The following is a 144,179-nucleotide window of genomic DNA, read 5'->3' as shown; positions in this document are numbered from 1 at the left end:
TGATCCAAAGTAACCACTTAGAGAATCAATAAACTAAGTCCCGACTGCAGCAACATGTCATGGTAAAAAAATAGAGTATCTAAATAGCTTGACATGTGTAATGAAATAGCACGAAACCCAAGACATTCCAAATCATAGTCCAAATGCCAATCGAAATGTATTTGAATACTAACAATATACAAACTTGATACAAGTTGTATGAATAAATGATTTATGAATAATGAGATAAATCTATAAGGTCCTCACTACAATACACTAAAAAACACACAAAAAGTCTAAAACTACTCATCACTCTCTCACCCACAATAGGAACACACCCCATATATAGAGAGAGAAAAGAGAGAAAGAGATAGAGTAAAGAGAGGAGAAAGTCCTCTGTAGCCATTAAATCTAGTTGGGTTTAGTTCCCAACACAAATCTAGCTGTTGGGCTGAGTTCCCAACTAGTGTAAAGCCAACTTTAGTTGACTTTACAATGAATATATAAATATATATACATATATACGTATATATGTACATATATATATAATATATATTATATACATACAAAAAAGATAGAGTATTCTTAACAGGATGCTGTGGAAATAAAACACTGTATGCGGTCCAAATTTGGCTTTTGCATGTGTGTGTAGTAATAATTGACATACTAGATAATACACTACCATCTAGTAAAGACTCTTTAGATATAAATGTTTTATTCAACAATTAAACCCATAGGTATGATTATCATGGTTTTAGTTGAGTGAGTCCAGATCCATCAAGATCGATTAAGGTTAATTGGTGTCCAAGCTAGGAATAAGTTGCTTTGTGTCCGAATTAGGGATTATGTGTCCAAATTCTTTACTTTAAAAAGAATTACCTGAAGTGCTTCAACAGAATTTGAGTAATTTTTATCAATAATTTTCAGTAAAAAATTAAAAATATTCCTCAAAACAATACCATTTAAGTCCCAAAGTTTCCTTCTCCTCTAGCCTTTTGCAAGTGGTTTGATATAGAGCACGAGAATGGAGTCTAAAACCTCTCAAAAAGAAAAAAGAAAATATCCATGCCAAGAAGAAGAAGCTCATTAATGATCCATGCAGAAAAGGCACCATAAGTCTGCAAAAAGACACTCCATCCATGATAACTAGAGATGGAATTGATGGAAACATCTTTAGATTAGTTTATCTCTGCTTTTCTCAATAAATTTCTATAAACCAGTGTCAGGCCAATATATTTCATGTGCTATTTAGAAATTTCAACACCTGCCGATGATATTCTGCACAGCCCTTTTTTCAACAAGAAACCTTCTATGCTTATTGTCCTCATCACAGCTGAAGCACCCCCCATCCAATGGCCAATCTATAGCATTCCATTATCTTTTCTCCAACAAGCAACCTTTTACACTTATTGTTCTCATCACAACTGAAGCAGCCTCTGTTTAATGCCTAATTTATAGCATTCCATTAGTTTCTATGTGAGAAAGGCTATCATCCTTGTTTGCATAGCAATGCTCTTGCTTACACCTAATGCACGCTTGCTCATTTTTATTTATTTATGAAAATAACTTGCCTTGATTTTAAAATGCATATTTTACTGTCTACAGTGCCAAACAAGAGGGAAAATGATTTCATGAAACTCCAATTTCCAGACTTCCTCATCAAAAAATCCATATCTGCACAATCACCATTATTTACCTTATAAATACTAGAATTCAACCCTTATAGTCCAACATCAGCAAATACAGGTGACAATGGCAACCATCAATGATCTTCCAGTTGCACACAATTAAACGCATTGTCGGAACCTATATCAAGCAAATCAAATTCCCCTCCTCCACACCCCCCACCCCCACCCCCACCCCCAGCACGCACACTCACACAAAAGAACAAAGAACTCTGAGAAACTTCTTTCACTAAGCCATTTTTATTCTATATTTTCCCTTTCTCCTTTCTCTCCCTCAGCGTGCAAAAACACCGCCCAACTATGTAACACAGACTCTTCTAATAGGGAAATGCACCGGCGTCGCACCTGCGCCGATGCGGGTGCGGCACTTGGACACGGCTGTTGGAACGTGAGATATGGTCCTGTTGGGTCTGTGATCCAGATCCAATCCAGGGTGCAAATTTATGATTAATTCATTTTCCTTTATTGCCCTTTTTATTGTATATGACTTGTATTTTATTAAGGGCATTTTTGTAACATTTCTGGTTGTATCTGTTTTTTGTTATATAGAGTACTCACGAGTTTCCTGATTTTGGGAATCGTGAGATTGCAGACCCTACTTGAGCCTAAGTTATGCAAAATAATATGGTATCAGAGCCTCGAGGGATAGTCATGTGCTCGTCGAGATTGGCTTGAAAGGTCAGCCTCTCCCATCCCTTTCTTCTTCCAGATCTAACCCTCATATCTCTTATCTCTTCTTCCTTCCTTTTTCTGTTTTGATCCCTAACCAAACCAGATCTGACCACACCAGACCTGATCTGTTTCTTTTAATCCCTTGTTTTCTCCTTAATCAAATACCTCAAATCAGATCGCGTCAGATCTGATTTGGGTTCCTGATCCTTTTCTTGGCTTAATCAATTCAGATCTGATTAATCTTGTTTTCTTCCTGTTGCCTTCTTAGTTTCCTCATTCAGATCATGTTTGATCTGATCTTTCGGCTATTTTATTTATACTGTCTCCACCCTTAATCCATTTAGATGCCTCTGTATTTGGGTCTGGTGTCCGTTAGTTTGCACAGATAATTTTGATACAAGTTATCTGGATCCAAAGTTTGCTGTAGTAGTCATTGTTATTCATTAATCATTATCAGCCCTAAAAAAAAGCGGTTGAATATTATAAAACTATTTGCAGTGCATATTGCCCCTTTAAAATATGGATGCAAACTCTTATCAATCCATTTTGTCTTTGAATTTTCTTAACCAGCTTGTGTACGAAAAATTGACCAACTCCAATTTTCTGACATGAAAACGTCAAATTGTTCCTTTTATTCGAAGTCATGATCTCTCAGGCTATCTCGATGGGTTTATTTCAATTCCTCCAAAATACCTTATGCAGAACCAGCAAGATGAGAATGGAGTTGTACCATGGTTTTAAAACCCGGTGACTCGTCACTCGGCTCGTCCTTGAGTGACTCGTCACTCGGCCGGGTCAACTTGGTGACTCGGTCGAGTCATGTTAACTTTATATTTTACATAAAATATATAAATATATATATACTATCTATATTTTATAGTATTTTATCAATATATTATATATAATATACATTACACGTGTATATATATATATATATATATATATATATATATATATATATATATGCGTGACTCGCTCATGACTCGGCCGAGTCAGCCCATCGGCCGAGTTTTGTAAAAAATGAGTTACACATGTTTTTTGACCTAGTGACTAGGCGATCCGAGCCGAGTCAACCGAGTCAACCTAAGTTTTTAAACTAAGGGTTGTACTATCCACCGCCACAGTCAAAAAATCCAGAGTATGTTTCTTGGATGAGAAAGAATCAAGCCCTAGTTGCATACATTACATCTACACTATCTCAGAAGGTTCTTCTTGCTATACTTGACGATTATATTGCTGGGCAATTATGGTCATATTTAGGGCACACCTACTCGCAGATTTCAGAGTCCAGAGTTATGTTGCTAAAAAGAAGTTTCAGTCTCAAGAAAGGGACCATGAGTATTATGGAATATCTGAACAAAGTAAAGTCCGTTACAGATCAACTTACTCTAGTTGGTTTAAAAATTGAGGAGATTATGCAGTAAATTCTTCTCGGGTTGGGACCTAAATATCATGTGTTGTCCACTACTTTACAAAATCTTCCCGCATTTCTTTCTCTCGATGATACAAGGGCAAAACTTTTAAATTATGAGAATACTCTTAAAACTTGGCAGAGGAAACAAATGCAGGAGACTCACATGAGGTATTCTCTACTGGTATGAGTCATGGTAAGGAGAGGCGAAGCCAAAGAGGTGGAAGAGGACGTGGTCGTAGAAGAAATCAGGGTGGTTGAGGATCATTGCCCTTGCCAAATACTCATCCAATCAACCAAGGTAGAGGTACTCTCAATTGCTACATCTGTAAGAAACCTAGATACATTAAAGTAAATTGTTGGTTTAAGAATGATACAAAGTATAATTTACAAGTGTCCTCTCAGAACAAAAATCAAAATAAGACTCATACTTTCGGACAGATTGGTGAAGAACAAACTTCAAGAGGGCAAGGCACAGTGGACAAACAATTATTATCGGCAGCCCTCTCAGGCCTCAATCTCAAGCAAAATGATCAAGGGGTGTGGTACATAGATTCAGGTGTTGCTAGCCACATAATTGGAGATGAAGGTATGCTCCTAAAATTGATTCTTTATTCTGGTAATTCAAATGTTATAACCAGTGATGGAACTCGCCATCCCATTTCACTCACATATTGGAAGTGCTTCAATTCCTTTGTCAAATTATGTTCCTCTTAATCTCTCTAATGTGTTTTTAGTCCCAAATATTAAGAAGAATTTAGTCTTTGTTTCCAAATTAGTCGATTACTCAAATTCATGTGTTGTATTTACACCTTCACCTGTTTATATCAAGGGCCTTCACATGAAGAAGACATTCAGAGAGAGAGAATGTGTGGGAAACATGTACGGTTTAATAGAAGACCCATCCCAGAAGCTAGTCACTCGTGTTTTGAAGCCCGAGTTAGAGTCCTAGATGTCTTGTCTTTTGAACGTGTCCGATGAAAATAAGCCAGTTGTAGGGCATAGTCGTTTGGGTCATTGTAGGCATTCCTTTGTTGAAAGGCTGGTATTTAATGGTTTAATTCCTAAGTCTGGTTTGAATTATGAAACAAGGGTCATTTATCCTAGTTGTCAATTATCGAAAAGTCATGTACTTCCTTTTAATGTTTTGAATAAGAAGGCTTCAAAACTTTTTGAGATTATCTATTCTGATGTTGGGGTCCTGCACCCATTGCTTCATCCTCTGTCGATATTATGTTTCATTTATTGATGGTTTTTCTCGCTTCACATGGATATACTTTATGAAGCATAAAAGTGAAGTTTTTTTAATCTTTCAAAAATTTCATGTCTTAGTCAAAAATCAATTATCTATGTTTATTATAAACTTCTAATGTGATGGTGGTGGAGAGAATTCCTCATTGAATTCATTAAATGTCTTGAGAATAATGGAATCAATTGAACGGTATCTTGTCCTTACACTCCATAGCAGAATGGGATTGCTGAAAGGAAGCACTACCATATAGTTGAGAGTGCCTCAACAATGATGCATGAAGGAAAAGTTTTCATTTATTTATGGACTGAAGTTTCTCATTCAGCCGTGTATGTCATAAACAAACTTCCAATGAAAATTTTGGATCACAAGTCCCCTTACTATGTATTGTTTGGTAAGCATCCAGATTATACTCGTTTGCATGCATATGACTGCTTTTGTTATGTCATGTGGATGATACATTGAGAAATAAGTTTGAACCCAAAGCTCACGCGTGCAAGTTCATTGGTTAATCTGATAATCATAAAGGTTTCATGTGTTATGACGTCAAGAAAGAGCGAATCAAAATATCTAGAAATGTTGTTTTCGATGAAGTTTCATTTCAGCAGGATGAATTATCAAATTTACATGCTCAAGATCCAGCTAGAAAAAAATATTATTCACCTTGGCTAAGTGATGAGTTATACTCCTTATCAAATAATAATGCAAATACTCAAGAGGAGTTGGCTGAAACTCAAGGACAACATGCTGATATGCCAAACGAAGACCAGCAGATTCAGCAAATAGTGGGAAATCGTGTTCAAGTTATGGATGGCAGGTTTAAAGATGGGTGCATATACCAAAGGAGAAGCAAGTTGGCAATCCAATTGATTCTCAATTAGAGGGAAATAGAAATTCTCAAATTAAAGAGAGTCAGATGACCTCCAATCAGCCTAAAGTTAGAAGGTCCAGAAATGGGTTAGTTACCAATGTTTTAGCGTTGAGCACCAAGCGTTTCTTGCAGGAATTAAAAAGCAAGTTGAGCCTTGTTCCTACACACAAGCAGTCCATAGAAGGTGAGTTGAAGCCATGAACAAAGAGATGAATGCCTTGCATTAATGTAAAACTTGGGAGATTGTAAAACGACCTCCAGATAACAATATAATTGGATCAAAATGGGTTTATAAAATCAAATATAAACCTAAAGAAAGTATAGAAAGATACAAGGCCTGACTTGTTGCCAAAGGTTTTACACAGGAGCATGATTTTGACTATGATGAGACCCTTAGTCCCGTAGTCAAAATGAGGACAATTCGAGTTATTTTGTCTCGTGTAATTGATCATGATTGATATTTGAGTTAGTTAGATGTTAAAAATGCATTTTTACATGGAGAATTAAAAGAAAAGGTATATATGGAGCAACCACCGGGGTAGAATGAGAATGACCCAAAAGATTATGTATGCAAACTTGGGGTAGAATGAGAATGACCCAAAAGATTATGTATGCAAACTAAGAAGGTCAATTTATGGCCTCAAATATGCTTCTCGGTCATGATTTGAAAGTTTTTCATTAGAAATTCGAAAACATGGGTTTTATAGATCTCATCCGGACCATTCATTGTTTATTTACAAAGGTAAAGATTGCATGATTGTTCTACTTATATATGTTGATGATATAATTGTCAAAGGAAGCTCCGAGAAACATATTAAAGAAATCAAAAGCATGCTAAGGGAAAGATTTAAGATGAAAGACCTTGGTAAGCTGAAATATTTTCTTGGTGTATGAAATGACTTTAATACAACAAAAATATATCATTGATCTTTTGAAGAAAAGAGGAATGGTTGATTGCAAACCTCTCTTAACTCCTACTCCAATTCACCAAAAGCTGAGAATGGAAGACGGTGAATTATATGAAAATTCGATAGAATATCAGAGCAATGTAGGGATGTTACAATATTTAACCTTCACTAGACCAGATATAGTTTATGCAGTTAATCAAGTATCTCAGTTTATGCATCAACCAAGAATCACTCGCATGGAAGTTGTGAAGAGAATCCTAAAATATCTCAAAGGTACATTGGGAGATTGCTTATATTATAAGAGGCGAAGATATGCTTACGGTTATGGCATTTTCAAATGCAAATTGGGCAAGAAATCCAGATAAGAGGAGATCAAATTCAGGGTATTGTGTTTTTTATTGGTGAAAATTTAGTATCTTGGTCCAATAGAAAACAAAAGGCAGTAGTGAGGTCAAACACTGAAGCAGAATATAGAGCCATGACTGCAGCATCTTCGAAAATGGCATGAATTAGATTTTTGTTGTGACTTAAGTGAAAGAAATCCAAAATCAGTATTGATTTGCGACAAGCAAAGTGCTATTAGAATATCCTTTAATGCTATCTATCATAGAATGACGAAGCACATAGAGATAGATCAGCATTTCATTAGAAGCAAGATTGAAAATAGGGATTTAGAAGCCAGGTTTATTGGGACAGAAAATCAAATTGTTGATTTGTTTACGAAAGAGTTGACAAAGCGAAGCTATGTCACATGGGTGCTGGTGAGGGTGAGGGTGTGGGGATTCGGCACTTCCAAAAAACCCGGGTGCAGGGTGCGGCAGGGGCAAAAATGTAAAAATATATATATAAGGGGGGTCCGGGGGTTCCTCCCGGTGCGGGTCCCGGTTGACCGCACCTGGTGCGGTCAACACACCCAGGGTCGGGTTGACCGCACCCGGTGCCGCACCCGCGTCGACGCGGGTGCGGCACCCTGCTAGCCGAATCCCTGTTACATAGAAGCGAAGGTTTTGGTATCTTAAATCGAAGTTGTCTATGGTTATCACCACATATAACTTGAGGGAGGTTGTTGAAACGTGAGATATGGTCCTGTTGGGTTTGTGATCCAAATCCAATCCAGTGTGCAAATTTATGATTAATTCATTTTCCTTTAGTGCCCTTTTTATTGTATATGATTGTTGCATTTTATTAAGAGCATTTTTGTAACATTGCTGGTTGTAACTGTTTTTTGTTATATAGAGGACTCACGAGACGAGATTCCTAATTTTGGGAATTGTGAGATTGCAGTCCCTACTTGTCCCTAAGTTCTGCAAAATAATAATGGCTTCCTTGGTGTCAGATGAAGTTAACAACACTGATGTTCATTTCTATCTAAAAGTAGATTTAGTCAACCCTAACCAAGTTCAATTATATCTATATCACACACACACACACACACACACACACACACACATATATATATATATATATATATATATATATATATATACGCACCACCGCAGCCAAGTTTTCTAAAATTTTCATGTCACGCCCTCTTCACCCGCACCTGTATCCACATCCTCACCTATGTCACAGGGATTCGGCTAGCAGGGTGCCGCACCCGCGTCGACGCGGGTGCGGCACCGGGTGCGGTCAACCCGACCCTGGGTGCGTTGACCGCACCCAGGGTCATTTTGGTCCATTTTTTGGATTTTTTTTTTTAAAATTGCCCTATGAAATGGGCTGCGGAATTTAAAAAAAAATCTTGGGGGGGTGCCCCCCTTGGACCGCTGACAGCGCAGCAGGACCCACGCCGGGGGGGAACCCCCGCCCCCCTTATATATATATATATATATATATATATATATATATATATATATATATATATATATATATATATATATATATATATATATATATATATATATATATATATATATATATATTACATTTTTGCCCCTGCCGCACCCCCACACCCGGGTTTTTTGGAAGTGCTGAATCCCCGCACCCGCACCCATGTGACATAGCCGCTCAACCACCCCAATCCCCACCCCCCACACAACCCCAAAAAAAAATCCCAAAGGAAAAGTGAACTTGTGGAACTCCAATTATTGCTAGCTTCCTCAACTGTAATCCACTATTGTCTGTCAAGTTAATCTAAGTATTCACTATTAGAATGTAGCCCATTATCCTCCAACATCAGCAAATCCAATAGAGAGCATAACAAGTCCAAAGTGAGTGATAATGGTAACCATTAATAATCTTCCAGTTGCAGCACAATGAAATGCGTTGTTAGTCTGGACACACATGCACACACGTCCAAAGAAAAGAAAAAAGAGAGCAAGGGAGCAAAAGAGTGAGGCATTCTTTTTTTTCTCATTATTTCTGTTATTCTTTGTGAGACTTATTGAAATTTATCTGGTTGGCTACTCAAGCCAAGGCTTATGAGCCATAGACTAACTACCAGGCCATACTTGGTCCATAATTCAAATGATCTTTCCACAGTATACCATTACCAGCTTTCAGGCAGTAGCTGGACCACAATCAGCAGTGTACAACACGGGAACCTATGCACATATATGTTCCCTCTTTGAGATATCATGCTAAAGTAAATATCCTTCAGCATCTTTTGCCATTGTTTCCTATACCAAAAACAAATTCTTAAACTCGCTCCCACTCTTTGCAAATGACCCCAACAATAAAAAATCAATTCTATCATCATATTAATGCCCTCCTTCCTGAGCCCTTTCTTGAACATAGTTTCTGATGATCAGTTTAATTAATAAGCAATTATTACCACAAATTTTTTTCCAAAAAGAAAAAAAAATATCACCATGAATTTGCATTTGATGTACATCTGTAAAGTATGTTTTGAGTAATCCTTCCTCTTAATCATCTTGTTACATGAAGTACATAAAGCAGGATTCCTCTCTTCTAGACCCTTCAAATAAACTTCTTGAAGGCAAATCCTTTGACTTGCTATGGGCAAAATGACTTTCTTATAGCTCTGAAAAGCTCACTACCTACTCAACCAAAATGTCCATAACTACCCTCCTAAAAAGAGAGGAAAAGGACACAAGAAAACTAGCACTTGATAACAGATCAGAAATCATGCTAAAACAATCTAAATAAAGATAATAGGAAAACTACTAAACAATGACTCAATACAAAAAAAGTAAAGAATATTTCCGAGGATAGCCCATGAGAGCTCTGCTCATCTGGCAGGGACGACTTGTGAATGTCACCAAGTTAGCAGCACTATCATGAGATTGAAATCCACAAGCATGCACCCTTTGCCGTGAGGCCAAAGCTAGGTGAAACCCCCTGGTGGGCAAGGGGGACCTAGGGTTCTATGCCAAATTGCCAATGAATTCAATGAACGAGTGGTTTTTCCACGGTTATCTAAAAAAGAAAACTTATGAGGATAGACAAAGATATTTGGAATTTTCCACTTCAATCTAAATTTATTGCAACTAAAGGTTTTAAGCACTTTCCTGTTTAAGAGACAGAAAAACTCCTCCCCACACTTGTGCCCCAATGCCACCCTGCCACACCCTTTTCCCCGCCCCTTTTTTTTGCTTATTTCCATTCCTTATTAGTAGTACAAAATAATACAGGTAGTGCCTTGGGCTTGCAGCAAACATAGGTTTCAAGGTTAAACACCTTTCTCTCAAATCTTGTTCAAGTGGCAATATTTTAGTAACGAACTCATTTTTTATTGTTGTAAGCAATGATTGGAGGGACTCTTTATGGATTTTGTCCAGGCACATTCATGTCACTTCTCATGCATACAGTCTTGACTTAGGCAATGTTGGCATAGTAAATGCATAAGCTCACTTTGACTACATATTGTATGCACATATAGATCTAGACATACTCCTACTAGGTGCCTTTTATCAACTTTGCCGAGCATAATTGGCCAAGCAATTGCCAAAAACCTCCAGATGGGATCAACTTCCAATAGAGACTTTTTTTTTCTGAATTCACTAAAGAACCGTCCTTCCTTTAAATCTTAAACCACACGAACCAACCTCAAAAGCATGTGCATGTTAGCATAGAACATATAACCCACATATCAAACCACAATCATGTTCAAAAAAAGTCTGTGCTAACGCTAAGCACCTCAACTGGATAAATCAAAATATCTTAAACATCAACACAAAGAACAAAAAAATCGACAAACAGAGAAATAAGGTTCATCAACATTGGTAACACATAAACACATATACATGGAAAGAGCCACAGGTTTATCCCTCCAACGGATGAATCAGCTGAAGGTGAGCGATCATGAGCATATTCCTGCCAAGATCTAGAAAAAGTCACTCAATTCTGGACAAATCCAGTTTCTATGCAATCTGGATCAATGCAAAATCCAATTTTGAGAGAATCAATAGATTTCTTTTGGGGAGCGATTCATCATTCATCCTTCCCAAACAAAGCATCAACCCTCTATTATGTACTGCACTCATAAGAATGAATACTATGATTTGTATTTGTCTCCTTTTTACATTTATCAGATTTTGATTTTGATACTACTAGCAGTAACATACAAGCAATACAATTATCCAAAAGTATTTCAGAAAGAAAACCATTAAGCAAAAAATAAATTTGAAATTGAGTCGAGCAGTACCTTCAAAAAAGAGCAACATCACTTTGAACACAGTAGACTCCGCAGCCCCATTCTTCAACTTGTCCAGAAGATCCTCACACTTCCAGAACAGCTTTCGTCCCTTGGGGTCTTCGCTCCCCCTGAAGATACGGCTCACTGCATCAAGTTCCTTCATCAGCGCTTCGTGATCCCACCGTGGTGCACAATGCTGGAACACATCCTTCACCCACCCCAACAACTCTGACGTCCTGTTACAAGCTTGGCACCTGAACAACATCTCCGAGGACCCCGCCTTCCTGCACGGCCCCATGCTGATCTGCCCCACTCGGATGGCGCAATCAGTATGTGTCCAGTGCGAGCACGAATCACACCCAATCCACCTGCAGGTGTTCACGTCGAAATCGAACTTGCTACAGATCACACACATACAGACATTGCAGAAGCCCTTCCTGGTGGCGCAGATCTCGCAGGTGCAGTCATCGCCCGGAAGCGTGTTCTGGCACGCGATGTTGCGACACCGCTTGTAGGCGAAGATCTCAATCAGGAACGACTGTGAGATGCTGATGTTTGGGTGGAGGAACGCCTGGATTCCGGTGTTGATCGCGACGAGGATCTCCAATTGTGCCCTGTGCGCCCGAACCAGCGACTTCGGCGTGAGGTCTAGCCGCCCCTGGACGAGATTCTGCAGGAGGAGGAACTCCTCCCGGTGCTGCGGCCCGCCGGAGCCCTCGAGTATTGAGCGGAGCTCGCCCTTGAGCTCCTCCAGGAGCTCCTCGGGCATCGCCTGCATCCTCTCCGCCACCACCTCCACCCGCTCCCGTGCAACGTCCCTGAGCGAAATCTTATCCGAGTTAGCCACCCGCCGGATGACCGCCTGGTCCGCAGCCCGGTAGTTGCTCCCCTCCTCGCCGCCCTCTTTCTCCTTCTCCGGCGCCCGCTTCCCACCGGAGGAGAGCTCCATACCGCCGCCGGCAGCGGCATCCCCCTGGCTGTTGTGCGCGGACAAGGTCTCCCGCGAGCTCGCGCTCTCCGTCGGAGAGTCCTGGCCGGGATCCGAGTTCGACGCCGGCGCCAGCAGATCGGCCGAGACGGCTTCAGAGGAGACGAGCGAGAGCGAGGTCTGAAGGCCCCCCGGCCGCCGCGGGGCCGGCATCTGAGGCTGGAAGCTCGCGCCGGATGACGTTCCCATTGCCACGAGAAATCCTCCTCACCTCCTTCTCATCCAATTCTCTCCCTGTAACAAGAAACAACCCTAACCGCACAGAATGAGCCCAAGAACTCCAAAATTAAAGAAAAACATGATCAAAACAGGATAAAATCCACATTGCATAGAGAGATCACAAAAACCTAGCTATACAAACGAGATCTCAACATAAAAAATCCAATCTTTGACTACAAAAACACACCCCAACCCTAGAACAAACCAGAAAAAAGAAAATTTCTACTCACCAGAGAGAATCAGAAGCTTCCTTCCAGAGAGAGAGAGAGTTTCACCGAAGAATTTCTCTCCGGCGACGTCATGGACGACGGAGGATTTCTCGCTTTTTATTGTTTTAATTTTGTTTTCTGGATTTTTTTTAAAAAATCCGGATATTTTGAGAGTCTTTCTTTTGCTTCCGACCTTCCGTGTGGAGTCGTCCGTCGTCTTACTTTGTGGGGGAGGAGAAGAGTTTGGTGGTGACCGGCTAAATCGGTCGCCGTATGGGCCCCACCCTCACCTCCCGCGTTCTCATTGCGCTCTGACGTGGTAGGTCGCCGTCACGGACGCGGCTCGCTGACGTTAACGGCGTTAGTCAGAGCGGTGTGGACTCCAGTACTTGGACGAGAAATTACGAAAATGAATTATGTTAGCGCTGGAAGATAGATACATAGGGTATTCCGTACCGGGTTAGATGAGCGTACAACCAAATCCCAACCTATTTATGAGGGGCACTCTTGTCATTTGTGGAGAAGACGGTGGTTTCGTAAATATCACTCCAAAATAGGGCAGTTTAGTCATCTGGAAATTTCGGGTTTCGGCGCCAGCGCGGGCCAATTAGAGTGAAGACTTCGACGCGTGGAACCTGTCGAGGTTCGTTTCGGGTGCCACCACTGAAAAATCAGAAATTTTCTTGAAATTAGTTACTCCGCTTTTCTAGAATTCTAGATTTCTGGATAAATAACATGCATCCAAATATTCAATCCAGTATTGACGCATAGCGCGCGAGGCACTCCACCAAAAACCGAGGCAAGGCGTAAAGCTTAAGCTTCAAATATTTTTTTTGAAAATTTAAAAAAATATAAATAAAATATAAATAAATAAAGAAATAGTTTATTGATAAAATAACAACTAATAAAAATAGAAAATCTTAAATATATATTAAAAAATATGAAATTAACATATAAAAGTAACTAAAAACTGATTACATAACTCAAAAATATATGAGATTAACCAAAAAAAGTTAAAATATATTAAAAAAAAGATTACATAACTGACTAGAAAATATATGAGATTAACCTACAAAGGTTAAAATATATGAGATTATTCTTAAAAAAATATAAGATTAACATATAAAAGTAACTAAAAAAATGATTACATAACTGAAAAATATATGAAATTAACCAGCAAAAGATAAAATATACTAAGAAACCGATTACATAACTGAAAAATATATAAGATTACATCTAAAAGTAACTAAAAAACTGATTACATAACTCAAAAATATATGAGATTAACCAACAAAAGTTAAAATATACTAAGAAACTGATTACATAACTGAAAAATATATAAGATTAACCAACAAAAGTTAAAATATACTAAGAATCTGATTACATAACTGAAATAATTGAAAAATATATGAGATTAACCTACAAAAGTTAAAATATATGAGATTATTCTAAAAAATATAAGGTTAACATATAAAAGTAACTAAAAAAATGATTACATAACTGAAAATATATATGAGATTAACCAACAAAAGATAAAATATACTAATAAACTGATTATATAACTGGAAAATATATGAGATTAACCACCAAAAATTAAAATATATGAGATTATTCTAAAAAATATGAGATTAACATATAACAGTAACTAAAAAACAGATTAAATAACTGAAAAATGTATGAGATTAACCAACAAAAGTTAAAATATAATAAGAAACTGATTGCATAACTGAAATAACTAAAAAATATATGAGATTAACCAACAAAAGTTAAAATATAATAATATACTAAGAAACTGATTACATAACTGAAAAATACATGAGATTAACCTATATAAATCTTGTTGATCATGTCTCAAAAATCTTGTTGTAAAAAAAAATTGTGCCTTGAGGCACAAAGGGTCGCGCCTCAAGGTGAGGTGCACATTTTGCGCCTCAAGGCGCATTTTTGATAACACTGATCCAATCAAAGGTTTATGGTCTTCTTGTTGACGGCATCAAATCCAGGAAGTTCTTAGATCTTGTTGTATTCCTTTGGAGTAGGAAATCTTAAAATCTAGTGAATTCTGGATTTGGGATGGGATCCAAAGTCCAGGCATATATAAATATTAGAAGAAGAAGGGCCTAGCCTAAAATGGTTCTGGGCTTGGTCATGTCACAAAGGTCAACTCTCAAAATGTTAGAATTGCGTATGTGCTTTTCTTGCTGAATCCAGTCTCGGGTAGGAATTGTCCTTTAACCATATATGAATATGAACCTGGATGGATCTAGGGCCATATCCGGATTGAACGACTGGACCAACTTGTTACGTCCAAGAGATGGGCTTGCATTAGTTGAATCATGATCGGGTAGTGACCTGGATCTAGACAACAACCTGAGTTATCAGTGTAGTAAACAGGTGGCATTTGTCCAAAGCATTGAACGTAGGGTTGGGAAACAAGCCAAGCTTATATTTTAGATATATTTTATATGTATTTTTTTATAATCCTATTTCTTCAAGCTCTAAAACAATGTATTTTTTCTATAGACAACTCAGCTCGAACTCGGCTCATTTAACTTGGATTGATTGGCTCACCACAAGAATGAGCCAAGCTTGAATACTTCAAACTGGTCGGTTAGTTTACCAACCCTAGATTCAAACGGGCCGTAAGGTGGTATTTGACTCACTAGACAAATGTCGCCCAGAGATACGGGGCGGTGTTTGTCCAGGACACATAGGTCACACCCTACCCCATGGGGTGAAACTTGCACATCCCTTGAAAATTGCCAAGCAAGGAAAATTGTCCCACTTTTCAAACACAGACGATCCTTTACAAGGCCGCAGTTTCTCAATTGCGAGAGATTGTCCCAGTATCAAACACATCCCAAGGGTCCATTTTTTGCAAGGTGAGGGAATGGAAAGGTGTTGGCGTATGAAGACGGCAGGAACTCTAAAACACGGTTTGCACAAGTCACAAAGAAGAAATAGCGAAAAAGGGAAAAAGAGAAGAGGCGATGTCGAATTGGCTTTGAGGTTTGCTTCAAGAGAGATCTTTTCTTAATATATATTTTGTATGGCGAGCTATGCCATTTTATAGGATTGTTACTCTCTTGGATTTTCTTAATCTCGGCGAGCAGTTGCGCCAAATGGGAGAGAATCTCGATAGACCAAAAGTTTTAGATAAAGATAGACTTTAGATTTAAAAACCAATTTTGTAAAATGGTCCATATACATCCATGAATGGGCCCTGATCATGGATGAAGCTAAACTATGAGGTTTATGGCCACATAGTCCAACAACTCCCACTTGGCCATAAAACTATTGGGCTTGCTCCCACTTTTGTGGGTTTCCCTCTAAAGATTATGTTTTTCCTTTTAATTATTTTTATCGTAATCATAAATATCTTAAACCTATATGAGCAACATGCATTGTAAATAGATCCTCAGGAATTCCTTTTATAAGAGGATCAACTATCATGTCTGATGTCGGTAGATAATCAACAATTATCTTATTTTGCTCAATCATGTCATGTATGTAACGGTATTTTACCATTATATGCTTACTCTTTGAGCTATCAGCTTCACTTTTTATTAAGGAAATGACAGCTTGATTATCACATAATAATTGTACAGGTTCAACTTCTAGATTTAACTTTAAATCACTTATGAACTTATTGATCCATACTACAAAAGTTGTAGCTGCATTACATGCAATATACTCAGCTTTCTGAGTATGTAAGGCCACACAACATTGATTTTTACATGATCAGGCTATTGCACATCCTCCAAATAAGAAAATATAGCCAGAGGTGGGCTTGCTATCATCTTTGCAACCAGCAAAGTCTGTATCAGAATATTCGATCAAATCAAGTCTATCAGACTGAAAACTCAACTGTAATCCCTTTGAGCCTTTCAAATATTGAAATATTCTCTTTACTGCTTGCCAGTGAGGCCAACCAGGATTACTTTGGTATCAATTTACAAGACCAACAACAAATCTTATATCAGGTCTTGTACACAACGTAAGATACATTAAGTTTCCAACAGCTTGCGCATATGGCATGTCCAATCTCTGTTGGCCTTCTACTGGGCAGTCACTTTTACTCAGATTCACTCATTCGACGACAGGAGTATCAATGGGTTTTGAGTCATGCATTCTATATTTCTTTAAGATATAGTCAATATTTCTTGACTCAAGCTGAGAATTCTTGATTCTCTGTCTCGGATAATTTTAATGCCTAAAATATATGAGGCTTCACCCATATCTTTCATTTTAAAGTTAGTATACAACCAATTTTTTGAGTTGACTATCATTTCATTATCATTCTCGATCAACAATATATCACCTACGTATAATGATAGAATGCAGAAGTGACTCCCGCTATTCCAAACATACACAGAGTGATCTAACTAATTGGTTATATATCCAATATTGGTTATTGTTTTATGAAAAGCCAAATACCATTGTCTTGGTGACTGTTTAAGTCCATACAAGCATGTTTTCAACTTATATACTTTGTCACTATCTGTGACATATCCCTCTGGCTGAACCATATAAATGGTTTCTTTTAAGTCACCATTCAAGAAGGCAGTTTTTATATCCATCTGCTATACATCAATATCGAAGAAAGCCACTATAGACAAAATTATCCTTATGAATGCAAACTCAGCTACTGGTGAATAGGTTTCAGTGTAATCGATTCCTTCTTTTTGGGAGAAACCTTTAGCCACCAGTCTAGCCTTAAATTTTTTCATGGTTCCATCAGATTTATATTTTTTATTTAGAACCCACTTGCATCCAACATGTTTTCTTCCTTCAGAAAGATCGGTCAATTTCCAAACCTTATTATATTTTAATAGATTTGATTTCTTCATCCATGACTTTCTTCTATTATGATGCTTCATGTGATTTTATAACATCAGAATATGTCAAGTTATCGGTCATTTCATCTAGGTCTACAGAGTAGCATAGCTCCTCAGACAAATATACATAATAATCATCCAAATAGGATGGATGAGTTCTGGACCTTTTATGACCACTCAATCTTTTAGAAGTAGAGGGATCGAAATCAGTTGGTTCATTGCCTAACTGTTCTACAGTTGGTTCATTGTCTAACTGCTCATCATCATCCAGTAAATCAAGCAAGTCATCAACTGGATTATTGGGTTCATTATTGAGTTCTTCAAGGAACTCTACATATCTACTATCAATCAGTCCCAATCTTTGATAATATAACCTATAGCCTTTTGATCCTTTAGGATAGCCAGTAAAAATGCACATAGCAGATCTATTATCCCATTTATTCATAGTAGGATCTAGAATCTTAGCATGTGCTACATATCCCCACATTTTGAGATGGGCTAACTCTGGTTTCATACTAGTACATCTTTCACAGATTGTGGTTGGGACAACTTTGCAGGGCACACGGTTCATTGTATACATAGTCGTACTCACAACTTCTCCCCAAAATACTTTGGGTAGCTATGCACCTGCCAACATGGATCTGACCATGTTCAAGAGTATTATGTTATATATTTCTGCAACACCATTTTGTTGAGGTGTTATCAGCATGGTTCTTTGCCTGTCAATGCCAAGATCTTTACAGAACTCACATAATTTATTAGAGGTGTATTCACTACCTCTATCTGATCTTATTTTCTTTATGCTTCTTCCAAGTTGTCTTTCAACTTCACTTTTATATATTTTAAATTTCTTGAGAGCTTCAGATTTTTGTTTGATAAGATATAAGTATCCATACCTCGAGAAATCATCAATGAATGTTATATAGTATAACATACCACTGTGAATTTGGATCCTAAATGGTCCACAAATGTCTGTATGTATTATTTGTAATAGTTCATTAGCTCGCACATCATTAGACGAAAAGGGTTTACTTGCTATCTTTCCATATATACAAGACTCACATTTTTCAAAGTGAGACTCATAAAAAACAAGAATAATACCTTGTTGGGCCATTTTTTCATCTTTTTAATACTTATGTGACATAGTCTTATATGTCATATATTTATATCAACACTAAAGGCACAATCAATATAGACAGAAAAAGTTTCTTTATTGTCACATAATTTGAACATGCTGTGTTCTTTTACATACTTGCCCTCAAACAAAACTCTACCATGTTTACCCAGAGTAACTTTGCCAGGAACAAACCTGACCTCAAACCCTTTCCCAGTGAGAGTTGGTACAGACACTAGATTCTTTTTCATTGAAGGTACATACAGAACATCATTAAACAAGACACTTGTTCCACCAATGTTCAATCTATAGGATCCAACTCCTAGCACATTGCGATAGGAGTTATTTCCCATATAGACTTTATGTTCACCAGGTTTCAACTCTTTCAGATCCACATCTCTATTAGTGGTCTTGGCTATGTGACGTGTGGCTTCTGAGTCTACCCACAACCCTGAAAGCTCCTCATTCGCAAAGTGGCACTCCAAAACAACACAAACAACATATTTGCTATCATTTTTCTTATAGTTGTTGTTGTTATATCTATTATTGTTCCCATAATTCTTGTTGTTTGATAACTTGGTCCTGCAATTCCTCTGGATGTGACCTAATTTGCCACACTTGAAGCACTTGACTTGGAAGCCGTTGTTCCTCTGTGATTTGCGAAAACATGAGCCTTGTCCTTTGTTGAACTTGTCATTACCTTTTTTTCTTAAAGTTGTTGGTTTTAAAAGGTACTCGGCTACTGGTGGGTGTATCTTGAGCAATCAACAACTCAGATTTTTTCTCTTTGGTCATATGTTCTTATTTTATGGCTAACTGCAAAAGCAACTCGGTTAGGTTAAGATTTTTAGAGTTTAACCTGAGGGTTGTAGTCACCATCTTTCAAGAGGGTGGTAGGTTGTTCAGGATAGTGGATACTTGCATACGGTCTGGAATGATGTTTCCGGCTATGGCTAGGTCTTTAGACATGACTAACATCCTATTAACATTGTCCACTACACTTTCACTTTTTTTCATTCTATATGAGTTATATTGCTCTAACAATAACTGGATGTGGACTTCGAATGTTGTATCATATTTTTGTAGCAATTGCCTCCATCATCTCTTTTGCTAATGTGATGTCTTAAAAAACCTTAATTAGGTCGTCATCCATGTAGGTAAGCATGATTGTCCTAGCCATTAAATCATCCTTAAAAAAATTTTTATATTTATCTTTTTCATCTTTCGTTGGTAGTTCTTTAGGCTTAGAAATAGGGGCATTTAGGACGTACTCTAGTCCTTCTAAGATAAGGACTAAGGGGATACACCTTTTCCAAATAGCGAAGTTTGTTTCATTCAACTTGTCAATTTTGGCTAGTTCAGATGCACATACTCGACTGTTCATTTTCTTAAAACTATTAATTTCTAAACAAGTTCAACAATTAGACAAAAAAAAACAAAGGAGAAAGAATGAGTTAATCCACAAACTCATAACATCAAAAAACTGGAACAAAAAATGCACTCCTTTTAGAGATTTAGAAGAAAATCAAATGTTTTTAAGAAACAAACCTCTTTCTATAATTTTCAGAAAGACCTGGGTACCTTGAAGCAAATTTTGTAAAAAATAAAATTGTTAATAAAATTTCAAATTACGCAAGCCACTTTTAGAAATTTTGAAAAAGAAAAAGGTGGTGTGTTAAAAGTTTTTAAAACTTAACCGGTTTTTTGAAAATACTCGAAAGGTTCAGGAGTAAACCTTTTACTAGGTCTGGGTATAAATACCCTTCTCAAGGATTTCAGTCTTATTTTTCTTCTCTTTCTCTCTCTCCTCTCTCAATTTTCTTCAGGACGACAAAGCTGCCAGAGTTTTTTTCGGTCATTTTCGGTGACACCCGACCTGCAGATGGTTTGGGTTTGCAGTTCTTGTCGCAGGCTACACTTAGAAGAAACCCAACTTCAGACACCTTCGAAAAAACCCGTTTTCCGTCTGTTTGAGATTTTCTGGGTTTCTAGGGTTTGGCGTTATGTTTTTTCAACGAGTTTTCCTATTCTTTTTTATTTTCCAGGTTAAAGCTCAGTCGATGATGTGTATGTCGGTGGTTGTCTTCCAGTCGGTCTCAGATGTTGGTCTTGTAAGGGAGGTACAGAGAAGAGGCACCTGGTTTAAGGTGACGCTGGAAAAATCAGCGTCCGCCTGAGCATCCTCTGGCGATAGTATAATGATCTTTTTTATAAATATAAATATAAATATATTTGTATTTTCCTTTTGTTTATTGTGATACTTTCGTAACTTAACTCAGATTGCAGGTAGAAAAATAAACGCATACTAACATGCTTATTTCTGTTTTTTTTTTCAAATGAAGTAAACATATTTTATTTGCAGGTTAGAACAGATTGATGACCTCAGTATATCGAGGTCTTCACAGAACAATGTGCAGGGGTAAATAAAGCATAGGTGTGTCGATTCACACACACACATTTAAAGTTTTTTTCTTTTACCCCCCCTAAAAAAAACAAAAAACAAACAAACAAACAAAAAAGGACTCACCTGTATTCTCTAATCCAAGATACAGGTATTCAGTCATTGAAGTGCAGAAACCGACGGTGGGTTCGTCTGCTTCAGGCCGGATCTTATGCTGACTGTGGTTGAGGACCTGAACCTGGCGCTCTAATACCACTGTTGGAGTCTGATGACGCAAGGAACTCTAAAACAGAGTCTGCACAAGTCACAAAGAAGAAATAGTAAAAAAGGGAAAAAGAGAAGAGGCGATGTTGAATTGGCTTTGAGGTTTGCTTCAAGAGAGATCTTTTCTGAATGTATATTCTATATGCCGAGCTATGCCATTTTATAGAATTGTTACTCTCTTGGATTTCCTCAATCTCGATGAGCAATTGCGCCAAATGGGAGAGAATCTCGATGGACAAAAGTTTTAGATAAAGATGGGCTTTAGATTTAAAAACCGGTTTTGTAAAACGGTCCATATACATCCACGAACGGGCCCTGTTTGTGGATGAAGCTGAACTATGCGGTTTATGGCCACATAGTCCAACAAAAGGCCCTTTCTTATGAAAGGTCTCCACTTTCTAAAAGAGCCAGACATGCTAGCTTTCACAAGAAACACTTTCCCCATGAAGGGAGGTGTGAATGCCATTCAATGAGAACTGAGGGAAAAGCTAGAGCCTACACCTACCAACGTGGACTTTTTCTTTCCTTGGGTTTGGGTTTTTGTTTCACCCCATGGTGGGAAAAGCCAACGCCTTCCTGTCATCACTTTTCGCATGGAAAAGGAAGAAATAGATTGGCCTTAAAGGGTGTGTTTGTATAGTGTCTGAGGCTCAATCTATACTCTGTTCAAACTATAGTTATGGAAAGCTTATGAAATCCTCTGAGGCTATCTTCTAAAAAAACTCACTTTGAAATCATGAAACTAGGTGTTTCTTTTGCGTTTTCAAGCTCTTTTCAAACAACAAAATGCATGTTTTTTTTTAAATATAAATTGAACTCTGATGGCCCCAAAGGGGTTTGGCATAGTGGGATAGGACCTAAGCCGGTAGGCAGGTGGTCTAGGTTCAAATTCTATGAGCATCACCTCTTACACTGGCAACTCTCTGGGGGCAAGGGTAAGCCCACGGAGTTTTAATTATGTTGTCAGGACAACAACCGTAAGTACGGCTAGGTCTCTGATCCTGGGAGTTGGTTTCTCCGTGTAAATATCAAAAAATAAATTGAAATCTGATAATGTTAGAGATACACTTGACTTAAGAAGAATTGTAGTATTCTGAATGAGGTCATTTTTCATGCGGTGACTGAGCATGCAGCTCCACTACTGCTGGCCATCCATCTTAACATTTCTCAAGACGGACGCCGCACTCTTCTTCGGAAAGGCCAAGATGGATGGCTGTCAGGCAGGTCACTGCATGCCCACCATGCAGCGATGCTGCATATAATGTAAAATGGTTTTAAATTATGTTTATTATAAAACTTATGAATACAATGGATATTTTTGGGTAAAAAGGTTAAAAGAATAATTTCAAATTAAGACTTCACATTATATGCAGAGTCATGGTGGCCATGCAATGACCTGCCTGATAACCATCATCTGGAAAAATGTTGAGATGGATGGTCAGGAATGGAGCTATCACTGCATAAAAATGGCCTCTCAAACAAAAGCATAAAGTTTGCTGATTTTTTACAACTGAGTTTTCTTTAGTTGTTGCTTCTTATTCGATTGCCCTTATACTTGAACACTTCAAACTTCATAAATTCTTGAACACTAGTTTATTGTTTTGCTTGCTTATATTGTTGTCAAGATGGCTGGTAAACGAGCCAAACAAACCGAAAAGAGGGTAGTAATCTTGGCTTATTTCTTGTCTTGAGCCAAGCAAGCTTGAGCTGTCGAGTCGAGCAAGCTTTAGCTCATGAATAGCCCAAGGTAAACGTACTGAATATAAGCCATCGCATTTACAAAAACACACCCAATTTGAATATAGCCCAAGGCAAGCTTTAGCTCATGAATGGCGCTCTTGTATGCTTGATGTGTATGGTTTTTAACGAGGATGTAGATGTTGACATCATGTAGCTACATGGCGGATCCAGGATTTTGCTTAAAGGGTGACACAAAATTTTAATAATAAAATAAAATAAAATAAAATATTCCAAAATGAGGTTATTTATGAGCCTCATCCCGAAGAAAGAAGATCACAATATTACCTAGCATGCACAAAATCAAGATATAGTCGTTATACTATACAAAATTACAAAAAATATGTTAATATGCATTAAAGCTAATGAAGTCCTCTAAAGACCCGATCATATTCATTTGTTAATGTTCTTAGTTATGCAACTAAGTTGACCTCGATGGTTCTTCATATTTTGAAATCGTTGCATGATTGCTTTATTATCAATTTTCTTGAATATGTCCTTTATGTATGTGACCAAGTTATCATTTCACTAATCTTCCATTCGATTTCGCAATCGATATTTCACAATTTTCATTGCAAAAAGTACTCTTAGTAGTGGCTGTCAAAACTGGTAGAATCAATGCCAACGTGAACAACAAGTAAACCAATAGATATAATATATCTTTTCTCGTTTCAACCATCTTTTCAGCAAGTTAAACAATCCCTCATATTTCTGAAAATAAAATGTCAGGCCACAAATCAATGATATATGTCTCAAGCCGATTCTCTAACATCATCACTTGTACCGATTCTCTAAAATCATTTAAATAAATTTGTAATGTCTCACAAAATCTAACCTTTTAAAACTTTTCTCAAAACCCAAAATTTTGAGAAAATTAATTTTTTGTTTCATATAAAATGAAACATGACTTCCAAAAGGGTAATTAGTTAACGAGATCATCTAGGACTATGTTTCAACTGTTCTAAATATTAGATGACCCACATAAGTGCAAGCACAGATGTATATTAGCCTCTCAGTATTAGATACAATGCGAAACCACGCATAGACAATACTGATTGAGTTTATTACGCTAAAGGAATTATATACTAAATGCGAAAGACATTGGGCAATCACATAACAAAATTGAGATTTAAAGGATTTGAAGGGGTGAGCTTAATAGCTTCACCTTTGGAATTAAAAGTAAATCGTACATAAAGTAAAAAAACTACATTTCATTCCAAAATAACACTATAATGTTTAATACATCAAGTATATTCAAAATTCAAAAACTAATGTTTGATATCCCAGAGATCGATAGAATGTTAACAACAAGGCCTCGCAACTACGACTCGTCCTCCCACCTCAATCCTCCTGGATGATATATGTAATTTGTAGGACATTAATGCAATATGCCCGTTAGATACCCAAAACTAAACTTGAAGAATTGAAACGAGTTTGTATTGATACAACCATAGTGTGATTTTCATCATTTATAAAATGATTGTCAAGGGAATCCACATTTATACATTTTCATTTAGTTATTCCTTTATTTAATCACATTCATTTACATTGCAATTAGCATAATGAATAAGCAATCAATCACATCATATATAATTGCATAAGAAAAATAGGTAAAGTTTCATTGACTATTCTAGCGTGAAAAAACATGCACATGTTTTTCAATCAATTCAAGACATACGAGTCCATCACAACCCTGGCGACCATGAACCCGGACTGAGTTCCTTCTTTGTAATTTTATCCATATCCTGATAATAAACTGGTAGGGGTCTGCCTAACTCCAACTTTCTATGTCGAAAAAAAGATCTTTTTACTAGTAGAAGCATTTGCTAAGGAGACACATGAACTTATGGACATCGGCGTAAGACCTTGGGTGTCCCTTACTCAATAGGAAGTGCACCTAGCTTCTGCCCTGGGGCAAAGAAAGCACACCCATGTGTTTCGAACTTGTGACATTTAGTAAACTTGGTGTCCTGCCAAAAATTCAGAGTCCGAATGGGCAATCATCCAATATTTTTACTCAACACCAGTTGCATAGAAGTTTATGAAGTTTTAACCTTCATATCACAATTTCAATACAATTTGATTAACAACCTGCTTGATTTGTACAAGAACTAAATTAAACCAATCATTTTGTAGACCCAAACTGGTTATATCACACTGGGGTTTTGAACCTGCAACGTCCCACCACAGGGAGACCTGATGACCCATGTGAGTCTGAAATAAATCACACTTATAACCAAACACAAACGTGTTCAAATATCAAGTGTGTTTGGGGCTCATATTAGTATTTTATTCGAAATTCAGTCTAATGAATTATGAAACCAACCGGGGCTTATCCACCTGCACCATATGTCACAAATAATAATAATAAAAAAAACACAATTTTGCTGATAAAAAAAACAAAATTCAGTTTAATGAATTATAAAACCAACCGGGGGCTTATCCACTTACACCCTATGTATCTTGCTTATATTGTACATATATTGAAAATAAGGTATCACGTTTTAGTGCAATTTTAACATGTTATTATCATGATAAATTTGTTTTTTACAGTTTTTTTTATATTAACTATATATTTATTATATTTCTATCTATATTTTACATATAACTTATGGCTTTTATATATCTTGGTAATTTTTGCTGATTTTCCTAAAGAAGCATAGAATTTTTAAAATATAACGATATTTTCCTTGGCCAAAATCTTTCTTGCAACTAGTGGTGTCAATGGGTCAGGTTTGACCCAGACCCGACCCATGCCAAACCTTATAAAGTTAGGGTTTGGTGATAAATAAGAAGGTTCGATTACAATTATGGTCGAACCCGAAAGATCAGATTAATATATGGAGCCAGGTATGGCTTGTGAAATTTCATACCAGACTCAGGCCCAACCCAAGTTTCGACTAAGATCCGTAATTTTTCAATGTAAAAAAGGATAAAAAATATTATTTTACTGGGTATAGTCCGGTTCTGGTTCATGTAATTCTTATAAGATTCAGGAATGGTTTTTCTTATGATAGATCCGGTTGAACCTGAATCTAAACCCAGTACTTATCTTAATCAGGTCTGGGTCTGGTTTCACTTGTGTCTGAACCAAACCCGACCCGTTAACACCCCTATTTGTAACCAGATTTAAGAGCAAATATAATCGTATAAACTTACGTGCCCTAGTTTCCTCGAAAGGGAAAAGGAAAAATAAAAAGAGAAAACTTATCTCACGGCGGTAGTTGAATACCGCAATGTCATCCGTGGATCCTCTTTATCTTACGGCTGATGTTAAAGCGTACGAGAACCACACGATGAAGATCCCACGGCGGAAGGACGCTGAAAATGGCTATATAAGCCCACCACCGGGCATCCTTGAAGCGGCGACCTGGTTAGGGTTCATATTCGTTAGGGTTTTGTACTTCCCTCACCGTTCCTATGGAAGGTGCTGATTAGGATTTAGGGTTTTGATGTTCTCTGTCGGTTGTTTAGGGTTTAGGGCTTTTCGTGGTCATAGAATTTAGGGTTTCTTTGACTGGGAATGGCCTCCGTGGTGTTAATTTCTGTTTAACCTACTGTAGGGGTCTCTCCTTGTTGGTGGGATGGCTTTGGTGGGCTCGTTCCCGGCAGCGTTTGTATCTTTTTCGCTGATGGAGGAGAGTTTGCCGGAGAACTTTGATGGTCTTCAACCTTTCCCTCCATCTTCCTTCGGTTTCTCTCTACGATGGTGGAAGTTGTTTCACAGTTTGATTTCGTATTTTGATCCATTAAGTCTCGATTCCACGGGCACTTGAGCGGTAGTATACTGCTCCTTTTCGGTCTCTGACGAGACTGCATCTGGTGGGCTTAAGCCTTTCCTTTATTTGAAGTTGGCACAGGCGGTGGAGGTGAACCCCGTGATAAAGTTGGGGCTTCACCTCTTTCGAAGCCTGGGCCGAGGAAAGATCTTCTCCGTGAATCGGACGGGCAGATTAAGTTGGTTAAGGAAAACGGTTGCTGTGGAATCAAGTTTTCAGATAGAATAAGGTAATTCGCGGTGTTGGGCCATTGACTGTTACTTTTCTTATGAATTAGTACTTGTTCTGGTGAATCAGGTTTATTTTGCTTATGCTTTGAGTAGTTGAATGTTCTTGGATGCCTTCGTCTTTTCAATATGTGACGGGGGTGATTTTCTTGGCAGAAGATCTCCTTAACAATATAGGAGCAAACCACTTATGTTTGTAGATTCCATTGTTAACGTCACAGATAAAACTTATGAATTTCTATGGTAGATTCTCAGAGAAATCTGTTGGTGATGCTTGTTCGTAAGTAGTCTCATATTCCATCGCCTTGAGTAGCGGTGTCACCGCCATTACTTCCTGGGATTGGCCATGAGACACACATTTTATTCAGTTGTCCCTTGTTAAATGCAGTTTTAGATGAAGTGGTAGCTATATGATTTCTTTAGGTTACATTGATCCATGTTTTTGGGGTTCGTTCCACCGCCAATATGCTGTTTCGGGATTAGTTTTGTGTTTTTCCTTATGGATTTTGATTATGGTTATGTTTTTCCTATATCTGATATGGATGTATGCATGTGTTGTGGGTGATCCTTCTGTCAAAAGTTCTCCTTGACTAAATAGCAGCAATCCTGTGAATATTTCAGCTTCCTTGGTTATTGCTGTAAATAAATCTTTTGAATCCGCGCTGCTGCTTGACCAATGAATCTGATTGTGCAGCCTGGTGCTTTGGGTTCACAAGTGATCTCATATTGCATCACCTTTGGTAGCGGTGCCACCACTATTGTTTATGGGATTGGCTACCAGATATTGTTTACATATGATATGAAATATGGTGATGCATTCTCATTTGTTGGAGATTTGTCGGTCTACATGTAGTAGTTGTGTTGAGTGGGTATGCTTATTTTGAATTATTGGTGTTCAGTCTGTGTGTGACGGGGGTGATTCTTCTGGCAGAAGAACTCCCTAACAGAAGAGGGGCAATCATATAATGTTTGTATATTCCTTTGTTAACGTCACAAACAAAACTGATAGACATTTTTCACAGCCGGAATCTGTTTGGTTCTCTGTGTGTTAATTAGTGGTCTCATATTCCATCGCCTTGAGTAGCAGTATTACTGCCATTACTTCTTGGGATTGGCCATGAGGCATACATTTCCAACTCCAGCTATGGTCGTTTATGCATCCTTTGTTTCATCTCATGCACTGACACATCACAATGTTGATTTTGGTCTTTTGTTGTTTCTTCTGTTTTGTGAATATTTTTTCAGCAACAATTTTCAAAAGTCCTGTGATTTGCTCATCTGCAACTTCTTTAAGTTCCTTTATTCTGTCAGGCAGGCAAATTGTTTGCCTACCTGCAAGGTGTTTTCAATTTTTTGGGCAATGACAAATACATGGACTTGCCTATTGAGAATTCTAGATTTGTGTGAGTGGTGCGTGTTATGTTTTGAGACGCCAACAAATTTTTTTGGTTATTTATATCATGTTAAAAACTCTTGACAGATAATTGTGTCAATGAATTTTTCAATTTCGTGATATTAATTTGGCCTGGGATGAAGAAACATGAATGTAAACCATCTTTCGGGACTGAATGGCTTTAATGCCTTTGATGTCATTCTGCAATTCTGAGGCCATCTCAAGACCCTTTTTTTTCTTTTTTCTGCAAAAGGATGCATTTCTGTGATTTGCTCATCTGCAACTTCTTTAAGTTCCTTTATTCTGTCAGACAGGCAAATTTTGCGTTTGCAAGGTGTTTTCAATTTTTTATGCTATGACAAATACCTGGCCTTGCCTCTTGAGAATTCTAGTTTTGTGTGAGTGGTGTGTGTTATGTGTTTAGACGCCAATATGAAATTTTGGTTAATTATGTGTCAATGAATTTGTCAATTTCGTGATTAATTTGGCCTGGGACTGAATGGCTTGAATGCCTTTGAAAACCTGACGTACCAATTGGACTCGTCCTTAAATTTTTAAGATCATCCAGATGTTGACATATGCAAGCTCTTCCATGAAGGTGAAAGAGACCCTTAATGGAGCGTGTACCTATTAGTGCACAAGATTAACAGTCATCCTTTTAGGTAAAAACCCAAAAGTCATCCTCAACCGGCGAAGTTAAAAAGTACTTAGTGTAGTGGAAAGGTCTATCAGAATGTTAAGGTACATTGGAGAAAGTTATTTACATCTTTCAACATTGTTAATTTGTTGAGGACTATAATGAACAATTGGCATTGAAGACAACACCAACTTAAGCGGAGAGCGTGTTCTAGACTGTCATGTTTTTTACCGGCACTTTTGATTGTTCCAAAAAAAAGGCCTTATGACTTAAGCCCCTCATTTATCGGGCTCCTCTCTTCCACGTAAAAAATACATTATCTAAGTATATTGACAAACTTGATTTTTAGATATTCAAGACAATAGAAGCATCACAACCACTTCTCTTTAACAAGTTATTTAACATGCTTTCGATATTGAAAATAAATTGAATAGGGAAAAGCAAAAACTTTTGGAAACTCCTAAGTTTACCTAAACTCAAGTAGATAAAACTGAATTGAGACCCAATTTAGACATCTCTCCTTTAGTGCCCCATCAAAGACTTTTCTTAATACCCAAATCCAATTTAAGAGATTTAGATCTAAACTTATGTCTTGTAATACCCAAATCCAATTTAAGAAGACTTAGATCTAAACTTATGTCTTGAATCCAAATCTTCTATATTGGGCTCTCCTTTATCTTCTTCCTTGAAAATCATAAAATAAACATAAACTCAATTTTGTTAAATCCAATCTCAATCCCTGTCCATGTTTAATTTCTTAACCAAATTCAAATCCTTTCTAAACCCATATTTTCCAACTCAAATGTGCTTTGTACCCTATCAAGTTTCTTCAAAATGGATCTACATTTTATCTCAATAAACCGATCGAGTTTGCTTTTATTATGCATGTTGGGTTAGATCCTGTTTTGTTCATTCAGTTTATGGAGTTGCCTCAAGATAAAACAAGATTAAAAAAAGATCCGGTTTCGTATTGTGGACCCATAACCTACAAGGTAAAACAAGATTAAGAAAAGAAAGATTCCTTCTAGCAGCTCATTACCCAAAGTTTTTACCTTGAGAGTAAGGCAAGTTTAACAGAGGTGGTTTATTAGTTGATTCTGTTAAGTCCTAACATCCGATCTAGAAGTGATTCTAACCTCGAATCTTAATTTAGGCTAGAATTGTGGAAGAGTCCAGTTAGGTTGATACTGTGGAGGACTCTTTTGTCATCTTGTAAATAGATGTACCGAAGTTAAATATTTTTAATTAAATTTATTTAGAGATTTCTTTAAGCATTATTTTTTATTCTTATTCTTGTTATATGAAAGAACATATTATTTGATTGCCTCTCTTTCACGCCTATCATGGACGTGAAGACAACACCTTTTCTTCTTTCCTTGTCAATGACTTCACATCCACCTCATGATTCCTTGTGTAGACGATTAGGAGAGACAGCTTTCTCTCTCCATCTTTCAAAGCTGCCCTTCTCTTTACTTTAGCCATTTGTAATTTAAATGGACCCTTTTGTTTTCTTAAAGCCTTTTGTTGAATCCGTTCCTCCCTAGGGCTTGGTTCAAACATTAATGTGCCCATGTAATTAACAGTTTTGCAAGCAGCCTCAAGCAAGATGCCTTCTCAATTTTTCGAGACTCTTTCTCAAGATCTTACAAACATGTGAATGTTTCTTGTTAATTGGATTTATACATGAGAAAATAAGAACCCATCTCCTTGAAATGTGTTTTGCTTTCCTTAGAGAATGATTACAACGTTTTAACTATTGTGTCAGCCGGACGTGCACGTGCTGGAACCGACCTGGGTAACATTGTTGGGTTCATAAATTAGCTTATTGGTTATTCCATAAGGTAACCAGTGTCTGAGGACCTCTACATTTTAGTTGTTCGGTAAGAAAGTAATTAGTATTTGTGGTTCACCTTAATAAAAACTGCTAAATTCAAAGTGCATATTTATGTTAATACTTTGAGATATGAAAGTAGATCTCTAGCTGTGCTTTCTGCTCTTTATTGTTACTCCAACACAGCATATCTGCCATCCAGTTGTGCAAGTTTATCATTCTTGACGTCCCAAATCTGCTTCTTATCAATAGCAGACCATTCAGTGTCAGAGGGTGAAAGCTCCTGCTGAATCCAGAAAAGTCAAAAAACTGTATAACTGAATAAAAGTAGTGACACTTCATTTCCGTTTTTTTTGGTGAATGAATGAAATTCAGATGGTTCAAACTCAAATTTATAAAAGTCAAAGATTTCTCCAGCAATGTCGATATCCCATGCTTGTTAAAATTGCATACTTAGAGTTGGTCTTCTATCAGCATTGCTTTTATTTATTTATTTTCCTTTAGAAGGGATCAACAATACATGTGAAGAGAGTTGGAAGATGAGACATCATCTTTTCTGTCGGTTTTAACAAAAATATCATCCATTACGTCGTTCAACCCTATGGCCTTCATCAGTGGCGGATTCAGGATTCTGCTTAAAGGGGGCAAAAATTTTTATTAAGAAAATAAAATAAAATAGTCCAAAATTTTATTTTATTGTGTTACCAGGAAACAAAACAGATATGAGAAGCAATGCGTTAAGCAGCGAAGAAAAGAAACGAGTGTTAAAAAGTAGTATGAGGCTGGATATGCAAGTGCATGAAAATTGAAAAGAAAACACAGAGAACAATATGAATCTGGAATTCCCAACAAAGGGTGGCACTATAAAAAAATTTGTTAAATTTTTTAGCTTAAGCTCGGGCACCTCGCTTCAGCTTGATTGACCAGGCCTTTGGGTCTGAGCTTTTTTGTTGACCGAGTCATAGGGGTCCTCCCCCTCTGACCCCACCTACTTGGTAGAGCATCTCAAGCAAAAGCTAATAAGAAATGACCTATAATGATATAAAACCAACATGTAAGCTTGTTAAAAGATAATTTAATTTTCTAACATTAAAAATATAGAAAGTGAGTCGAAAGCAACAATAAGCAAGAGGAAAAATGCTAAGTAAGCACAAGATAATCTATTTGTGAAACAAAAAGGAAGTGAGTTTTTCATTCAATGGAATCGAGTTTATCAATGCTTTCCCTCATTTTTAGGAAACAAAGTGTTTGTGGCTTTTGAAGCGAGCCCATGTAGCAAGAAGCTTTCGGTAACTATGCTAAGTCCCATGGCCTTCATCATTGCCACTAACATTCATTGTACAAACAGTGAGGCACATCGAAAGTGCTGATGTCATGCTTAGACAAAGATCAAGATCATGGACGGTAGTGATTTTTTAAAATACAAAATTTGTGTTTTGACATATCTGATCTGACCTTCCCACTTTGTCCAGCTGCACTATGCATATTTTTTATTGGCACCTTTCACAAAAATCGTTTAATATATATTTTTTAGTTTTCCAAAAAACATTTTTAAGAAAATCACTATTCATATTTGGTATCGCTTTAAACTGTATTTAGAATGATTTGATAAAAAAAAGATCTGAATCAACAATCCTTCATATCCTTGATCTAAAAAGCTCAACTGGAAAATAATCTCTTCATCTTCTTATTTTATTTTTTTATTTTTTCATTTGTTTTTTAGCCACACGACTTTCGAACACGAAAACTCAGTTATGATATTGTGATTGTACTTGTCAACTATCTTATTTGATGCTTATGGGTATGTTCCATGGTGCGGGGCCATCAAACATTGGATAGGGTGGACCTCACGAACGTGACTTTCACATCCATTTTCCACCATTATTTTCATTCAACCCCCCCCCCCCCCCCCCCCTTATGAAAGGAATAACGATGAGGTGAACGTAATAAAAAAAAACAAGAGGGCATCCCGCGATGACCTCTAATTTTGCAGCCTCCCTCTCTGTCCCATCCCTGATACTCTCTCTCTCTCTCCTCCTCGGTGGCCACCAGACAAAAAGAGTTCGATGGCGGAAACTGGCGGCCAACGGTGAAAGACCCTCTCTCTCTCTCTCTCGAGCCTGATGGTGAAAACCAGTGACACAGTGAAAGGTCTTTCTCTTTTTTTCTTTCTTTATCGTTCCTTTCTCTTTCTTTCTTCTTCTTTTCTTTCTTTCTCTTTCTCTCTCTCTTTTCTTCTTTCTTCCACTTCTTCATCGTTTCTTGCTCTCTCTGATTAAGGTTTTGGTTGAATTACTTTTGGCTTTGATTACGGTTTTGAATCAAATATTTTCTTTGACTAGGTTTTGAATCAAATTTTTTTAATTAAGGCATCTCATAGGTCATTTCATTAGGGATTTTCTTGTATTTGATTAAGGTTGTTTTTCTTTGAATTTCTTTAATTAGGTTTTGAATTAGTATTTTTTATGTTTAATTTTATGATTTGTTTTTCTTGTAGTTTAGTTTTTTTGGTTTATTTTTTTTTAGTTTTAGGGTTTTTTTGTTTATTTATGATTTATTTTTCTTGTAGTTTAGGTTTTTTTGTTTATTTTTCTTATAGATTAGGGTTTTTGGGTTCATTTATGAATTATTTTCTTATATTTTAGGGTTTTATGATGTATTTATGTTTTTTGTATTATATTTTTATTGTAGTTAATTTGATTAAGATTTTTATTTGATTTCCTTTGATTAAGGCTTTGAATCAATTTTTGAAAACTATAATTTTTTCAGTTAATTTGATTAGAATTTTTTTTCTTTGATTTGTTATGATTAGGGGCTTTGAATCAATATTTTTTAATTAAGGTTTTTATACTTAATTTCATCAGGGATTTTCTTGTATATGATTAGAGATTTTTTTTGCTTTTGTTAGGATTTGGTTTGTCTCGTATATGCTTCCTTTTGATACATGTCTTTTGCCATACAGTTTCTGGTTTTGTGATTTTAGATGACTCGAGTACTATCCAATAAATTGTCTTTTTCACGTTAGTGTATATGGATTTGGATTCGGCCTTAAGAATGGATGCGCCTGCTGGCCTGACAGATCAAAGCACTGCTGAAAAAAAAATATTTTTGAAAAGTGTGAGCGCTCAAATAGACTTAGCATGTTGGTTTTGCAATCTAAGGTGGCTAAGAATATTCGTAGTGCTATCTCGCAATGCAGGACAGTGAATGAATTCTTGAGTGCCATTGAAGCACAATTTGTCAGTTTGAATAAAGTCAGGGCCAGTACCCTAATGTCAAAACTCACATATATGAAGTATTCTGGAGGGGGTAATATTCGCCAGCACATTTTGAAAATGAGGAGCATAGCGTCTCAGCTGAATGACATGAAGTTCACTATTTCTGACTTATTCCTAGTGAATTTAATTTTGGCATTCCTACCTATGGGATATGGTCTTTTTAAGATCTCTTACAACACACATAATGATGAATAAACGTTCAATGAACTTATGTCAGTTTTTTGGTTTATTTATGATTTATTTGATTGTATTTTAAGATTTCATGATTTAATAGGGCTTGATAATTTGATTTTAGGGTTTGATATTTTTATGATAAATTTTCATAATTAGATGTGATATGACATTGATTAAATCATTTATATAGAAAAAATATCAATTCTTAATATTTTTCAAATTAATTAAATTGTAAACATTTTTTAGTTTTTAGATCCAATCCGAGATTTATATCCAAGGCTAAATCCATAATAAACATGTTAAAACACTCATATGGGCGGGTGGATCGAGTCTTGCGATCCAAAACAAAGTTATCTAGCCCATTATCCGTGTGTGTTCATGCTGTCTACATACAGCGTAAAACAACGTTGAACACAAGGAGCACAACCTCTTGTACAATCGAAACAAACGCTGATCTTGGTACAGTTGTGTCTGTTTTGTTTGTTCATTTCGTCCAATAGTAAACAAACAAACAAGCCAACAAAAGCCTACCTGTAAGCCGTGTATTGTTAAAAATGTAGTCACGCTAATTATTCACATTGGGTCGAATAAGAGATCCTTCATAGTTCTTTTTTACAAGGGATCGTATCATAATCTGTATCACCGAAATTCATCATATTGAACATGCACTGCTATCGGCTTCCTATGTCATGGGTACTCACGTTCATGCTGCGAGTGGTTAGGTGATCAGGCCACACAAAACACAAAAAGATCGCTACTGCGTGCAACGATCTTTCATGTAGCACTGGATCTGCTCTGGACTCCATCAAGTGGGTGTCAATATCACCAATTTTAAGTGATATTGTATATAACATGGATCCTCTCGTGCTTTCTTGTTGCATGTAAGGCGCTGTTTGAGGGCCTCCAATATTGAGATGGAAACACCATTTCCATGTGTTGCTAAAAAATGGTTTTGCCAAAAATGTAATGTCGAAGATGAAGTTGCCAAAAATATCCTCTTGGTAATGTTGTTGAAATGTGGTGTTGGAGCTAGCCAGCAACTCCATTCTCAATACAGTGCTTTCATGATACCACATTTTCTCCCAAACAAGTCTAAAGCACAACCAAATCATGATATATTATGTTCCCAGTGGTAGCACAAATGCATGTTCTAGACGTTGCATCCAACATATCGTGGGATTCGGGCAGGGTCACATTTATTGGAATGTTTGGATAAATCAGCATGACCCATAAAACAATGTTGTTAGAATCGGTTTCTGAACTGAATCCATTTTCAAAAGGATTCAGAAAATTGGCTGATTCAGGCCCGAATCAAATCAGACTCAATAGGCCAGACAGTTTTACTTTTCCATATTCAAAAAATAAAAATTACAAAAAAAAAGGGTCGATTCAACCCTGATTCAGAAGGGCTGGTTCAACCCTGAATCAAACCTATTAGGGGGCCGATTCAATTTGATTTTAATAACATTGGTCTGATATGGGTTAGTGTAATTGAACCAATACACAGTTCAATCTCTTAAGCATCTACATCCTCTGCCTATTTTTGGAAGCCGAAAGAAGGCCATAATTAATCAACATGGCACCTCAGGTGCAATCACTATTTTTGGAAGCCGAAAGAAGGCCATAATTAATCAACATGGCACCTCAGGTGCAATCACATTGAACACTTTTGTGTGCCGCTGCACCTGATAAGCCCTCCATCTTCTGTTGGGATGCTTGAATGATAATGATGGGCTCCCCTCAAAAATAAAAATTAAAAAGAAAAAAAAGAAAAAGGTGGCATGTTTCAATCTTCTTGCCACGGAAAAAGTGAGCCATTGGTTCAACTCAAAGTGTGTATTTATGATTTTTTTTTTTAAAGGCAAGACCCCTGTCAGTTATACAACTATACCATTGGGGTCCCAACACAAAGTGACCTACCAGATAAGCAGAGCCCCCGTTGGTATTTATTTATGATAATTATTTGACATAAAAGTAGAGTTATGCCTTAACAAGCACGTAGCGAACTCACAACCCTCACATAGGAAGGCTAATGGCAACAGCTATCATAAGTCATAACCACACGGGAAGGTGACTAAAACAGAATGGACTCCAACGATTGCAGGTAGGGATGCACACGTGGCATATTCAAGCTCGGCTCACTCACTTAACATGGTGCTCAGGCTTGGCCCGAGCCTGAATCACTGGTGTTCAAGCTTGGCTCGTGTTGAACTCGGTTCAGTTCGTTAAGCTTCGTTTGGGCGCCTTACCAAAATAAATCCTTGATCTACCAAAAGGTGGCTCTCTTAACAGCACTTTCAAGCTCCCAAGCTTAGCCTTCGATCTTGTTTCCTCCCAATTCTCACTAGGCCTTTGAGAAGTACCGCATAAACCAACAACAAAAACATTTTCAATTTCACCTAGCTGAACATTCTAATGCATTGGGGTTTTCTATGCCCTAGGTTTTTCAGAGAGAGAGAGAGAGAGAGAGAGAGAGAGAGACCTGGTAGGGACGAGACCCGAGGGAGAATGATGGGGCTCGAGAGAGAGGGACATAGTGTATTTTAATTTTTAAATATTTAATATATATATATATATGATATTTTATATTATATAAAATAAAATACGAACCAAGCTTTATCGAGCTCGGTAAGCCGATCAAGCTCGACTCCTTTGCTTGGTCGAGCCTAGGAGCTTAGTTTAAGCTCATTTACAGGATAAGCCAAGCTTGAGCCAAGCTTTACTGAGCCGAGTCCGAGTGTAACATCTCAATTTTTTTCGATATTTTTAAGTTTAAAAATATAAATTTCAATTATATAATTATATATCAAAAAAACTAAAAATGATAAAATATAAGTTGACGTTAATATGGGTATGGACATGGTCTAGGGCCCATTGAAGAGATCCATATATGATATATAACACTTGAGAATTTTATTTATTTTTAACTTTTAAATTTGAGCAAAATTTAAGTTAAATTTAAGCAAAATTTAAATTAAATTTAAGCAAAATTCAAGAGTTTAAATGGAACTAGGACCCTAGTTAGATCAATTATGAACCGTAGATCTTGTAGGAGATCTGATTTAGCGATTTTGAATATGATTTGGTTCAGAAAATGTAGTTTTTAAAATTAGAGAGGTCTCTATTTTGGGTCTTTTCACTTGGATCGGATTATATATATATATATATATATATATATATATATATATATAAAAGTTGATGTCAATATGGATCTAGACTTTTATTTAGGATCCATATTGATTAGTGCCCATGAATAGGCTAAAATCCAAATGGATATAGATATGGATTTAGATAATGGGTTCAACCTAGACCTATAATCCATCCATAACTTATTTAAAACAAAAGAAAATTTAAAACTTTAAAAAACCTATATATATATATATATATATAATAGTTATGATAGGGACCCCAAATAACATATTCTAGAAGAAGTTAGGATAAGGTAGAGTTATACAAACAACTATTCTAGAGAGGCGGGAGGGGGCTTTTCTTCTATAGAGATAGACGCTCTCTCCAAAAATGTCATCTAGAGAGAGAAAGAGATGGAGGAAAAAAAATAAACAACACCTTCTTCTATTCTTTTTACATATTTCAGCAAAGCAAGGTACGAGTTCTTATCTTTTTTTAATAGAACGAGAGTTTAACATATCTTAAATCATATAGGTTTAAGGGCTCATCATATCTAAAAATTTCTACATGATATGTTATATATTTTTTATGATATTGATGCTTAAAATTAATTTTCTGTATCTTTGAATATGACAACAAATGTTTGCATGCATATACTATGTATTTTTTATGTTCTTGATGCTTAAAATTAATTTTATGCACATGAATATGTTTGCAAAATTCTGCATGCATATGTTATATATTTTTGATGTTCTTGATGTTTAAAATTGATTTTCTGCATCCTTGAACATGACAACAAATTTCTGCACGCATATACTATGTATTTTTTATGTTCTTGATGCTTAAAATTGATTTTATGCATCCATGAATGCGTCTGCAAATTTTTGTATACATATACTATGCATTTTTTGTGTTCTTGATGCCTAGAACTGAATTTTTGCATCTATGAACATGTCTGAAAATTCCAGCTGCATATCATATATATTTTTGAAGTTTTTGATGCTTAAATCAAAGTTTATACATCCTTAATCATGTCTGAAAATTTCAACATGCATATCATGTATATTTTTTATGTTCTTGATGCTTAAATCCAAGTTTATGCATTTTTGAACATGTTGGAAAAATTTCAGCATGCATATCACGTATATTTTTTATGTTCTTAATGCTTAAATCCAAGTTTATGCATCCTTGATCATGTCTGAAAATTTCAACATGCATATCAAGTATATTTTTTATGTTTTTAATGCTTAAATCCAAGTTTATGCATCCTTGATCATGTCTGAAAATTTCAACATGCATATCACATATATTTTTACTGTTCTTAATGTTTAAATCCAAGTTTATGCATCTCTAAACATGTTTAAAAATTTCAGCATGCATATCACATATTTTTTTACCATTCTTGATCCTTAAATCCAAGATTATGCATCTCTAATCATATCTGTAATTTTTTAGCATAAATACCGTTTACATTTTTTATGTTCTTGATGCTTAAATCTAAGTTTATGAATCTCTAATCATGTTTGGGAATTTCTGCATGCATATCATATATATTTTTATTGTTCTTAATGCTTAAATTCAATTTTCTGCATCCCTGAATATGTTTGCAAATTCTTGCATGTATATTTCATGTATTTCTGCGTTCTTGATTAGATTTACAACATATGTAGTGTACACACATGTTCTGGCTGCGTTCTTGATAAGATTCACAACATATTTGTGTACACATCTGTTGGTTGCGTTCGTAATAAGATTCACAACATAGTTGTGTACACATGTGTTGGCTGCGTTCTTGATAAGATTAATAATAGCATATTTGCGTACACATGCTGGTTGTGTTCGTAATAAAATTTGCAACATATTTGCGTACACATGTGCTGATTGCATTCTTGATAAGATTCACAACATATTTGCATACACATATGCTAGTAGTGTTATTGATGAGATTTGCAACAATATATATATATATATATATATATATATATATATATATATATATATATATATATATATATATATATATATATATATATATATATATATATATATATATATATATATGATGTCTGTGTTCTCGACAGGTTCGCAGTAACATATATATGTGCTCTTCGCATTATAGATAGATTCACAACAACATATACATATGTATATATGTTGTCATATATTGTTTACACCTGCTGCCTATGCTTGTACTGTTTGCACATGCTGCCCACATATGTCGTATGTATATGTTGTCCACGCATGTGCTGTTTGCACATACTATTTGCATGTACTGTTTGTACATGTTGTCTACATTATGTTGTTTGCATTACACTAATTACGCTATGTTGTGTTCATTATGTTGTCTGCGTTTTTTGAACAGATTTACATCGTAACATACACACACACACAACATAAAATATATATAAATGTTGTTTGCTTTTTGAACAATTTCGCAACAATATGTGTGTTTATATGTAAATATGTTGGTTGCATTTGAACATAAAATTTTGGTTATTGTGTGTGTTTCATATTCATTGAAAAATCTTGCAATGATAATTTATCGTGGCAATGTTTGATCCACTGACATGCCATCAAGGGTTGTGAGCATGTGTTGCATACGGAATATTAAATTGTGATCTTTGCATTGCAAAATGATTTTCTTGAATTAATTACATTATTGAATTTAATAGGACAATGACTTGAATTTGTTATTGCATGTGGATTTACATAATTATTCTTCTTTAAAGAACTCTTAATTGATTAATATGGTAAAAGAGATCAAACAATGTAATAATTTTCTTTTATAGTGTCTCTCTGAAAGGGTGAGAACCTTGGATGACGGTTGTAGGGGACCGTGAGGATACTAAACAACATGTGTATTTGTTGTTCTCAAGAACTCGATGTGTGGTTCGTGTTCCCGACCACAGTTGTAGAAAACTTCCAGTCACTTTGCTTGGGCGTAGTGTTGTTGACTCAACTTTAGTTATTGGTACACCAAGAAAGTGATATCAATGGTTATGGATTTTTATTGACGTCCTGATGTCCTTCTGAAAAGGTGAGAACCTTAGATGGCGGTCGTGGAAGACCGTGAGGATACTAAACACCATGTGCATTTGTTGTCCTCAAGAACTCGATGTGTGGTTTGTGTTTTCGGCCACAGTTGTAGAAAACTTTTAGCTACTTTGTTTGAGGGTGTTGTTGACTCAGCTGTAGTTATTAGTATACCAAGAAAGTGATGTCAATTATTGTGATTTTTCATTGATGTCTCGACATTAGGTAATGATTCATAATGTTTAGATAGATAGTGAGGATTCCTAATATTGGTCGGAGAATAAGTATGAAACCTAGTAATTTAAAATATAAATTATGTGTTAAGCTAAGACTCAGAACTACCTCAAGTCTAAAAAACTTTGCCTGTTTTGAGTATCTGCGAGTTTGTAAGAAAGTGAAAATTAAATTTATTTGCATTAAATAAGGACATGCATGCAAAAACAATTCTGATAAATTAAATTTAAAAAGTTATTTATGCATATTGCATTGATTCATGCATCTTTAAATGTTTGATTTAATATAAAATTATTGATTGCTTGCTTGAACTGCTTAGATGGTAAGTTACTTCTGATGATATGTTACTTGTGATTCCTCTTAAACTTGTGCTTGATTTACTTTATGCTAAATTTTCTAAAAATATTTTTCAGGCACTGAGGCTCCATGATGATGAGACTGACTAGCTGAAGGACTCGAGGGTTATGGATATGGTGGCTCGGGTTCTGATAAATAGGGATGTTTTTCCTTTTTGTTTTGGGAACCGTGTGAAACTTCATCAAGACTTTTCAATTAAGTTTAATTCAATTTTAGTTCATAGTTTAAATTTATTCTATTTCTAAAATAGTTGTTGGATTATGAATATTAAATTTGTAATGTGCCCCTGGTCCTTGAAAGGTTTTCCATAATTATTTTAAAAAATATTTATATTTTTTGAGGGTTAGTTTGAGGTCGTTACACCAAGCCGGCTCGGTTTGTTGTGCATCCCTAATTGCAGGTCATGTTGTTTGCCTTGGTATTCCACCACACTCTAGCCGTGTATAACTTGATTAGCGAGACATTAGTAGATGCGTCAATCACCAAGTGGTAGTACACATCACCTTCCACCAACTGCAGACCTTCTATCCCCTCCACGAACAATAGTTGTGTATGCTTCCACACATTGTACTTCGATACCGCCAGTTTGTCAAAGATTTTCACATGGGTATCACTCTTTACCTTGGGGATCTACAACCATGAAAGCCCTTTGGAAGGCTTCAAAGAAGCCATGAAACAGAGAACTTGTTGGACATTTTGGATTGGGTCCAACCAGATGTGACCCAGTTTGACACAGAGCACACCAAAAGAGAAATAATGAGAATGGGGAGGGTGGTCATGTGAATGTGAAAAGTTTGCATTCAATATGAGAATGTGAGAGGTTCATATGCATGAATGCCATGCATGTAACTACCACTCTTCTCTCCTATATGAAGAGATGTGTGGTTGCTTGACTAGAACAATCAAGATGATTTCTCTCTCTCATTCAGTTCAAGGGTCCAGCTCACCTTTCGACTTGACGGACTGGGTTCATCGAGGGTGTCAATAGGCTGAGGAGAATGCCGACCACCCACATCTACGCAAGCTTCGATCTGACTGAGGATGATGGCTTTCAATAAATTGTGTTCTCTATTATGATTTATGCCAACAATGGGTTATTGACCCACGCCTCGTAGCCGCTATGTGTGTATATGCGCAGACATCCATGTGACGCTCACCAAATTATTGTCGACGAGTAGGGACACCGCATCCTGATTTTAGTCAGGGTTTGCTTGTTCCCCGTTAGGAGCCCTCTATCGCTGCCAGGACTCAACAGGCGCATGCAGGCTGGTTTGTGCCCTGCCGCAACATGCAGTAACTGACCGCTTAAGGCCGATCGTAGTCGGCAGCTGCTGGAGGCAGCCAGTGGTAGCAACAGGCGTTCTTATTGGTGATTGTGCCTATAAACTGCCACAGTCAATCATAGTTGGCTGCCTGGCCATCTACCTGTTAGGAAAACCACAAGCAAGAAACAACCGAAGGAAACAAAAAACAAGAATGATCACACCATACACAACAAAGACACAGAGATTTACGTGAAAAAACCTCCCCTCAAATCCGAGAGCGAGTAAAAAACCATGGTCGCCCAGAGAAAAACTTTATTGCTCTTTCGACTACTACAAGAGAGAAAGAAAAGAAAGAATTTATAAGACAAGGGCGACAACCCGACCAGCACCGGAGGGAGCCCCCAGACTCCCTTCTTGAAAGGGCAAAAACATTGAATCAGGCTCCACAACTCATCATCGGAACGAGGCCGTGGATGTCAGCGGCTGGCCGCTGCCATCGGTTGCGACTGCAGGCAACACTGGCCAGATACAACCACTCTCCCTTTCCCGTTATGGTTCTTCCAGCTTTCGCCACTGCAGTTGCCCGCTCGTGGCGAAGAACACTGGAAGAGGGAGGGAGCGATACCCTAAAAAAATTGAGAATTTCAGTTTTTAGGGCCACCAAACCATAACCTTCTTCCCAATGTTGGAGGACGGCCACGGTCGATGGTGGACGACCGCCTGAGGCCGGTCATCACCGACGTTGCTTATGGTCAGCCCCGGTGGTGACGAGTATGGGTTGAAGGAACATGGATTGCTCCTTGTTCCCTAACGACAACTCTTCACCGCTACAGTCGGCGATGGCAACAGAGGCCCACCATCGATGGTGGTGGCAGGCGATAGAAGTCGGTTGGATGGTGGAGGGCAAAACCCTAAAAAAAGAACACGTTTGAGGGTTCATTGTTCGAGATTCCACCATAGCAATTAGAGTGGATCCCGACCTCGAAGGGGAGCCTGATTCGATCCTGGGTTCCGGGTGGATTAGATCTATGCCCGTCCTGAGGGGGCCCGATCCGAACCCGAATCCATTGTTTGGACTGAGTAGATCGGGTCTGCATCCAACCTGGTCGGCAGACCCAATCCATACTTAGACCCGTTAGGGGTTCTGGGTCTGTGTTAGGAGCCGAACTGGTAGGATTTCGGTCGAGGGTCTAGACCCAACTCAGGGTTCCAGATGGATCGAGTCCGTGTTTGACTTATTTTGGCCCGATCTAGAACCCAGGATCCGATTTGGATCGAGTCTAGATCTGAATCGTGTCTAGGTTGTAAGATCCAACCTGGGATCCAGTTTAGACCAAGTTTGGATCTAGATTGGGCCAAGATTATGGGATCCGACCTAGGACCCATTAAGTTTGGATTTGGATCTAAATCGAGTCGGATCAGATCTAAAATCAGATTCATGCACTATTTACCCCTTTTAAGGAGTAGAACCAGTTCTGTGATTGATACAATGCATTCTGGGATAGGTTTAGAGCCCTTTCTAACCGATTCTAAGCAGTTTTTCACTGGTTCTTGCATGAGGAGATCATGTTTTCTTGTATCTGAGAAAGAACAAAGGTTTTCACATTATGTTTTAGGGGATTAAAGGCTTTAGTACATGTTTTAGATCGATTAAACAGTTCTGGGACCAATTCAAGGTCTTTCTTGACCGGTTCAAGGCTATTTCAGACCGATTTAGAGTACTTTTTAGCCGGTTTCAACACTAGGACCACAATTATTACCTGCATCATTATGCCTTAGTCATTTTCTCATGCTTTATGAATATTTTTATCATAGATGCATGACTTTGGAATGACTCTTGCATGCATTTTTATGTTGTTTTTTAATTATCGATGATATTTAAGAATAAAATTATGACTAAATTCATTACATATGTGATGTGTTTTATCATTTTTTTTACATATATGACAAAGCATGAATTTGTGTTTTTGATGTCATAATATATAGTTTGTCATGAATATACATGCATTATCATATTTTTGATCAAACATGTCAGGACACTTACAATACCTCTCTCAAGGTATGTGTGACATTCTCAGAATAAATTATTTTTTGAGAACCTTGAAACTCTACTTCATTTCTCAAAGCCTAGCATTTCTTTTTTCATTTTTGACAACATATTACGTGTATCCAACCATTATTCTCATTCCCATAACAAGTACAAACATGATACAACTCATATCACCTGTTAATATTTACATAACATGATTGAGTACTAAAAATAAACATATAATATGTATCACAATCTTCATGCATCTTATTAAAAGCATAAAAAATAAAGATTCTCAAGCATGCAGTTCAGACGATCTATTCATATACATGAAATAATCAACATATTTATAAAACACATAGAATCACTTAATAAGATGCATTTAAAAACAAGCTTGTATCTTATTTATTTAGAGAGTTATTTACAAATGTTGACTTACCTCGAATCTCTCAAATCTCAAACTAAGGATCAACCTTAGTCTTTCTGCAAATCTTAATATAAAATGAGCCAAAAATCCCAACAATCAATATCATTAAAATCCCTACTTGTGTAAAATTATGAAGACACTCCTAGGACTCTTTGCCAAACTCTAATCCTAAATTCTCAGAGTTTGCTATCTTGCCTTATGCCAATGGATTCCTTTCGAGAAGAAAAATTCAGGGATCAAAAAATCACCCGAATCTGATACCAAGATGAAGAGTTATGCCTGATTTACTAATTAGGCATAATAAGGGCAAAATAGTTTTTTCACCTCTTCAACGGGTCTAAATTTAAATATCAGGATTCATGAGAGATCAAGCAAACCCTCTTGATCTGATTCTCGAATTTCAGATCTGAATCTTATATATCCAACCCAAAGCAAGTATATATATAATTTGTTTATTGTCTTTGTCCAACTAGACTAGGTTGGCCTATTGGTAAGGGGTAGTTTCTTTCTTATGAGAGGTTGGGGTTCAAATCTTAACCCTCTCCCCTCTCTTACTCGCTTTCATTTTTTTGATAATTCTGGATTTCATTGAGCCTAACTCAAAAGCCAGACAAAGATCCAGTCCTTGTTTTCATATACTGGATCCAAATCCAATCTTTTCTAGTTTAAATCCCTTACTGGACATAGATTCAGTCTATGTTTCATACTCTAGATCCAGATCTGGTATGAACCTAACCCAGACTCAACCTTATCTGGGCTCAGTCCCAAACTGAACCTAACCCAGAATTAGCATGATCTAGGTTTAATCCACTTGACAAAGATCCAATGTAACGACCCCAACTCATACCCTTTGAAAATGCATAATTTTTTTTTAAGAGTTGCGAAAAACTTTCCAGAGACCCGGGGTCCTCACAGTTCCAATTCCAACTGGATAGCCCAAATACCACAAATGAACTTGCAACCATCATCCATAAGAACCAAAAAATTTATTTATTTATGAATAAGAGTAAATTTCAGAGACAATGTTTTATTCGATTGAAAATAAAACAACTGAAAAAGCAAGAAGAACTGAAACCAAAGAAAAAGCCATTTTGTCCCCTGCTTCATTTGTCAAGCCCAAGTATGACTCTCATTCATTCCCAGTAGTCAGTCCAACCTCACTGCACACCATTTTCTGTGAAAAACCAACAAAGTAGGGTGTCAGAACCGAAATTCTAAGCACAACTACTTCTAAAGAACCCAGGTGAGACAAAGAGCATGAATAAGATTTCATATAATAATTTGAGTGAGTGAAGATATAACAATTTGCAGAATTTAAATAACCATACATGCAACCAGTTACATATGCTAAGCATGAAGAAACAGTAACGCATGAGCGTATACAAGAACTAAGTAACAAAATCTTTCAGCATGTTTTTTAGGAAGTAAATAACATACACCTACCATTCTATCATAATTTAGAGAACAATTCAATTATGCATGATCTAGTGCATAGCAGCAAAATGCATGATTATGTGCAATGCATGATTCCTTTTGTTAATTTTCATTTAAGTTTCATTTTTTCATATGCATGCCCTATCAAATGCACACAACTTTAAGTTTCTCTTCTTAATTACCGTTGCCCGCAGATACACCAAACAGATACAATCCCCGATGTTAAGTAGGTTCTTAAGGTAGCTTAGCACACAATTTGTATTTTATTACTGTGGTTCAACTTAGCCCTCGACTGAATCTCCTTCGGAACATTAGACCTCCACATCTAATGTCGGGGACACAAGGGACACCCCACGCCCACATGTGTCACTTCCTTGGTACCAAAACAATCACAGCTGTGACCAACACACCACCCTCAGGTAAAGTGACAGACTCTCCCTAAAACCATAGCCAGGAGAAAGAATCTCAATATCAGGTTCATGAGACAAAATTTCAGCACACAGAGTTTTTGTATCCTCACAGTCGCTCCAAGACTGTATCTCTAAGATCTTCATTCTCCAGATGGAAGATCCCAGAACATATATTACATTGTTCTTTATTATATTTTTAATTTACCTTAATTATTTAAGTTTGCAACACCATATGCAAAAGTAAAGTGAAAACCCGCATCCTCCCTAACGGGAACCCTTACAGAACTCCAGTCTCTGAGGCCAACTAGAATAGTGTAGTAGTGTGCCATACCAACTTATGTGATTTAAGTGATGCAGTAAAAAACATATGTGAAAGGAAAACAAACCCACGGCTCTCTAGGCCATCATTGCATCACATAATAAAACCAAGTAGTGTTTGTTCATAATACTAGGCCAATAGTGCCAAAAGCATGTGCACTCATGCAAACATAACACAACTATAAGCATGTCATTTCTCAATCATATGCATCCTCACTATGTGTGTTACCTCCATCACATACATGTATCTACCCATGCATATCTCCTTTGAATGTGTATATGTACACATAAATTAAACATTTTCATCAAGTGTACATGCTTACATAAATTGCCGAATATCAATAACTTGACAATTATATGACAACACATGCTCACGTTAATGACTACATAATCAGGACAATTAACTATTGCTTAACAAGGTCAATCACATATACATATGGCTGGGCAGAACTTATGAGCACATATATTAACCTATCATGGAATGAACCGTATTATGAGCAACATTAGCCATGACAAGCATAGGTATGCTATTGAGCATGTTCCAACACGCATTGGGCTGCTGCTATGCCTGTTACAACATCGGTCCAGCCAACACCCCCATAGTTTCATAACAGAAAGTTTATTTTCTATTTGGCGCCACAACAACCCACATATATGCAGTTTTATGACAGGAATATCATTTTCTGTTCAACACTGAAACAACCCACACATATGCAGTTTTAAAACAGGAATATGCAAGACCATAAAACTAAAAATCAAGAGATCCATATTATGCATACAAGTGAAAAACATAACTCATTTAATACCAATGATTGCATGATTCAACCTTAAACTCAACATCAAATAAAAGGAAAGGAAACCAAAGTCATGTCCTTTAACAAGAGCATACATGCTTATGTGTACGTTCAACAAAGGTGTGTGTGGTCAGTTATCACAACCAGAACATCTTACTAATTCACCAAATCTTTTTTTTTTCAATACTGAATATGCTCCAACACATGAACATTCAAACATCTCATTACACAGGATCTGGGTTTTTGTTTCAAAGGACCTATTGTGATGTCTAATCTTTTGACTAGATTTAACATCCTCATAAAGCTTTTATGGTAAGACAGTTTTAACTAATAATTAAATTCCTTCTTGCATAAAAAAAAAGAATGAAATTTATAATTAAACATTCTAAAATTTAATCAAACAACCCAAGAACAGTCAAAGACCACAATTGTATGCTCAAACTGAAAAGAATCTACACTGCATTTTGTACTTAGTTCAATAAACAGGTAAAATTGACAAGTTGTTTACCCCATAATACTACGAGAATTGTGAAGCCTATATTATGTTAGGTCCAATGGTCACCAAGGCAGAAGAGGAGGTCTGATGATGTTCTAAAATCATGAAATCAGGTAAATGATCATAGACCGACAAAAGTGGGCAAATTGTGGACTGAGACTTTGTCTTTAATATGTGAATCTTATAGGGAACCGGTACAACGTACAATCATAACAGAGGCAATAGCATGAGCATCTTGATCATATATGAAAACATAAACTGAATATGCTACACGCGAATAACATGTAACCAAGGCTAAATACAATTATTAATTGGTAATCGGACTTGCAGACAGTCTATGAAACCACATGTAAACTGATTTTTATAATAACCACCAGATAGTATAAGCGCTGATTTGGCATCAGGCTAACTATAATCCCTATAGCCACATCGGCAGACATTATCATGATATAAACTAGTAACAGACAGATAGTACTAAAAGATTTAATTTCATACAATTTAACCCTCAAGTCGAATAAAACTCCCCTTATAATAGACATCACCCTTTTAGCAAAAAAATCGAAATTGCATATCCCCTTCACAATGGAAATCCGAAACCCCCAAATCATATATTTGGGCTTTCAGATTAGGGTTGGTGGAAACCCCCAATTCGTCTAACCCTACATTGGAGATTCTGAATTTCCCGAATCAGTCAATTCGGGGTTTCCATTGCCGTAAGCCCTTACCCTCCCCTTGTTACGTAGGGATTTGTGGTTGACCCCATCAAACTTCTACGTTCAAATTTCCAAAATCCCCAAATTCTAATGTTTGGGGATTCTCGTCTCGAATCCATACAGGGAATCGAACCCATCTTTGATTCCTCACCCAGATTCTAAAGAAGAACCGTACTTGTTCTCGGTGATCTTTCCAGCGATCGGAACCTGCCGTGGCGGGAGAAGGTTAGCTGATGACGCTTTTCTCCGTTGTCGAGCCTCATCAGCGCTGCCGTGAAGGGGCGATCGGCAGGAGGAACAAAAAGGAAGAGGTGGTGGCCATCGATGGCAGCAGGCTGTCGAGAGGTTACGGTTGAGAGGCGAGGATTTGTCTATATTATGGCTTCCACTGTCGCAATACCAATCGAGAGGGGGCAGAAGAGATAAGAGACGAGAGGAAAATTTGGGAAAACATCGAGGAAAAGGGGAAAAAAAGAGGCAAATGAGGTGGGGGAGAAGTTACCGGCCTTTTCATGAAGAAGGAGGGTGCCTTCCAAAAATAGCGGAGGCCGTTACCCTTTCGCCGGCGGCCCCTCCAACCCCCCCCTCTCTTCCTTGCGATCAGGCTTAGGGTTCTCTCTGAACCCTAACGCCTGTTAAAAAAAATCGGGCAACCCTTATCGAGTTGCCTTATTAAAACCCACCCCCTCCTTTTTATCGTTTTAACGAGAGGGCCGGGTCTGGGACCTGCGACTCGGGATCCAAACCCGGTCGCGATTTTGGACCCGCACCTCCCACTCGGTATGGATCGACGGATCAGATCCGAATGGATCCAATCATGGATCCCCTAAAAATACTTGTATAATATATATATATATATAATCATTTATATGTATATATATGGTATATCCATAAGGATCCTATCTGGGTCTTGAATCCGGAATGTGGATCCCAAGCCCATTTATGCATTATATACATAGCTATCACTTGAATAATTTGATTAATTAAAAATTTTGCACTTATATATATATATACATATAAGTTTATACGAGATAAATATATACGTAAAGATCCCTTTATGGGTCTCGGATCCGAGACTTGGGATCCCAGGCCCAAATCAAAATGTTACAAAGTTTGTATTATAATATATCTAAATAAATGCTTAGAAAATTGCGGTTATTACATCCAATCTATGTTTTCATATACTGGATCCAAATCTAATATTTTCTAGTTTGGATCCTTACTGGATAGATATCCAATCTATGTTTCATACTTTGTATCCATATCTGGTATGACTGAACCGAACCTGGTTCATTTTGGGTTTCGTACAAAATAGAATCAGACCGATCCAGTTTGTGTTTGGGTTGGAACTGGGCCCAAACCTGACCCATTCCGGTTTGGTCCTGATAATTGAATCCAAACCTAGTAACGGAAACCAAAACCTTATCCGATTCTGGTTTGGATCCAAGCATCATGCAGTTCATAGTAAGAAACCGAGACAATCACTGTCTCAGTTTTCTATATATATATATACATATATCAATATATCTATATATATATAATATTTTATTTTTCATACCCTTGACCCGGTCTGGGTTCCGTCTGAGGTGCATTCAGTTCGGTTCAACTGACTCGGGCCGATGATTTTTTTTATAAATTGACCTGGTCTGGTCTGGGTACAGACCGAGACGACCCGTCCTGGTTCACAACCAGACCGATTCGCCGGTCTCTAAGAAACCTGAGACAGAGGCCATGGTCTCAGCTCGTGGCCTCCCTCTCTCCCTCAGGTTTGATTGCCACCGATAACCTCCTGGTTGCCGGTGGTTGAGGCAGGGGTGCCCCCTGCCTCGTTCCTTTCCTAACGGCGCCACCGCCGAAGGTAGAGGGAACCATCTCCCTTTGCACCCCTTCCAGGAGGGTGGCAGGGACAGGGGTGACCCCTAACCCCTGCCCCTCTCTCTCTCTTCCTTGCTGGGGGCAGCAGGGATAGAGGCGAACCTCTGTCCCTCCGCTCCCTCTCCCTTTGCCATGGTGGCGGCAGGGGTAGAGTCACCCTCTGCCCCTCCCCTCATTCTGAGGCTGCCGGTCGCCTCCTTCTTACTCTTCTGAACATAAAAAAAAATGATGGGGGAGAGGGTACCTTACGCCGGCAGAGCATCGACCTCCCTCACGCCTTCTCCTTCCTTCCTCCCTGATCTCTCTCTTTCTCTTTTCCACAGGATTGAGCCACTTCTGCCGTAGACACCTTGCTATGTGATTGTGATTACTCTGTTAGTAATTTAGCCTTGTCTGTGTTCGCTACCTGCTTGTTAAGATTGAACTCTACTGTGATATATCACACACATTGTTTCCAGCCTCTAGGAATTAGGATACAGTGGTAAATTGTCATTTTTTTTTTGTGTTAAGAGAAAATGAGTAATAACTATCACTAAGGGAGAATTTAGAGAGTCGTGAAATTCAAAAAAAAAAAAATCGTGAAAACTAAAAATATTAGTAAATGCTTTCATTGAGATTTGAACTCAAGACCTCCCGCTTACTAAACGGGTGCTCTAACCAACTGAGCTATGAAAGCTTCACAGAAATGGATTGGATACATTTATTTTTTTACTCCTAAAAAACGCCGTAGTCAAGCCTGGCCTTACCTAGCCTAATCGACCTTACCCTGGGTTCAGGTGCTGGCATAAAATCTAGCTCAAGCCTGACCTAACTCGTTTATAAACTGCAAAACCTAATAGAATTGACAACAAACCAACATATTTGCATGGATCAAAGACATAGCCAACACCAGATGATAGGGTTGCAAATGGGTCAAATATGTCTCCAGCCATGCTTGACCTGCCGGATATTGAATCACTTTTAACAATCTGGATCCAAACCCCAATTGTACCCTGACATAGATCGAGCTTTGAAACAATAAGTAACAGGCGAGCTCGAACTCAGTTAGTTTCTCTTGAACTCGGTTTAACTAGCCACAAAAACGAGCTAAGCTTGAACACATCATCATGTTTGGTTCGGTCGACTCGTTTACCAGTCCTCATGACCTCAACCACTTTTCCCCTTGGTTCCACTAAGTGTCAAGAACATGATTGAGCCATCGCAACGACTATAGGTATGACAGGCTGAGCCATCCCGACCGAGTCGGGATCGGGTGCAATATGATTGCACAAAAATTGTACATTAAGCACCCGATCGCCCTCCATCAAGTCTTGAGCCCACACGCCGTCCCCCGTCCCCAATATGAAGGGTGATCAGGTGCTTAATGCACAAATATTTGTGCAATCATATTGCACCTGAACTTTTCACATCCCGACCAGATCTTAGATCCCAAACGCAGTTTCTCCGAGTAATAAATCAAACAAAAAAAAAAAAGTGTCAAAAATCCAAATCCACCATCTCAAAGATGAGATCCGGATCCGGATCCAGAGACAAGTGCCCTCTCCGGTTCAGAGTTGAACCGGTTCGGTGCCGGTGGCACAAAATTCACTGCATCGCCGTGTCTTCTGCAACTCACCCCCCTTAACCTCTTATCTATAACCTGAGACGACGATGACAGCTACCCTCTTGCCCAACCCTCCTCTCTGCACTCTGAGACCCTCCACAAGGACCACAACCCCCAAACTCTTCTTCAAACGCACAAAACCATGCTCCCCACAAGAGCCATTCCTACGCATCTTCAATTCCCAAGCAATCACCCAAGAAAATGGAGCCCCACAACCCAAGAAAATCCTCAAAGAGAAGATCCCAATCTCCCACTATCTCAATGCAGATTTCTTCATGCAGAAGGTTTCCGGAGTGACCCCTCTAGAGGTCTGCAAATGATCGGGCTTTCTCTCTCTAGCCACTGCTGGTGTGAAGATCATTGTGGGACGTTTGATGGACCCTTTCTTCTGGATGTACTTCAGCTGGACATTGTTGTTCTGGACCTGGATGGTTGCTGTTTCTTTGGGTGCTCTTGGGTTGTATTTTGCTTACAAGCACTCAAAGGGTGAAGCTTCGGTTTTGGGGCAGTTGGTGGTGGTCACATCTGCCTTCACTTGGCTGACTGTAGTCCCCCCTGCTGTTGCCAACGGCTTTCTGGAGGGCTGGCCCATTGCTTTCTTCTTCATCTATCACTATTTCTTCTTTTTCAATGTTAGTGTGAGGAAGAGGTTGTATGGGGACTATTACCTCAGGTCCCATGATGAGAAGTGGGATGTGAGTCTGCCTCTGCATTATAGACTGGCTTTTGCTATTGCCGTCTTGGTGGGTCATTTCTTAGCTGCGTTTGAAGCGCCCCCTCTTCACCTGGTCCCTGGGGGTTGGCAGAACGTGCCCATATGGTTGTTGGTGATGGTGGTTTTGCTTATGCAGTATTACAGTGTCCTTCATCTGTCTAATTACTCGGAGAAGGTCGTCGTGCCGACGAGCGTGGTGCAGTTTGGCCCGAATCGCTGGGTTCGCCACCCGATTTATGCGTCTACCATATTCCTGTTTGCACTTTATTTTGCTGCGCTTCGCGCGCCCTTTAGCGTGTTGTTTGTCCTGTGTGTTGGAGTGCTGTATCATGATCAGAAAGCTAAATTGGAAGAGGATTTGATGGTAAGCATCTTTGGGGATAGTTATGAAGCATACAGGAGTAAGGTTAGGTACAAGTTCATACCTCTTGTATACTGATTGTGTTTGTTGAGAACGGAAACAAGTTTTGTTTTCCCACTCTGTCAAGGTTAATAGAATGTGATGCTTTCTTTATTCACATTTGTTTCCCAGAAGATTATTTTTTCAGTCTCTTTTAAAGGAATCAGTTCACACCTTATGTGCTTCAATAACCACTTTTTTGTGGAGAATATTACAATACATCTGCGACCGTGTGTCCATTACCATCCTTAATGTTCATAAACAGAGGTAATCAACAAAATCAAAATTTTGTACTATTCTGCCATATCGATCAAATGTCAAATATGTTTTATAACATGACAAAAATGCAAACACTATGATCTGCATACAATGCTTTTTAACTTAAGAAAATGAATGAATCATCTCTATTGGGCTTTTACATATGTTGAACGTTGGCGTTACTGATTTAAATGATTGTCTATCCTTGGTGCGAGAAAAAAATTCATGATTTCTTTTCCATGTTCAGTTGCTTCACATTGAAAAGAGCGACATGTATTATCTTCTGCAAGACGGCTCTACTGGCAGAAGTTGCCTCCATTTTGTTGCTTCTGCAAGACTATTCTGCAGCAAATGTTCCTTCCATTTTGAGGGTCACAGAGTTGCCAATTAAACTGTTCATGGTGCTCTCGTGAAGAAATTTTTTCCCTGTGCAGCTTTTGAATATGCAGCCATCATGTTGAATTATATTTATTATGGCCAGCATCAATAAGGAAGCTGTGATTCCATTAGATTTGGTTAAGTTGCTATAAATTGCTATATTCTACCTTTTCTAAGGTAACATGTTATTTCCCATACTCTATTTATAGGTTTGTGTCATTTGCCTTGTGTTTTGTTGAATATAGTAACTTGTGAATGCATAAAGCATATTTTTCATTACTCAACTGATGTGAAAATAACTTCGACCGAAACATTCTTAGGCATGTCTTCTGCATTCTGGTTGAAGGTCTTATTGCTTTGTAGCATGATCATACATGAAAAAAAGGGGTTGTGGCCTCGGTTCTCCTTGCTCATTGTCAATGTTGCCATGATGCTTTACAGAATTACACTCATCAACTATGAAACTTGATGTACTTGTAATAATTTGTGGATGACGTTGGTGTCCCTTTAATTTTTAAGAGGGTCATGAGTTTTCTTCTTGAAATACAAGATATTTGTATGTTCCTGAATTATTCTTGTCAAAATGTTGTTGTTTTGTGTCCTTCTCTTGGTTTGGCTGTTCGGAAACAGTTTCCTAATGATATTTTTCAAATCAGTCACATCCACATGAAAATGAAAGATGAAATAAATTAGAAAAAATAACTGACCTCTAGTAATTTAACAAAGTTATATATTCAATGAATAAAATTTATGAATATTGCATTAATTTTAGAGCATTTGGGTGATTTCAGACATATTAAGGTTTCTGGTAAGATTTAATGTTTGTTTGAAGGACAGGTTGTTTAATTGATTCAGCATGATACATGCATGATTTTCAGTTGCTGAGCCATTATAACTCAACTTTTTTTAATGTAATTTCCAACTACATTTTGTTAAATGCAGTCATGTATGCATACGAGAATGAGCTACCAAAATTGACTGTCTGAAAACCCCAAAATTTGCCAAGTTTGCAGCTATTTTGTGCTTCAAAAAATGTGAACATTCCACTCTCGTTGAGTTTCACCCTGTGTGTCTTATTTTTCTAATGAATATTTAAAAATCCTCAAATAGATAGAATTTATGGAATAAGTAAAATTTAGAATTTATAGAATGAGTAAATTTCTCAAATAGTCTTTCATGGTTGAGTATGAGTTTGATAGACTAGCTCTAATCTGCCCTTGGTATATAACCAGTTATGACCAATTTGGATGCCACAAGTCTCTATGATGTTGCTGTTTTTGCATTGGTTAGACTTTTGTTTGTACAGGATGGGGTCATCAGTATATGTCACCTGTGTATTGGTGCATGGACACACACCAACAGAAAGGGATCTACAGAGCTGTTTGTTCAACTCAGATGAAAGTATGGTTTTCAGTGTTGATCTCTTCTTTCAATCTCATGGTAAAGTTAGGGTGCAGTTTGTACTTGCACTTGTTATGTTGTGATTCCGTTAGAAAGCATATATATATATATATACATACGATCCTGTGTATCATCAGACACACAAAGTGTCTGATGATAGTCGGATATAACATGCGCTGTTGATCGCAGCGCCATCAATGGTGCACATTTTTTCCACTCCTGGAGCGGAAAAAAAATCCATTGGGCATGCCAAGCGCAGCTGATGGATTTCGGATGAGAAGGGGGACCGACGATACCCCCTTCTCTCTCTCTCTCTATATATATATATATATAAATTGCTTACATCTGGTTGCAAGCTGAATCTGTTGCTTATTGAACTGCTCTGGGCCCATTATGGGTTTCAGCAAGATTGGATGAAATGGCTCGGCAGGGTTATAGATAATGCTTTATAGTGGGTTCTGTTTTTAGATTATTTCAAGTCTATGCTCCCTGTTTTAAAAAAGAATCATTTTTTCTGCTTTGGTTATGCCAAAATTTGACAATTCCAAGTTGTGTTTTCATTTTTTTACATGTAGATGAACAAGGATGCAGTAGATAAATTTTTTCTTCTCCTAGCTATAAACATTCTTTCTGGATACAGAAGGGAATGAAGGGTTCAGATGAGCTGATTTCATCAGTTATTTCTCAAAGAGACTGGAATCCATTAATGGGGATGCTTTCAGTTAGTTCTGCTGTGCTAAAGCATTTGGGTGTCTCATCAAGAAATTATGTGACGTCAAGATTGTCTGCAGCTTCTTGGATGACTGAAAAGGATTCAAGAATTAGTTGGGATGTGAGATGTGTAAGTTGGGTTCTGGAAGGGGTTCCGCTGGACTGATTTTTGGAATTTGTCTTTGTCATGCAAAACTTAGAGTAGTGCATCCTGAAGCTGTCAGGGTGAAGAGCAGTGAGACTGTTGAACAAGATTTTACAGTTAACTCATCACATCAGCGTACACGGAGTTATGGACTACGTAATCAGTATGTTGTGTATATGAGTTATGTCTTATTTCTATTGTCAAATTCAGTAACTTGTTACAATTTGTTGATAGTGATAAAAAGAATGGCAGAAAAGGTAACAGTCATGACTTGCATACCATGGCCCTCCAGTTGACTCCTAAGAAGGGTTACTATGCTTCTCCTGGCAAGTTCTCAGCTCCTTTGGTCCTTTTCTTTCTTTTATTTATGTTAAGAAACGACAAAATATTCTGGCCTGTATTAAGTATTAGTGTTGTATATTGAATTCTGAAAAATTCAGGATGCCAATGGACAGCTGACAAATGTATAGTCTATGGCTTTTGGAAACCAATGAATAAGTTTTGGGAATAATTCCTGCTGATTTAGCACTTTCATGGCAGCAAAAGCATTGGAGGTTTAACTTAGGGTGCAAGTAGTGATTTCCAACTTTATGATATAGATGTATTTGGCAAATTCAAGGGTATGGAAGGAGATTCAATATTGAGTTGGCGAAAGATATAAAGTGTTTGTCGAGTTTGTATGAAGCTTCATACCTTGAACTGTTGGGAAAAGATGTACTTGGTGAAACCAAAGCATTTGCTATCACACACCTTGAGGCATCAATGGCATCTCTTGAACCCTCTCAAACAAGGCAGGCAGAACATGTGATGAAGCATCCCTTGTGTAAGACCTTGTCTAGAATTGAGCATAGAGATTTTATTGAGAGCTTCCATGATGGCTATGTAAAACATCAAGATATGATAAACCAGCAAGCTTGCACTTCAATCACGTGCAATCCATGCACCAAAGAGAGCTTCAAGAATTTTCAAGGTACTTACTAGAAAAAGGATTTGTTTGATTTCTCTTTTCACTTTTCTTTTCTACCTACCGTTCATGTTCTAATATCTTGCTTGCATTGCCCAGATGGTGGGAAGAACTGAGGATAATGAAAAAATGGGATTGCTAACCAATGGTATGGTTCATGATGTCTAGTTTAGTGTTGCCAGATCCACAGTTCAAGTGCAGGATCAAACTTGCGAAAGTCAAAACGCTGGCCCTTGTCATTGATGTTGTGTTTGATATTTATCGAACATTGGATGATCTAATTCTCTTTACTGAGCTATCAATAGGTAAAAATAGTCTTATGGTTATTTGTAAAAACTGTAGTTACCATTCTATAGGGATGTGGATGGGTCAATTTCGGTCTGGACATATCTTGTCATACATGACTCATTTTTTCTACCATAGATGTTGCCATTTCCAATGTTTCTTTTTTCCTCCCCCTCCATCTCCCTCCTGAATGGACAGATAAGTGTGCTTCTGGGATTCAGGTACCAACTTCAACCTTAGTAGTAAATTCTGCAATTAGGTGACTCTTTTTTGCTTTTACACTGATTTTGGTTGAGCCTTTATTAGACTTGGGCCTTGCATGATTGTGAATTTGTTACTTGTTGGGTTTTGAAGAAAACCCATTAAAGAGGGAGAAGAGGATGATTAAGGGCCTGCATCAGAGGGGTTCTTACATAGAGATTTTCCTGTGTTGATTTTCTGGGCACTCTTACCACCTCCGGAGTTGCCCATTTTTAAGCCCATTCATAATGAACCATCACATAGAAAGCCATGAACTGATGCAACAGTTCATGTGGCTATCCATATGAGATTCTGTGTCACTATAGCGGTTCATTTAGTCTCTAATGGGAGCCCTTATGGCCACACTTGGATCTATATTACTGGATCCAAATCAAGATCCAACAACTAAGTTTTCACTACTTATGTTTGATATGAGACCTTTTTGTTGGATCTATTTTGCTGAATTTAGCTGAATATTTAGATACTGACGATCTGCATTTTGAGATTGAGACACTTTTTGAGTCTCTTGGGTGCCAGTCAGGATTCTACCTCTCCCAACTCTTGTCTGCAACTAGAACTAGCTCATCATCTTCACCCTCCAACTTAAATTCGAGCTCATAGCTGGGAACCCAACCTAACCTGGATTCTGCAACTTGGTTCTTGCAACAGTTTGTAGTTGGGAAGAACTTGAATTCATGGTCGAATTCAAGCACAAGTGCAGGCACCACCATGGATGATCCGAAGGCAATCACCAAAGGTTAGAACAGCAACAACGCCGAGACTATAAGTGCGGTGTACTTCAGCATCAGGCGGTGGGCTATAAGGGTCCACAGGCTGGAACATTCCTAGATTAAGCAAACATACTAGCATTTCCACGAGCCAAGTGTGTGTGTGTGTGTGTGTTAATGTTCTTGTTTCTTGATTGAAATGGAGGTGAGGTGTGTATATAGGAAGGAAAAAGAAAGCTTGGTTCATTCTCCTTTCTTTTTCATTGTGAGATTTGTTATTGAATGAGTTGTGTCATCATTTTAGGGGTGTCAACCGGTGGGTTCTGTTTCAAACCCAGGTGAGTCCAAACTTGAATCTGACTTTGAGGTGCTGGCACCAGGTTTTGACCCAGGTCCGTTTGAGTCCCTCATAAGACAAAACCATACCTGGTTCTTATGAGGCTTACATTAACCAGGCTCAGTTCATATCCAGTAAAATGATATTTTTTTAGCTTTTTTATATTGAAAAAAGCATGGGTCTTAATCGAAACTAGAGTCTTACCCAGGTCTGGGATGAAATTTCATAAACCACACACACATTGTTTCAGGCCTCTAGGAATTAGGATACAGTGGTTAACTGTCATTTTTATTTTGTGTTAAGAGAAAATGAGTAATAACTATCACGAAGAAAGACTTAAGAGAGTCGTGAAATTCCTTAAAAAAAAAGACAGACGTGAAAAGGAACAAGGAAACTATAAAAAATAAATACAAATTGCTTTCATTGAGATTCGAACTCAAGACCTCCCGCTTACTAAATGGGTGCTCTAACCAACTGAGCTATGAAAGCTTGTTGAATATTTATTTAATTAATTATTTTTTTTCTTCAAAACTTGAATCTGACAAAAAAAGTAAACCCTAAACTGAAGCCCAACCGAGTAATGGTCGAGCGCCGTAGTCAAGCCCGGCCTTACCTAGCCTAATCGACCTTACCCTGGGTTCAGGTGCTGGCATAAAATCTAGATCAACCCTGACCTAGCTCCTTTATAAACTGCAAAATCTAATAGAAGTGACAACCAGTTGCATGGATAAAAGACCAAGCCAACACCAGATGATAAGGTTGCAAACGGCTCAAATGTCTCTCGAGCCATGCCTGGCCCCATATTGTACACTGACATAGATCCAGCTTTAAAACAATAAATAACAGGCGACCCATAGGGTTTGATACAGGTTGGGTCTGGTTCAAACCTGACCCGTTGACACTCGTAGCCATCATCTGTGGCTGCTGAATCTTAAGGACTGAGCCTAGGTTTGATTGGGTCAGATCCATTAAGCCTGACTAATAAATTGGTTGGGCCAGGAGCGGGTCGGGCTCCATTGAAATTTTATTTTGGCTCTACCTGTCCCCAGTCCATTTGCCAGTCTGGTTGGGGTTGGGCTTGAACCCGTTCCAACTTGGGTTGCCCGATGGCCACGCTTAGTCTCACATTCGAATCCCACAGGGTTGTCTGCCTCCCAGCTTGCATATCAAAAAAAGAAAAAAAAATAAATTAAAACAAAGGCTTCATTCATGTGCGGTTTTTGTGAAATCAACATCTAGGGAAGAAAAAGGGTTGGGTCCTGCTTGACTTAGCGGTTGTTTGGTAAGAATGAGTCTAGATTCAGATCCAGATTTGACTTGGGTCTTTGAATCCTTTTAAGATTTGTGTTGGATTATGGGTAAAACTTAGGCTCTGTTTGGGAGCTGTTGTTGGGAGGCGCGACCGGCGAAATTGGCGGATTTTGCAATGCCACTCCCATCTCTGGTTTCACTCTTAAATCTGACATTCCAATCAATGGAGGCAACATGGATTCTGTGAATTCCCGGCCGCCATTCCCAACAACTGCTCCCAAACATAGCCTTATTGCCCTTTTGTGGAAAAAACAAATCAACACCCTTTGACAGGGGTCCATTTTTGTATAAAAATCACAAGTATTGGATCAATGAACAGTTAGGGGTCTGCCTAACCCTAGCTTGACTATCAAAAAAAAAAAAGCAAATCAGTTTGGTTTGACTTGATTTGGACCCAGATTTGAATATATTTGCTTAAGATTTTGACTGGGATCTGAACAGACCCGACCATATTTACTCTGCACCAGACCTAGACTCATTTAAATACAAACCAGACAATATGGTTATGGCTCCAAACAGATCAGATCCTGCCTGGTCTGAATTTGAATTTTTGTGCAGTGAATTTGAATTTGAACTTGAAGATGATCCAATGATGTAAGTTTGAATCCCTATCTGAATATATGTGGTGATACTGGATCCAGTAAAAAGATGACTAAAAAGTTGCAAGTAAAATATTGAAACGAATCAGATTAGATCCGACTGGAAACATAGATTTGATAAAAAATAGAAAAAAAATACTAATCTGAACCTGATCCAAATCTGAGAATGATCAGAATGCGTGAATCCAAATCCGATCTCCATAATCCTTTCAGATCTTACTCTAGTGATCCGTATCCATAAATAAATTGTTGGATTCAGACCAGAGGTCCAACTAAACCCAATCCGTTTGCACCCCTTAAATATATGGTCTAATGTGGATCAGACCCGGTAATGGATCCGACCCATTTTCATCTCTATCCGAAACCGAGCCATTTACAGAGGGTGGGGGTGTCGGAGACGGGCTCTACCGCTCTTCAGTCTTCACCTCAGAAATATTAAAAAGTCTATTTTACCCTTGTCATTCTCATCAACGAACGGAGGTGTTTGCGTGTCACGGAAAATGGGCATTTTTTTTGCGAAAATGCATGTGTGTGCGTTTTCACGGTGCCCAAAATTTCAAAACAAACAGAGGAGCGTCGAATCCCCGTGCCAAAATGCACGCTGATCCCTTTTTCCGCGGAAACGGTTTCCGGGGGGTTCCCATTCCATTTTCGCAGCAGTGCATGTCACGGAATGGGTCCCTAGGGCTCCAGAGACTTCCATAAACCCTGCTAAAACCCTGACGACTCTGCGGAAGAGAGAGAGAGATGTATAGGGTTTCAAGGCGTTCCATCTCGGCCGCCCTGCGCTCGAACGCGCAACTACGAAGCTCGATTGTTCCCTTCGCCAATGAAGCCGATCGTAACTCCGTAAGCCCCCAAAAGCCCTTTATTTTCTCAAATTTGTCCTTTGTAATTCAATTTCATGTTCCCGCGGTCGAAATCGAGATTTTGTAACCTTCATTCCCGTTTTCGTCGACTCTTATCGTGACCCCTGCTTCATTCTTCTCAAATTGTGATGAAATTCATCCATCTATACTCTTTTTCATGGAACCAAGTTTCTTCCCGCTCTTGTGCGGGGTAGAATTCAGGAAGTAAAATTAGTAGGTTGGTGAAGTGATCGATATGTTTGGGTACTTAGAGAATTGCTTACAACTTTTTTCTGGATGATTTCAAATTTAAGTGGTGGAATGTATTATTTATTATACTTCTTAAATGTGCACGAGAAGATTGTCGAATTCAGTACTGTTCTTGCTTATGTGTATACAATTTTGAGCCAGTAAAGTGTTTTTCTGATGAATTTTGTTCTAAAGTTGTTCTTTAGATTTTTCCGTCGCAGCCGAGATGGTGGTAAACGCTGAATTTCAGTGTTGCTTGTCCTGCCGTGTTTCGAATATGAAATACAAGCCATTAGCTAAATTTACTTCAAAATCTGTTTTTTCTTTTAGTTTTGTCCGAATACCGACTGACTGCTGCTAGTTAATTGCTTCAGTTCTTGGTTCGTCTAGATAATGGTTTCATGGGTCTTGTCTTCTCATCAACGTGCGAATGCTTTCGGTCATCTCTGCTTAGTAATTTGTTGGTGTTTGGTGTTCCTTATGTAGGTATTGGAGCATGACGATAAGCACTCTCAGTTCACGTCGAGATGGTATTCTGCATTGACTGGGATTAAAGGAGATGGAGCTAACCACCTACACAGAAGTGCATTTGGGATGCCCGTTTCTACCTCTGTGAATAATTTTAGTGCGAGAAATGGCTCTCTTGGTAGCACCCGACGCGAGTCAACTGTGGCAACGTCTGATCCTTCGGAACCACCAGTTGAGAGATTTGAATATCAAGCTGAGGTGTGTTTCTTAACCAAACCAGTGTTTTGTAATTAGGAGCAACGATAAGGCCTATGCTTGGGAGCGTTGAATCGGAGGTTGTGTTGTGGCTTCCGCCGTGCTCTCATACTCTCTTGCTGTTTGGGAGCAGTGGCGTTGCTTAAACAATGCGTTGGGACTGATGTTGGCTGGCCCAACACCACATTTCAACACCCTTCACGAGAGGGTGTTTTTGGCAACTCCATCTCTCAACACCACACATTCGCAAAATGATATTTTGGCAACACACTGAAACCGTGTTTCCATCCCATTGCAAGGCTCCCAAACATAGCCTAAGTTTTGAAGGATAAATAGTTATGGAACCTGTAATCTGCTTCTGTTGGCATACACTGTTGCCTCTGTCCATATTCTTTCTATTTTATGCTGTTTAATTTGTCATCTTTTAATGTGACAGGTCAGTCGCCTTATGGACCTGATAGTTCATAGCTTGTACAGCAACAAGGAAGTTTTTCTTCGGGAGCTAATTAGGCGAGTTTCTCTTCCAGTCCATCTTGTCGTGCTTTCATGTTATAATTTGCTTCTTTGCAGTCATTTTGTTGCAACAAAGGCAGATGCATTGATATTGCATTTGGCAACAGATTAGATCTAATTAGTAGTAATTGTCTTTACTCTTTGTTTGTTGTTCATTTATGACTATATGCGAAAAAGGAGGATAGCAAATTGTTTAGATGTTTGATGCTTTTCAATTAATGGGAATGCATGTTTGTGGTTATTGAATATATTGGGATGTTGAAATTGGCATGGTCTGCCACAGAAATCAGCACCAGTTCTTGATTCAACTGGTTCTTTTATTCTTTTGGTGTAGTTACAGTATGATATTGCTATCCTAGTATGCTTTACTTGCTGGCTTTTGGAGTGAGAGCCCCTCTACTGTTTTCATTTCTTAAGAAAGCTCTTATGCCTATTGTCTGATGTGAGTCATTATCATGGATTTCTTACAGCAATGCTAGTGATGCACTGGATAAGCTGCGTTTTCTGAGTGTCACCCAGCCCGAACTTCTCCAACCTGCTGTTGAATTAGACATACATATCCAGTCAGACAAGGATAATGGAATAATTACTATCACGTAAGCCCAATAAATCATTTTGTAATTTGTAACCATCTTTTCAATGGTTTGACTCAATCTTGGTAAGCTCTTCACATGTTTTTGCTGTCCATATAGGGATACTGGAATTGGAATGACCAGGGAAGAGTTGGTAGAATGTCTTGGAACTATTGCACAAAGTGGAACAGCCAAGTTCTTGAAGGCACTAAAGGTATTTGTTAGCTGTGAAATGCCTCTGCATCTCGTTCCTCTTTCCTCCTGCCTTTTCATTTATTGTTACTTTTGTGTATTTAATTTTAATCGGGCTTCTTCATTTTTCAGGATAGTAAAGAAGCTGGTGCTGACAACAACTTAATTGGTCAGTTTGGTGTTGGATTCTATTCATCATTCCTTGTCTCAGATAAGGTATGCCCCACGTCCTTTTCCTTCATTCATCTCAGATCACTACATTTCAACTTACTACATCATGCTGGTTTGGGAATTCTTAATATAAATAATGATAAGTATGGAGTATAGGCACAGTATGGAAGAAATGAAGTGTTAGAACCTTTTAGCTATAGAGAAGCAAAAATAATATTATGGAGAAAATATACCGAATTGTGGTGTGAAGTAAATGAATTTCTTATGCCACGTTGCTACCAAGGAGGTTGATACCACAATTAACATTGCCTTAACTCATTTGCAAGAATCAATTCTCCACTAAATCTTACAAATTTAAGACTTTCCCCTTAAACTGATATCAGGTGATCCGTTTCTTGGCATTATAATCTATAATTGTGAAACATTTTGTTTGCAGGTGGTTGTCTCAACAAAGAGCCCTAAATCTGACAAGCAGTATGTCTGGGAAGGACAGGCTAATAAAAGTTCCTTCACCATCCGGGAGGAGACAGATCCAGAGAAACTTATCCCTAGAGGCACTTGTCTTACACTTTATTTGAAGGTATCTTATACAATTTCTATTTTGGCAATTGGCATGTTACACATATCCTGCTCTTATAGGCTGATCTATGATACTGTCTGCCTATCCCCTTACAGCGAGATGATAAGGACTTTGCCCACCCTGAAAGGGTTCAGAGGCTTGTTAAGAACTATTCACAATTCGTCTCTTTTCCGATATACACCTGGCAGGAGAAGGGCTATACAAAAGAGGTATGCTGAGTGCTCCATATTCTGGTTATAGGTTATGTGATTCCAATATTTGTGCAGTTCTCAGGTGACAAGTTGATGCAATTTTGCATAAGTTCATCTTTGAAACTGTTTTCTTAGATATGTAAATCAAAATTAAAGCCAATGAGAAGTGGGCAGAACATTAAACAAAAGAGGTTTGATTCATGCTTCAAGACAGATCATCCAAGTTAGCAGCATTTTTGAGATTGCTGTTTATACATAATGTATTCCAAATTATGGTAATGCTGATGATTTTTTTTTATTCAAATCATTTGTTGTTAAAATCTGACAAACTGTTAGGCAGGTCGAAGTTGATGAAGATCCAACAGAAGCTAAAAAGGATGGGGAAGATGACAAGACTGAGGTGACTTGTTGAGCTGCTTTATTTGTACAGCATGGATCTCTCTTTGATGTTAGAATCTCCATTTTATGTTTCCTTTTATGTGTGTTATTGCTCACAGAAAAAGAAGAAGACCAAGACTGTGGTTGAGAGGTATTGGGACTGGGAACTTACTAATGAGACTAAGCCTATATGGGTAAGATGTTTCTTATTTTGTAGATCTGTTGATCCATTCTACTTTCACCATGTGGGCTATGATTTTGCATGGAAATTAGCTTCTAAAGTTCACCTTTAATCACAATTAGTGTCATTTCTCATCTATGGAAGGGCTCACCACCTTTGTGTATGATTTGCAGCTACGGAATTCAAAAGAGGTGACAACAGAGGAGTACAATGAGTTCTACAAGAAAACCTTTAATGAATATTTGGATCCATTAGCATCGTCACACTTTACAACAGAGGTAGGAACTTGCATATGTTATAAAGATCTGTTTTTGTTTTTATGTTTCCTTTTATAATTTTATTTTGCATTTCTTGTTTGCAGGGTGAAGTGGAATTTAGGTCCATACTTTTTGTGCCTGCTATAGCTCCCTCAGGCCGAGAAGATATAGTGAACCCAAAGACAAAGAATATTAGGCTCTATGTTAAACGTGTTTTTATATCTGATGACTTTGATGGGGAACTGGTACGTGATTGATAATGACATTGAACCTATGTGTTATAGGGATAATTTGAGAAATTACCATGTAATAACTTCTAAGAGGTTCTCATATTTTGACTGGTAGTTCCCAAGATATCTGAGTTTTGTGAAAGGTGTTGTGGACTCGAATGATCTTCCTCTCAATGTCTCCCGAGAAATTCTTCAGGAGAGTCGTATCGTAAGTTATTTTCACCTGCTGCTTCTTGTTTTTGCTTACTGTGGTCTGACCACATTTGCAGTATCTGAAAATCATATTGAATTCACACGTTCTCATCTTCTGCTCAGGTGCGTATAATGCGTAAGAGGCTAGTTAGGAAGGCTTTTGATATGATATTGGGCATATCTCAGAGCGAGAACCGAGATGTATGTCCTATCTTTTCTCAAAAGTTCTTTTCTATTTTCACCCTTGTAGAACCAGGAAGTTTTTTTGTTGTTTGGCACACACATCAGTTCATTATTGGCAAGGCAAAGTTGCAGTATATTTGTTAGAAAATGATAATGTGCGTGAGGTGTAACAAAGTGTGACAATTTTCTCTTTAAATATTTGTTTTGATTTTGTTCATCTTTCTTATATTTTCTGATTTGCTGCAGGACTATGACAAGTTCTGGGAGAATTTTGGTAAGAATCTAAAATTAGGCTGCATTGAGGATCATCCAAATCACAAACGTATTGCACCACTTCTTCGATTCTTCTCATCACAAAGCGTGGAGGAACTGATCAGCTTGGATGAGTATGTCGAGAACATGAAGGCAGATCAGAAGGATATCTACTATATTGCTGCCGACAGTGTCACAAGTGCAAGGAACACACCATTCCTGGAAAAGCTTCTTGAGAAAGATTTTGAGGTAGACCCTATTTTATCATCTCAAGGAGGAATAACTTTTAGAACTGGTTGACTATGATTTGTGAGGAGTGGCATAACCAGTATGTTTTTTTATCATGGTCCACCTCTTATGCTGAACATGCTTTGGTTCACGATATCTTCATCTAGGTGTTAGAGGTAGTTGGGTGAAATCATTGGAATCTTGCAGCCTTCTTTTAGATATACAATGATGAATCATGATCTAGATCATTCCTGTTTACTGTCATCAGTTTTGTGCATGTTCTCCTCTCACCTTTAGTTCTAGTTATCATAGTTTCTTATGAACTTGCAATTTCATATATTGCTGTTACGGGAAAGCCTCTTTTGTAGCGAGCAGGACCTATAAGTTCTGTATTTATTTTCTTCTCAGATTTTCTATTCTTCACGACAATATGTTCTTTATGTTTTCATTCCTTGCATATAATAACTTATGTGGTATGAATTATCTGATTGTCTAGCAAATTTCCAGGTGCTGTTCTTGATTGATCCCATCGACGAGGTTGCCATCCAAAACCTCAAAAGCTACAAGGAAAAGAATTTTGTGGATATAAGCAAAGAGGACCTTGATTTGGGTTTGTTATTTTTCCTCATCTAATTTGTCTTGTTAATCTCCCACTGTGGTTTTAATCTCACCCTAATGTATTTTGGCAGGTGATAAGAATGAGGAAAAAGAGAAAGAGATCAAGCAGGAGTTTGGTCAAACATGCGATTGGATTAAAAAGAGGCTGGGTGATAAGGTAGCAAGTGTTCAAATCTCCCAACGCCTAAGCACCTCACCCTGTGTCCTTGTTTCTGGTAAATTTGGCTGGTCTGCCAACATGGAGAGGTGATTCTTCTGCTTTCTTCTTGTACATATTGAATTTCGAATTTCTTTCTGCTACTCCCATGCGACTGACAGTTGTATAAAGACTAGAGCCTGTCTGTGTTAAATCTGTGCCAAAAGATCTATCCACGAATTCTTTGCGTAGTCACAAGTGGTGGACCAACCATTATAGCCTGTCCGGTGGTGGTCTTGAAAAGATCTATCCGTGAATTCTTTGCGTAGTCACAAGTGGTGGACCAACCATTATAGCCTGTCTGGTGGTGGTCTTGAAAAAGAGTGATTTTGTTGCTGTTTTTTTCCAAAAGCTAAGATCCCAAAACTTGCTGACGTTTTCAAATTATTGCCTATTTTTAAAATTTAATGATTTTATTGTTTTGTGCTTTATAAGTTGGCTTCATGTCTTATATTATATATTTTTTATTTTCAAATTCAACGTATGGTGATGTTTTGTCAAGATTTTTCTGGAAAAAATCGAGAGGTTTTCCTTGTGAAATCTTTATACTGATGTTTCACATTGCTTATGAGATGCATTTGCAAATAATGACAAATATTTCTGTGTGCATGAGTATGCGATGCTGCATGAGTTGTTGGGTTGTCAGGTGCCGCATGATCTTCTACCTGTGTGTGTGTTATTAATTCTCTGTGGAGCATCACTGACATCATCTAAACCAGTGGATTATATTTAATGCTATAGTTAAAATTTAAAGTCTCATAAATGATTATCTACTTATATATTTATTAAGTATTTCATGCATGATTATTAATTGATAACTGTCATGAGGTATCATTTCATGATATTCATGAGATCATGAAGTTAAAAAACATAAACCGTTGAAGTGAGTCTAAACCTGTGGTTCAGACGATGTCAGAGATGCTTCACAATAGAGTTGGTTGCATGGATATATATATATATATATATATATATATATATATATATATATATATATATATATATATATATATATATATATATATATATATATATTCACTAGAATATGAGGACTGAAAATATGAAAACTAATGTGTGAACCATGATTTTCATGGATTTTTTGTTCTTTTCTCTTGAATCTATTCATACGAATGTGATCTACATGCTTGGTTTTATAAGAACCCTCTCTTGAATCATCGGATTTTGATGCATAAACGAGATTTTTTAAGGCTTTAGAATCAATGGCTCATAATCTTCATAAATATTCAAGCATTCAAAAACCACATTTTTTTCATCGAAAATACACGATCCAATGGTTGATTCCTAGCAAATTCACCATGCCAAGCACATTCACATGATTGGATTTGCAAAAGAATTGTTGAAAATGCCCATATTTCTAGTTCTCATATTTCAGTTCTCATATTCTAATGATTATATATATATATATATATATATATATATGTGTGTGTGTGTGTCGGGGGGGGGGAATATATGGTGGTTCTGTACCATGATACCATATGGTGGTACACACTCTTGTTTGTATGAATCTAGCCACCAAATGGTACATCTAACCACACAGACATGTGTTTAGCATAGTTTATTTACTTTGGTAGAAGGTTGTATCATGTCTAATACATCATAAGATCTTAATTTTTAGACAGTTAAAAACAACTGCTCACAATTCATGAAAATTAGGGTGGTCTAAAAATGGTATAAAACATTACATTTCAGTCATCTTTAAACACATGGAAATACTAAATAGTGTTAGATTTTCACTGTTCAAGTTCTTCCACGCGTGAGAGCTGAGAAACAGAGAGAGAGAAAGGGAGAGAGAAATTGCAGAGAAAACCGATACCCCCCCCAATACACTGGGTCAACTGCTGTATCTGCTACTTTATGTATTAACATTAGGGTACTAAAGTACCCTTATTACAATAAGATAATTTACAGAAACTGTCATTAATGAGTGTGTTAATGTAATGATCACGGGTCTGGATCTCCAGACACGTGACCCGTAACAACAACACACTTCTTTTCACCCTCCCTCAAGTTGTGCATGGTCTTGAACCATGAACAACTTGCCTTTTAACATCCAAAATCTGTCTTTTGTCAATCCTTTTGTAAATATATCCGCTACTTGATCTGTAGTTCGAACAAATTCAGGCTCAATCTCTTTCTCTTCTACCTTTTGTCTGATAAAATGTTGATCTATTTCAATATGTTTGGCACGACTGTGATGGATTGGATTAAAAGATATACTAATGGCACTCTGGTTGTCACACAAAAGAAGTGATCGAGAGATCGATTCTCCTACTTCTGTCAGTAAGTGTCTAATCCAAGTAGCCTCAGCAGTGGCGGCTGCCATTGACCTGTATTCAGCCTTTGTACTGGATCTGGCAACAACCTTTTGTTTCTTACTACTCCAAGAAACCATATTCATCCCAACAAACACACAATAACCGGATACTGATCTGCGTTCATCTGGGTCTCCTGCCCAGTCCGCATCAGAATAAACAGTGATCTCATGTGCATTTTGCCCATTTGTCTTTCGCTTATATGTGAGGCCATCCCCAACCGTTCCCTTCAGATATCGAAGTATCCGTTTAACTGCTTCCATATGCCCTTCACATGGGGCATGCATAAACTGAGAAACTTGATTCACCGAGTAGACTATATCAGGGCGAGTAAAAGTGAGGTATTGTAACATACCCACTATGCTACGGTACTGTGTGGGATTATCAAGTGGATCTCCATCTTGAGAGCTAAGCTTTTGATGAAGAACACTAGGAGTGCTCAAGGGCCTGCAGTCTTTCATACCCGCCTTATTGAGAACATCAATGGTATACTTATGTTGAGTGAGAGTCATCTTTTCAGAAGTACTGTCGACTTCAACTCCGAGAAAGTATCGTAGTTTGCCAAGGTCCTTCATTTTGAACCTCTGATTCAAGAGATGTTTGACTTCTTCAATATGCTCATTGGAATTACCAGTGAGGATGATATCATCTACATATATCAACAACAGAGTAATTGTGTCTTGGTTCTTGAATATAAATAAGGAGTGGTCAAGGAGAGATCTCTTAAAACCATATTTTTGGATTTCAAGAGAAAAGTTGTCGAACCAAGATCGAGATGCCTGCTTCAATCCATATATCGCCCTTTTTAGTCTGCAAACATATTTTGTAGGATGGCCTTCTGAGTAACAAGTGGGTTGTTCCATGTATACTTTTTCTCTCAAATCTCCATGAAGATAAGCATTCTTCACATCAAGTTGGCTAATAGTCCATTGATGTTCAATAGCTAGAGAAAGTATGACTCTGATTGTCCTCATCCTCACCACTGGACTAAAGGTTTCATCATAATCCTGTCCTTGCTCCTGTGTAAAACCTTTGGCTACAAGTCTCGCCTTGTATCGCTCTATAGTCCCATCTGGTTTATACTTTATTTTGTACACCCATTTCGAACCAACAACGTTTCTGTCAGGTGGTCTTGATACGACATCCCACGTACCACATTCATGTAGAGCTTCCATCTCTTCATTCATTGCTTCAATCCATCTTCTGGAATTTGATGCTTGAGAGAACGTTGTGGGTTCATCTTCTTTATTCAAGGCTGTTAGAAAGAGTTGAAAATCTAATGAGAAATTTTCATAACTGACTCACCTTTCAATTGGATGCCGAGAACGTGTGGATCTTCTAGTATCAACGATGCTGGATGTAGAAGACATGTCCATGTCTGAATTAACTATGGTGGGCGGCTCTCTTTCTCGTCGAGTGTAGACAAGGCCTTTATACCTTTCTGGATTCAAAGATGGGTCTGTATTTTTATGAGCAATCATTTCATCGGTAGACACATGTCTCTTATCCTTTTGAGTGCAATTTGAGCAAGTATCACTAGCTCCTGAGAGAAGTTCATAATTCAACCAAGGATAATAAGCCTCAACTTTAGGTTTTGATTCTGAAGAACTAGTACAGCGACAATCAAAATTCAATTCATCGAAGATGACATTTCTTGATATTTTGATGCGCTTGCTCACAAGATCATAACACCTGTACCCTTTATAGTCATCAGCATAACCCACAAACTTGCATTTCAGGGCCTTGTCCTGAAACTTATGTCTCATTGAACTGTCAATATGAACATAGCATAAACAACCAAACACATGCAAATCATAGTAGTTGGGATGTACACCAAAAAGAGACAAGGAGACTTGTTTTCCAGAATAGTCATGGGCAGTTGATTTATCACATGAACCGCAGAATGAAAAGCCTCTGTCCATAAAGTGATCGGAAGGCTACTGTCATGCATCATGCTCATCGCACTCTCAACAATATGGCGATGCTTTCTTTCAGCAATCCCATTCTGCTGAGGTGTGTGTGGGCAAAACACCTTTTTTCTTATCCCGTTACTTTGAAGAAAGTTAGTAAAGTCAATGGAAGAGAATTCACCTCCTCCGTCACATTGGAAACTTAGGATGTTTTCAGAAAATTGGTTTTTGACATAGGAATGGAAGTTTCGGAACAGCTTGAAAGTCTCAGATTTGTGTTTCATGAAAAATATCCAAGAATAGCGTGAATAACTGTCAACAAATAAAAGATAATATCTAGTTCCAGATATGAAAGCAACTGGAGCAGGTCCCCAAACATCAGAACATATAGTCTCAAAAGGTCTTGAAGCTCTTTTATTGATAAAATGAAATGGTAAGACATGACTCTTACATAAGAAACAACTAGAACATTTGTTGTCATTGACATTTATTCCTAAACTTGACTTGGGAATGAGGTTATTTGAAACAAGCTTTTCAATAAAACTACTACTGCAGTGACCTAGACGATCATGCCAAAGATTTGGCTTATTGATTTCAGAGACACTGAAAACACAGGCAGGATGTTCAGAAGACAACGATGATTGGAGCTTCAAGTTTGGGTCTGCAAAGCGAATATGTGCTGAAGGATCTTCTTGAAAGACATACATATTGCCTTGCCGTTTTCCTCTAGCGAACGTCTCCTTCGTGCAGAGATCCTTGACAAGAACAGAAGAGGGAGTAAATTCAACTGAAGCTTTGATATCATCAACAAGTTTAGAAACTAAAACGATGTTTTTCTTGATATTAGGAGCATAAAAAACTTTTGAAAGGTTGATGGAAGATTCAGGCAAGGGTATAATGGAGTTTCCAATATGAGAGACAGAGTGGTGTGATCCATCTCCAGTAACTATACTACTCCTACCAATGTAAGGAACAAGTTTTAGGAGCTTACCTGCATCACCAGTAACGTGAGTCGCTGCGCCAGAGTCCACATACCAAGTGCCTTGCTCATTTTGTTTCAGATTCAATTCTGCTAAAGCTGACAGCAATAACTCCTTCACTTCTCCGTTGGTTCTTGTACTGTCTGTGCCTCTTTTTGCTTCAGTTTGTGTTGATTTTCCTTTATTTAGGGGATTGAACCAACAATTAGCTTTGATGTGCTCCTTTTTATTACACAGAAAGCAGGTAGGAATTGTCCTCTGTCTTTGTGGATTGGTATATGTGTTAGGTGTAGGCAATAATCCACGACTTTCTTGACCACTTCTCCCTTGTGCTCCTTTTCCCTTGATATCATAGCTTCCTCGTCCTCGTGTATAAGCAACCCCTGTAGCAAGAACTTCTTGTGCCCCAGTATGTATAGATGACTCTTCAGAAAATCCTTTTAAGGTCATCTCATATCGTAACAATTTTGCACACAGATCTTCAAAGTTGGGCAGCTCAGGTAAACATAATAGGGAAGTAACAATCATATGATAGTCATGTCCCAATCCACTGAGGGTTTGCTGTACCAAATCTTTATCAGTTACTGTACTTCCAACAACTGCTAACTGATCTGTGATAACCTTCATTTTGTTCAAGTATTCCATGATGGTCATGGAATCCTTTCTTAACATTTGAAATTCTCTTTTAAAACATAATCCTGGCCTGAGAAACCTGTGAGTATGTCTGAATAAGTCTGTTCCAAAGTTGCATGGCAGTGCAGTCATCTAGAATGGCTACAAGTACCTCTTGTGATAGTGTAGATGTAATATAAGCAACTAGCGCTTGGTCTCTTTTCATCCAAGCCACAAATTCAGGACTTCTAACATATACTGTAGTAGATTCCCCTTTGTTGTCCCTTTCTTCTCGTGATATGAACACAGGAGGAACTGGAATAGATCCATCCAGATGTCCAGAGAGATCCTGACTCCTAATGAAAGGTATGATTTGCCTCTTCCAAGTCAAGAAGTTACCATTGTTTAATTTTTCAGACACGAGTTGACTCAGGAAAGAAGAAGAAAGAACCGACTGGCTAGGAATTGAATCCATATTTCACAATATTAAGAGAGTGTTCAGCACAATCTGTTTTTGTAAACCCCCATCTTTTTTTGGGGGGGGGGGGGGGGGAACTAATTCAGATCAGTGGCTATCAGATTTCTGATTTGAAACAGAGATTCAGATTTCTGATTTATATAAGAAATTGAATATTGGATATGAAAATCCCAAAAAAAAATATCGTGAATATGAATACCCACTCGGTATCGACGCAATGCTTTCAAGCTAGAGAAGATAAAATGATAGTAATGAGGATAGCTGGATCAAAAGTAGGGCCCCTATTGCGTGATTAGATCACGCTATGAAGAAAAAAAATATTAAACGAGGTATATTCAACAAAGGGTTTGGGTCGAAAATCTGGGCTGCGTCACTCAGTCCTCTCTGAGTTAACTCAGATTAGGTAGGGATTAACGTCCACGCTGTGGTTTGATCAGATCTGATTAACGTCAGATCTGATCGACTTCGATACTCCAGTTTCAGACAGAAAAGAGTAATATCGAGAAAAGAAATCTCGAGAGATATCGAGAGAGGAAAAGAAAGGTATGAGATTGAAAAAAAAAACAGGGAAAGAGAGAAGAAAAAGGAACAGACGAGATTGGGGAGACAGAAAATGTTTTTCTTGACTTAGAAGAGAAAAATCAAGAGGAGATAGGTCTTTCAGACGTACCTTGGAGATCGATTTCAGCTGAAGCGTGGCTCTGATACCATGTTAGATTTGCACTGTTCAAGTTCTTCCACGCGTGAGAGCTGAGAAACAGAGAGAGAGAAAGGGAGAGAGAAATTGCAGAGAAAACCGATACCCCCAATACATCGGGTCGGCTGCTGTATATGCTACTTTATGTATTAACATTAGGGTACTAAAGTACCCTTATTACAATAAGATAATTTACAGAAACTGCCAGTAATGAGTGTGTTAATGTAATGATCATGGGTCTGGATCTCCAGACCCGTGACCCGTAACAACAACACACTTCTTTTCAAATAGAACATGTTAAACATGATCTAAATGTTAGATTTTGCATTTAGAGCTTAGATTTATGTAAATCAAATGTATACCACCCATAATGACCAATATCAGTATTGGCTATATATCCACAAAGGCTATTTCTTGTGATATTATAGGTTTGGTGATAAATATTGGGTAAATCTCGGGTCTTAAAAAATAAAAAAATAAGAAACTATTGTGCCCCAAAGGAGTTTGGTGCAGTGGGATGTGACTTAGGCCACTAGGCATGTGGTCTAGGTTCAAATCTCATGGGCGTCACTCCTTGCGCAAGCCGAAGCATGGCGACTCCCTGGGGGCACCCATGGAGGAGTTTTATGCTGCCAGGACAGCGACCGTAAGTACGGCAGGCAAAGCTAGCATGGCTAGGTCTCTGAACCTGGGAGTGGTTTCTTCGTGTAAATATAAAAAGAAGAAAATATCACCTTTAGACAAAAAATGCATATATAATAAAATAAATAAGTAAAAAATGTAAAAGAAAGAAGAAAAACATATTTAAAATGTAAAAAATAAATAAAAACAGTAAAATTAATTGATAATATTGTGATAATACAATGGTATTATCAAATTTGGCGATATTTTGAAAATATTGCAGATATCTGTGACTATGATACCATCATAAGTTATGGTGGTACAGTACCACCATAGAAGTACCATATATATATATATATATATATATATATATATATATATATATATATAGTAAGATTTAATATTCATTTAGTTTGCATTGCTGGACTAGCGTATTGATTTGGAACTCTTGCAGATTGATGAAGGCACAAACTTTCGGGGATACGTCTAGCCTGGAGTTTATGCGTAGCAGGAGAGTTTTCGAGATAAATCCTGAACATCCGATCATCAAAGATCTGAATGTAAGCTGAGGAAACTCTGTTTTAAGTTCCTGTTTGTGATATAGCTTATTAGCTTGATGTGTGAAGCATTTTCTTTTTTTGGGAACTGGTGATGTAGGTTGCTTGTAGGAGCTCTCCTGATAATCCTGAGGCACTAAGAGCAATTGATCTTTTGTATGATACTGCTTTGATTTCTAGTGGATTCACGGTGAGTCATTCTGTTGGAGTTGTTGTATATGTGGGAAGAGATGCGATCGATTCATGAACTTTTGATCAGTAAGTAATTGCCATAATTTTTGCAATTTTTGACTGGTGGTTTTTGGTTTTTGCTTGAATTTGCAGTCGGAGAACCCAGCAGAGTTAGGCTCAAAGATATATGACATGATGGGTATGGCACTTGCTGGGAAGTGGAACGTCTCAACTGACGAGGTTCAGCAGCCACTGGATCGGTCTCAAAGATTAGAAAGCCTGGAGACTGTCGAGGCTGAGGTCGTGGAGCCAACAAGGGCTGGTGGCGAGAGATAGAGGAATGAATAAGGTAGTCTCGTTTTTGAAAGATATGAATAAGGGATATAGGTTAAATAATTATGTTGTTACTCCACCAACGGGGGGCTCCACTTGTTTGGTAGGAGCTGCTAGTGCACGTTACCTTGTGTTGAGACGTTGTAGGTTCAAAACCTAATGGTATAGTTGTATATTTGGTAGGGGTCTGCCTAAACCCAGCTTGCCTTCCAAAAAAAAATTATGTTATTACTTCAAAAGAAAGAGGAAACGTTTAGATGTTGAAGTGTTTTACCATGATTACTTTTTTTGGATAGTTGTTTTACAATGAATACTTGCTGAAATCTTTTCAATCGGATCCGGTTTTCTTGGTTGATAGCATATTTAGTTGTTGTTAACTAGATTACTCCACATTGCACCGTCTAGCTTAGAGAACACATTAGATGTTATATTTTTGATGAACCACTCAGCTTACTCGGTCGTGTCACAAGTTGACTCGCCAATTATGCCAACTATGGCCTTTGGATACCAGAAAACTTATAGTGGAGTATGAGTGTGAGTGTGTGTTTAAAATGTTGAGTGGTGTCATGTTGTTTATGGTCTGGTGTCAATGTGTCTCGGGCCGATCTTTCAGAATAGGGCATGTGCAGTGTGGAGCTCTATCAAGTGAAAAATGCATCGAGTGTAGGAATGCGCAGTATGAGTTCGCTTGATCGGTAATGTGAGGTGATAGCACAACATGCGATAGACATCGGTATCGTCGTTAATGCATCGCTGTATGGCAGAACAGACGTAGAGTGTTGTTTGGTTAAGCAGTGCCAGCGGATCAAAGATGTTGCCTTTGGGGATTTGGTTAAAGACCTCTCGGCTTGCATGAGTTCCCACACATAGTGGTTGGATGCACGAAAGTGCATGTGGGTTAGGGCTAATTCTTTCAGGAATCACTTTAGGTGGTTCCAACCGAGTATGGTGATTCAAGACTAGGCGAGTGAATGCCTAGGCGCCAGCGAATGAGTCTGAGTGGTGCTCTTCGCTATGATGTTCAATCATTAATTGGTCTTCGGACTGGGGGCCGCAAGGTCTTGTTCTTTCGGTAGCAAAGTTTTGTTGTGTCATGCGCATTGGAGTCGCAATACGCTTTATGGCACACAAGATTAAGACAAAGTTTGTGTCTCTTTTAAAAGTGATAGCTAGTATGTGACGGCTATGCACTAAGTGACACAAACTACATAGAATATGCATTTGAAAATGCGCTTGATAGCTTTTGCTAGGCAGTTGCGCACGGAGTTGTGCGTAGGGCCAATGAAGGTGATTCAGCACATGAAAATGTGTTGGTATGCAGCCTTTGGCCGTTAGGCTGTTCAACTTGGCACATCGTGGGTTTACGAAGCATTCTATGCCCGTGACAGAGCGATAGAAAGGCTTGTGGCGGTAAGGAAGGACTACCGCGCCGTATTGGCTTATTGAAAAAAGTAAGCCTGTGATAAATTGACATCAGCAAAGAATGATTCACAAAGACCTTATTTTTTACTGTGTGCGACACTGAAGAGGACAACAATGATTTATCTTGATTACATAATTTTGCGCAGCTGAAGTGTGGTTGATCGAGCACAGAAGTAAGATGTTGGTATGAGATATCTTGTCGATGATAAGCAGAAGTATAAGGTTGCTATTCAATTGGTTAAGGGAACATAGATAAGCCAAAGATTCCTACCAGTTGTGCGTTAAGCTCACACGTGGAGCGTGACGTTGGACTTGTGCATACATAGAATACACATTGGATTTGGCTGAATGGATTTGCACCTTTGGGTATGGAAGACTTAAACAAACTTCTAGATTCTCTTCTAAGATTGTTGGTTAGCGGAGTGCCCACGTTGAGCAGAAGACTCATTATTTTAGTCTCTTGAGTTGACAGATCCTCAATGGATTGTGTGTGTAGAAAAAGTTATTGTTTGTGGCACGTTGGTTTATGTGGGAACGTCTTGCTGACTCTGGGAGAGAGTTATAGCATGCTGGTTTCATGATGAGAGTTGCAACATTGGGACAAAGTGCCCTTGTGAGGACGAGTGTCCAGGAAGACACTTTGAAGGACCACTTTGGGGTGATACGCAAGAAGGTGTCCCCCGCTTGAGAACTAGTTTTGATCATTAAAAAACCGCAAGTGGTGCTTAAGGGAGTTGATATTCTCGTGGCACGCATTGGTGGTCATTTTTCTCTGCGAGAACAACGAAGGGCTTGGAATTGTCCTTACTGGGGTTGGAAGGCACCCCAGCCATGAGCATAAAGACGACAAGTTTGTCATGTCGGCGATGATGACCTACTTGTCTATGAGACTACACTGGGGTCTTACGAGCAGAAAATGCTTGATGTTGATAAAATAGAAGATCATTGCTTAAGTGATCGGAGATGCTTTAAAGGTATGAGACTTGGCGTGTTAAAGGTTGCAATGATGATGGATGCAAACCAAAATAAGTTGAGTAGGCTGAAGAAAAAGAGTAAACAAAAGATAAGTACAAAGGAAGACTGACATATCAGTGAAGACTGTGTTCTTACCTGCACCAGCATTGTCGATGACGATAATGGTTTTGGATAGGAGAGAATGTCTCGGGCCGATCTTTCAGAATAGGATGAAAAATGCATCGAGTGTAGGAACGCGTGATATGCGTTCGCTTGATCGGTGATGTGCGGTGGTAGCATAACATGTGATATGTATTTGTATCGTTGGTAGTGCATCGCTGTATCGCGACACAGACGTGGAGTGTTGTTTGGTTAAGCAGTGCCAGCGGATCAGAGAATGTTTTCTTTGGAGATTTGGTTAAGGACCTCTTGGCTTGCATGAGTTCCCACATGTAGCGGTTGAACGCACGGAGGTGCGTGTGGGTTAGGATTAATTCTCTCAAGAATCACTTTAGGTGGTTCCAATCGAGTATGGTGACTCGGGGCTAGGCGTCGGTGAATGAGTCTGGGTAGTGTTCTTCGCTATGATGTTCAATCATCAACTGGTCTTCGGACTGGGGGCCACAAGGTCTTGTTCCTTCGATGGTGAGGTTTTGCTGTGTCGTGCGCATGAAGTCACAATACGTTTCATGGCACACAAGGCTAAGGTAAAGTTTGTGACTCTTTCGAAAGTGATAGCTGGTATGAGACAACTATGCACTAAGCAACACAGACTACACATTTTAAAATGCGCTTGACCAGCTTTCGCTAGGCAGTTGCGCACAGAGTAGTGCGCTGGGCCAATGAAAGTGATTCAACACATGGAAATGTATTAGTACGCAACCTTTGGCCGTTAGGCTGTTCAGCTTGGCGCATCGCGGGTTTGCGAAAGATTCTATGTCTGTGACAGAGCGATAAAAAGACTTGCGGCAGTAAGGAAGGACCGTTGCACCGCACTGGCTTATTGAAAAAAGTAAGCTTGTGTGTGCAGTGTAAAACTTTACGACTAGTCCTTGCCCACCAAGGATGTGCATTATAGGCATCAAACTCTCCACCTCGTTCAACTTCAAAGCCTTACATCGACCCACCTAGCCAGATGTAAGGAGCCTTTGTGGGCATATATTCACTTTAGCATGGTTTTACATGCCCTTGGGAAAGAGGAACCCAATGGGTGGGTGGTCTACAAGGTTTGGTGGCAGTCCATGACACTACTTTGACAAACCTGTCTCACGTCCGGGCCGAGTAAACTCTTGACAAGGGATCAGAGCACAACTGAAACTGAACCCAGTCATTGAGAAGCAACAGCATGGGTTGTTAAAAGCGGAATATTTTTGTCATCCTAAATTATACTGTGAACTTGGTTGTTAAAAGCAGTACGCTAGAAAGATGCTAAAATTGCTTTCTTAAATGTTTGATATTTATCGTAATATTGGTGTTGCTCAAGATAAGATTCTCTCATCTAATTCTGCCTTTGATTTCATACTGGGGTGGACATGAGGATTCACACCGGTCTATAATGGTTGGTGCTTCTAATCAATGTCACATATCCTGGTGTGAAGAAAATATTGTTATATAAATGAGCAGATTTTTGCTTTCTTGGGAAGCACGTTGCATATTTAAAAATTAAAATATGTAAAAAATACAAATCATAAACAAATAATGTGTTAGTGTTGCAATAAAATTGCTTGTTGGGTTTTGAACATATTGCAGTAAATGATAGGTTTTCTTGAAATAGTGCTGATATTTTTTCTCGATGGGCGCGTGGCAGCACTAGGCAGGCTGAATACTTTGCAAAGTACTCGGCCCCATTACTGGATAAGGCGTCCCATCACCCACTATGTATTTGTTCTGCGAAGAACAAACAGTGGTGGTGAAATGATAAACCTCCTAATTGGATTGTAACTCATGATGTACACGTAGATCTTTAAACAACTAGGGGCTTTAACCTGCAACTGGTCATCACATAATGGAAAAAAGGACAGTTTTGGGTCGGTAATGGTCATCTAGAATGTTATTTTGGAATATATTAGCAACCCACATGATGATTGGGGTCGTTATCAACAAAGTTAGTTGTGGCATTTGAAGATTAACACCCAACTTAAAAAACTAAAAAGTATCAAGCAACTATGCCGGCCACTATGGTATCTATCATGATTTGTTTCTCTTATTCTTCTCTGCTCATGGAAACCATGTAATTTTAATCAATATGGAGCCATCATCATTTCTCAAGGGAGAGATTGTTATTCCATCAACAAAGAAAATACTAAGCTATAATTAGTTTCATGCTTCAGGGCTCAAAATCTTGGTAAGATCCAGGTATATTATCAAATTTCACTATTTTTTTTTAGACCCGCTTAGGCCCGCCCTGGGCACATAATGTTAGGTGTAAGAAGGGAGGGGAGAGAGAATTCATAAGAAGAAACGTAAAAAGTTTGGTTTTGATGATGTGGAATAGTCTCATATTGACAGTGTATGAGTTAGTTGTAGGCTTTATAACTTACATATAAACTCTTACACTTGTTCATGAGAACAAGAGGTTGGGATGACTACCACACACGCGCACCCGCCCGCCGTGCCAAGTCGAGTAATTGGCCCTTTAGGGCCATATCAAATCAAGATCAAAGTACTTTTTTGCCCAAAGTTTCTGTGGTTATTTGGATGCTTTAATGGATTATGAGGAATGATAACAGATCAAGACTCTCCTCGTAGTACGCATCCGTTAAAGATCTTGGCTCTTCGAAGTACGTAACGGATCTCGACTCTTCAAAGTACGTAACGGATCTTGGCGCCTCAGATTCCGTAACGGGCTCCATCCACGTTTTTGTAACCGTTCGTGGGTTATAAAAGCGTGGTTAGGGGCTGGGGTTACGAAGATCCTAGACAGACAGAACTCTGAAGAAAGGCTCTGCGTTTTCTCATTCCCTGTTGCTCTCTCTCTCTCTCTCTCTCCTGAGTTGTCCCGAAAGAGGTTTTTCTGCAACATCGGTTCGTAGAAGTTGTTTTCGAAGGACGATCCGTCCGAGTGCACCGTTTTGATCGTCGAGGCTATTGTATCCTGGGGGAAGGACGCTGGACCCTGTTTGCATTGTATATGGGGGCGAATCTTCTCTAAGGGCAGTACTTTCGTATGCCTTAGTCTTTTACACAGTATTAACATACTTTTCTTGTTTTTATTGTGTTCTGTGCATCTGTTTGTGCATATGTTGTTGTCTGAATTTTGGTTTTATGCGGAAAACATCATGCTTGCTCCCTGTTCTTGTTTCGATCGACTGTCAATCATGATTTCAATACTGCTGTATTTCCTGCTTTGTGTCATGATGTTGATTGTGAAACGATGTGATCTGAAAATCGATCCAACACATATGATTTTATATACTTAAGGCCTGTTTGGATGACAGGGGTCCAAACCTAGTTTAGATCCTCTGTTTCCGGATAGAACATATCTTGAAGTTATAGATTTGAAATATAGTGTTTGAATTACTTGGATTTATAATGACATAATTAGCTTAGGGTGCATTTGTTTCACGCTGGCAATAACTCGAAACCAAAGTCACACCAAACAAACACGCTCCTTGCTGAGGTGGGGAGGTGTGATGCAGGTTTCCCTTGAAACCCGTTGTTTTGTGACAGGCAGCACTTGTTTTTTCTGGGCTAGGGTTCTTTTCAACCCTGGCGGAAAAAGTGTTGCTTTCTTGTGAAAGAGACTTTTGGCATGAAAGTGGGTGTGAAACAATCGTGTCCTTAGGGGTTGCTTGATCCCCCATCCCGCACAATTTTGGACGGAAATCATGCTGAGAATATAGGGATGTAACAAACCATGGACGCGACATATGGCATCTTTATTTTGCTCCACTCTCCTATACAGTTAGAATGGGGATGCAAAGGACATTATTTAAAAAAAAAATTGGGATAGAGGGTCCCTCGACTCTCTCTCTCCACCCATTCTTCGTTCTTCATTTTTTCTTTTTTGTTTTTCAATCTTCTTCTTTTTTTTGAGGGTTTGATTAGTTTTTTTCATTAATTAACATTTTTTTCTTTGATTTTCATTGAATAAGGGGTTTTTCTTTGATTTTCATTGATTAGAGATTTGAATCAAATTTCTTAAATTAGGGCTTTTTTAGTTAATTTGATTAGGGTTTTTTAATTTGATTTTCTATGATTAGAGCTTTGAATCAAAAATTTTAAATTAAGGATTTTTATAGTTAATTTGATTATAGTATTATTTGATTTGATTAGAGTTTTTTTTTCTATGATTAGGGCTTTAAATCATTTTTTTAATTAAGACTTTTTATTGTTAATTTGATTAGAGCTTTTCTTGAATTTGATTAGGGCCATTTTTTTCTTTGATTAGGGTTTAAATAAGGAGTTTTTATTTAATTTTATGATTTATTTTTCTTATAGTTTAGGTTTTTTTAGTTTATTTATGATTTATTTTATTGCATTTTAAGGTTTTATGATTTAATAGGGTTTGATAACTTGATTTTTATAGTTAATTTGATTTTAGGGTTTGATATTTTTATGATAAACTTTCATAATTAGATGTGATATCACATTGATTAGAGCATTTAATTATCAAAAAATTATCAATTCTTATTTTTTCTCAAAGTACTCAAATTTTAAATATTTTTTAGATTTTAGATCCAATCCGAGTTTCATATCTGAGGTTAAAATCCATAATAAACATGCTAAAACATTCGTAAGGCTAGACAGATTGAGTTGTACGATCCAAAACGAAGTTATTCGACCCATTATCCTTATGTGTTCATGGTCTGCATACATCGTAAAACAAACGTTGGACACAAGAAGCACAAACAAACGTTGGCCTTAGTACAGTTACAAAACAGACAGAACATGTGTTCTTTCCGTCTAATCTTGAACGAGGCATCAAACAAGCCCTTAAAGCGCGCTTAGTTGCCTTGGATCTCAGATTCAAGGTGATCTTAGATTATAGGATCTCAAGTCCTAGGATCTGAAATCCTAATGAGTGTCCGATCCAGGTGCTCTGAGAGAGAGAGAGAGAGAGAGAGAGAGAGGAGAGGAGAGAGAGAGAGAGAGAGACGTTGACCACAGATGTATCCGTGGCTCCTCCAGATTCAAATGCACCTTATTTTTTATAATCTGGAAATCTGGCCCATGGCTCCTAATTCAGCCATGGACTTGGCTAAGATTCTGATTAGTTCATTTTTTTTAATGCCAGCTGATTAGCAAAAACCGCCTCACTCAGCTGCAAACTCATTGGTGTAAAAACCTCAGGTTCCCCTTACGGTCTTGCCCACCAAACATTATTCCCCTAATCCATGGATATTCCGAGTAAAATTCTTTTCAAACTTGGATTATCAGATTATGCTGAATCCTGTCATAGATCTTACTAAGGAAACCATATATACCCAACTAGGGATAGGGGTGGCAATTGTGTCGGGTTGGCGGGTAGACCCGACTGGTTGGTGGGTCAGCATACCTCAACCTGAACCCGACCCGTTTATTAAACGGGTCGGCTGTGGCAAACACGAATCCGACCCGTTTAATAAACGGGTAACCCGACACGACCCGCCAACCCATTTAATAAATGGGTTGGGTCGGGTAAACGGGTTCTCAGGTTGGCGGGTCGACCCACCCGCCTAACCCGTTTATTAAAGGGGTCAGCTGGGTTGGCATACCCCCAACCCGAACCCGACCTGTTTAATAAATGGGTTACGCGGGTCGACCCGTTTATTAAACGGGTTGGCTTAAGCCCAACCCGAACCCGCCTAAGAGGTGGGTTGGCGGGTCGTGTCAGGTTTTGCCACCCTTAACTAGGGATGCAAACGGGTCAGGTTTTGGATCTCAAAATACATTGGGGGGTCGGGTTTCGGATCCCAAAATACATTTGAGAGTCGGGTCAGTTTGGATCCAGGACAGCCAAATTTTGCAAATTCCTCTTCTTGGATCCGACCCATTTACAACCCTAGACCCAACTTGTCGCAAAAAAGCATGTCCACAAGCACCCCATAGAAGAAATTGTAGAAAATTTTCACTGCCAACCCAAACAAACAGTAGCATAATTCATGGAAAATCCAAGTTGTCTTTCCTTGGTTATGAACCATAGTGAACAATGAACGCTCATTTGATTAGACCCAAATCCTTCTCGAAACTTTTTTTGTTTTTTAAAACTAACATTGACATTGACGGACCAACTTAGTAAATTATTTATTGATTTTTTAATTAGTTAAGTTGGGTGTTCCTGACTTCACGATACTGGTCTCCAATATGACATTGACAAACAGTCTTCAGCAATGTTGTCAGAATCGGACCCTGAATTGATTTTCAAGGCGATTTAGGGAATCTGTCGATTTTGATTTGATTCAATTTTTAGCAAATAAGGCCAAAAATATTAAAATAATATTTAAACTAATTTTCAAACATATTTAAAAATTAGTAATGATAGGGTGCTCCCTGAGCACCTACTCTCACCTAATAAAAGCTTAAAAATTTCAAAATTTTTGAGCACTTTTTTGTTGATCATACCCTAGAGATATGATCTACAATCATTATTTATTGGAAAACAAGTTTTGAATCATGTGATTATGATATACATGTAGGTTTTTATGATCTTCAAAAATCACCGGCTCACAATGTACCAAAGTTTTATAACATAAAAAAATCTTATTTTTATGTCAAAAAACATGATTCCTATCAAATAAACTATGTTAAGTATATCTATAAGGTCTGATTGAGAAGATGCATACTGTGATTTGGCCACGGCTTTGGTGCCACGCACCATGGTTCATTTACAGAAAACCAGTCCTTCGATCGTGTTTTTTGATCTTGTAATGTTTGAAATCTAAAAAATTGCGTCAGTGACTTTATTTAAACTTGAAAAAAAGACCTGCTCTTATGTCAGAACAGGTTGGACTAAAAGCTGATATGTCCACTAAATCGATCTTGCATAGCATCTATATGGTCAGATCATTGTTGTAAGAATCATTGCAAATCACCCTGAGTCAGCTCAAAATCTATTTTTTAAAGGGCCAAATTGGTTTAACGTTTTTTAATTTTTTAATATTTTAAAGTGATTTAAATAATTTTTAATATTTTATAGTTTTTATTTTTTAATAACACATGACCTATGATGGTTAAAAATTGATTGGTTTCTATCGATTCAGTTCAATTCTGAGTTGGCGGATTCTCTGAATTGTTTTCAAAATCAATTTAAACCCGATCCAATGTGTAGATATTGTAGAAAAGAAAAACATGTGTAGATATTGTAAAGTATTCATGTAAAACATATTTCTTATTAAAAACATTATAAAGAGCAACTCTATAATTAGTTCCGATCCAATGTTATCAGTATCGGTGTATCAGCAGAAAATCAATACGCTGCAAGCATGTATCGGCTGAGAAAAATGCAAAAAAATAAATTCTAATATTATATTAATGGTTTTAACAAGTCACATTATGATTGACATGTAATAATTTTTGGACCTATACAGAACGATTCACTCGAGTATTGGTATCAGCCGATAAAGCCGAATCAGTGGCCAAAACGATTCAAGGCCGATACCCAGACAACATTGGTCTCTCTCTCTGTATTTATATATAGAAATGGGTAGGTGCAAATTTGATGTGTGTTAAATGGGTTTTTCTGCCTTTTCGGTGTGTTTTTTTTGCAGTTCCGACCCCATAACTGTGTTGGGCCACATTGAAGTCATGTGTTTTTAATGAAAAAAATGAGACTTGAAGCCTAAAAAATTTACAAAGATTTTGGACCATTGATTTTTTTTGAACCTTATAAAAAACCCACTCATATATCAGAATCAAACACTTCAAGAGATGATTCCTATAAAATCAAGAAAATAGATCACATCTGTCCGGTCAAAATTTAAAAATAAAACGAAAACCCCCGGAAAAACTCATTTAACACTATCATTTAGCACCTACCCATTAGTCTATATATAAAAATATAAGAGAAAATGGTTTTTATTAAAATGCACACACATCGAAGTCAGCTATCAAATAAGTATAATAAAATGCACATACATCGAAGTCAGCTATCAAATAAGTTTTTTTATATCCTCAACTGGAAAATCTGAGATATCAAGAAGCAAGCTGTGTTCGAATATGAACAAATAATAACGGAAGTCAAACATGTTCACGGCCCTGGTCATTTTCATTTACTGACGGTGGATTTCAAATTTAATAGCCACTTATCTGGAAAAAAGTGGGATAAACAGGCACACTGAGATGTGCTCTCCACACGTACTTCCAAGATAAACTTGGATAAAACACCACTTGGGAGAGCATGAAGATAATCCTATAGTGCATTACCATCTTAGCAATTGCTGAGAGTTTCACAGCAGCAAAAAATCTGAGATTGTTTGTTGGTAGCACGTTCAGTGGTCTTAAAACAGCGGTTTTGATGCTCATCTTGGATGTCGTGATAATATATCGTGAATTAAAGGAAGTTATCAAGATATATGTCAGGATAATCATAAATGAGATATTCATGATCATATGATCATATGACGTAGCACTACTGAGAGTAACATGATTAATATGATCAATTCACATGCACTCATTTAATTTGTCCGTTACTGTTTATGTTTCCTTACAATCAAACTCAGAAAAAGGCGTCAATGCCCTTGGAGTACGAAACTTAACAGAACTGGGAAAACCCGGTTCGATCAGCGACAACTTGCTCACTCTTTAGTGTTGTTTTGACTCGATCAAATTGATCAAGTCAGGTCAAAGCAAGTTGAGCCCACTCTCTTCATAGGGAGCTCAAATTTAGCCTTACATAGTTGAGTCATGTGTTTAAACTTTAGCAGAACCTCAAGTCAACGCCTTCGACTCAGTGGGTCAAACCGGCCATCTTTCACAAACACTTTGGCCCTTGACCCGACCCCAACCCGAGTCTCGTAACAACCGATACGGGTAGAATCGAAAAGGAACGAGAAAGTCATTAAAGGAAATATATAGGGGTAAATTGGTCACAATGCCTCTGAATAAAGAAAAGGGAATTTTTTCACATAGAGAGAGAGAGAGAGAGAGAGGAACAGAGAGTTTTCTGTTATGGAATGGTGAGGCGGTCGTCTCGATCCCTCCAATGGACGCCAAGTCAAACCCCGATCCTTCCGAAAATAGGCCTGGCGCTGACTGCCCCTTCCCCTCGTCCCCTCCCCTCTTCGTCCCGCCCGCCCCCGGCGGTGGCCGGTCCTCCGAGCCGGCGCCGACGGACGGCAGATCGGAGGTGGCCGGTGGGCCGCCGGAGGGCGGAGGAGCAGCGGCCACCGGATCCACCACGGCGAGGTACAAGACGATGTCTCCGGCTAGCCTGCCGATCTCGCGCTCGCCCTGCCTCACGATCCCGCCCGGCCTGAGCCCGACGACGTTACTTGAGTCGCCCGTCGTCCTCCTCTCCAACATTCCGGTAGGGTTCGCGCCTCCACTCCGTCCATCTCTCTCTCTCTCTCTCTCTCGTGAAGGTTTGATGAAGTTATCTGAGGATGAAATCCCTAGAAGGAACGCATTCTGTAGGACTTTTCTCTTTAGTTAGGCAAGATCTAACTTTTTTTTCCATAAGGAACTAGTCCTTTGACTTTCATTTCTTGTACGGATTTCTCTATTTTTGTTTCTATTTTGGACTTTTATGGTGCGATTTTAATCAACCGAAGATGGAAGGTGTAAAGTGGGAGAGTATACAATTAAATGAAAGATGAGTTCTTCGTTTAGTTTAATCATTTCTTCTTTGGCGATTTTATTTTTAGTTTTTGGTAAGAGTTACAATAGGGATCGTAGTAGGATAGATAGAAATTGAAAAGGAAAATGAACCCTTTTCTATTAATTTGTTAATAGATAGGTGCGTTTTCTGCTTCTTCGGAAGAATGATTGAAGTTGGAGCGTGGCGAACTAGCTTAAATGTTACTATTAGTGAGACAAAAATGTGCATACTTATGGTCCTCCGATTTTGGCAGAATTAGTCTAATTTTCCAGGAAAAAATCTGGTTCCCCCCCCCCCCCCCCGTTTCATCTGCTGAATACTGTTTGTTATTTCATTTTTATTTTTTATTAGCTATTATTGCCATTTTGAGATGAATGAAGTTCAGACAAAAAAGGGAACCTGTGTTTAAGTGAGATGAATGATGGATGACCTGATTCTGGAAATAAAAACGGTTTCTGTGTTCAATGATTATGGTCATGTTTGATTTTGATGTTCTAGTTGCTTAGATTCTGTTGATAGCTTTATGCTATTTGGTTTCGATCTTCTTTATGCTGGGATTCTTTTTGTCGTATCAGTTTTGCAGTGCCATCTTTTTTTCCTAACTTTATGTTGAGGGAATCTATCTTTGTCTTAGATATACTTTCTCAGAATGAGGATCTGAAATTTCCCTTTCCTTTCTGATATTGTGTGCTTCCCATGGATCGATTATGTCATCTTCTTCTGATCCTCTTTTCTCTTTCTTTTTCTTACGATGGATAGGGGTTCTGTTAAATTCTGAAACAGATAAAAAAAGTCCGAAGAAATAGGCAGACCATGAAACTGTGAGGCCACCTTTTTTAGAGTCGCTTTTGTATGAGGATGATTAATTTTAGAGCTCTTGCAGAATTGGGTGAAAAAAATTCCCTTTGTTGTGGATTGGCACCAAGAAGCATATTACGAGTTTGTAGAGATTTAGGCTGCAAGAAGCTGTTAGCAATGGATAAAAAGGTTTTGGAACAGAATTAAAGAATGAATATATGACAGATGGATTTGGTTACTGAATGCAAATTGTTTGCTTTAGATTTTTCTGATTGTCATGGAGCAACACTTAAGATGGGGGCAGTTGTTGACTTCCTAAAATTGCCTCCCTCTTCGATGACCTTTCATCATGAGCAATTCGAAGGTATGCTGTGTTATTTCACTACTCTAATTGTAATCATGGCTTCTGGATATCTACCAACTTTTTATTGATAATCATATTCCATGGGTAACCATACATATGAAGAACTTGACCTTTCTAAGTCATATCTTGTGATTCAGATCTTCTTAGTTTGATAAGTGGCAGATGTTAGGCTAATCACTTAATGACTTGGAAGTGGACAGTTAAATTTTTATTAGAAGGATGAATGGTGCTTATTGACACCTGTTTTATATTTTTGTATTGCCGGTCTGAGGTGCTAACTTTATCAGAACCAGTCCTTTTTACTTTTCCCATAGAATTAAACAAATCAAAAAAGTGATGGACCTTTATGGCTATGGGCATGTTGATAAAAATTTATGTGGTGCTTATAAATATTTGTTATTATTTTGTGCTGATTCCATCCTTTGTCCTAAATTAGCATCTGGTGCCAGGAGCAGCTGTCATGTTTATTTGTTTATAACTTATAAATATTTGTTATTATTTTGTGCTGATTCCATCCTTTGTCCTAAATTAGCATCTGGTGCCAGGAGCAGCTGTCATGTTTATTTTTTTATTTGTAACATCTGTGATACTTCCAATGCTCATTTTTATAGTGAAACTCCAGTATTCTTATACTATTGCATATCACAAGATATTTCAATATCTGTCACATCTAAGTGGGTTGATGCTGATGGTTTGATGTAGGATTAGTACACCATTGTTTAGTTTCTGCTGCAAATTTCCACTTATTTTGGATAAAGCTTATTCTTTACGATGTTAATTGGAATAAACATGTTGAGAACACCATATCCTTTTTTGTGATGTAGCTTGCAGAGCCGTCTCCAACTACTGGAACCTTTTCATTTCGTCCATACATGAACGGTGGTGTCAATTCTGCTTTCATATCTGATGTGTTTTCATCTTCAAGGAATATTTCTGATAAGCTATCGTGTGATGATGGAAGCCCTAGAAGTTTTGTGTTTAAACCGCACACGGAATCACGTTCCAGTTCAGGCATTCTGGTAGGTTTCTATTTACTTGTTTTCTGACAACCATTTTCTGGAAGATGACTACTTGGTTGCCTCTTTCCTATTTGTTGGAAACTTCATCTTGTTGTGAACATAACATGCATCATGAACTGATGCCCTGTTAATTAATTGTTGAGATGGTATTGGAAATTTTGAGTTTTCCAAGTGTTTGTTGGGTACTATAAAATAGTAGCCATTATAATAAAAAACCTCTATGAGTTCTCAGTATGATGCACCAGCTTGTTCTTGTGTGTTATCTGTATGCTGTGTAACTATTGGACAAAAGATTGAAACAAACCGAAATTTTAACTGTTGTGGAAATTCTTGTACTGTAGCAATGTTTTGCAATCACATCAGCTTATTTCTTTGATGTTATGTGTAGATTTAACCTCAATTCCAATTAATGGATGAGATTGCAATCCCTTTGCAACACATCGACATTTCTTTGCCTGTTGTCTAATTGAGACATTTTAACCCTGATTTATTGCATACTTGGGAGTGCTGCGTGAACTTTATGATGCTTATAACTGAGACATCATAAACTCCTGATTCATTCCTGATTTGGGAGTGCTACATGAACTTTATATTGCTTTTTGTATTTTCAATGCCTTTGGATATGGCCAGGAAAAAAAAAGATTTAGCATGCAGGATATTGCAATTTTGAGATTTGTTGACTGTATCTGCTCATTGTTAGGTGCCTTCAAATTGTATTTGTGCTATATTTAAGTTAAGTCTGGTTCTGCTACAATTTGCTTATTTTTCACTTTAGCATCACATTGCTATAGCATGCAATTGTGGCATGACTATGATTTAAGCAATGTGTTATAACCAATCTTACAATGAACACCCATTTCCATTGTCTTGTTCATCTTGATAGGCATGATTTGAGCACTGCAAGCATATTTATTGTTTGAACTGAGGGTTTATCCGTCTTACTAGTTTTTTTCTGGCACTCTAGTTTGTATCTTTGGCATTTCATACAAGTCATCTTGGTGGTTGTAATTTCTTATAAAAAGTGTAAAGAAAGTAGCAGTGATCATAATCATCCAAGTTTTGATTTTGGGAACACAATTGTCATTTGTACAGTTTGATTGAGGTCTGAGTACCAAACAACTAGATATAAATTTAATATGGTATCTGGGAGTGTACACGGAAGGGGAGCATTGTGAGCTCTGAAATTGGTGATTTTTCAAATGGGAAATGCTTATACAATATGGAGAGTTGATGCATTGTTTAGGCAATTGTTGACTCGCGATGTAAGTTAATCCTATTGAGAACTCTTGTATGATGAAGTTATTTTCATGAAAAAACTATGAGTCACTTGGATGAATTTGGTAATGGCTTCTGTGAACAATTCCAACCAAACATATTAGTTCACCAGAAATTTGACTGTTTATTCAGAGTCAATCAACTTGTTCAAGTCTCTGAGTTTTTATAGTAGTGTGCAATTTTGTTTATCTCATCAGTTCTGTGCTGTAGTTTTTGACATTAATTTGCTCAACTTGGATGTTTGAACTTTCAGCTTTCACCATGGTGTTGAATCCAAGCTGTTGAACTTTAAAATTTTAGGACCAGGTTACACTGATTGTTCCAGAGCTGTGTCAAGTTCAATATCTTTGAGCCCTTTGCTATTTTTTTGGATTTCCCTGTTCATGTCTGAGTTGATTGTTCAAGAGCTGTGTCAAGTTCAATATCTTTGAGCCCTTTTCTATTGTCTTTTTTGGATTTCCCTGTTCATGTCTGAGTTGTTTGTCATCGTCTTCATCATTATGACCAATGTCATGATCATTACCATGATTTTTAATTTTGTTGTTAGCAACAACAATGATGACGATGATGATGACACCATATTATTAATGTTGTTATTTATCATTATTATTGTCGTATTGCTGTTGTTGGTTTGATTAAGACTTCAGCAAGTCTTGCCTTTTGGATTGTGTGAAACATGAGCTACAGCTTGTACAAGATGTCACATAGGTAAAAGCTTGACATAGGTATAGCTGGTATGACATGGTTGCTTTTCGAAAGAAGGGTCTGAAGGTGAAGCTGGGTTGTTTATGTTCTACATGCATGCAATGAAGATATATATTTTGCTGCAAACAGAGAACTCTGCTAAAAGATATACTTGAGAAATGCTCAGTGCATCTGTATGTTATATAATATGTCTACGTATAGCAGCATCCACAAGCACCCAATACCAAAATTGTCACACTATGTGGGGTATTTTGAAGTACCCATCCTAAATATTGTATGAGTTGGTGGATACTTTTTCATGATGTCAAGCCCTTGTGCTATGACATGATTATCATCAAAATGACATGAATCCCGATGCACTCCAAAATGGATACCAAGAACCAAAAATACAATGTATTTGAATACACACTCACCATAGAAGTAACAATATAATACAAGAATTATAAAATGAATAATTTCATTAAGTATGAAATTCAAATAATACAAAAAGGAAATGAAAAATTACAAACAACCTCACTACAAATACTCAAACACACAAAAGTCTATAATCTACCCATCACTCTTTCACCTTACAAAGACACCCACCCACCCACCCGCCCACCCATATATATCGACACAAAAAAGAGAGAAGAGAGAGAGATTAAAGGAGAGAAGAGGGAAAAGGGGATTCCCTTCTAGCCGTTGGACACCCTCTCCAACAACTAGAAGAGGTCAACCTAGGTTGACATCAAGGTTTTAAAACCCAGTGACTCGGGACTTGACTCATTCTTTATTGACTCGTGACTCGGCGGGTCAACTCAGTGACTCAGACCGGGTTTTGTTATAAAGTATAAAGCATAAGGCCCGTGACCATATAACACAATTACAAAGTTCATACGTATAAAGTTAATAATCATAACATAATAACAAATGATGAGTTGTGGAGCCTGATTCAGAGTTTTTGCCCTTTCTGAAGGGGGGGTCCGGGGGCTCCCCCCCGGCATGGGTCCCGCTGTGTTTGGTTTGATCATCCTTGTTTATTGTTTCCTTCGGTTGTTTTTTGCTAGCGATTTTCATAACAAACAGAGTCTATCACCAAATTGATACCTAAAAAATCAAATTTCAAACATCCACAATTCATCCACTTTTGCAAAATATGATGTCTCAAGTCAAGAGTCAAATCTCAAATAAAGGCGAAGTGCTATTATTTGAAACTTCATTTGAATCAATTCTTGAGTTGAAAGTAGAAATTAATGGCTGAATTGGAGTACTAGTAGTTGCATTTTTCATTGCATCTTCATCTTCAACTCCATCACCACCTTCATCATCAATAAGATTAGCTTCTTCAATGTTTTCAACTTCCATCTCCAAGTCCCTTAAGAAATCCTTCATTCAATAAAATATGACATATTCTTAAGCATGCAATGGAGAAAGACAAAAATTTAAATTGAAAGAATTTTAATCAATGTCCGCACTTGTGGAGGGGTAACAACAAATTTTCCTATAACGGTTGGGTTACATCAAGGATCTGCTTTAAGCCCTTTCCTATTTGCTATAGTGATGGATGAGCTTACGAGATCAATTCAAGAAAATGTGCCGTGGTGTATGTTGTTTGCTGATGATATTGTTTTGATTGATGAGTCTAGAGCTGGGGTTAATGCTAAGTTAGAATTATGGAGACAGACTTTGGAAGCAAGAGGTTTTAAGTTGAGTAAGAGTAAGACAGAATACATGAAATGTCGGTTTAGTAAGCAACGAAGTAGTGATGGGAGTGTAGTGAAGCTTGGTGAGCAAGAAATACCGGTGGATGATTGTTTCAAATATTTGGGATCTATCATTCAAAAGTATGGAGAAATTGATGGAGATGTAAATCATAGGATAAAGGTTGGGTGGATGAAATGGAAAAGTGCAACTGGAGTGTTGTGCGATCGTAGAATGCCATTGCGGTTGAAGGGAAAGTTTGATAGGACGACTATTAGGCCCGCTCTACTATATGGTACGGAATGTTGGGCTGCCAAGAGACATCATATTCAAAAAATGAGTGTAGCTGAGATGCGTATGCTGAGATGGATGTGTGGAAATACAATAAAAGATAAGATTCGGAACGAGGAGATACGTAAGAAGGTAGGCGTTGCACCCATTGAAAATAAGATGAGAGAGAATCGTTTACGGTGGTTTGGACATATTCGGCGAAGGCCTAATGATGCTCCAGTTAGAAGGATGGAGAAATGGGAAAATATATTAGTTAAAAGAGGTCGGGGTAGGCCTAGGAAGACATGGATGGAGGTGATAGGAAAGGATATGAATGCTTTGAACCTCACCGAGGACATGGCATTGGTTAGAAATGATTGGAGGAGAAGGATTCATGTGGAAGACCCAAAATGATTTTCTTTTTTGGTTCATATCACCGACCCCAATTGTTTTGGGATGAAGGCGTAGTTGTTGTTGTTTGTTGTAAAGAATTTTAATCAAGTGCCCAGAACTCGCTCGAGTCCAGTATGACTCGTGACTAGACCGAGTCAATGCCGACTCTTCGCAAACCGAGTGTACCTTGTCGGATTGACTTGCCGAGCCGAGCCGAGTCATTGAGCTGACTCAACGAGTTTTAAAACCTTGGTTGACATATACTTAGTCAACCTAGGTTGACTAAGATATATATTATATATAAATAGAAATATATATATATATATATATATATATATATATATATATATATATATATATATATATATATATATATATATATAACTCCGCCTGTGTATAACTGTTTAACACCCCCCTCAAACTTATAGTGACTCACTGTAAGTTTAAAATTACAAAAGAAGAAACCCATTACATAAAATGTCTTCATAGACTTCATCAAGTTCTTTCATTTGATGCTTTTTTAAGAGGTGCTCAATCATATGCTCCATTACACAGAGAATCTTCAATATCATCAATTGTTGAAAACTTGTAAATAAAGCTAACAAAACATCCCAATTATATATATATATATATATATTATAAGAAAATTTCAAAGGATAACTATATTAGTTATATATTATGGAGAGAGGATGACCAAGCACATAAACATACAATATATAAAAATATTTAATAAGTCAATTTAACATTTTTCAAAATCATTTAAAGTAAGAATTAATTTTGAAAATCATTAATTTCAAACACGATAGTCATTAATCACTTTAATCATTCATGAAAATTATGCTCACATATATCTATCATAAAAGGCACATTAATGCATAACATGCATGGATTTTCAACATTATCAATACCATGAAGAAATAACTCACAAAGAAATATAAATAACAAATCATTTTTACACAGCGGAATATAAGAAATGATTTCAATCACTCAATAAAATATTTAAGAAAAGTCAAATACACATAGATCAATTTCATTTTAGAAGCAATATTAGTCATACAATTAAAAAATGTCACTTATGGAACAATTTTAAGAGATAACAAACAACTTTCAAGAACACATGCTTAGAAAACTAACTAATGAAACTAGCAATATTTCAAAAAAATGCCACAAAGGCTACAATGAGATATCGATACGATGGACCAAGGGAAAATACACAAACAACTCACAAGGTAAAAGTAATATATTCTTTATTAACAAATGCTTAGAAATCATTGATTAAACTTATGGAAAACACACAAGACAATTAATCATGGAACTAATCATGCAACTAAAGCATATTAAATGCAAAATGCATGAAAATATTTCAATAATCATTTTTCATACAAGAGCAAATGAGTTTAGAAAAGTTACGAAGAGATTTAAAAATCTCATATAATACAATAAATGAAATTAACGAATCTTAACACTAGTTTGACCACCACAAGCAATCACCTCACTAGACCTCCAATCCTAAAAAATCAAGTGTATCAGTGACTAGAACAAGAGCATAATCACAATACCACTAAAGGGCTAAAAAACACAAAAAAAGTATGAATAACCAACATCTTTTGTCTACATAAAATGACACATAAAACAAGTGTATCGATGACTAGAACAAGAGCATAACCAATGGGTGCATATAACTCACCACATTGAAAATATCATCTCTTGTCTATATATAATGACACTCAAAATAAGTGTATCAACTACTAAAACAAGAGTATAATCTCAATTTCACTTCTGGGCAAAACAAACACACAAAAATTGTGAATAAACATCTTTTTTCTATATATAAAGACACTCAAAATAAGTGTTTCAGCTACTAGAATAAGAGTATAATCTCAATGCTACTTATGGGCAAAACAAAACACAAAAAAATGTGAATAAACATCTCTTGTCTACATATAATGACACTCAAAATAAGTGTATCAACTACTAGAATAAGAGTATAATCTCAATGCCACTTATAGGCAAAACAAATACACAAAAGTATGAACAAACATCCCTTGTCTACATATAATGATGTAATGAAATATTGCGGAAATATAAAGAGTGCTTATAAGCACTTACAACAATGAATAAAAAAGACAATATCACAAGTCCACTAAGGGACAATACAAACACAAGCCTTTAAGAAGGCAACAATATAAAAAGCCTCTTATTTAAAAGAGAGAGAGCTCTCAAGAAATGCCTACATACAAGGGGTTCACCCCTATTTATACAAGATGGAGTGGAAGGAAAAGGAAGGCCAAGGGCCTCAAAAGAAGAGCCCAAAAGGGGGCTCCCATGGAGTCGTTGGGAGCCCCCAACGGTCACATTTGTGACCGTTGGGGGCTCCAACAACTCTATGGTTGGAGCCCCTTCTGGTTCCTAAAAAATGCAAAAAAATAAAAATAAAAAAATAAAAAAGAAATTACATTTTAACAAAAAATAAAAATACTTGTTTTCTAAAACATATATGTGAAATTACAAAAATACCCCTATTGGGTATTGATGTTATATATATATATATATATATATATGGAGTACATTTTAACACTACCCCTCAAACTTTACGGGGAAATGACGGAAAGTTTGCCAAGGAAAAACATGAAGCGGGGAGCCGGAAGGGCTTTAGTAAAGAAGTCTGCCAACTAATATTCTGAAGTGACATACAATAGAGCAATTGTTCCTCGTAAGTATTCATCGCGAACATAGTGGCAATCCATTTCGATATGTTTGGTACGCTCATGGAAGGTATGATTGCTTGCAATATAGATGACACTGTTGTTGTCGTAACATAACTTTAAAGCTTCGGTAATATCAACCCCCATGTCTTTAAGTAGGCTGCGAAGCCATACGAGTTTCATTGTTGTGGTTGTCATAGCCCGATACTCAACTTCAGTAGATGATAGTGAAACTTTCTGCTGCTTCTTGCATCGCCAGGCAATCAAAGAGTCTCCTAGAAAGACACAAAAACCAGTAGTTGAGATTCGATAATTAGAATTACCTCCCCAAGCTGTATTAGTATAAGCAAGAAGATTCAAGGAAGAAGACGAGGATAGAAATAACCCTTTATTGATGGTGGTCTGAATGTAACGAATGATCCGGAGAACAACACTCATGTGCACAGTTGTAGGAGCATGTTGAAATTGACTAATTGAGTGAACCGCATGGGTGATATCTGGTCTGGTGATGGTTAAGTAGGTGAGAGACCCAATAAGTTGTCTGTAGGGTGTGGGATCTTCCAGAAGAACCCCATCCTCCAACCGTAATTTGACATTAATAACCTTGAGAGTCTCTACTTTTTTATCATATGAAATGCCAGACTTAGAACATATATCTGCAACAAGCTTCATCTGTGACAAAATATATCCTCGAGAATAATATGCAACTTCAATTCCAATAAAGTATCTAAGAAAACCTAAATCAGACATATCAAAATTATTTTTTAACATATTTTTAACATCAACAATACTATTTTGATCATTCCCAGTGATAATCATATTATCAACATAAAGTAACAACATAAAATACTAGTACTTGCATTTTTAACAAAAAGAGCAGTGTCAGTATAACAAGTGTGAAATCCTAATTTTATCATGATATCACTGAAACGATCATACCAAGTCTTAGGGGCTTTTAAAAGCCGAAGAGTTTGACCTTGCTCAATATTAATTCCAGGTGGTGGATCCATGTAAACTTCTTCATTTAAACTTCCATTTAAAAAAACATTTTTTACATCAAGTTGATAAATAGGCCATTTTTTGGTTGATGCGACAACTATTAAAGTCCTGACACTGGTCATTCGAGCTACGAGAGCGAATGTTTCTTCATAATCAATTCCATATTCTTGTGAGTATCCCTTAGCGACTAACCTAACTTTATATCGTTTTAAAGATCCATCGCTTTTAGTTTTGACTTTGAAAACCCAACGACACCCAATAAGTTTTTTGTGTGGGGGTAGATTAACTATTTCTCAAGTATTAGCCTTTTTTAGTGCATCTAGTTCAACTTGTATTGCTTCAACCCAATGTGGTATAGATTTAACTTGATTATAGTGAGCAGGTTCAAAATAAGAATGTAGGGTTATTAAACATGCTCGATAGTTGGGTGTCAAAGAATCATAGGATACAAACCTATTTGGTGGTATTGATATTCTAGAAGAATGTCTAATTTGTGGTTCCTCTATAGACTTAGAAATTTGGGAGTATTTTTTGAGGGCACTAATAGGGTTTTCTTGATTTCTTCTTGAGTATACATTCATATTTGTGTCATTATCATTTGGGGGTATTATATCAAGGTTGGACACCTCACATGTATCTTCTATGCTTTCAAGAGAATCGTTTTGTATGTCATCAATAAGATCATATAAAAATATGTAATCAATTTCATTTGTTTCTTCTATTTTATCAAAACCATTCTCATCTTCTAGAAGTGTTACATCTTTTGAAATATAAAGTTTATCATTTTTAAAATCATAACATCTATACTCTTTTTGATTTTCACTGTATCCTAGAAAAACACATTCAATTGCTTTTAGAGACAACTTATCTCTCTTATGCAATAGAACAAAGCATTTAAAACAAAAAATACGAAGACGATTAAAATCGGGTAAAAATTTAAAGAGTTTTTCATAGGGAAAAGCATTTTTTAACTTAGAAGAAGCCATTCTATTGATTAGATAAGTTGCGGTTAGAACGACTTCGGCCCAAAACTTCTTTGGAATATTTCTAGAGACAAGTAATGTTCTAGCGGTTTCTACAATGTGCCTATGTTTTCTTTCCGCTAGGCCATTTTGTTGAGGGGTTCTAGGACATGTTTTTTTATGACAAATTTCATTTTGAGTTAAATAGTTTTGAAATTCATGAGATAAATATTCACCACCGAAATCGGTTCTCAAAGTAGATATGTTACTTTGGAATTGATTTTGGATTTTTCTATGAAAATCTTTAAAGAAAGTAAATACTTCTGACTTATGACTAAGAAAATAAATCCAAACATACCGAGTAAAGTCATCAATAAAAGTAACATTTAGCCCCCTTTGGACATGACCGGAGAAGGCCCCCAGACATCCGAATTCACCAATTCAAATGGTCTTGAAGAAAGAAAAGTTTTAGTTGGAAACAAAATAGACTTCATTTTTACAAAAATACAATCTTTGCAATTAATTTCTTTTTCCTTACAAAATTTGTTTCTAAAGGGAAAAATGTACATTTTGGAATAACTTGGATGACCAAGTCTTTTATGCCAAGTTTCCATATTTTTTTTCTTGGACATAAGAACAAAAATAATTTGTGGGAAGGTCTAGATGATCCATATAGTAGAGGTCTCCCTTCCTATGGCCTTGCCCAATCCGCTTCTCGGACCAGAGATCCTGCACAAAGCAACCATTAGATGAGAAAAATATTTCACATCCATGGTCGGCAATTTAAGAGACCGAAAAGAGATTTAAATTTAGTTTGGGAATAACTCTTACTTTTGGAACACAAAAATTTTGAGTCTTTAAAAGAGCCAATACTTGAAATTTTTAAAAATGTTCCATCGGCCATAGAGACACAAGAACCCTTTGAATTGGTGTAAACATCAACAAGTGCATTTTCATGGGGGGTCATATGAAAAGAGGCTCCATAGTCAAGGATCCAAGAATACATACCGGGTGATGATGTAGAAGCAATAGCCGCACCCGATGTGGAGGAAGAAACTTTAAGAATTTGTTGAAGAGCCATAGATATTTGCCCAAGAGTTTCTTTGATGTCACCATTCTTGCCTGATCTTCTTTGGTGGTAGTTTTTTCAAGAGAGGTCACCTTAGGCTTGAAAGTTCCATTAAGCTTTAGGCAAGCGGGTTTGATGTGACCCGACTCATAGCAATGATGACAAACAATCACTTTTCTTCCTCTATTATAGTTTCCTTGTTTCTCAAAGTGAGGAGGTTTATAGGTTCTTACATTGTTGTCGGGTTTGGATACGTTAAACACTTCATCAACATGTTTACTCATGCCAAGCCTTGTCTCCTCTTGAGTGATTTCGGCAATGACATCCTCAATTGGAGGAAAGATAGATTTATGGAGAAGTGAGGATCTCACTTGCTCAAATTCGAGACGTAGCCCAAAAAGAAATTGAAATAATCGTTCTTGTTCCATTTGTTTTTGTCTCAATTCAGCATCTTCCATAGCAACCCATTTTGGCTCTAAAAGAGCCAATTCATCCCATAGTGGGTTGAAGGCACTATAATAGTCTTGAATGTTAGAATCACCTTGTTTGGTGGTTCTAATCTTTTCTTGCAAAAAATACGTTCTCGCAAGATCCTTTTGGGTATACATAACCTTCATAAAGAACCAAGCCTCATTGGCCCGACGAAATTTAGCTATATTATCACATACCTTGAGTTTAACATTGTCATAAACCACGCAAGGATTTTTGCGTGATTGCTTTCCCAATTTTTCACTTATTTTTTATGATTTTCAATGGCCTTGAGGCGAGCATCTCCTTCAAGAGCTTTTTCTTGACCTCCTTCGTTCTTTGTGAGCATAAGTTTAGGTTTCGGAATGGTACCCATGACAAAACCCCAAAGTTTCTTTCCTTTGAGGTTGTTTTCCATTGCTGATGCCCACATCATGTAATTCTTTCCATTGAGCTTGAAGGATAGGTCGATCTTTGCCTCCATGATGTTTCCAAGAAATGAGAAGAGAAGAGATACACAAAATATGAAATATACATACCACACTTTTCTTTCAAGAACCGAGTGACTCTGATACCATGTAATGAGACATTGCGGAAATATAAAGAGTGCTTATAAGCACTTACAACAATGAATAAAAGAGACAATATCACAAGTCCGCTAAGGGACAATACAAACACAAGCGTTTAAGAAGGCAACAATATAAAAAGCCTCTTATTGAAAAGAGAGAGCGCTCTCAAGAAATGCCTACATACAAGGGGTTCACCCCTATTTATACAAGAGGGAGTGGAAGGAAAAGGAAGGCCAAGGGCCTCAAAAGAAGAGCCCAAAAGGGGGTTCCCATGGAGTCATTGGGATCCCCAACGGTCACATTTGTGACCGTTGGGGGCTCCAATGACTCTATGGTTGGAGCCCCTTTTGGTTCCTAAAAAATACAAAAAATGAAAAACAAAAAAATAAAAAAGAAATTACATTTTAACAAAAAATAAAAATAGTTTTCTAAAACAACTATGTGAAATTACAAAAATACCCCTATCGGGTATTGATGTAATATATATATATATATATGGAGTACATTTTAACAAATGACACTTAGATACGAAGCATAACAGGAGAGAATAAAAGAGGTAAGAGAGCTTGTAATGAAAACAAATTAATGCCATTAAGAAGAATAAGAGTATCAATCTTTCGAAACTCTATGGTTTCAAAAACATAACAACTATCACAAGAAAAACAAGATATCAAGCATCAATACTGTAACAATGGCCACATAAACAAATGAGTGATAAAACATACTCATAGAAAACGAGGTCAATCACTTGCTAGTTAGACACGAACCTATACTAACAAGATGTCATGAGGTGCACACATAGCTCACCCCAACAACCAACTCGGATTTCCAACAACAATGAGTTCAGAGGCCAATCGACCATAAATCAGAACCAAGTCAAATGATAACACGTCACTCATAAACTTGAGAATCTAGATTGATAAGATGACATGAAGTGCACACATAACTCATCTCAATGGCTAACTCTGACCTAATAACGACAAGGCAAAAAATAAATGATACATATAAAAATTTGTGATGGACAAGCCATAAAAAGTCAATACATACTCACGAAAATCAATTTCCAAATAAGTGAGTTCCTAAAAAGAAACAGATTTGAAAAAACAAAGTTTCAAATCAAATCCAATAAAGGAGATGAAATCTTAAAATGAATATAGTGCAATCATATGCACAACAATATGTCTCATGACAATTTTAACAAACTTGAATAATCAAATAATGAACAAGAATCATGCTCAATATAATCAATCTACATAGAGAAGATGAAGTTTGAGTATCCTTCAAAATGAAATCATAAATCCACCAATCAAGCAACAGGTACACTAAGGTACATCACATACAAAAATCCAATAACTCTCAATAAAGAAACAAGAACAATATATATGATCTTATTAAAAAATAAGCTTTTAAGTTAGATCTAAATCACAAGCTTGCTATGAGACAATTAAAGACACAGAGAGAGATTCCCAAAGAGCTATATGTTGAAGTTTGATAACATACATAACTATCTCCAATCATGAACTCACATATGTTACACAAGACATTTTTTCACAATGCAACAAATATAAAATTTCTAAGAAGCGTGCAATGAAAATTCAATGCTCAAGAAAGAAACCATTAAGGGTTACAAAAGTGTACAAACACTCACACATTAAGAGGCAAATATGAAATCACAAAGAAAAAAACATAAGCACAATAGCTACTTAGGAGCTTAGAATACTAAAAAATAGTCTTTACTCAAGATGAAATGCACACAAAATGCATAATACGTTAAAAAATATTAAAACATGCATTTGGATACATGATTAAAATCATTAAGGAAACATCATGATACATTAAAAATCTCAAGGATAAGTTATGTGTACACATATATGAGCATAAGAATAAGCATACACATGAACAAGGACCACTTATGGGTCTAAAAACAAAACTCAATCACAAATGCCTCTTATGGGTAAGAGCAATTTATTGGATTATTACTTGAGAACAAACATACACATACGTTAAGAGACATTTAAGGGATAAATACAACATAAAAACTTAGTATTTTGAAAAAGATGAAACACATATAAGAATATAAGAAAGCATATAAGAAAGCACATACTTTTGTAAAATATAATTTTTCAATGTACATATCCATAATCTAAAACATATACTTTATATATCAAAAGACAATAATTTCTAATTTCAAAAAAAGAAAAAACATTTTATTATAATAATTTTTTTAAATACCTACCATGCATATGAAACCAAAAGGGCCAAAGATACATACCGGAATGCGAAAACCTTGAATTCATACCATACAAAACATTTTCAAGACCACGATGCCTTGCTCGCCATGTCATCAAAATGGCATGAACCCCGATGCACTCTGGAATGGATACCAAGAACAAAAAATACAATGTATTTGAATACACACTCACCATAAAAGTAACAATAGAATACAAGAATTATAAAATAAATAATTTCATTAAGTATGACATTTAAATAATACAAAAAAGAAATATAAAATTACAAACAACCTCACTACAAACACTCAAACACACAAAAGTCTATAATCTACACATCATTCTTTCATCTTACAAAGGCACACACACACCCATATATATAGACACAGAAAAGGGAGAAGAGAGAGAGAGAGATTAAAGGAGAGAAGAGGGAAAAGAGGATTCCCTTCTAGCCATTGGAGAGGGTCCAACGGCTAGAAATTTAGCCGTTGGACACGCTCTCCAATGACTAGAAGAGGTCAACCTAGGTTGACTAAGATATATATACATATATATATATATATATATATATATATATATATATATATATATATATATGTAAAAGTATCCTCAACAAGATACTAAAGTCAAAGGAACGATATAAGTGTGCAAGCATACACACACCAAGAACACTTGGAACACTTGTGCACCAAAAGCACAAAATACGAAATCACCAAAGTGCAAATGCACTCATAAGTTATATAAACACTAAAATGGTTGGGCAATAAATCCCAACAACCACTACGCAATACAAGAGAGAGTGCCCATATTTATAGGGCTAAAGGAGACCTTGGAAGGGGCTCCACATAGTCGTTGGAGCCCCTCCAACGGTCACATTTGTGACCGTTGGAGGGGTCCAACGACTAGTGTGTTGGGTCCCTCTCAAGGTAGGTACAAGGCATTTATTAAATGAAAAAGGAAAAATAAAAAGGGAAAAAGAAATTACAAAACATATTCGAAAAAGAATATGTGTAAAAATGTCTAAACTACCCCTAAGACTAAAGATAGAATTATATATATATTTTACATATATAATAGGTAGATACATATACATATATTATATATATGTATATGTATTACCTTATATATGTAAAATATATATACGAGGTTACAAGATTGAATTACATAATTTAACACCCCCCCTCAAACTTAGGGCAGGATGACCGATAGTTTGCCAAGAAGGAGGTTGAACCGCGGAGCACACAAGGCTTTGGTAAAGAAGTCTGCCAACTGATATTCGGACGTAACATAAGGAAGATCAATGACTCCTCGGAGATATGCTTCGCGAACGTAGTGACAGTCCATTTCAATGTGTTTGGTCCGCTCATGGAATGTGTGGTTTTTCGCAATGTAAATTGCGCTCTTGTTGTCGCAACACAGCTTGGTGGGCCCTTCTATTGTGACTCCCATGTCTTCAAGCAGTTGATGAATCCAAACAATCTCCATGGTAGTAGTTGCCATGACACGATATTTAGCTTCTGTTGAGGAGAGTGACACCTTTTGTTGCTTCTTGCATCTCCATGAAATCAGTGAGTCACCTAAGAATACACAAAAACCAGTGGTAGAGTGACGGTTATTTGGGTCACCTCCCCAATCAGAATCAGTATAAGCGATTAATTTTAAATCGGAAGAAGATGACAGAAAAACTCCCTTGTTTAGAGTACCCTTTATGTATCTTACGACTCGTAAGATGACACTCATGTGAACGGATGTAGGCGCATGCTGAAACTGACTTGCAGTATGGACTGCATGGGATTATCTGGTCTGGTAATACTCAGATACTTCAGAGATCCTACAAGCTGTCTGTAGGGTGTAGGATCCAAAAGTGGAACCCCATCATCAATTTTCATCTTTCCTCCTACTACCGCAGGAGTTTCGCAAAGCTTCTCATCCGTAATACCTGACCTGTCAATGATCTCAGATGCAAGCTTAGTTTGAGATAAGAAATATCCTCTAAGAGAGTATGCTACTTCAATTCTCAAAAAATAAGTTAGAAAACCCAAGTCAGACATTTCAAATTTATCTTTTAAGATAGATTTTATACTCTTAACCCCGTTAGAGTCACTCCCAATGATGAGCATGTCATCAACATACAGAAGTAAAATAACAATCCCTGTATTGGATTTTCTAACAAATAGAACAGTGTCAGTAAAACAAGAGGTAAAACCATTCTCAATCATAATAGAGTTAAATCTATCATACCAAGCCTTGGGGGCTTGTTTTAGTCCATAGAGAGCTTTTTGAAGACGAAGTACCTTTCCCTTAGGAGCCTCCATTCCAGGAGGAGCATCCATATAAACTTCTTCACTTAAATCACCATTTAAAAAGGCATTTTTAACATCCATTTGATAGATGTTCCATTTGTTAATAGATGCAATGGTTATCAGGCATCGGTCAGTGACCATATGGGCTACAGGAGCAAAAGTTTCTTCATAGTCAATACCATATTCTTGACTATATCCTTTTGCAACCAAGCGAGCTTTATACCTTTCAAGGGAACCATCACTTTTAGTTTTTACTTTAAAAACCCATCTGCATCCTATTGTATTCTTACCTTTAGGAAGATGTTGAAACTCCTAAGTGTTGGCTCTTCTCAGAGCCTCAAGTTCACTGTCCATTGCATTAATCCATTCAGGGCACTTTCGTGCTTCTTCAAAGTTTCTAGGTTCTATATAGGAGTGAATGGCAATAAGGCAAACTCTATATCTTGGTGAAAAAGAGTCATAGGAGATGAACCTAGAAGGAGGCCTTCTACTTCTTTCGGTTCTACGAGGGATTATTTCATTCTGTGAACCACTGGGACTGACATTACTATATCTGTCAAGAGCACTCCTAAAGTTATTTTGATCTCTATGAGTATAGGTGATAGGGTCTCTAGGTAAGTCAATATGTTGATGTGACGAGGAAGGCAAGGAGGAGTTTTCCTCGGTTTCAAATTCATTTGGGTTACTTTGATCTGACTCATTATCACTAGTATCATTGTCTTTATTCAGTAAATCGAATAAAAAGGAGTAATCCATATTTTCATTTTGAGGGTTACTATGTTCGAACCCACTAACATTTTCCAAAAAACTCACATTTCTGGAAACATACAATTTATCACTTTTGATATCATAACAACGAAACCCCTTTTGGGTTTCAGAATAGCCAAGAAAGGCACAAGGAATGGCTTTAGGAGAAAGTTTGTCATTCTTATCAGTAAGGACAAAACATTTATACCCAAAGACCCTTAATCTGCTATAATCAGGTTCCTTATCGTACAGTTTTTCAAAGGGAGAAATTTTGTTTAAATTCTTCGATGGGAGTCTGTTTATGAGATAGACAGAAGTAAGGGCTGCCTCAGCCCAGAGATTTTTTTGGAATATTTTGAGAAATGAGTAAAGTCCTGGTTGTTTCAATGATGTGCCTGTGCTTTCGTTCGGCTAACCCATTTTGTTGAGGGGTTTTCGGACAAGATTTTTGGTGAAGAATACCAAAGTTTTCAAGATAACTTTTAAATTCATTTGAAAGGTATTCTCCTCCAGAGTCAGACCTAAGAATTTTTAAACATCCATTGAATTGATTTGAAATCATTGTGTGAAAATTTTTAAAGGTTGAGAAAACTTCATGTTTATGTTTAAGGAAATAAATCCAACAAAACCTAGTGTAGTCATCTACAAAGATCACATAATATGAAAATCCTCCTTTAGACATTACCGGAGCCGGTCCCCATACTTCGGAATGGACAATTTCAAATGGTTTTGTCGTGAACATGGATCTTTGAGGAAAAGGCAAACATTTCATTTTCCCAAGAATGCATTCATTACACAAAAAGTCACTTTTACAAAGATGTTTAACAAAAGGTAAATAAGAGATTTTAACAATATTGGGATGACCCAATCTCTTATGCCATACATGAATGTCTTTGTTTTGGGCGACGTTGCAAAATTGACTCTTAGGAATTTGAAGAAAATCTACGTAGTAGAGGTCTCCTCTTCTAGAGCCTTCCCCAATCAATCTCCCGGACTGGCGATCCTGTATCCAACATTTATTAGAAGAGAATTTTATATCGCAACCATGGTCCGAGAGTTGGGAGACGGAAAAAAGATTTAAGTTAAGGTTTGGGATAAAACGAATTTTTGGAACAAAGAAGTCTTGTTTTTCAAAATTACCTACTCCTTTAATCTCAAGAGATGTTCCGTCCGCGGTTGAGACAAAAGATGGAAAAGAATTTTTAGAGAAATTTGAAAGAGAGCAAGAACTAGGGGTCATGTGAAAGGATGCCCCGGAATCTAAAAGCCAAGATGTCTTACCGGGGGAAGAGGATGACATAGCGGCTCCGGAAGTGCCTCCTTTGAGAAGAGGTTGGAGTGCTTCTACAATTTGTTGAAGAGAAAGAGACTCATTTGATGAAGAAGGTCATTCTTCAACTTGGGATGCCATAGCCGTTGCAATCAATTTCTTCCATTTAGGACACAAAGGTTTGATATGTCCGGGTTCTTTACAATAGTAGCAAGTCACTTTGCTATAGTCTCTTTTGCCATATCGATCATTTCCTCCTTGACCTTGATTCTTGAAATGAGGAGGTCTATAGGTTTTCATGTTGTTTCCCGGTCTTGACACGGCATTAGCCATTTCACCATCTTCTTGAGTAGAGGAAGCAACAAGAATGCTAGAATTATTTTTGCCAATCTCCATACGGGTTTCTTCACCACTTAGCTTGGCGATAACATCTTCAAGCGAGGGAGATGTGAAGGCGGAGAGAAGAGAGGACCGAACTTGTTCAAATTCGGGTCTAAGGCCATTTAAAAAATTGAAGAACCGGTCTTCCTCAAGTTGTTTGTGCCTTAATTCGATTGCCTCACCACTCCACTTAGGTTCAAGAATTGCGAGTTCGTCCCAAATAGCGGATAATTCGGCAAAGTACTCCCGAATGGTCATGTCATTTTGTTGGAGAGTCAAAGCCCTCTTTTGGAGAAAGTACTTGTGGGATAAATCTCTTGAGGTGTACATTTTCTCAAGATATACCCAAGCTTCGGAAGCCCTTTTAAATTTGATGATGTTGGCATTTATCTTGGTCTCAACGGATGAGAAAATCCAAGATAGGATCTTGAAGTTCTTCATTTCCCAATCATCATGTTTTTTGGAATACTCTTCAAGGGCCTTTTGTCTTTCATCTCCTTCGAGGATCTTGATATCCCCTCCTTCAACAATGGTAATTTTAGGTTTCGGTTCCGGTATGGATCCATGGACGTAACCCCAAAGGCCCTTTCCTTTAATATGAGCTTCCATATTACCGGCCCAAACATGATAGTTTGAGCCATTAAGCTTAAACCCAAGAGAGAAATGGGAGTCTTTTTCACCCATTAGAGAGGAAAGAAGCCAAGGAATAATACGTACCTCAATTACTTTTCGCGTCTTCCTTGATACGAGAGACTCCTAAAATATTGCTCGAAGAAGGTGATCCTCTTCGATTTCAAAAAACTTGAAGGCACGCTTTTCGAGGAATGCTAGAGAGGGCGAATCACAATTCTCCTTTTTCAACGAGGCTCTGATACCATGTAAAAGTATCCTCAACAAGATACTAAAGTCAAAGGAACGATATAAATGTGCAAGCATACACACACCAAGAACACTTGGAACACTTGTGCACCAAAAGCACAAAATACGAAATCACCAAAGTGCAAATGCACTCATAAGTTATATAAACACTAAAATGGTTGGGCAATAAATCCCAACAACCACTACGCAATACAAGAGAGAGTGCCCATATTTATAGGGCTAAGGGAGACCTTGGAAGGGGCTCCACATAGTCGTTGGAGCCCCTCCAACGGTCACAAATGTGACCGTTGGAGGGGTCCAACGACTAGTGTGTTGGGCCCCTCCCAAGGTAGGTACAAGGCATTTATTAAATGAAAAAGGAAAAATAAAAAGGGAAAAAGAAATTACAAAACATATTCGAAAAAGAATGTGTAAAAATGTCTAAACTACCCCTAAGACTAAAGATAGAATTATATATATATTTTACATATATAATAGGTAGATACATATACATATATTATATATATGTATATGTATTACCTTATATATGTAAAATATATATACGAGGTTACAAGATTGAATTACATAATTTAACAATATATATATATACACAAAAAAAAATACATTCATCTTAACAATGAGGAATTACAGAAATGTCATCTATTAAGAGTTTGATACAATATTGTATTACTACTTGTGTGCTTCCCCTTCTCACGTATTTATTTGTACTTTCATTTGAAGCTAATGAAGTTCTTCTAGAGTTCTCTCCCATTTTGCTTCTTGTTCTTCTCTTATTGCATCGCAAGCTTTCATAAAGTTAGAGATGTGCGTACATGGTGGGTAATTTAGAATGCAATTTTGAGAAAATAGTGATACATAAATGTAAGTTGGGAGAAAATAGTGATGCATAATACCATTTACACAAAATTATATGTGAGGTGAGAAGGAAACTCTTTTTGTTTAAGAAAAATACTTGGTTATGTGAAGCATGTTTCTTGAGCCTTCTTTTTCATTCTGTGACACAAATTAAAATTCCAAATCCTATCTCTCTCTCCACATATATATATATATATATATATAGATAGATAGATAGATAGATAGATAGATAGATATAGATATCTCTGTGTGTGTGTTTTAATATGTCTATCCACAGTAAGACAATAGTTTCATGTGCCACTTGTCACCATTGGTTGAGTAACACAACCGACATAAAATTTTACTGTCATCTCTCTCTCTCATACACGCCCTAAATTTGACAAAAAATTTCTGGAGAACTCTGCAAATTTACCAGCTGTTTTTCTTCAATGATTGGTAACCTTTACTGCTGAGTAATCAGTATTCCAATTTGACCTTGGACGAGAAGAAACTGACAAGTTACTGACAGATAGACTTGTTAATGTGTTTTCCAGTTTTGTTGGTAGGTAGTTATATTTTAGGTACTTCACTGAGTTTGGACTGTTGCATGGCTAGATGATCCCTATTCGTTGGTTCTATGTTTGACTTTATGAACCTGGCTGAGCTTTGTTTATGAAATAAGTGGGTGTCCTGAGAGTTTCCAGACAATTATTTTTTTGTTCAGTATTTTGTTGCCTACTTACCTGGTTTATTGCTTAATATTTTGTCATGAAGGCAGTGGATTTTTTATTGTACTTTGAGAAAGGAAGAATAAAAAAACTCTAGTTTGGAAAATGTATTATCCTTCAATCACTTGAATTACTGTACGGATGAAGCAAAGGCTTGTGGATGCGCTAGCACTGAATGGCATGGGCATGTTTGTCATTTTAATAATATGCATTTTTGCAAGATATTTCTCCTTTCCATGTCATGGCTTGCATAAAAATTAACTGTATTTTTCCTGAGATATCTCAGTTACATAGACTGTGTAATTAGAGGCTTAAGTGTACTTTCTGAAAAGGACTCAACAGAAGCCTTTCATTTGCTCTTTTTCTTTCTTTTTTCTTTAATTGCAGCCAAGTTGGTTATTAGTCAACAATTTTTTCCTACATCTACCCTTTTCTTTACACTTTTAACCTTTGGTTCATATTCTTTACAGGATCCTGTTAACTCGAATTTAAAAAAGTACCAGAATGTTTTGCACACTCAAGGTCAAGTTCAGTTGGAACCTCAGACATCTGTGAAGATTGAGAACATGTCTGTCCCCAGTCAGGATCTTACACTTTCTGTTACAGCTTGTGATGCACCTGTTCATGTGGTTACTTCAAATGCGAGTGCACCTGCTGATCTTTATTCAGATGGGTCTCATGTTGAGGCCCAACCATTGTCATTAGATCAAAAAGGTGCTCCTTTGACTGTTGTTGAGAGACCATCTGAAGATGGATACAATTGGCGAAAGTATGGTCAGAAGCTAGTTAAGGGATGCGAGTTCCCACGGAGTTACTATAAATGTACTCATCCAAACTGCAATATGAAGAAGAAGTTGGAGCGCTCTCATGATGGCTTGGTTACTGCAATTATCTATGAAGGGGTACATGACCATCCCAAACCTCAGCCAAGCCGTCGACTGGCTGTTGGTGCTTCTAATATTGCACAAGAAGGAGTTGACAGGACAGAAGCATTGCAAGCATCCAACAATGTAGAAGGTAAATAAATGGATCTGATAGATAATCTGTACTGTTTTTGTACTTCTCCTCAGATGTGTATAGTTACATGCCTTGATTGTCTATTGTAGACAAGTCACTGAATGCCCTAGGCTGGGCATTTAATCAGTTAGAACCAAATGGAACTCCTGAACTGTCTTCTGTATCAGCAAGTGATGATGATGAAGGTGAAGGAGCTGGTGCTCACAGAGATAAATTAGGGAATGAGGCTGATGAAGATGACCCCGAATCAAAACGCAGGTTTCTAGATAACATTTAATATGGTAGTCTTATGAGTTTTTAATCCAACTAATCCAGTGGTCAAGTTTAATTTGTGAGCAGGAAAATGGAAGCTGTTCCTCTGGATAACACTACAACTACCAGAACAACTCGTGAACCACGTGTTGTAGTACAGACACTAAGTGAAGTTGATATCCTTGATGATGGATATAGGTGGCGTAAATATGGGCAGAAAGTGGTGAAAGGAAACCCTAACCCAAGGTTTGTCTTGGTTTTCTTGATGCATGTTCTTATTAGCAGGGAAAATTTTCAGGAAGAGTATTGCTGAGTACTATCCTGGATCTCTGCACAAAAAAAAAAGATAATGCAAATACTTGAAAATAATAATTTTCAAGTATTTGGAAATGCCATTAAGATATGGATCACATATCATTTATTGGTGCATATTCATATTATCCGGGAAAATTTTCAGCAAGAGAATATTACTGAATATTATCTTGGAATCTCTGAAACATAAAGAAACATATAAATACTAAAAATCATACTTGTTCAAGAAAATTCCCATAAAATATAGATTGCATATCATAATGCAATCAATTTAGCTAATCACTTAAAAATATTACAAATTTTAAGTTTGGACTACTTCATATTTTAATATCTCTCTCTTGGTATACCTTTTTCGTGAGATGCTTCTTAGAAGCCGCATTCTGAATAATCTGTGTATGCTTTGTAAATTGATACAGTCTTTACCTTTTAAAATGCTAATCGTAAGTTCAGTCAGCACACTTTAGACCGAATTACATATTTTTTGCCAAATTTTGCTTGTTGGCTGTAAATTTTAGTATGCCCTAATTTTTTAGTTAATCGCTTAAAACTATTACAAATTCTAATTTTGGACCTCCATTTTTTAAATATATCTTTTGCAGTGCTTTTTTTTTTGAGATGCTTGTTAGAAGCTGTGCTAAATTGATGTGGCCTTTAGCTTTCAAAATGGTAGTCACACGTTTAATCAGTGCATGCTTGGTGCAGAATTACATATCTTTTGCAAAGTTATATTTGTTGGCTGTAAATTTTAATATAATATCTGTCCCTATTCTTGAGTAAGATTAGATGCAGTTGATTGAGCTCAATTGAAGCCTGAACACAGTGTATTTATGCTGAATGAGTCCAGACTAAAGGGTGTGACCCTCTGTGGACAGCTGAATATGCCTGTTCTTATGCTTAGCATAGGTAGATTTTGACAGGTTGGTTTAGTTTTGTTGGCATTTTCTGGTCGTCTTGGTTGGACTGCTTGAATTGACTCCAGTTCAAAAGTTCTATCTTTTGGTTGCTTTTACTGACAAGAATCTACTGTGTTGATCTTTGATCGAGTTCAGATTTATCCATTTTAGGCCTGGTCTTATGACAATCGAGTGGCCCCTACTAATTTATCAAGGAACAGCTTATAGGTTTTAAGCATTAGATTTATCCAACTGAAAATGTTGAAATCTGTGACAGTTGAATGTTTAGGTTGAACAGAAGTTTTTTTATTAACCAAGAATATACTCGTGTTTGACTGGTAGTTTATTCTTCATCTTTGTTCATATAGTCTTACGACAATCAGTGATCATGCTTATCTATTTTAATAGTTAAGTCTCATAATCATTGACTCAAATTTGTCTATAGCAAAATGTCAACTCCTAGAATTGTGAAAGGGAACTTAATAACCAATTGCTGTGATATTTCAATCAAATTGCATGCTGATGATGAACTATGCATATGGTTAAATCAGGAAGTATCATTGTTCAGTCCATGGTAAGATTTCATGGGAATATTTCTTGTATGGCCTCCACATAAAGCACTGAATTACTTGGATAATGAGGGTTACAATTTGAGTTGTTTGTGATCTGATATGTTTTCTGTTTTTTATAATTGAAGAAACCCACATTCTCATACATTTTCTGCCTAGAAACAAAGAAAATTGATACTTCCAGAAGTTTGATTAGTGAACTGTTACCTTGTATAACTTAATTTAATTTGATATATTTCTCGATTGAGCTGTCGAGGACTTTGTGATTGTGTTTAATCTTTGATGCAAAAACTGCATCATTAGTTGGGGCAAGGTTTTCCAAAATAGGATATGGTTTTGTTATGGTTAACATTTGCATCTAGGAACAACTTTGTCAGATTTGGTTTCATGGGCATCTTCAAGTATGTTGTCTCAAATTTGTGAAAAATGCATAGTAATGACTTTCACAGTTGATTCTCACTATGCTCAACTCTGCAGGAGCTACTACAAATGCACAAATGCTGGATGCCCAGTTAGGAAGCATGTGGAGAGAGCATCTCATGACCCAAAATCAGTTATTACTACTTATGAGGGAAAACATAATCATGATGTACCCACTGCAAGTACAAGCAGCCATGAAACTTCTGTACCTATGGCAGCGCAGAGTCTCAACCCTCTCAATGGTAGTGTCTCAATGTCCATGAATCCTCTTATGCTAAGACCACCTAATCACATCGACAATGGCAGAGCAGTAGCTTATCCTACAGAACCTGATGCAGTTAGTCTGGATTTGGGTGTTGGAATCATTCAAATTCCTGAAAATAATTTCATTCAGAGGCAGAATCGAGCAGAAGCAGGGAACATGTCAAGACAGATCCATGGTACTAATCTATCCGGCTCAGTTATTGACAGCCCGATTCAATCTGCTGGAATTCTACCCTTCTATGGAAATGGGATCATGGATAAACAAGCAGACTATTACAGAGTTAAAGAAGAACAGGGACAAACTTTCAACTTTGACATGATGCCACCATTGAACCATTCAGCTAACCAATTTCATCAGGCTGCTGGGAGATTAATGTTGGGTCCAGAAGTAGATGCAGCTCACACTCAACACTTCACATGATGACGAATGGTTCTGTTGTGGTTTTTCGTCGTAATACACGGACTGTTCTGAAAATGCTGATCAGGTTTTTTTCTTGTCCAGGGAGAAAATAAATGCCAAAGTTGTATCTCTAGTTGTAATATAGCTCCCAGGAAAGCTGTAGTTTGCTGTATGTAGGGCGACTACTTGTGGTGGTTAGCAGCATTGGGTTCCATAGGGCCTTGTATAATTTTATGCTGTGGTTCAGGGATTAACATTATCTAGTTTTGCTCCATTCTGCTCTGAACCTAAATCTTAATTCTCCTCCATCCCCAACCTCGGTGTCCCAGAATGCATCCAAGTCTTGTATGCATTTGTGGCATGCTTGACTGGGGAGTCACAAAAGTTCTTATATGGCTCGTATTGAATTAACTTGGTCTTGGTCCAAATCAACTGCATCTTGTATAGCTTTGAGCCGGGTAAAACTCGTTTTTTTTTTCCTTTTGATAGTCAAGCTTGGGGGGTAGTGCAGAATTCGAACCCGAGACCCTTCGGTTATGATAGTGCAACCTAACCATCCAGCTATCTCATTTGACCATGGCTTAATTTGATTTGACATAGACCCTCTTCAAGCCAACCACCATTTTTGGCCTCATTCATAAAGATCAAAACCGAATTTAAACCAGTACATATTGTTTGCTGATCTTTTTGTAACCCAAGATTTTATGCTTTTTTTCCCACCCGTCTTTTGAATGCAAAAACAATTTATTTATTTTATCATGTATTCATTCTCAAAGGAATTTTTACCATTTGCCTATGGGAGAAAAAAAAGAGGTTTTACCATTTCATGCGCTGCAAACCATGATCCCAGCATGAGTCTGAAACTCTGAATGCTGTCGTGATAATTGGATTACTTTCATATCGCATTGCATCTCTAGAACTTTGATGGTGCAGGTCCTGGGCCCAGCTAGATCCATAACTCTTTTAGTCAAATTAAAGGGTACCAAATCTCCCACGAATGCCTAATCTGCGTGAACTCCTTGGTGGCCAAAAGGGATTTTGGGGTTTTTACACCAATGAGCTCTCAAGTGAGGAATTTTCTCCGGATATCCAATTGAAAAGGAAAAATGAAATCACTGAATGGAATTGGGTCTGATGCCTGATCCAACAAGTCCCATGTCAGTTTGTTAGCCTAACGATTCCTAGCTTAGTTCTACGTCGCTGTTGATTGGCATTGGGTCCCTTTAGCCCTCTTTCTAGGTCAGCCCTTTGTCTGCCTAATTTCTACCTTCTCCCACGTCCCTTTTGCCTTACAACTCCCTTCACGCTTGCCTAATTTTCTCTCATGTATTCATCACCATTCTCTCCATCCCTTTTCGTTCACCTTGAACCAAGTAGATCAGATTGTAAATGGACTGAATCCAGGTGGGTCTGCCACCAAATCAGTAACCACATCTGACTAAATTTGCTCAATACTTGGTCCTGACCAGACAATTGTTACAACTATAGATTGCAGTAGGCACTTACTGGCAAGCATGTTGCATGTCAGATCATATTATTATATTATTATGACCTGTCCTGATTGGTCCAATGGATCCACTTTAATGGGTCCTGATCTCTGCTCTTAATGTAACATATAATGTCATAAAAAATTTAAAATATACATAAGGTTTTTAACTGTCATGTATTATGAGGACTTTCACTGCTTGGAAACATGTTTCAAATAATCTCACTAGTTTTTTTTCTTCTTCTTCCTGAACAATATTTGTGACTATGCTCTTTGCTTTGTGTTTTTTCTTTCAAATGAGCAATGACACGGTGTGGGCCATCAAAGCCAGAGGAGCCCACATCTATGCTGCCATGAGGAATCATTGCCATTTGACATTTTGTATGTATATCAGAACCCAGAAGGGTTTTCTTTCAGGCTGTCAATGAGTCGTATCTGATCCTATTCGTCCATTTCTCATACTGCATTGAATCACATGAGCTGGACCAAGCTCGAATTTAATTTGACCTAGCCCGAACCAGGCTTTGGTCTGGGCACAGCAGACTTGATTCGAGACAAAGACAAGATCCAATTATTACATATCAATCATTTACCCATTGTCAGGAAAATCAACCAATAAATGTTCAAAAAACAGCTTTGTTTTCTCGATGTCCTTACAGAAACATCTCGACAGAGATAATGATCTGCAGACCTTCTTTACGTTTCTTTCTAACCGAAAGGATATGATTTGTTGAATCATAAAGATTTGGTATACCTTCTTACATAATGTAATCCTATCTTTTAAAGCCCATTTCTTAAAGTTTGGATCTAAAAAAATAAAAAATAAAAACAGTACTTCCTATTTTTTTTTTTGGATAATCCAAGAGAAAATCCCCAATCATTGACCTTTACATTGGCTGGCCTCCAGTTGGTAAAATCCTTGAGGCCTCACCTGCCCACCAGGGATTAAACCCAGCTTCCACCTTGTGGCAAGGGATGCTGCCCATAGGTTTCGAACTTGTGATGTTCCATCAACTTGGTGACATTCCCAAGCAGCCTTAACAGATGACGACGGGAGCTGTTGTTGATTTCTATTTGGTTTCCTACATTCAATAATTTAATGATTTGGGAGCAATGTGCATGGTGGAAATTTTCTACACTAGATTGAAAATAAGAAACCTTGGACATCAAACAATCATACCTTTGTTGGTTGTCAGAATCATCATGATGCCACCACAGTCATGCAATGCCATTCGTCTGAACACTGAATTGATAAACCCATGGGACCCGCCAACCACGAGCACTGACTGGACCATAACACGTGAATATCAAGGCAAGCTGGTCTTAAGTTAGCTCCATCATGAGTGGGGGTCTTATTCCCTAGATGGGTCCCTGCGGTACTACCAAAACAAAAAAAAAGAAGGGGGTCCACTGATACTGCAATCTGTAATGTCATTCATCTGAAGTGACAACAGGTTATCAAACCAATGTGGCCTTACATTCAATACCCCTCCAAAGTATCACTCATCCCTATCCTCGTACCCCATTTAGGGGTCTTATTGTTCCAAATTGTTTTAATTGAATCCGTACATTAGATTTTTCATAGTTTAATATCATGGTTTGAAAAGTCATCGGGTCAACTCGTTGACTGGGCACGGATCACCCAATTACTGAGCCAGAAAATATAACAAACTAGGCCCAGTTTTGGCTAGGAGTTTTAGCATGACTTGGCCGAGTTTGCCCATATATATATATATATATACATATAATATATTTGATATATAATTATATAAATATAATATATATTACATATAAAAATATGGTTATAAATATATTAATAAAATGATACATTAAACATATTATAAAAATATTATATAAAGTACATTATATACAATATATTGATAATATACTATAAAATATACATAATATATACATATATTTATATATTTTATATAAAATATAAAGTTAACATGATCCGGCTTGACCCGTCCGAGTCACGAGTCACTCAAGGATGAGCCTAGTGACAAGTCCCTGGGTTTTAAAACTATGATTGACACTTGATTTGTCAGAATCTGCATAAGTGTGCAGGATTGTTTGTGATTCAAAAACCAATAACAGTAAAAATTTGAAATAAAAATTTAAAAAATTGTATTTCTCAAAAGAAAAAAGACACTATCCAAGAGTTAATTCCTATCGAAATGATCATATTGAATCTATCTATGAAGTCAGATTTGGTCAAAACAACTTGCAGCAATATGATCCCAAAAGGGAATGAAGTATGGATGGCATAGGGGATGAGCGAAATTGAATTGCACACACAAGGGCTGCATCTAAACATCTGATCATAATTTGATCACGTTATAGCTGCAGATCCTACTAATAATCGCTTCGGGTTTAAGAGGCGATTTAGATTGGTGCCGACCTGATTTTAATTATACATATGTTTTCTTATTGTTTTCTTAAAATGATTATTACAACAAATTGACATGTTATCCGGGTTAGATTTCAGATCTCAAATACTCGGCCCAGGACAACCTAAACCCAAAATTCATACCTGACTGCACAGTGCACCTGGCTTCAAAAGGGCTCAAATGGGTTTGATATCTGATATATTGACGCACTAATAGAAAGTTGTTTATAGGAGGTTATAAACAATGCTACCAAGCTGAAAGGAGATTTAAAAAATAAATGTCATAATTTAGTGTAAAGAAAATCTCGACGAGGGAAAATTCCATTATTGATTAAAGGACTTGTCTGCCAAAAATCTTGGGAAAATGCTGACATATAAAAAAAAATATAAAAAATAAGTAAATCTATAAAAGTATTAAATACTAAAAATGTTTTTATGGTGTTAATGTCATACTACAAACGTGATATGTCCAAAATAGGTAACATTTTCTAAATATCAAGTTTTTTTTCAAGATAATATTAGATTTTGCACGTAACAATTTTACTGTAAAGTTTTTGTAGGGATAAATGGCCATAAGACAATCATTAGGAAGGGCCTCCCAATCACTACCAAAAACCTGTGGATTAGTGATGACCTAAATTCGTCGCTAAACAGTTTAGCGATGGATTAGCGTCGGATTAGAGACAGATAGATTTCATCGCAGATTTTTTGACGCTAATTAGCAACATAACTTATCCGTCGCTACTTTCGTCACTAATTTGCGATGGATTAGCGACGAACATGATCCATCGCGAGTCCTTCGATATTTTAAATTAGCGATGGATAATATCCGTCGTTAATCCATCGCTAAATTAAAAAAAAAAAAAAATTTGCTCCCTGCCGGCGCGTTCTTCGACAGGAAGCAATTTTTTTTGCACAGAACCGACGTGGTCTCTGGCGCATTCTCCAGCGTGTTCTTTTGCACAGAATCGATGCGTTCTCCGACGTGGTCTTTTGCACAGAACCGACGCGTTCTCCTTGCCAGCGCGTTCTTCCTGCCAACACGTTCTCCGACGCGTTCTTTGGCGTCGTCTTTTGCATAGAACCGGCACGTTCTTCGGCGTGTTCTTCGATGCACTCTTCGACATTTTCTCTGGCACATTCTTCGGTGCACTCTCCCGACCTGGTTCTCTGCTTTTTCGGCCCAGCCCGCCATTGCGGGGTCGTCTGCGATGCCCGCAATAGTTGTCCGTCGACCTGAAACCATAACCCCCAACAAAATTGTTAGGCCGAAAACGGAAAACCATGCTCGAAAAAAAAACCACTTATCGAACCGGAAAGGTCGGGTCGGCCTCGTCTTCCAGTGCCAATGGGCGACTTTGACTCCTCTTCTTCCTCGCGTTCCTCCGCCACGAAGTCATCCTCGTTCGAGAAGTCAAGGAGGCCCTCCGGTCCGGTAAGTGAAACAGTTTAAATCTTAGTCGGTTTAAATTTCGAACGGGGGGAGGAGGGAAAATTTCGTGCATCAGGTAGGACAGTTTAAATTGAAAATTAGCGACGGAATTAGCGAGAGAATTTTTTCGTCGCTAATTAGTGATAGAACAATTCTCTCGCTAATCCATCGCTAATTAGCATTTTTTGTAGTGTTTGGGCGATGAAAAAATGTTGTCGCTAATTCATCGCTAATTAGCGATGGATTTAGCGAATGAGATATTTCCGTCGCTAATTTTACAAATATTTCGAATGTTAGCGGCAGATAGTTTTCTCTCGCTAATCCGTCGCAAATTTACAACGAAAAAAAATCCGTCATAAATTTTCGTCGCTAATTAACATTTTTCTTGAAGTAAATGGGTATCCCTTTTCCAACCGGCCTTGTAACAGTTAACTATCAAAACAGTTAAAAATGAACATAGACCAAGATAATCAAATTACATGAAAGACATGGTTACATAATCTGTCTCAAAGGTTATAATCCTTGGGGTGATGGGACACTTCTCAATTGGACATGACCCCAGTTTAGTCCCCTTTCAAGTGTACATATGACCTCTGAAGCCGGATTTATTGACACACAGGAAGTGAATCAATGCACAAGAAAACTAGTGTCTATAGATTTCTAGATTTAGAGAAATCAAGAAAGACAAGAGGCTGTGATTTAGAGCAAACTGTCCGTTGCGATTTTCTGCATAACTGCGCGTGCCCAAAACTCCGAATTTACCCTTCCCCACGCATTGTTTGATTTCCTTACAGTTTTCACGATATTGCTGATATTTGTTATATAATTAAGTTGTCAAATAAAATCACTTCTAGATTACTTTAGCAGTATGACAGTGCAATTCCTAATTCTTTTCTAGTTTTCCTTTCATCAGGACGAGGAGGAAATGGGATTGCTTTTTTTCTCAAACTTATGCTATCTTAATTAAAGCAAATATGTCTCTAAAGCAACTTTCTTCTAGTCCACACACACACACACACACACACACACATATATATATATATATATATATCAGTTCTTTAGTAGCATAATCTTCCATCTTATTCGTTATATGTAAGGTGTATTTGGACATAAAAGGATGGTCATACTATTCCCATGGACATTTAAATCACATTTGACTTGTAATCTTAGTGTTGCACCTGATCTTCCCTCGGGTGTGAGCAGTGATGTTGTCACGCACATTTTAGCAAAACTATGTTATGGCAACACATGGAAATGTTGTTTCCATCTCAATACATGGTTACTTAGACATTCCAAGCTGGTGAATTAGTTTTCAATTTTAGTGTTTAGGGAAGTTTATGTATAGCCTACTGTCATAAGATGCCGCTGGTTTCAAGTATCAGATCCTAAATTTATAAGAAACCGAGTTACTTTCTATTCAACCAACTCTAGTCGGCCTTTAAAATAGCAGTTTTAACCTTTTCTTGAGTAAATAAAATGGTGCTTTTTTAGGAACCGAAAATGGTGCTTTTTTAGGAGACGAAAATGGTGATTTTGTTACTTTTTTTATAGGTTAGTACATGGAGACTATGAAAGGCATTTGATTCCCAAGAGAATATCCACATTGTGCTGCCAATGCCATCTTTGGCGTCCCGACACACACACACACAAAGAGCGAGAACTCGTTTGATTGGGCAAACAGGACTGTGTAGACCAGTCCTGTCTTAATACTGCTAGCCAACTGCAAAGGTGTCCTGGACAAACTGAGTTTTAGTCCCAGGTGTTTTGTTCTTTTTCTATTTTTTATTATTTCCTTTTAGCCAGTTGACAGGAAATTATGAAAAATCAGGAACATATGATCATGATATAGAATGCTAGAATTCAGCAAAATAAGGTGATCTCATTAGTTATGAATGCAGTAAGAGAACAAGTTCTTTCTGTGCTATCCACCTCACAGAATAATATTAAGTTTAGATGGTTGTATGTAGGCCGTTGGAAGCCACCACCCATAGGTTGGATCAAAGTTCCAATTTTCAGCACATGTATTCGAAGATGGATCATGATTGGATGGATAGTTCATAACAAGGAAACTTATCTTAGAGAGTGGGCTGGTTGGAAAGAAATTTTAGACAACATACCTCAACACTTTGGAATTATTGTGGAATCTTGAAGGAAAGATGTATATGTCATTTAACAAGTCCTTGCCCGACTTTAGTCAAGTTTCTCCAAACAACAGAGCATGTATTGAAGCTTTACAAAAGTACTTGTGCAAGTTGTAACTGTGTTTGGATTGCTAAAACAAGCAATCTCTTGCTAGAAGATTGGTCCAATTAGGAATCGCTGGTGTATCAAGGATTTGTAATTAAGGACAAACCACGCGAGTGGTTTCCGATGTTATCAGATTTGTAAATATTTTTTTTTGGTTGGGGTCTGCTAACCCGAGCTTTCCTATAAAAAAAACAAAGTTTTTTAATCCAAAGTGTCCTAGACAGCACTGCTCTAGGGGGAGGGGTGAAAACTACTGGACACCTAAAAGGTGTCCCACTAAACGCACGAGACGCCATGTTCCAGGTGTCTCGTGTGTCTTCTGCTTGCGTCAGGCATGTGGGGGCACGGATAAGGATGATGCACGAACGCTGCTGTCCGTGCAATCAAACAATGTACCTGACACCAGGACTAGGGTTTATCCGTGTAATGAAAGAAAAGATGCATATCAAACAAGCAAATTCTTAAAAAAGGAAATTATCTTAGATATTTAAAATCTCAGGCATCTGAAACGTGAATTAACCATACGTTAGGCACGTACTTGTAATTTACTCTTAACATTTATAATTTTTACAATAATAATATAATTATACTCTCCTTCAGTTATATGATATACATTGAATTATGAAAGGCCCAATACTTCTGAAAAGACAAAGGTTTCAACCCCAATTTTTGGCTTGTGCTCCATAATTGGGACTGAGCTTTGAGCACAGTAAGTGGTCCACCAAGGTCTTGGGGGACCAACTGATGGGTCAAAAACGCATAAACCTTGGTTGTAGGGATGGCAGTCGACCAGGGGAAAATGGAGATTCGTCCTAACTTGCTTCGTTTGAATTGGGGATGGATATAAAACGGAGAATGGACTGGAGATTAAGTTGAAAATGAAAAACCTGGCCCCGTCCCTATCTCGATGAAATTATATATATATATATATATATATATATATATATATATATATATATATATATAAAACCCTAAACCCTTTCTCTCTTTATTTTCTTGTTAATCTTATTAACAAACAAACAACAACTACACCTTCATCTCAAAACAATTGGGGTTGGCGATATGAACCAACAAAGAAAATCATTCTGGGTCTTCCACGTGAATCCTTTTCCTCCATTCATGGAGCACAAGAGATGGGGTCGGGCGATAGGACTTTTCTTGTTAATCTTCTTAAAATAGGAATAAAGTTATATTGATACGCGAGACGGTGATGGACAAGAGATGAAGGGCAAAATTTTGAGATGGGGCATAGGATAGAGACATCCATTGTCATCCCTAGCTACTTGCTTGTTCACCATTTATGTGCATCTTTTCCTTTAATTTGTCAAAACCCCACGAGCGAGCAGGATCTGGTTCCATACCTAGATGCATCCGTACACCTAGGTCCAGGTGAATCTTAGCCCAAAGACTGGCTTCCAACACGTGGGTATGCCAACTGGGGCTCAATCCAATCCGACTTAGGCCTAGAAAAGTCCTACCAGTACTGGTCGGACCCAGACATAGACTTAACAAAGAAGCACCAAGTATTCTATATGCATCATAGTCACAAATATTGCCCTAAAAAAATTGAATTTATCATGAAAATCATCAGAACTTCAAAAATCTTGAAAAAATCGTGATAAATTCATTTTTAATCATTTACGCTTCGATGCCAACATGCTCTTAGCCAGATTTTGATATATTTATATATTTTTACAATTCTGTACTATTTTTAATGCTGTTATATTTTAAGGATTACTTGATTTTTTTTAATAATTCTAGAAGCTTCTTTTTATACGTACAAGATGCAAACTGACTGGATTTGATCTGACATTAAACATAGATCCGATATAAAATATTGGAAATCCGAATTCGAATCTAATCTAACCCGATCCATTTGCTCGTGGCAAGGCTCGCCTTGGCTCCCTCCTTTCTAGTTTCTTCCCTTGTATCTCTCTCCGTAGTGAGAGAGAGAAGGATGGATCTGGCGCCACGATTCCCTCTCGCTTACCTTTTCCTTTTGAACGATTCCAAGGTGACAAAACAAAAAAGAAAAAAATATATTTTGTTTTATTTTTTCGTCTGTTTCCTTGCCTCTTTTTTGTCTTTTCTTTTTCCTTTCCTTCTACAAAACCCCAAAATTGTGATATTGTGTTTCGTTTAATATTCCTGCTCAGATCTCTCTCTCTCTCTCTCTCATATTTCCATTCTGGAAAGAGGAGTTTGTCTTTCTGGCGTTTGATTCTTGTTTCAGTTGAGGGTGACGAAGGAGAAAGTTGGGATTCTTCCTTGGAGGGTTTCTCCGTCACGCAAGTTCATTGCGAAAATCTCTTAAAAAAGTGTTTTTTTTAAGAGAAAAAAGGTTCATTTCTTGTTTCTCTTGTTTTGGGGGATTTTGGGGCCAAAGAAAGTTTCAAAAAAGGAAGGAGAGCGCATTTTTGGTTTATTTTTGAAGGAGACATGACTCTTCAAGTATCTAAACCTCGCTATCTCGTTCAGACTTATTAAAACAAAATCGAGCGAGATGTCCAGAAATCTCTTTTTTCGTTCCGCGTTTTGAGAGATATCGTGGTTTAGAACGTGAAACTTGTTTTCCTTCTCGCGTCCCTTCTTTTTCCTTTTCCGGAAAGAGGAAGTCTTGGATCTCCCATTCGCGAAGCTCTGTTTTCGAAAGAAAAAGGACGCTTCCATGCTTTTCCAAATCTCGATTTCCAAAGAAAAGGACTCTTCGAGTGTCCGTTTTTTTTTTTCCTCACTAACTGGGGCTGAGTTCTCTGCTCTTCTCTACGTTTCCCAGTGTGCGCGCAGGGCGTACGAGTTCTCGATTTCCCGTCGAGGAAGCACGCGAAGGAAGAACAAGAGGGACAAGTTCCTGTTTGGATGAGAACTAGGGTTGGCCGGAAAGAGAGGGAGAGGGGAGAGAGGGAGAAAGAGACGATGCACGCGATCTGGCTGTCTCTGAAGGAATCCTTGAAGTGCACCGCCGATCCCGGCGCGGTCCTCCTGCCGGAGAAGCTCAAATCGGACGGTCGCGGAGAGGCTCGCGCTCCCAGGAACGGCGGAGATAGAGAGGTCGTCATTGCGAGGGACGGAGGCCGTCTACGGGATCTCGGCCGGAATAGGTTCTCAGGTGAGTCGCTTGACTTTTTCTTCCTCCCGCCGTTTTTTCTGATAATCGAAAACCGAGACGGCCTTCCAGGCGAGAGGACGTTGGTGAGGTTGCTTATGACCGATTCATTTTGGAGTTGACCCGGTTTATGGTCGGCCTGAATCGGCGGCACTTCACCCATTTATTGAAAATCGTTCTGAATCGGTTTCCTTTTCGCTCTCTGTAATATTCTGTGATGGTTGATGGTTATGGATCTTACTATATTTGTTTTATGATATATTTGTTAAGTATTAATCTCGTATTTTGGTATTTGATTGAACCTCTGAGTCATCACTTCATTTCTGTAATTTTTCTTCAAATTGTTAGATTTTTTTTACTTTTTATTTAAAAAAATCAAATTTTTAATAAACCGATTCAAACGACAATTTGATTCAGGCTGATTTTCTGAATCGATTTGAAAAACGATACGGTTCAGAAACAGATTCTGACAATATTGGTCTTGACTTAGTTGGGTCAGTGCGTCTGTGTGCCTAGGATTTGCTCAGACTTACTCTAACCTTACTTGTAGTAGACCAGGCTTGGCTGCCTGGACCCGAGGCCAGACCTAGGCTCGGGTGCGGGCGTGGCACATTTGCGTTAAACCATCCAGCTTGGCCAAGTATGCTCTGGTCAAAGAACATGGTCAAGTGAACTATCACGCTCTACCTAGTTAGCTCAGCCGGGGCACCAACACCATAATAAGCCCCTAACCCATTTGACCAACCTTCCCCGTGATCGTAGGTCAAACCCTGTAGGGTTTGTGGACCAGCTGAGTGAGGTCGGGGTTCGACCTCACTCTAAGTGGGTCCGGTCGCAAGTTAGCATAATCATCAAGCTTGGACTGGCATTGTTGCAGCATATGGCTCGGGGACCCATTGGATTATGCTTTGGTTGACTCGTTGGCACTTAGGACCGTAAAGTGGGCGAGAAAGAGACGTGGTCTTGGACCATAATGTGCGGGTCCCGATAGTTACGGACCAACATCGGCGTAATCCGTGCAGCTTATTATGGGTTGACTATGGAAGTGGGTCCAATTCTTAGGGCTGCGCCAAAGTTTGAGTTGGTGGCACCTCTTGGCCTGTAATGGGATTGTCCAAACCATAACTTGTGGTAGGCCATTGGACGGCACTCGTATCCAAGATCTCAGCTGGGGACCAACATAGGCCTACTGTACTGTCAGGCTCGGTACGGGTGGAAATTAGGTCTGGTTTGTCCTGGGCTGACTGGAAGGATGCTCCATTGGGCTAACTTTTTTGTTTTTATAGGGGTCGGTTCTTTGATTTTATCATCATATTGTTTTTTTTTTTTAATTTCCTGATACTTGCATCAGGTCGCTTTTTTTGTTGCTAGTATTAATCCAGAAAACCATGGAAGGTTTTGATATAAATTTATGGCACAATCTCAACTATGACCTTTAAAAGTTTATTAGTAATTTTTCCTCTCTTTTCTAATCTTCAAACTCGCTTTTCTATAAGTTGAAATGTTAAAACCAATTCGTTGTGGCATGGAGATGATGATGGTCTAATATCAATACATTTCAAGAATAAACTAAAAATAATGAATTGAAATATCGAGGGTGGAAGATAACCAATCAAAACCTAGCCCAGGTTGGCATATAAGACCAAGAATATATTCTAAATGTTAGAGCAAAATAGTATGTACTAACCCAAGATAAGCTAGTAGTAACTGCAGTTAATTTTAAAAAAAATTGTTTTGATTTACGTAAACTAAACTTTGGTACCTTTTTTTTTTTATTTTAAAAAATTAGTTGTCATTCTAAAAAATGTCCTAAAAAGAATAAAAAGGAACAATATGTAAAGTATGAAAAATAAGAACAATGAAAATATAAATGAAAGTATTGTCATTGCAATGTTATCGCTATAACATTGTGATATTTAACCACCGAGGTGGTATCCCATGTGGTAAGCGGGGTCATGTGTCAAGCTGAAGGCCCAGGATCGAACTCCGCTGTCACATGGAGCTGCTGTTGCTTTTACATGGTTGGGCCACTTAAGGCTGGGTGGTTGTGTCCCAAACCCAGAGTTTTAGCTTGCAGGGAAGTGAGCCCGTTAGTCACCCAGTTCTCGGTGAGGGTTCCTTAGTAGTAAAAAAAATACATTGTGATATTTAGAAAAATAACACCATATTTTGCCTTTTTAATTGTTGTCCGTTGAAAACTTAGGTGGTCGTTCTCACCGCTGATGGCCCTCTTTTCTCATATGGTTGAACAAAGATGAGAGGGTTTTCTTCTGTGTGTGTGTTAGGCCAAGGGGGAAGTCTCTGCATCCCTGACCACACATTGGCAGGCCTACAGTTGGTAGAACCCTTGAGCCCCCTGCCCACCTGCGATGACACTCTACTTCGACCTCGTGGTAAGAGACATTCCTCCCGGGTTTCAAACTTTGGTCGTTTCATGTCAAGTGGCAAACTACGATCAACCATAACCAGGAAGGTGAAGCCCTTATGGGTAAGGATGAGAGGCAGTTGCTAGCAAAAATTAGCATATATGCTTCAGCTTCTACTCTATTCAAACAACTGAACCTCACTAGTTGGTCACTCCGGTTATTTTCCTTTTTACAGATCTCAGTGTTGGTGATACATCAAGGAACATCATTGAGATGATTTTCCGAGCTGCATCCATGCCTCCTGAAAGCTGCATTGGCAAGATTGAGAGGGTGTTGAAAGTGAACAATTCACCTGAGACGCTGGAAAAGTTTGAGCAGTACAGGGAGATGGTGAAGAGCAGAGCAGAGAGGCAGCAGCAGCAGAAGGGAAACCCGAGAAGCATGGCCGACGGAAATGAGCTGCTGAGGTTCCACTCCACGACCATGGCTTGCTGCCCTCCTCCAATGAAAAATCTTTCTGGTCTATGTAGCGACGCACAATGCGGCGTTTGTCGGATAATTCAGGGTGGTTTCACGACAGAAGAGATGAAGAACGGGATCAGGATGAGCGCTGCAGGTGCGACAGGCAACGAGCAGTTGATCTCACCGAAAGTCGGGAGCGGTTCTCCAGGCAAGGTGAAGAGGGCAGTGGTGGTGTGCCGGGTGATTGCTGGAAGGGTGTTGAACGTGGCAGAGAATGGGGCTCATATGGGTGGAGATGGATTTGATTCAGTTGTTGGGAAGGGAGGCTTGTGTTCCAAGTGGGGTGATTTGTACGTGAGTAATCCCAGTGCTGTGCTGCCTTGCTTTGTGATTGTCTATTCATGCAAACGGAAAGCGGTTTGAGATCTCTGTCTGTGTGTGTGAAAGTGGTAGTCATTTAATGTACAAAGTATGTAATTGCCAAAGTTTTTGTATCAAATTATCTGTAACAGGATGGTAGTAGAGCATAATTTTGTATGATTTGCAGTGTATTGTTGATTGAACCTTATAATCTATCTTAAGATGTTCTCAGCGTATTGTTTGTGAGCACCATTTCAGCCAAGTCTGCATCAATTACCCAAACGAGATCAATTACTCGGCGCTGTGGCTTCACCAAGCGGGTTAATGTCCCATACAAAATACAAAACCTACTAAATGAAACATGCTATTGGATTTTCATGAATTTCTGGTGTTTTTTCAAAATTTTGCCTGTACAGAATTAATCTATATGCTTATTTTATAGGAATCACTTCTTGAAACATTTGATTCTGATGCATTGATAAATTTTTATAAGGTTTCAAAAATTAACAGCTTACAATTTTCATAAATTTTCTAGGCTTCAAATATCATTTTTTTTCATTCAAAATGCATGATCCAAGTATCTATTTTTAGTAAATCAATCGTGCTGAACACATCTATGTTGTCCCAATTTTGAAAAAAATGTTTCATTTAGTAGGTTTTGTATTTTATAGGTTTCCAGGGCATGCACTTTTCCTGTACTTTTCAAGACCAGAAAAAAATTTATTTTTGTCTCCCGTACCTTGAACTTCTGGCTATCCTCATCTTGTTTCTCAAGAATGAAAATAACAAAAAAAAAATAAAAATTTACAGCATATATATATATATATATATATGTGTGTGTGTGCACATGATTGGGCGTATTGATGGACGCCTGATCGGATAAACCATCAGACACGTGCACCGCATTTGATGGGTTTGTTTCGTGATTTTACACTTCTTAGTGGCAGTCTTGACCGCCATTAAAAAGCTGGGCAGAAAACCAGCTTTTAGCGGTGGTCGAGAACCTCCACTAAAAGTCTTAAAAACGTTAAACGTGCACCTGCGCGATCAGCGGCCGGTGCGTGTCCATTGACAGTGGAGGACACATCGTCAACTGTTATTGGATGTGCATGCTGCTGAAGCGATCAGCGGCGGACACTGTTTTAAAACAAAAAAGATTTTAGTGGCAGTTCTCGACGGACTCAGCCCAAGGACCACCGCTAATTCCCTTGGATTAATGCTGGATGCGTGTTCGACGCACATTCATCATTTCGCTGTTCACTGTATATATATATATATATATATATATATATATATATATATATATATATATATATATATATATATATATATATATATATATATAGTTCTCCCGGAGTACCTACTCCCACGTAATAGAAACTTCATTTTTTTCTAATTTTTTGGGTTTTTTTGTTGACAAGACCTGATCTACAATTATTATTTAGTGAAAAACAAGTTTTGGATCATGTGATCATGCATACATGTAGGTTTTTAAGATCTTCAAAATCAATGGCTAACAATGTACCAAAATTTTATGACTTAAAAATCCCATTTTTATGTTCCAAAAACATGATTCCTATCAAACAATCTATGTTGAATACATCTAAGGTATGATTGAAAAGATCAAACGTAGAACTATGATTTCTAGTAGGTGGGAGTAGGCACTCTCGTTTGTGTTTTGGTCATGATGCCATTACATCATAATAAGTCGAAAATTCTTTCTCACTTTTTTGTGTTTTTTTTGGAAGATCAAACTCCACATATATGATATAAAAAGTTAGTTTGACCTGCATGCAGTGGCGTAGCCAGGATTCATGTATGTGTGTGTGTGTGGGGGGGGGGGGATGGGGCAAACAGGGGTGTAGCAAAAAGAAAAAAATTGGTGTGATAGTCGGGGGTTCGGGGGCAGCGGCCCCAAATTTTTTTTTGAGATAAAATAAAAAATGGCTACAGTTATTAATAAAAATCTATTTCATATTTGCTGCAGTCAGGGCTGGGCTAGGACTGGACTGGGCTAAAAAAATGGATAAAAATTTATTTCATATGGAATCAGGGCTGGGCTTTAAAAAAAAATAAATAAATAACTGTTTTGGGAGGCAAGACTGGGCTACAACCCAGTCCTGCGCCCCCCCCCCCTCTGCCTGCATGGATATGGATTCAGATTTGGAGTCGGATGGGAAAAGGTAAGACCGAATCTAGATCCAATTACCTCATTGGTTATATAATTGGGCCAGATTATATGTTGGATTCGAATTTCATTCAGAAGCCAAGCTGCATACAGAATAATCTGATCATTAATTAAACAATACCTGCTTTACTGGATCCGACTAATTGGATTTGAGTTTGGTCAGGTATGGAACCCAAATCCAATTCATTGACAATCCCTAGTCCTAACTGGCATCTGAACTAGATCCAATACAGGATTTCAGATGTAGTTATCTTGGATCCAAGTTTGAGTCAGATTTAGAAGATATTTGACGGGTTCTTTTCAAGTCCAAGGTCTCAAATTAGGTAAAAAATTATGACCAGGGAACAGGTACATGTAACCCGGCCTATTCACGTTTTGCACATTAAAACTAATAGCATTATACATTTTCGCCAGGGTCCATATCACAGATACCCAGATCATACTGGATGTGAGACTATATTGAGATCTGAATCAGATCTGGATCCATAACTAAACCTACTTTCAAAATTCAGAAGCTTTGTTGGGCCATGCATAACCAAACCGGTGCATATCCAATCCATTTAAATTCCCCATTTCGAACCAATTCAAATAAGCTTCAGACTTGCAAATCATACTTTGATGATTGGGCAATAAAGTCGCATATGAAAAACATATGACGAAAAAAAAACTCAACAAACCTTGAGTATATTTTTCATACTGCATAGATAAGCTTACATCTAATATATGTGTTTATCATAGTTTATTTAATAGAAAACATATATTAGATAAGGTGTTTTTCATGCGCAGATGTGTTTTATGGAGGAATGAAAAAAAAAATCAACAATTGATGCCAATAAAAATCTCCCTAGCACCAGTAAAGATTTTTATTGGCGCTAATGTAGCACTAATAGTTGCTCCAAGCATTTCCTGGTGCACTTTCTGTAGCGCCAGAAAAAAAAATCCTTTTTTGGTGCTATTTTCGTGCCAGTAAAGTTGGCTAATAGAAAAAAATATATACTATAATATAGTAGTATACTAAAAATTATACTAAAATAATTCAGAGCTCGAATTTATCAAAAACTTGAAAAATCATAAATTATACTTGAAAAAAAATCTCCTAAAAATGCAAAACCCATAAAATAAAAAACTTGACACGAAAAGAGCCCAGTCTTGTTAAGGACATCACCCATGCGAGAGTACTACTGGACCACTCTTCATCCAATTGAACTCTCATATGAGCTCCCGGTGGTTCATTCATCTGACCATGTACTAGAGCTACTTTGGATTCTGCAAGATGTTATTCTTCGGATTCTTTTATTTTCATGTAAAGATCATTTCAGGGAGCCTGGGCGGTATTCCCTAACTTTAGTTTCTCTCCTCCTTTCTTTTTTCATCCATAAGGGCCGGTCGCTTGCGTTACATAGCCCCTTGATCTTTTGCATCCTTTTTTTGAGAATTTCATTTTTTGTCTACCCCCTACATTTCTTCTTCACTCAAGCCGTCCTACTCTATCAGCCGTTTCACCTCTTTTGCCACAATGGCATAGCATTGTCTCCTCTATGACTTCAATAAATTTTGTCATGCTGTCAGTTCATCAAAAAAGATTATACAGATCCTTGGCACCTCAACAAATTATAAAATTGTAATTAAAATGCAAAATCTCAAAAATCTAAATTATACATAAGAAAAAATTGAATTTAGCATGCTTTCACTCAAAAAATTATAAAAATATGAATTAAAATCTAAAATTCTTAAAATCTAAATTATACTTAAAAAAATCAAATTTAGCATGTATTCACTCAATAAATAACAAAAATATATATTAAAATGCAAACTCCCTAAAATATAAATCATACATAAGCTTTTACTCAATAAATTATAAAGTTAGCAATTAAAATATAAAATCTCTAAAATCTAAATCATACATGAGAAAAAATCAAATTTAGCATGCATTAACTCAATAAATAACAAAAATATGAAATCCCTAAAATCTAAATCATACGGGAGAAAAAAATTTGGATTTACCATGCTTTCACTTAAGAAATTATAAAAATATGAATTAGATTGCAAAATCCCTAAAATATAAACATATATAAGAAAAAAATTGAAGATAACATGTTTTCACTCAATAAATTATAAAATTAGTAATTAAAATACAAAATCCTTAAAATCTAAATCATACATGAGAAAAAATCGGATTTAGCACGCTCTCACTTAAGAAATTATAAAAATATCAATTAAAATATAAAACCCTTAAAATTTAAATCATACACGTGAGGAAAAAAAATAAGATATAACATACTTTCACTCAATAAATTATAAAATTAGTAATTAAAATACAAAATCCCTAAAATCTAAATCATAGGTGAGAAAAAAATTAGATACAGCATGCTATTTTTCAGATTCGTTTAGTTTATTTTTACAAAAAATACATAAATTTCAGTCTTTTACTTATGAAAACAATATCATCATAGATTACATCATCAGTCCTTACTTAGATACAACCTTAGATTCAGATTGCACAAAATTCAGATTCATATTCCATTCAAGCGGGGTCGGCTACATTTCCCTCTTTCTAAATCAATATACCATGATAACAAAACACTGCATGCCTCCAACTACTTGTTTATAAACCACAAACAGTATGAAAGGGAACTAACAATGTAACCAAATACACATGATCACCCAAAAAGAATGTTTGATCACCATTGCCTTGCATTTGTGTTTCCAAACAATCACAGGACCGGAAAACAAAAACATGACAAAAAATATAATATCCATTTTTCATATTTTTATATCTTTTCTTGTTTTTTCAAAGAGAATTGTCATACCTGTTCAAAATCCATTCCCTACATTAGAGCCCCTAAAATCATACTTAAAGGGACAAAAAGAACAAAATGAGAATCATCAAAATAAACCCACCGTGAAGCATTCACAGCCGATGGTGTCAATCTCGGAGTGCACCATCTTTCATAGCCATGTCTCGCGGCAAACCAGGCAACTCACTAGCTTCCTCTTTCATGCCCTCTTCATAGTCAGAATACATCTGCCCATTTGCATCACCGCCATCATCGTTAACAGGTATCGGAGACTGCCTCTGCATGCCACCATCATCGCTCACAGTAACCGGAGAATGCCTCTCCATGCCATTATCAGCACGAGGGGCTAAAAAGCCTCATCATAAGAGAATCTCCGATTGTGCTGTGGTGACATGCGATTTGCTGGTGGGCTGTTCCTCCTAGCTGCAGGGGAGCAGCCACTGGCCGGCCAGTGAACAGAGAGAGAGAGAGCCAGCCAGTGAACAAACAGAGAAAGTGATGCAGGAACAGAACATAAGACCCGGGACCACAAGGATCCATTTTTAGATGTTCTGAATATTTTTAGCATTTAGATCATTTTTACCTATCTAGGTCCTCTGTGTTTAAGATAAGTTTTTATCTTTTAGAGAGTTATCAATTTATGAAGTATATTAGGATTAAATTCTTCACCTATAAATATAGGAAAGATCCAGGATTAGATACAGTTTAAGTTGATATGAGAATTCTCAGTTGCTTTTCTTGTTTAAAAGTTTCAGTTATTTCAATTTTCAATTATTCTTTGCAAATTTTTTTATTAAGGTAACATAGTTTTATCATAAATTGATTCCCTCTCAATTTACATAAAAAAGGGGAGAGAGAAAGAACACAAAGAGAGAAGGAGAAACCCTTTTTTTTTAAAGCTTATATTTTTACTAGTGCACTTTAATTGTTCATAAGAAAAACCATTTCTATTGTCGCTAAGCAAAATAACGCCAGTGAAAAAAGAGATTTTTAGCATGAGAGACGGAGCCCGCAAAAAAAATGATTTTTTTAAATGCCGAATTACTGGTGTACTTTTTATGTGCACGGGAAAGAACTCTTTTTATTGATGCACTATAGTGTAGTTTTTTTCTTGCATCATAAAAAATTACTTTTACTGGGACACTTTTTGTGTTGGGCTAGAAAAAGTGACACACTATATCTAGCGCCAGTATAACCAACATTTTTACTTGTGCTAGGTAAAATAGCAATAGTGAAAATGTTTTTTTACTTGCCTACCAAGAGGGATAAAATATTCAAGTTTTTCATTAAATCAATTCAATTCAAAGCATATTTTCTAATAAATAAGTAGTGATAAACACATTTACAGGTTTAGAATACCTACAGCTAGGGTTGCACAACAAGCCAAGCTCAGCTCGAGCTCGACTTGACTAAGCTTAGCTCGAGCTTGTCCATGAAGATATATGAGCCAAGCTTGAGCATAAGACCATGCTCAACTTAGTTAAGCGAGCCAAGCTTGAACATAAGACCGGGCTCGACTTAGATAAGTGAGCCGAGCTTGATCAAGTTGCCAAAATTGATTAAGTTCGAAAAGCTCGGTTAGTTAATATGTATATATTTGTTTGTCATATGGTACTAAATGTGTTTTTACCTTAATGGGCAGGGTGAATGCCTTTTTATCAAAACGTGATGGGTTTGAATCCTATGTTTACTAAAGTTGTTTTATTTTTAATAATCCAGTTGTGTAAATCTCGCCGCCGACCAAGGGTGTTTTATTTTTGGCAATCCAGCTGTAAGGTTCATATATATATATATATATATATATATATATATATATATATATATATATATATATATATATATATATATATATATATATATATTTCCATGTCATTTAAATCAGAAAAAGTATGGGCTACCCTAGGTCAGGCTTTATATCTACCTTTTTAGTTGAAAAATGTAAACCAACATTTTTTTTTGGAAGTCAGTCAAGCTTGGCTCGGCTCGAGGGGCTGAGCCAATCCTGGACAATGTTGTTCAAGCTCGCCTCCGAGCTTGAGCCGAGTTCGTGCAGTGTTATTTCTGTCTGAGCGGCTTGAACTACCCAAGCTAGGCTCGTGTGCACCCTTACCTACAGCTAGTGTTTCAAGGGTCTTAAAGAGGGACCTAACAAAAAGGGTCTTAACAACCGCATTATGGGCTTTTAATTTTTTAAGCTCTTAAAAATCCTTTTTTCACATGACAATCACATGACCCAACACCTGCTATTATTAAACAAAATATAGAGATCACATGTATAGGGTTGGACCAGGGTCGGGGCAGGGGACATGGTCTCCACCCCCGCCCCATCTCAAAAATTTGCCCTTCATCCTTGATCCATCCCCGTCTCAAAATAACTGCCCCCATTCCCATCCCCGTTCTCGTTCTCGTTCCCGTCCCCGTCTCAAACTAACTTTATTTCTATTTTAAGAGGATTAAGAAAATAAGGAGAGAAAGGGTTTACGAATATATATATATATATATATATAAAGATTTTATAATATATAAGGGTATATTAATAATTTTATTAACGTAGATTGGGAACAAGGATGGGTGGGGGCAAGAGTAAGTCTGTCCTTGCCTTCATACCTATACAAGTTTTGATTTTCACCTTCATCCACGGTTCATTCCCCATTTTATGTCCTTTATCCCTGATCCAAACATAGTGAGTTTTTTGTCGTCGCTAATTGATAGGTAATAGCAGGCACATAAATATCTCGCCGTTATTAGCATCATCAATAATGTTGAGTTGGATGTCCCCTAGAATGCCTTCTCCCTGCACACATCTCGATGTTAAAGACACATATATATAATGGCAATATTTTCTAACCGTTAGATATTGCCCTTAAAATAATTTAACGATCAGAATATCTCGTTGTTATATATAGATCAATAACTATGAGATCCGGCTCTTACCATTATAGGTTTTTACCTTATAATGGTGACTGTTATGTCATCGTTATAGAGTGATTTTTATTAAAAAGGTTCGATGAGAGCATGATCATAATCTTTCATTATTGATGCATATATTTTAACAGAATGTGCGACCTTTTGCTCAATGTATCATAATGGTATTGATATTAGATTTAACTGTCGGGATTGACATGATGATAGACCCAACACGAAAAGGACACTCAGTTTGTCTATATTCTCACATGACATTCACGTGAAATCTGAGGGCAATTTTATCAGCTGTACATTCATGTTCGAAATGTGTGAGAGCTCATCAGTATGTTATAGTCAACTGCGTTGAATTTGAACCATATCTAAAGAAACACAAGCAGATAATCTACGGCTTGTGCAACAATATTCATGAAGTTACAATACAACATGACCAGGAGTTCATAAGTTGATTTCTATGCCTTTTTAAAATTACGCATCTCGCAAGAGGACCTAAGCACGAATCACATTCCTATCAAACTTGTGATATGAATGAAATCAAGTTTCATACATAGTCCCGAGGTCAAGATTGTAGTTCTCATAATATTGAGATAATGGTTACGTGTGCAAGCGATGTAAGGAAGGTCAATAGATGCGAGATATGTCGCTGCTATTGACCTGCATCTTTATAGTGTCCGAACACCCTATCTTCGACATCAACTCCCTTAAGCTAAATGAGATGCTGATGGCTTGGCTCGCCAACTATAACCGATCACAAGATTAATAAGGAGGTTTGTCTAATTGATCATCAGATCAAATTAAATTAAAAACAGCACGTTCAACATTGTTTCTGGTCTTATTGATCATGAGACCAATAAGGTTTGCTTTTCATTCTCTATCTCTCGCATCTTTTTTATAGGTAACAACGACCACCATTATGGTTCTTATCTACCATAACGGGCTGCGAGGTGCCACATCGTCCTTGGTCCTGCTTTGTCAAAGGAGCGGCAAAGTGCCAAGTGACATGGCTATCGTGACACTAGCCAATCACATGACAGCATCGCATGGGTCCCACAACTACACAGTGCAGGCCCCGTATGAAATGCTGTCATGTGATTGCATGTCTCAAATAGCCATGGCACTTAGCCCTGGATCCCTACTCCCCTGCCCACCAAAAGATAGTTACACATTGGCTTCGACCTTACAGCAAGAGGCACACCTAAGTGTGCAGCCCTTGTGGTTTTAAGATCTCCTACATTTATAAGCAAATATAAAACATCATATTACACAAAATATGGGTTCTTTAGACCTACAGTTACAGTTTGAAGCTAGGCAAACATCACATTACACAAAATATGGTTTGTTTGGACCTGGCTGTCAGACATCAAAAGGCCATTTAAGACAACATTTCAGTTAAAAAACTAGTCTTTGAAACATCAAAAGGCCCTGTGGGTTCCGAGGGAGGTTTAGGTGCAATGTGATTGCACACTTTTGACATGCTACTGCACCTGATCACCCTCCATCTTTGAGATACAGTTTATCAGCTGTGGGGCTCAAGAAATGATGAAGAGTGAACAGGTGCATGCAGCAGCACACTAAAGGACACACCAACATGACTGGATCACATAATTTTGAATATATATAAATATAAAGAATAGTAATTGTTATCGTGGTAAGGAACTCCTTTGTGGGAACTTAGGCAGGCTGTTTTGACCAAATCTGACCTCATGAATGTCTTCATTATGTCAAAATAGTAGGAATATATGGATCATAGTTTTTCAACCTAAACATGTGTTTTTTGTGGTTTGACAATTTGGTATATTGTAAGCTGTTGATTGTTCATCTCTCGGATATACATCAGAAAAATATGATTCAAAATTCAATTTCAATTAAACTCAGTATGCAGATAACATTTGAAGGGTCAGATCTGAAAAAAAATTGAAAAATAAAAATAAACATTTTTTTTCACCAAGGGGTTCCTAAATGAAATATGTTAAATGATAGGTGCTAAATAGGGTTTTCAGTTTTTTTTTTCTTTTTTATTTTTAAATTCTGACTTTACAGATGTGATCTATGTACTTGAATTTATAGGGATCAGCTCTTTAAGCATTTGATTTCCCTGGGTCAAGCTAGTGGTGGGCATCCGGCTGGACCGTACCAATTAGAACTTGGTCCGCCAAGCTTTAAGTGGAGGCCCAGCCCATTTACTAACAGGCCGGGCTTTGGCCCGGTTCTTAACAGGCACGGGTTTGAAGAGCAGCCCATGACCCAACTCAATGGGCCAATGTAAAGCCGTCCCCGATCTGGCCGAGCGCAGCCCAAACCCAACTAATTAAGTAAATAATAAATAATTAACAAGTTTCCATGTACGGCTATACCCAACTAATTATCTTTTTAGTTTTCATAAAATTAATCCAACTAATTAGGTAAATAATAATAGTTGTCAAATAACTATGCAATTAATTAAAAGTTTATATTATTACAAATTATTAAATAGTTCATGTCCATTGGGCTGACCCGGACACCTGGCTCATGTATATAACCGACCGGGCTTCGACATGGTACCTAACGGACCCAAGCCTAAAACCTTTACCCAAACCCGGCCCATGGCGGGCCAGGTCGGGTTGGCCCATCGAACCAGTTGCCACCCCTAGGTCGATCTAAGACTCCACGTTGCCAACCAAACGACAGGCAAAAAGAGAAAAAGAGAAGGATAAGGAAGATTAATAATGCAATATTGCATTATTCAGCAAAGCGTGACAATAATTGCCGCATGCTAGATCGTGAGAGTGACATCCATGGGAGGTCTGCTCTTGAATCTTGCAAGTCATGAGAAGGTCGTCGCAAACATAGTTCAAAATATCATGAAAAGATGTGACATTATAACCGCCATTTAAACAGATAAAATACTGCGATATTATTTGTTTGTGTAAAAACAAAAGCATAGTTTTCCTCATATTTTACCAATTCTATAAACTATTCAATGGGAATATGATACTTTTTATTTTATTTTTTGTTATTTAATTTTTACTTCTTAGAAATATAGATTGCTTAAGGTTATTATTTACCAATAAAAACATAAAAAATGAAAATTTTCAATTCCCTTAGTTCAGAATCCAGATTTACTGATTCTTGAGGGAGTTGCCGGCTGCTCAAATGTGACACTCTTATGATCTTCTAAAAATCATCAATGGGTTCGGTGGTTCATTGCTGCACTTGACAGCCTTTGTGTTGCTTCGTGGCGTTCTTTCTTGCATACTTGGTCTTGCAGACCTAACCTAGTGAGGCTATGTGCTTGCTTCTTTCTTTTTGTGCTTTAAAAGGCAAGCTGGGGTTAGGCAGACCCCCACCAGTTATTATTCAAAATACCATTGGGTTTTGAACCTGCAACGTCCCACTATGTGCTTGCTCCTTTGGTTGCTTGCTTTCTTATGTAAACGATAAAGATAATAAGATCACTTTGAGGGATCCTTTCTTAAAAAAAGGCACAAAGATAGATCTAGCAAGCAAAAGACCTGTTACACGGTTCCTTTGTTATGTTTCTTTTTTGTAGGCCACCACACTCTGAAAGAAAAAGGAAAAAGTTTATTCCTTGGAATGCTATTGGAATTTGCCAATTTGAAAGTGCAATTGGCATTAAGAGGCATAGTGACAAACGTTTTTATAGGCAAAATCTCGTTTTTCAAAAACTCGTGAGAATTTGTTTTTTTTTTTCATAAATCTCATGTTTTTTCAGCAAAATCTCAGCAATAAAAAATAAAAAATAGTTTTTATAAGAAAATATTAATAAAACTTATTTAAAAATAAAAATACATGATTTTTTTCAATATAAATATCCGTTTAAAACATAAATATCATGTTTAAATCACAGTATTTATGTTTTTTTTTTCATAAATCTCACGATATTTTGAAAATCTAGTGAGAAATTGCTGTTTTTAAACTTTCAGGCCATTTATCGCAATATTATCTCGAGAATTTCATAAATCTCATGATATTTTGAAAATCTCGTGAGAAATTGCTGTTTTAATTAAACTTTCAGGCAATTTATCGAGATATTATCTCACAAATTTCATAAATCTCACGATATTTGTCACTATGGGTAGAGTGCACTCCAATAAAAAATGAGAAAAAAATTAAAAGGCTGTTCTGAGACTTTAAATATGGGCTGTTTGCCTTGAAGAGAATAAGGGCAGCATTAGCATACCCCAATTCAGGGTTATATTATAATGTACACCCGCTATTGATAGCTTTACATAGTGCTTATTATTATTATTTTTGGTAAGCAAGCTGGGGTTAGGCGGATCCCTACCAGAACAACAGCCACCCCATGTGGCAGAGGGATTCGATCCTGGGCCTTCAGCTTGACACAAGACCCCGCGTAGCACGTGGGATACCACCTCGTTGGTTACATAGTGATTATTATTTTTCTCTAAAATCGCATTTTAGCATTAATGATATTAAACCGCAAATATACTCATAATTCGATTGAGGTAGTTAAACCAAAAAGCACTAACAAAGGTGTTTTAGTCAAATAATAAAAACAGTAAGGGTATTTGAGAAATTTGGGGAAGAAAAGAAGGGACCGTCATATTGAGATCTCGGTAGAATATGTATATCAAATTTATGGTAAACTTATAAGCATAAAATAATGAAAGAAACAAAAGTATGCACGTGGAAGTCATCCAAATCAAACATAAAAAAAAACTGAAAGCGTGTGGGTCAACTGGGCTCCTGGTTGACGTTGATACTCCCTTTGGTCTTAGTTTAGGGTTGATGCACACAGATTTGATAGCCCTGGTTGCCAAAGTACCATTATCTTATCACCTACCACCCAATACTCGCATTGCAAAACTAAATATATGAACTCAATTTTTGTTTCCTTCATAATTTTCTTCCATACTTTTAGGCCCTACGTTAGGACAATGTACAATTTGATTTGGAAGTCATGTTATGTGCCATATTAACCGTAGTCCTATTTAGGTGCTTTTTTTTTTTTGAAAGGCAAGCTGGGGTTAAGCAGACACCTACCAGTTCTACAACGATACCATTAGGATTTGAACCTGCAACGGTCCAACACAAGGTGACGTGCACTAGCTGCTCTTACCAGACAAGCAATGGGGATAATCCCTTGAGATTCGAACCTGGGATCCCTGAATTATGAGTCGCCACTTATGATTCGAAGGGGAGAGCAAACTGATTTGGAAGCTGTGAGCCAATGAGATTTGAACCTAGACCACCTGCCTGGCGGCCAAGGCCCCATCCACTACGTCAAACCCCTTTGAGGCCGAAGTGTGGGAATATGAAATACCCATTTTTCTGTTTCCGTGATTTTGACATTTGAGTAATTGAATGGTAGACTTGAAATGGTATAAAAAACATATGGGTATTTTGGCAAGCATGCCAAAACCAGGGGTTGAAGTCTCGTAGAGATGGTTGGTTGTGGACTTTTGTAGTTTCCTGCTGTCTGGCTGCCCCACAGTTGAATTGCCCAAATTCCCAGTGCATTAAATGTGTTACTGGCCTCTGGTAAGGCAGTTTGCATCTTCCCCACTCGGTTTCTGTCCTTAAACTAAAGCCCACCCTTTGGTTTCAGTGGTCAGTGATTGTTCTCTTTTTAAGTCCCCCCACATGGTTGATTCAATGATTCACTGAGCACCAACATTCATTACTGTTTTCTCTACCTCACAATTCAGTTCTTCTTGTCCCCAAGGTCTGCAAACATGATCTTTTCTCTTTCCCCTTGCTCAATTTTGCATTCTTTGGTCTTGTAGCTTATAGTTGTATGCATACATGACACGCGTCTGTGTGGAAGCTGTGTTTGGTGAGTGTGTTAAATTTATGTAGTTCTTTATAGGTGATGTTTGATTCATATGCAGTGGAATTCATGATAGATATATAACATATCTAATGAGAACTCTGAGTTTGGACAGCTTTTTGCTCCATTCCTTGGAACCATGTTTGCTAATTTGTTCTATTTTACCTGTGTACTAGTCAATATTTGGTAGGAGAGATGGAGCTTCAGGGATGTTTGCTACCATTCCTTTCTTGCTTTATGCCTCCAAATATGAGTGATCTTTTGGCCTTCGTCGTAACAGAAAAATCGCCTGTCTTGAGAGAGGCTTTTTTCTTGAAAAACTCTGTCATGGCTCTCCTTTACCATTTCTTTCTCATTTCCATGATTGCAAATTTATCGTGTTTTTGCTTTGTCTTTACATCCTTCTTTATGTCCCTCTTCAAATTCTTCTGTTTTGAATATTACTGTTTTATCAAATAGCCCACTTCCATTTTACCTCAACTCTTATAAATCAAAATTTTGATATTTTTCAGCATTGAACTTTTGTACTTATTGGCCACTATCGCTACATATAACACTTAATATTCTGTTTGTTAGTTTGTTGATTCTTGAAGGCAATATGTGTGTGTGTGTCACATGTTGATGGATGTTTTTTATTGGTTTTCTTTGTGCAGTATATCCATGTATTGAAGTCTTTTCTTTTCACATGCAGATTGATGAAATTAGCTATTTGTTAATTGTAACTAAATCTGGTAGGTGCTTGCAAAGCTGTTCTGCTGTATCGGTTGGAATTTTCATTTGGTAAAGAATATCATAAGAAAGTATGCTCCACAATTTTAAGGTTTCAATTCCCTTTGCCATCATTGCTGATGGTAATAACACTGCCTTAGCTTTATTCAGAGATTGGTTAGCATTGGAGATTTCAGATGTGTTGTTGAGGGATCTTATGCAATAATTCATAAGGTCTAGATCAGCTATTCAAGAAATAATATATTGATGTCTTTTGGATCAAGCATCTGAGTCACAGTTTCTTGGTTATAGACACCATATTCCTATTAGATTGCGCTTTTAATTTATCCTCATGTACTTTATTTGTCCAAGGTGAAAATCTGCAAGTGCTTGTCATCATGGAGGTCAGTAATTGTTTATGAAATTCAAGGAACCCTAAGAGATAACAGAACATACATCCAGCATTCCAAGTTAGTGAAAACGTAAATCAAAGAGTGTAGTCCTCCGAAGTAAATTACCAAATATTGATTCTTTTTCTAGGATGTG

At 37.5% G+C, this 144,179-nt stretch overlaps 5 protein-coding genes, 3 non-coding genes and 1 pseudogene across 12 annotated transcripts in view; 6 read left to right on the top strand and 3 right to left on the bottom strand.

The window, feature by feature from the left end:
* Positions 1–13,020, bottom strand: part of LOC149848189 (OBERON-like protein) — a 13,954-nt gene extending 934 nt beyond the window's left edge. The window contains exons 1-2 of one of the 2 annotated variants that reach the window (XM_089981483.1): positions 12,810–13,020; positions 11,382–12,612 (exon numbers count right to left, since the gene is read on the bottom strand). In XM_089981483.1, the coding sequence (XP_089837609.1) occupies positions 11,382–12,549 (1,168 nt within the window). In that variant the 5' untranslated portion in view covers positions 12,550–12,612; positions 12,810–13,020. The remainder of the gene's footprint in view (positions 1–11,381; positions 12,613–12,809) is intronic. The other variant, XM_089981554.1, reaches the window with a different exon arrangement.
* A 15,649-nt stretch (positions 13,021–28,669) lies between these two features.
* Positions 28,670–28,759, top strand: LOC149848188 (small nucleolar RNA SNORD96 family). Its single transcript, XR_016426486.1, has one exon. It is a non-coding gene; the product is annotated as a small nucleolar RNA SNORD96 family (small nucleolar RNA).
* Positions 28,760–51,577: 22,818 nt separating this feature from the next.
* On the bottom strand, positions 51,578–51,651 carry TRNAT-AGU (transfer RNA threonine (anticodon AGU)). The gene has a single exon. It is a non-coding gene; the product is annotated as a tRNA-Thr (tRNA).
* Positions 51,652–52,521: 870 nt separating this feature from the next.
* Positions 52,522–53,732, top strand: LOC149848186 (protein C-terminal S-isoprenylcysteine carboxyl O-methyltransferase). Its single transcript, XM_090010648.1, has one exon. The coding sequence runs from the start codon at positions 52,953–52,955 to the stop codon at positions 53,730–53,732; it is 780 nt and encodes a 259-aa protein (XP_089866774.1). The 5' UTR covers positions 52,522–52,952.
* Positions 53,733–59,555: 5,823 nt separating this feature from the next.
* Positions 59,556–59,629, bottom strand: TRNAT-AGU (transfer RNA threonine (anticodon AGU)). Its single transcript has one exon. It is a non-coding gene; the product is annotated as a tRNA-Thr (tRNA).
* A 2,067-nt stretch (positions 59,630–61,696) lies between these two features.
* LOC149848184 (heat shock protein 90-6, mitochondrial-like) lies at positions 61,697–76,758 on the top strand. Its single transcript, XM_089981949.1, has 20 exons — positions 61,697–61,899; positions 62,634–62,873; positions 63,307–63,380; positions 63,854–63,979; positions 64,076–64,169; positions 64,280–64,363; positions 64,755–64,898; positions 64,994–65,107; positions 65,430–65,489; positions 65,587–65,661; positions 65,822–65,926; positions 66,010–66,150; positions 66,251–66,343; positions 66,451–66,528; positions 66,757–67,011; positions 67,498–67,600; positions 67,680–67,854; positions 75,887–75,992; positions 76,090–76,179; positions 76,314–76,758. Exons 1-20 carry the CDS (start codon positions 61,798–61,800, stop codon positions 76,494–76,496), a joined length of 2,442 nt encoding a protein of 813 aa, XP_089838075.1. The 5' UTR covers positions 61,697–61,797; the 3' UTR covers positions 76,497–76,758.
* An 11,135-nt stretch (positions 76,759–87,893) lies between these two features.
* Positions 87,894–115,664, top strand: LOC149848183 (WRKY transcription factor SUSIBA2-like). 2 transcript variants are annotated; one of them, XM_089981869.1, is made up of 6 exons: positions 87,894–88,314; positions 90,592–90,786; positions 111,722–112,268; positions 112,358–112,526; positions 112,608–112,766; positions 114,772–115,664. In XM_089981869.1, exons 1-6 carry the CDS (start codon positions 87,991–87,993, stop codon positions 115,397–115,399), a joined length of 2,022 nt encoding a protein of 673 aa, XP_089837995.1. In that variant the 5' UTR covers positions 87,894–87,990; the 3' UTR covers positions 115,400–115,664. The 2 variants fall into 2 exon arrangements, with proteins under 2 accessions (XP_089837995.1, XP_089838028.1); XM_089981902.1 differs by lacking the exon at positions 90,592–90,786 and having other exon boundaries at positions 87,922–88,314.
* Positions 115,665–125,152: 9,488 nt separating this feature from the next.
* LOC149848182 (uncharacterized) lies at positions 125,153–129,461 on the top strand. Of its 2 annotated transcripts, XM_089981402.1 has the most exons (3): positions 125,153–125,273; positions 125,709–126,041; positions 128,640–129,461. In XM_089981402.1, exons 2-3 carry the CDS (start codon positions 125,792–125,794, stop codon positions 129,287–129,289), a joined length of 900 nt encoding a protein of 299 aa, XP_089837528.1. In that variant the 5' UTR covers positions 125,153–125,273; positions 125,709–125,791; the 3' UTR covers positions 129,290–129,461. The 2 variants fall into 2 exon arrangements, with proteins under 2 accessions (XP_089837528.1, XP_089837477.1); XM_089981351.1 differs by lacking the exon at positions 125,153–125,273 and having other exon boundaries at positions 125,423–126,041.
* A 13,223-nt stretch (positions 129,462–142,684) lies between these two features.
* Positions 142,685–144,179, top strand: part of LOC149848181 (scarecrow-like protein 21 pseudogene) — a 12,486-nt pseudogene continuing 10,991 nt past the window's right edge. The window contains exon 1 of the transcript XR_016432645.1: positions 142,685–142,820. The product of XR_016432645.1 is annotated as a scarecrow-like protein 21 pseudogene (transcript). The remainder of the gene's footprint in view (positions 142,821–144,179) is intronic.

The sequence above is a fragment of the Nuphar pumila genome, chromosome 1, assembly GCF_984573655.1.
Source record: "Nuphar pumila chromosome 1, dmNupPumi1.hap1.1, whole genome shotgun sequence".
In the NCBI taxonomy this organism is placed as follows: Eukaryota; Viridiplantae; Streptophyta; class Magnoliopsida; order Nymphaeales; family Nymphaeaceae; genus Nuphar; species Nuphar pumila.
The sequence above is the reverse complement of the archived record's forward strand: the minus strand, read 5'-3'. Positions and strand labels throughout refer to the sequence as shown.

Bases quoted from the DNA above. Each gene is read 5' to 3' on its own strand.
- LOC149848182 (XM_089981402.1), top strand. From the start codon at position 125,792: ATGAGAACTAGGGTTGGCCGGAAAGAGAGGGAGAGGGGAGAGAGGGAG. The intron at 126,042-128,639 runs GTGAGTCGCTTG...TCCTTTTTACAG, and splicing joins CGGCCGGAATAGGTTCTCAG to ATCTCAGTGTTGGTGATACA.
- LOC149848183 (XM_089981869.1), top strand. From the start codon at position 87,991: ATGGACGCCAAGTCAAACCCCGATCCTTCCGAAAATAGGCCTGGCGCT. The intron at 112,269-112,357 runs GTAAATAAATGG...TGTCTATTGTAG, and splicing joins AGCATCCAACAATGTAGAAG to ACAAGTCACTGAATGCCCTA. The intron at 112,527-112,607 runs GTTTCTAGATAA...ATTTGTGAGCAG, and splicing joins GACCCCGAATCAAAACGCAG to GAAAATGGAAGCTGTTCCTC.
- LOC149848186 (XM_090010648.1), top strand. From the start codon at position 52,953: ATGGACCCTTTCTTCTGGATGTACTTCAGCTGGACATTGTTGTTCTGG.
- LOC149848184 (XM_089981949.1), top strand. From the start codon at position 61,798: ATGTATAGGGTTTCAAGGCGTTCCATCTCGGCCGCCCTGCGCTCGAAC. The intron at 66,344-66,450 runs GTAAGTTATTTT...TCTTCTGCTCAG, and splicing joins TTCTTCAGGAGAGTCGTATC to GTGCGTATAATGCGTAAGAG. The intron at 67,601-67,679 runs GTTTGTTATTTT...GTATTTTGGCAG, and splicing joins CAAAGAGGACCTTGATTTGG to GTGATAAGAATGAGGAAAAA.